At 46.9% G+C, this 142,511-nt stretch overlaps 2 protein-coding genes and 1 long non-coding RNA gene across 8 annotated transcripts; 1 reads left to right on the top strand and 2 right to left on the bottom strand.

Moving 5' to 3' along the window:
- Positions 1-29,859: 29,859 nt before the first annotated feature.
- On the bottom strand, positions 29,860-50,517 carry SUDS3 (SDS3 homolog, SIN3A corepressor complex component). Its single transcript, XM_062631153.1, has 12 exons — positions 50,288-50,517; positions 48,723-48,792; positions 47,660-47,715; positions 46,887-46,958; positions 44,599-44,618; positions 43,902-44,058; positions 41,281-41,376; positions 39,323-39,384; positions 38,458-38,479; positions 37,657-37,762; positions 33,711-33,795; positions 29,860-31,750 (listed from the first exon to the last, which is right to left on the bottom strand). Exons 1-12 carry the CDS (start codon positions 50,451-50,453, stop codon positions 31,652-31,654), a joined length of 1,011 nt encoding a protein of 336 aa, XP_062487137.1. The 5' UTR covers positions 50,454-50,517; the 3' UTR covers positions 29,860-31,651.
- A 3,222-nt stretch (positions 50,518-53,739) lies between these two features.
- Positions 53,740-141,577, top strand: TAOK3 (TAO kinase 3). Of its 6 annotated transcripts, XM_062631155.1 has the most exons (21): positions 53,740-53,897; positions 93,938-94,040; positions 94,871-95,081; positions 97,992-98,063; positions 98,973-99,074; positions 99,535-99,580; positions 100,491-100,587; positions 103,432-103,545; positions 104,905-104,996; positions 106,987-107,080; positions 108,528-108,609; positions 114,884-115,051; positions 117,835-118,041; positions 126,125-126,259; positions 133,715-133,951; positions 134,548-134,676; positions 135,518-135,721; positions 139,059-139,298; positions 139,926-140,138; positions 140,532-140,714; positions 140,799-141,577. In XM_062631155.1, the coding sequence occupies exons 3-21, from the start codon at positions 94,962-94,964 to the stop codon at positions 140,958-140,960; spliced, it is 2,697 nt and encodes an 898-aa protein (XP_062487139.1). In that variant the 5' UTR covers positions 53,740-53,897; positions 93,938-94,040; positions 94,871-94,961; the 3' UTR covers positions 140,961-141,577. The 6 variants fall into 6 exon arrangements, with proteins under 6 accessions (XP_062487139.1, XP_062487140.1, XP_062487141.1 ...); XM_062631156.1 differs by lacking the exon at positions 103,432-103,545; XM_062631157.1 differs by lacking the exon at positions 117,835-118,041.
- Positions 59,991-60,535, bottom strand: LOC134170088 (uncharacterized). Its single transcript, XR_009967122.1, has 2 exons — positions 60,330-60,535; positions 59,991-60,239 (listed from the first exon to the last, which is right to left on the bottom strand). It is a non-coding gene; the product is annotated as an uncharacterized LOC134170088 (long non-coding RNA).
- Positions 141,578-142,511: the final 934 nt, after the last annotated feature.

The following is a 142,511-nucleotide window of genomic DNA, read 5'->3' as shown; positions in this document are numbered from 1 at the left end:
GGTTTATACCAGCCCGCACCTCCTTGCCCCATAAGCCCAATACAACCTTTCTCCAGATCCGCCTGGTAACAGCAGTGACTTGCTCTGCTTGGCAAGGAGGATCCAAAAGCAAGATTTCCATAGGCCATTCATTATCTACACAGAGGTCCCCTGGAACCACCCAAGTGAAGATGAATGAGTTATTTAAATAATAGCTAAATTGAGAGTCCAAAGGAGTTTGGGCTCCAAAGTAAAGGCTGAAGATTACCCAGCCTGCCCCTCCATTTCCCTGTGCCACCCTCAGGAGGACGTTTGTCCCTTTCTCATTAATCAAACCAGCAGACGATGCTTCCCAACCCTGGGAACAGGCAAAAAGGAGGAGGAGGAAGCAATCACCCAAAGGTTAGGAAAAACATCCCTAAACCCAGAGAGGAGCAAGTCCAGAGCCCATCTCCCCAGGAAAGGCTGGACCTGTTCACCTGGAGGAGCTCTCTTGGACAGGAGCAACATCTCCCGTGCCAAGCAGGCACCAGCAGCAGGAGTAATTGTCTGTCTTTAAAGCAAATTACCCGCACTAATCCCGGAGGCAGGGATTTGTGTCCCCAGGCTCACCCAGGTGGATGTCCGAGCTGTCACTGCCTGCCAAAGCTTTCACCCAGGAGTGAGCCGCACACGTGTAGGACTCGCTCCTGCATGTCCTTGGGGTGCGTGCCTGTGGGTTTGTGCCTCTCCCATCCAGTGCACGCTCCATAGGAACACCTCTGTGTAGGAACATCTCCAGGCAGCACCGGTGACAGCTCTGCTGGCACACATAAAGGTGCACAAGGAGCACGATGGCATTCCATGTCTTGTTCCCTGGCAAGAGCAGCCCCCACTGCTCCCTTTATCCCTGGGCATCCAACCCTGCCCTGGGGATGGCACAGCATGGAGCCTGCAAAACACCTTCACAGCAGGCATCCACGCAGGCAGGACCTTGTGCCCTCCCAGCCCATAGGGACAGGCGCTCTGAGGGAGCAGTTCCATGTCACAGCAGCCCCATTGATCACAGCAACCAAACCAAAATCAGATGGAATCATAAAGGAAAATCCTGTTTCCTCTTGTAAGTTTGTGATTTGTGTCCTTGGATGTGTTTCTGGAGCTGAAAACGCCTGGCATTGCAGGGAAATAACTGTTACTGTTATTCAGTTCAGGGTGAGCGTAGGGAATAGAGTGGAATGGAATAGCATGGAGAGGCATGGAACAGAATGGAATGGAGTAGAGGCATTGAATGGAATGGAATAGAGTGTGAATGGAATGGAAATCGAATTGAATGGGATAGAGAGGCATGGAATGGAATGGAATAGAATGTGAATGGAAAGGAAATCGAATGGAATGGGATCGAGAGGCATGGAATGGAATGGAATAGAATGTGAATAGAAAGGAAATCGAATGGAATGGGATCGAGAGGCATGGAAGGGAATGTAGAGCCATAGGATGGAATTGACAGGCATTGAATGGAATAGAATGTAGACACAGAATGGAATGGAACGGATTTGAAAGGCATGGAATGGAATCCTCAAAACAGGTGATAGGCTCTCACTTCACACTGCCCGTCAGCAGGATCAGACCTCAGTGGTTTGTTGCACTACAGCGAGGGCTTAAGCGGTGCTCAGAGGAGAGATCCTATTAGATAAGAGGGTGCAGAACACACGCCCATAGTAGAGGGAAGCCACTACACCTCCAGGAGGCTTGGGTTTGAGTTACTTGTGCGCTGCGCTGCTGCAGTGCCTGAACTGCATGAGTCCCTCCGGCCACGGGCAAGAGAAGTGGAAGCCGTCCCTGTGGCCGTTACGCTGAGGTTCCATCCTTTGCCCACTGTGAGTAAAGAACCCACGGTGAGAGTGGCAGCCCCTCAGCGCAGCCTCCATCACCACCTGCAAACCCCTTCCGTGGCCGGGCTCCAGGGGTGGGTACCATGCTGGGTGAGGGCAGAAACCAAGCCAGCCTGGAGCCTGCCTTGGGTGCACTGCTGCTTGTGAGAACGGGAGAAAAGAGAACTCCACATTTCCTGCCCCCAATCTGCTGACTCATTAATGACTCAAGGGGCTAAATTTAGCTCTCCAAGCATCGGCATCAGGGTGAGCGGCTGTTGGCCTCTCCTTAACCTCCTTATCAGAGCTTCTAAGTAAAGCCTTCTCCAGGCCAGGTGAGATTCTGCTCACGATCCAGGGGGATGATAAACCACCTTTGAAAGCTGGAATAAAGAACATCTACACGCTGAGGCACTCACACAGCAAGACCCGGGAGCGGGGAAGACAGCACTCGTGCGCATCACCGCGTGGTGAGTCGTCATGGCAACGGGGGATTTTACACACCATTAAGTGTGGGTTCATCTGCATCACACCCAGGGATGTCAAAGAGCCCAGGAGGGATGCGGACAAGGGGTCAGACATGGTGGCAGTGCCCAGACATAAAAGGCAGAGCCTGAATGGGTTTGCAAGGCAGGCTCAGCATGGCCTAAGGAGAGAGGTCCTTGTGCTGCTTATGGACCAGGGTGCAACAAGGCAGAGGGGAAGACTTTCCACCTGAAGAACTGTACGTTTCTAATGAGCAACAGCATCATCTGCAACACAGCCAGACCTCGCTGCAAGCTGAGCGTGGCCCTGGGCTTTAATAAGCCCTGTTCCTGTAAGGTCAAGCATCAAATAACCTCCCACAAAACCTTCATCGACCGCTTCCCAGAACATCCCATCCCAGGAGCAGCTCAGCACTCGGCCAAACCAGTGCGTGTGATCCAGGGCAGCCCCAGGGCAGGAGCCAAGGGACCCTGCCTGCCCCAAGCTGCCTGTGTTTCCCAGACTTCCACTCGCTGTCACACGGGCTGAAGGCCCCATCCCTTCTCCATGGGTAGCAAACACCTCTACACACTCTGCTTGTCCCATTCCAACAGCATCGCTAGAAGGCTTTTTCTCCCCCCCTCCCTTATGCTAAAAATCAGTTCCTCCTCCTCACTGCTAGAGACTCCTCTGAAGTTTCCCATCAATCTTTTCACTCCCCTTCACAATTCCTACATTTTCCAGGCTCGAGGCTGGAGGAACCGCTGTTGATTCCCAATTTACCCTTCTACATTCAACTTATTTCCCCACATTGTCTGCAATCGCTTCTTTGGCTGGCCCTGACTGCTGCTGCAGCATGGGCAATGCTGTGTTCATGCCTTCTTTAGCATCCAACCTCTTATCTGTGGGCTAGAGAAGGGGCTGTAGCACTTACTGAAGGCTGGGCTGGCTGCTGCCCCCAGAGTGGCAATAGAGGGGGGTACCACATCTGCAGAGGGGAGATAAGGTAACCGGGCACTCAAACACCTGAGATCTTATTATTGGCTGGCAAGGCCCTATTGCTGCACGGGAATAGCTGGGGCTGCAGCCTCGCTGTAACAGGAACCAGAACAAACTGAATGAGAGGGGTGGTCAGGCTGGGCTCCCCTGCAAGGAGAGCTCCTTCCCTGGAAGGGCTGTCCATAGGGGTAGTACAGTCCCCACGCTCCTTCCACCAGGGCCCTTTATCCCAGGGGCTGAAGGCAGCTCCATGGAGCTGTTCCAGCAAAGCCTGGGTGAAGCTCTGATTGCAGCTCCCTTCTTTTCCTGCTTGTCCCTACACCTGGGAGCCCCATTTATCTCAAAAGCCATCCTGTGCAGCTCATTCCCCTCGGGAACAAGCTCATCCCTCTTGGGGCAGGCAGCAGCAAAAGGATTGTGCCTGCCAACAGACACTGCCCATGCCAGGCCAATAGAAGCAGATCCAGTGCCACATGCTCCTTCCTGCCCAGGCAAAGCTTGCTTTGGTGGAGGGGGTTCAGAGAGCACTTAGAGCCTCACCAAGGGCAGGGACAGCAACAAACAAGCTCCAAGCAGTTACTGCACGCTTTGTGTCAGATTAAACTTGATGGAAGCCACTGGAAGAACAGCAATAAATCCTTCCCCTCGCTTCCAAAGGGAAGGCAGGAGAGCAGGAGCCTGCTCTAAGCTCTCCAAGGAAGCAGAAGAGGATGCAGCCTCCAGGTACCCACCACGCTCCCTCCAAAACGCCTGGGAACAGCCTGAGTCATGGGGAGCTTGGTGCCACCTCCACCCAGCCACGGGAACAAAAGGAGCCTCCTCATCCTCCTCATCCTCCCTGCACGGCGGGGGGGAAGGAGGTGCCTCTGCTCGTGGGGAAGAGGAGGGAGCAGATAGAGCCCCGCAGGCAGGAGCGTGGGCAGAGCGTGACAGCATCTCCCCCATGGGGGCTCTGCTCCGGGAGGAGCGATTCCTCGCAGCAGTTGGGAATGAGGAGAGCACGGGAGAGCGCTGCTGGGCTCGGGGCACCAGAGAGAGGAGAGGCCAAGCCAAGCCCTGCAGCAGGGAGCAGACACAAACGTCAGTGGCAGAACCACTGCGTCCCTGCAGGGATGCTCAGAGCGGGACAGCATCTCAGGAAGGGGGTGATGATTGTGGAGGAGCAGGCACAGGGAGGCAGGCCCAGATGCACCAAAGCAACGGATGCACCATGCTTCCATCAGCTCCTCTCTGTAAGTGCCACTCTGGAATCACCACGCTGGGGGTCAGAGCCTGCCCAGCACAGCCCCAGCTCCAGAGCAGCAAGAAAACATCAACACAGGGGCAAACACGGATCTGGGAGAGAATAAAGCATCAAATCACCCCACAAAGTGCATCTGTGTGATCCCCCTGTAGGGCTGACGGCTTGAGGTAATACCTTGTGCTTCTCAAGATGGGATGACTACAGAGGGCAAGAGCCACATTTAAAGCAGCCCTGCTGCTCCTGGACTCCACAATTCCTCACCCAGAGTCAGCTCATTAGCTCAGGCACCTCTGCATCACACTGAGCTGCAGGCAAGGAAGCCCCTCTGGCTGAAACAGAGACCTGGAAACCTTTGGATGATGCTGAAGGAGACGTTACCACCTATTACCCACACTGAAAAGATGCTACCTGACTTATCCAGGGCAAACACTGCTTGTCAAGAGCACACTCGCTGCGTTGGTCAGTGTGCATTGACAGCAGTGGTGGAGGAGAGGTAACCAAAGTGCTGCTGCAGAAGAGCTCAGATGCTGATGAGAAAAGGAAGGAGGTGAAAGTGCTGACAAGCCAGCCTCATCTATAGTAAGTAGGAGCAAGGGCTGACATACAGCTGGAACAGCGTCTGAACTAACGCAATAAAGGAACAGAAAAAGCTCAGGGGGTTAAGGAAGAAATCCATTTCCTTTATAATTGATGAACATCCAGAATGTGATGCTCTTGGACTTTTTATCATGAGTATGTGGCAAGGTAAAGGGGCAAAGGTGGAGGAACTCTGGCAGTAGGTGCTGGGAAAGGAGCTCCACACAGCCTGTTGAAATCAGTTCCCTCTGTGGGTCTGCAGCTGCCCCGATGTCCCTGCCTTGCCATATGAGGGGACCAGGGATATTTGAGCATTTAAGGATGGCAGCAAGTGCAGGGCAGCAGGAGAAAACAGCTCTGGCTCGGTAACAAGCTTTGCTTTGTACTGCATTAACCCAGAGGAGATTATCTTGTACAGCCCTGTATTTCAGCTAACAGAATGCACAATACAACCAGCAACCAGCAGGCAACAGACCCTTTTACTGCAGCCCCTCTGCTGCTGCTGAGAGGAGCCCCAGGTACCCCAGATGCTGCTGCCTTCAGCATGTGGCTGGGTGAAGAGGAGCAGCCACTGCTCCTAATGGAGCTCCTAGCTGGGTAAGGAAGGAGAATTCTATTTGAAGGAGTCAGAGCCTTTCAAACTTACCTCCCTTGGAAAGGAAAAACCCATCTAAACTTTCCAGAATGAGAGCTTTTAACCTGTTTGCCTCCTGCAGCCGTTGTCTGGCACTCCAAGAGCTGTTTCTCTGCAGGTGGCAATGGTAACCAATTGCTGTTTGAAGGCTTTCCTCCTGCGGAGCAGAGCACCAGCCTCAGGATGCCCACTCCATGCCCTGGCAGCTCTCTGCACAACAGGCTTCCCAAGCCATTCCTCCATCACTCCCTCCCCTTCCTCACCTCCCAAGCACCATGGAGACGGCCACATCAGCCCTGCCTATGGGGCCAGCATCGGGCCAGCATCCCCTTCCCAGCACAGCATCAGCGGGGCAGGATGTGCAGGGGAAGGCAGCACAGTCAGGCAGCAAATCCCCCCTTTTCCCAGCACAGAGGGAACAGCACCCTGCATTAACACAGAGCTCCCAGCACCCCGGGATGCCTACATGACCCTCCCCAGGGAGGGACAGGGTCTGTCCCCCCTCACAGCCCCATGCAGGGTGATGAACAGCTCTTTCTCCTCAGTTTATTCCCTAGACAAGCAAGATTTAAAGCTTTAAAGGGAAGGTGCAAAGGGGAAACTGCCGAGGACACATGGGGCCTGACAGCTCCATTTCAACTGGAGGAAAAGCCAACCTGATCTAGCATTGGGTAGATGTGTGTTTTGCATGAGCTGGTGAGAAGAGCAGGTTGTCAGGAGGCAGAACAGGCGTTTTAGTGACAGCTCTTGCTAAAGGTTCCTCTTTTAAAGTAATTGCTACACCTCATGAAAACATAATATGCCTCATCAGGAGCCGAGGTGGTTTTCCTTCACGAAACCCTTGAGGTTCAGCGTTTTCTTCGAACGGGAACGAGAGCAAGGCTGGGGAGCAACGTGGCACAGCACTGCCCTCTTTGGGTACCAGCCACCCGCAGGTCCCGCAGGCGCAAGCGACCTTGCCCCTCGCTGCCGCTGGAGATGCACATGCACATGCGGTGCGTGCCCTGCAAGCCTCACCCTCACCCATCCTCTGCCACGAGACACCTAAATCCCGCTTCCATCCAAGCTCTGCCGTGCCAAACCATTGCTGCGGGGGTCTGCTCCAGACGCGTGGTCCAGGATCTGCTCCAGAAGCGTGGTCCAGGATCTGCTCCAGACGCGTGGTCCAGGATCTGCTCCAGAAGCGTGGTCCAGGATCTGCTCCAGAAGCGTGGTCCAGGATCTGCTCCAGACGCGTGGTCCAGGATCTGCTCCAGAAGCATTTTCCAGGCTGTGGTGTCCTCACGCCCCAGCCAAGAAGGGATTTCACAGCAGCAAAGAGTGGCAAGGACTGGGGGTCAGTGAGCATCCTTCACCGCTGCCCTCTTTCCCACAGGACTCTGGCACGTGCTTTGGACCTGTGGTGAACCACAAGGAAGCACCATCAGGAGAGCGAGATAAGGACATCAAACAAATGCCAGACCTAGGCTACAACGTGAATCATCTGCAAGAGGAGCCACCCAGAGCTCCCTGCTTCATCCTGTGGGGTCAACAACATCTGGAACAGGAATAGGGTCCCACTCATGGAGCAGGGAAGGCAAAAGCAAGACACTGGTGGGTTGTCCACTATTCCCAGGGAGAGAACGGGGAAGAAGGGGCTGTGTGCAGGAGCAGCATTAGAAATCATGCTGAGAGAGAGCAGGAATGTTAGAAACACGTGTGCCTACAAACCAACCTAACCACAAGCACAGCAAGAGCATTGAACAGCTTAGTGCAGAGCTACAAGCACTGCAGCTGGTTTTAGATACATAAATCACCCCAAACTATAGGCAGGATTGCTGTGAGGCTTTGGGATCCAACACATTTCCCTTGAGGCCAAGGGAAAGCTCAGTGTCTTAGGAGAAAAATGAGGGAGGAAATACTCAATTTAGGCAATTTAAGAGGAAAGCAACTCTGCAACCCCCAAACTCACCCCATGGGACTCCATCTTCTACTCCCTTGGCTGCCCACGTTCGTCACAGCTCTCCTGAGAAGCTGTTCTGCTGTCCCAGAGGTGGTCAGCATCCTCCTCCCCTCTGCTGGGTTATTTGCTCAAGGGGCCATGGATCTGAAGGCTTGAATCCTGCTGTACGTACCTGTAGTAAACTGGGATGCTGCTTTCTTTGTACCTCTTCTGTATGAAAGAACTTGCAGGAGCACAGGGTAGAAAGCACATCCTGGGGCATGGTGGTGACAAGAGGATGCTTGGCTGCTGCAGATGTGTTACAGTGGTGAGCAACATTGACACGTCCTTTATCAGGGAGGATGGGGTTTATCCGGTTACCTGTGAAGAAGCAAGCAAAGGATTTCATTGGAAGAATGCCCTTAAGCCTGGAAGGAAAGGCCTAGGAAAGAAGCAACCGCTTCAGTCTGCTCCAGGATCCCACTGGGACAAAACATAGGCAATACGCATCCATACAATGCCTCTGCAGCTTGAGTCTCACTTCTGGATGGGCCATCTCCTTCAGCCTTGTTCTGCTCCGGCCCTTCCTGGCTGCAGCTCTGGTTGAGCTTCCCAAGCCACCTGCCTCTTAGCTGCGTTTGGATGGAGACTGTTCCATGCTCTTTGGTGGCACACAGCCCCGCTGTGAGCAGTCACCTGGGGGCTACTGGCAGGAGACTCTTCAGCAGGGCCTCTGGAGGAGCAGGATTTCCTTTTCTCCACATTAAGTGCTTTTAAGAACACTCCAATGGGTTTTGACATGGCAGTGGCCCCGCGATGCTGTCCATCATAGCACTCCAGGCAATAACAGTGGGTCCACTGCAGGAGAGGAGGGGTGACCTGCAGAGAATTGCAAAGAGCAGAGAAAGCAACAATGAAGAGCAGAAGGAGGTTAGAAACTGCAGCTATAGCAGCAACTCCAGAAGTCACAGCCTTACCTGTGCCCACAGCAATACATCACATGGTATTAGGGTCAGTGCTGGTCGCAGCCATCTCTCTGCTCGGGCTCCTATAGATTTCACAGGGACAAGCGATGTCTTGGGGCTCTAAGAGGCACCACAAAGGGAACAGGGTTACAACCAAGGAGAGTGCTCTCAGTCCAATGCAATGGGAGTGTTTGCTTGCAGAAAGGACCTGGCTCCTCTGTCCCAGAGCCTTGCAGGTGTTTGTTTAAATTGAAGCTAATCACAGCTCGGGCAGGTGCAAGGAGGCAGCAGGACACAGCCACGCTTATCTCCAGTGCGAGCTGATGGAGCTGCTCCCGACGGGCAGAGCTGATCTATTCAGCCCCAAACCGAGCAGCCGCGCTCTGACGCCTGCAGCAGCACAGGGGAGAGGAGGAAGACGGGGTCTGAATGGGATTAGTGCGGAGGGGAGGGGGCATTCAGGGCTGTGCTTTGGCTGCTGCCAGGGATGCGCTTGGGAAGGGCCTGCCTTGGCCGTCCCTGTGATGCCGAGGGCTGGGATGGAGGCCAGGGATGTCCCCTGGGGTCTGGTGGAGGAGTGAACGCAGCCCCAGCCTCGTATCCCTGCCAGCACAATGCATGGGGAGACAGGCACTAGGGCCAGCAAAGCCAATGTGCACATCCCACCTTGAGTGGAGGTGTGCCACAGGGAGGGAAGGGACCGGGCACGGCACAAGGGCGACCAAGCACCACTGATGAACAGACCATTCAGATCTTCTTTACACAGCCCAACGTGCACAAAGACGTGAATTATCCATCTAAAGCATAAGTGTGCCATGACCCCAGGCTGCTCCAGCGCAAGAGGCAGTGCCCAGGTAGGGCCATTCCCTAAAAGCACAGTGGATTTCCTGGCTCCATTCATCCACAGCTCTTTGTGACAGGGGACAAGGAGGCTGGGGCTCGGCAGCAGGGGGTACCACTGGACACACGTGCTTGTGCCTTGGGATGGAGTGCTGGGCAGGTCCCTCCCCAAGCACTCATAAGCACCTTAACCCAGGCGTCCCCAAGGCTCTCTGCAAGCAGCCCTTGGTGGCTGGGAGCACAGACACTTCCCCATCACCCCTTGGCCCAATGGACCATCCGCCTTCACCCAAAGCCACCAATCCACAGGAGAGGATGCTCTGCATCGCTTGTGCGCACGCTGAACACTCAAAACCAGGGAGGAAAGACAGAAAGAGGCAAAGTCCTGCTCTCCACTCACCTGCTAGACCATGACATCCAGTGTGACCTCCCTGCCTCCTCACTGCACCTGCAGCCCTTGCTCCTCAGCCTCCTGCTTGGCCCAGAAGGTGGTGGCAAGTCGTTCATCCTGCTTCCTTATGGCCAGGTCCTCAGCCCGTGCTGCCTGCTGGAGCCCTGCTTCCCAAGGGCTGGCAGAGCCATCATGGGGAGCAGCCCCTGGGTCCCTCCTGCCCTCTGGCTTCATGGACATGCACTAAAACACCACCTGCAGGTAATTTTCTGCAGCTGCCCCGCTCAGGGGATGCTCTGGGGCCAGATTCCTGCTCTGCAGCCATGCAGAGAGGAGGCCCCTTCCCCACAGCCCCTGCTCGCCACATCACATCACCCAATGCACAAGGAAGAGGTCAGGAGTAAGAAACAAAACCTGAAGCCCCTCTGGCAGCATCCTGGCATGCTCAGCCTGGGAAGAAGCAGGTCGTGCTTCTCCATGGGTACCTGGAGCAGGGTGCTCAAGAGGAACACCGGGGCAGGCAGGCAGCTGCGCCAAGTGTGTATGCGAGGAGCCAGGGCTGCAATGAGGAATCCTCCCAACAGCAGAGGCTCTTCCTGCAGGATCCTTGGTAACAAACGGCCCGGCAGCATGCCAGGTGGCCAATAAATCCAGGCTGCACGCACCACCCGAGAGCTGAGCGCTTCCTGTGCCTGCAAACAGGCACTGGAGATCAACCTCAACTGGGTGTGATGGCTAAATCTGTCCTGTAGAACAACTGCTGCAGCAGGGCCGTGCGCAGGGGGGTGGGAGGTAAACCAGGGCTGGGTTGCACTAATAATGCAAGCCTGCACAGAACATCAGGTTACAGCGGTGCCTCTGGAGCTGGGCCGAGACAAGGACCTCATCACTTGTAACCACAGGAACTCAGTCCCCCTGCCCCGTGCAAGGAGAAGACGAGCATCTCTATAGTGCCCTTCTCAAATGGTCCTTGGGAAGTCAAAGGAGGTGAAGCCCCTGGATGAAATGCCTGCATCAACCTCCAACATCCCTCCCCAAAGATGGGAGGCCCATCCTAAAGATGCTGCTGGTCCAGAGAGCAAGATGCAGTTCATGGGCACTGGTTCATTCACACAAGGGAGAGCTTCTCCATCCCCAGAACAGGGGCTGCCCCCTTCCTCTCGCCACAGTCCAGCCCCAGCAGTCGCAGGACCTCAGAACTAGAGCTGAATCATGGTGAAGTGTCCCCTGTGTCTACCTGGATGCTCTTCGGGCACAGAGCTCTGCCCCACCGCGCACCTCATCCTGGAGGAGCTGGGTGCTCACAGCCTGCTCCAGAGGGGTTACTCACAGGGCCTCTTCCCATGTCAGCAAAGCTCCAGCACTGAGCTCAGTGCCAGAGAGACAAAGCAGCCCCGGGCCATCCGCGGTGTGGGCAGCCTGAAGGACAAGTGGGGGGCACCTCACTTGCTCTTGGCCCCATTGCTCTTCCATAGCTCTGCCTCCAGGTGTGCACGGGCAGGCAGGTCACTCAGCCTTGCAGCAGCACTGGAACAGGATGAGGATACCCGTGCCACAACCGAGCCAAAGAGCAGAGACAGCAGAAGGCACCGCAGGATGGGTGGGTTAACACAGCCACAAAGGGAGGATGGGCATTGCTGCCCCACGGCCCGGCCCCGTGCCCTAGGACAGGGCCAAGAGCCCTAATTCAGACCCAGCAGTATTGAGGACACCTGGGGACATCCCTACCTGTTGTTGTGTGGCTCTGCTCCAACACCAGGATACATCCCAGGGTCAGATTCCCCCTGCCAGCAGAGCAGCTCTGTTGCAAATGGCTTTTAAATACCAAGCTAGCTTCCGAATGCTTCTAAGGGATACAAGAGAATCAAATCAGATGGCATTAGTCAAGCCTGGGCCCTAGTGCGTGAAGCAGAGAAGACTGTCACTCAGTATTTGCAGTGGATGAAGGTCAGCGATGCTCTCCTCCTCCTCCTCCTCCTCCTCCCAATGGTTTTCAGCCCTTTGGCATGGCCCAGCGCTGGTGGGAAGTAGGTCTGGACATGCTGTGGTCATTGGGAATGAGCTGTGTGTGGGGACCATTCTGCAGCAGCCTTTGGGCTGCAGCTCTAACCATGCTAGGTCTGTGCTCCAGCCTCCAAGCAGTCTGTCCCCGTGGAGGGAGCAATGCATTGTCCACATCTTCCCTTGCCCGGAGCAAGCCTGGACTCCATGAAAAGAAAGCCTGGATGCATGTGTGCTTCTGGGTGATACGGGGATGTTGATGTCCTTCAGTTACTCCATCTGCCCCCCCAGGCACCTCAGGGCTCCCAAGGGACTCCATCCCCCAGCCTTGCCAATGGGGGATCAGGAGGCAGGGAACTGGGACAGGAGTGGTCTCCACACCTCCAGCTCACTGGAGCTTCTGCCCCTGGTCCTCACCGAGCACCCCTCGGTGATGGGCACACAGCCCCGCTTGCTGCCAGTGCCTCACAGTGGCAGCACCGCTGCGGAGCCAGCATCCCGCCCCACACACAGGGATCCTGATGGGGAAAGCAATAACCCCCTCTTCCCACCCCATCAACACATCCAGGCGAGCAGCACGCAGCCCCCTGCCACAGAGCACTGCTTTCTCTCTCCTCTGGCTCCTGGCGGGGCTAGCACGTAGAAGCCTTTACTGAATGTGACCCAGCTCCAGCACAGAGCAGCTCCACTGCTTGATGCAGAGTTTAATTTGATTTCTCACTTGAATAGCTGAGACATCCTTGATACGCTCCCTTCAGCTCCTTCCAGAGCTATCTGCTTCATACGGCCAGCACCGGGAGCCACCCGCATCCCACCAGCCCTCCCTTTAAATCCGCTCCAGCCTCTGCCTGCATCTCCCAAGGCTGCAAAGCAACCCCAGAGTTTGGAAAGGGCTTTCTGTGTTCACCTTCCTTTAGCAAGGGGAAAGCCAAGGTTGAACAGTGGCAGGCATGGAGCCGAGGTGATGAGCAGGCAGAGGCCGGGGCAGGACCTGCAGGCAGCTCAGGTCCCCCCCAGCCACCTCTGCAGTGCAGTCACAGGCAGCAGCATCTCTTTCTACCCCAGGCCGTTGCGTTCTTCCACTGCAGAAGCTGTATTTCAGCAGCAAGGCTTGCGTCAGCCCTGCAGCACTGCAGGAACAGCAGAGGACAATGCCTTAAAACAGGCAGCAACCGCTGTGATTGATATGAAAACAAGGGAAGCACAAACGGGACCGTGCGAGCACAGGCAAAGGTTGTGCCCGAGACTCGAGAGCCCCTTGGGGCTGCAGCAGGTTTCTGTCTGGTTCAAACCCCACAAGCAGCATTGGCTTGGCTGAGTCTGCTCCCTTCCCAAACCTCTGGAGCACAGGAGCTGATTGGGAAGTCTTAGAGCACACGCTGGGGAGCGAAGGATGGATTTGCAGACAGTAAAGCCCCAGACCAAGGAGCAGACAGACGCCTTTGATTGAGAAATCAATGCCTTGGGTTTACAGCATTTCACACTGAGCAGCAGCAGGGAAGAGCCCTGCATGCACCTCATCCCTCCTGCGCAGGGGTAGAAACCACCAAAGAGCAGAGAAGCTGCTGATGCTCCCCATAGTCTTATCGAGGCCAGAACAGGCTTTGGGGACCTTCAGTCCATGGGGCACAATGTGTTTTCTAAAGAGATCCCTCAGATAACAAAGCGATAGGGAAGGGTTCATTCCATGCCTCTTTCAGGGGATGCCTAGGTTGGGGAGCACCTGAGCATCACACCGAGGAGCCCACCAGACTGCCACATCCCAGTGCAGCAGACAGGAGCTGCTGCTGCTGCTCTGCCCTGCCACAAAAAGGCTGGCCTAGAAAGGGAAAAATTGAGGGGAGAAAAGATGCAGAGACTGGGATTGATGGAGGCGCCAGAGGGAAGGAACAAGTCATGAAGAGGAAGAACGAGTCCTGCACCCAACAGGGGTGCTGTGAGCAAGAGAGACATGCTGACAAATTAAACCAGACCACGAGAACCCCTGGCAATTTTAAAGCCCTTTCTTTCTCTCAGCTTTCTTCCTCTCCTTTGTACGGTGAAAATTCATCTCCAATTGCAATCACAAAGCCCCCATAGGGAAAAATACCCCAGCACAAGGCAGACTTCCCCCTAGGCAACGTGAATCTGAGCTACCCGAGTAGAAAGGCTTCCACCTCCTCATCATTGGCTTCCAGAGCACTTGCTCCAAAAGGAAGTCTTTATCTCTATAAGCTTGCTTTCTCCACCTCCCGTGGCCTCAGAAGGGAGCTCTTAGGCAGTGTTCTGTGTTCAGAGCCCTTCTCTTGCCTACAGCAGCAGCCGATACTGGACCAGCCCCACAAGGGAACCTGGCACTGATGGGGCAGGCATCAGCCCCACTCTTGCAGCACCAGGGTGGCAGCAGACTGCAGAGCTGGGAGCTCAGGGACCCCCTTGCTCCCCAAGGAGCTTCTCTGCCCCAGCCAGGAGACAGTGGCAGAGGGAGACCTTTCTCCTATGGCACCCATCCTTCACCAAGAGCCAACGTTTGAGGTTATTGATGCCTGACTTGGTCCTCATCGGATGCTCCCAGCCACAGCCAAGGCTGTACCTGCAGTGCTCAGGTGATTATGGAGAGCTCGGTGGTGCCACACAGAAACCAGCCTGTGCACGTGGTGGAGCAGGGACCTGGGGACACTGCTGCTGCCCAGGGAGCTGTGAGACACCACAGGGGTGTCCCACTGAGGCACTCACACCTGGAAAGGAGGGGGAAAACAGCGTTAGCAGCTTCGGGAGAGGAAGGAGAAGGGCTTCAGATCCTACCACTGACAAGGAGCTCCCAGCCCAGCACAGTCAGGCCCGGATGCTGCAGGCCACTGCTCCACGGGTGACAGGACAAGCTGAACACGTACACCCCTGCTGTGTCCTACAGGGCACTAACTCCAGCCAGCCTCGCTCATGTGGGACAGCTCAGCAGCACAACCTTTTGCTCAGTAATGCTCTCATCCATCACAAGTCACCGTTCCAACGCTGAGCTTTGCAGTACTTGATGCACAGCTTTAATGGCCCAGCCGTGGGTCGGGGAAAGGACAACAGGGCCCTTGGTTTACAGCTTCTATCCCTCCAAGCTCAGGGGAACTTGAACCCCAGCCCACCAGTTGCTGAAAACCCCAGGGATTCCCAAGGCTACAGGAGAGCTCCGGTAACTCCATGGGGTTTGGGCATCACTTGGGGCTGTTTTAAGGGCCAGTTGTTGGGAACCCTGCAAACAGCTCTGCTCTCTCCTCCACAGCACACCCAGCATCCACACGTAGCGGGTCTTGGCCATCCTGCAGGGAGCAGATCTATCAGGCAGGACTAGCAATAAAGACAGCAGCCTTGGTGATGATTCCTTAGGCTGAATTGCTCACTGCGCACCGGGAGGTGGTGTCCAGTGCAAGATACCAGCAAAGTCTGATAGAATAAACACAACCTGCTCCAATTTATAGGAACCACCTCTGCAGAAACATTAAAACCCAACAGTGTGGCACTAACAGGGAGGAAACAGGGGACGGGATACCTGAATTGCCTTTCCAGGAGGATGCAGCCTGCTGGAGGCACCATCTGTACAGCAGGCGAAGGCAGCATGCACCCCCTCACACATCGGGGTACCTCACTACATTGGGGTACATCATTACATCAGGGTACACTACACATTGGGGTTCATCACTATGTCGGGGGTACACCACTGCATCGGGATGTAGCAGCTTGAGCATCACAAGGTGATACCATTGCCTGTGGAGGCTCAGCACCCACTGACACAGCCCAGCAGCACACAGGCTGAGTTCAGGGTGAGTGTCTGGCTCCAGAACCATCCTGTCCCTGAGGACAGCGCTCGGCCCCAGCTCATGGCTCTGCACAAAGCAAACCCACTGCAGCTCTTTCTGCTGGCACAGCCACACAGAAACCCGGCTCCCGCTTCCCGTCCTGGGAAGCGGTGCAAAGCCGGCGGCTCCCCATCAGGAACACGTTCCCACTGCATATGAATTAGCAGCACGTACAAACAAACCTGCTTCCTTCCAGGAGGGAGCAGAGGCCCCGTGCAGGGTGAGGAGCCTCGCTCTCTGCCGAGCGGCAGATTGAGCAGCAGAGACAACAGCGTTTTCCCTGCTCCATCCGTGCTCCTGCAGCAGCAGCACGAAGCAGGCAGAGGCAGAGGCGCTGTCTCGGTCTGCTCAGGTGGGTGACAGCTATTTCAAACTGGGCTGACTCCTGTGTGCCTTCAGCAGGGAGCTTTCTTGGGCTTCCCCTTCACTGCTCCCAGCCCCCCTTTTCTGCGCACCCCAAGGAAAAGGCAACGAAAACCTTTAAGGAAAATAACTTCCAGTGTTCTCGGAGATGGAAAGGTCACTGTTGGACTGACGAGGGGGAAAGCATGGGGTGCACTGAACATGAAACTTAGGCTAGACGGACTGCAGTGGATACTTGATCTATTAAAGCAGTGGATGCCATCAGGGAAGTGAGCAATGTCCTGAGAGCCAGCAGAGCCAGATGCATGTCTGCTAAAGCACATCTGTCCTGCCTGCTCCACAGCTTCCCTCTCTGCCTGCCCAGCCCCAGCAGCCCAGTTCTAATGGTGCCATTCACCCCATTGCTCTGTTGGCTGCCCCATGGCACATTTGCCACTGTGTAAGCAGCAAACAGAATGGTGAATGCATTTCTGGAGGCTGCAGCAGCAGGGAGGCAGGCAGGGGGATGCAGAAGGCAAGGCTAAAGGATGGGGGGACATCACAGCCCCTTTCTGCCACTGCCTGATGACACAGGAGCCAAGGGGTACGAGGTAAGGCAGCACTTGGTCAAACTCACCCTTCTCACGAGCCTGAGCTGTGACTGTCCCCCCACTGTGCTTCATCCAGGTCAGCAATTAGGAAGCATCCGCAGAGGTGGGAAGTTAAGATGGCTCCAAGCCTGGTCCCTGCCGTGCTGAGCTCCCATCTTCCCTTTCCCACATCGCCCCTGAGCTGGGCCCAGGCCTGGCAGCACAGAGTGAGCGCAGGCAAGAGGTGCCACAGAACAAACAGAAGGGAAAGCTCTGAACACCCTGAAGCAGCTCCCTGGCGCTCTCTCATCTCGGCTCTTCCAGCCCGGGGCAGCTGACAGCCACCTCCCCTCCGGCATTCCCTATGAGCACACCCGCTTGGGTGCTGGCTCCTGCTGCCTGCACCCAAGGCTCAGCTGCTGCACAACAGCACACGAGGCCCTGTGACTGCCTGGGGTAAAAACAGGAGGCCTCAAATCTCACTGAGTTTCGGTCCCAGGGCATCTCCTAGAGGCTGCAGTGGAGTTCAAGTGCCAGCATGGCCCCTGAGCCCCAAGGCCAGCCCACCTGAGACACCACAAGCACAGCCTGCTCTTCCTCCCTTCCTCCAGCCCCACTCCCTTGCTCTCTCTGGGTGCTGGCATCCCTCCTGCTCTAACGGGCTGACGTCTCTTTGGGCATCACTGAAGCACAGCTGAACAGAAACCCTCCTCAGAAAGGGGATGCATATATAGATATAGATATAATCTGTATATTCCAGCCTTAGAGCCATGCTTCTAATATCCCATTCATTTTTCTGCCAGAAGAAAGCAAATTCCTTATGTTGGCTGTGCTGCAATCTCACCCCCTGCCTCAGCCAGCCCTGGCTGCCAGCCCCTGCAGGCAGATGGTGAATGCAAGGCTCGCATCCCCTCCTCACAACCCCTTCTGCTCCTGCATCCCCCAGCGCCGGTCGGGCTGGACCAGGCACAGAGCCCTCAGCAGATTGAAGATATTGCCCTGCACTGAGCACCATGGGACACCCCAACAGACCCCCTGTGGTGGGGAAAGGTGACAGGTCAGCAGCCCCCAGGTCACCCTGAGTGACATCCATCAATCACTGCCATTAAACTGTCTCAAAGCCACCATTCCACACACAAGCTGTCCATCAAGCATCACCTGCATCAAGCCAAGCAGTATTTTAATTCTAATGCCTGTTAAGTGTTTTGGCTTTCAATTACAGTGCAGCCCCACTCGGTTCAGCAGCGCTTCCCTGTCTAGACAGAACAATCTTGTTGTCAGTGTAACAGATTCACCCTGACATCCCATGGCACGCAGCGATGCGGCTGCTGTTCTGGAGAAAGGATGAGAGCTAAACAGCTCTTTCTCTTACAGTTTTGAAACATGATTCCCATCCATTCAACTTCAAACAAACACCTCAATAAATAATCCTGCTGTCTTTGATGTCATCTGTCTCTGTTAGGAGGCGGCATGGATGGAGAAAGGGGGAACAGCTCAACATCCGTGCGATGCGATGCCTCCCAGCGCTGCTTGCAGCATGCCTGCCCTCCTGCAAGGAAGGGATTCATTCCTGCCCTGCTCTACCTGCTTTGGCTCTCAGCTCCAGGCTGCAGACCGAGGGCTGCAGTTTGGAGATCCTATGGCACCCCTCTGCAACACCGAGATCCCTGCTCCCAGACACAGACCTTGGCCACAGAACAAGCCTCAGGTCATTGTCAGGGAGATGCAGGCAGGGATCAGCAGCCTGAAAGAGACATCAAACCAAACCAAAATGCATTTTTCATGTATCAGCTTTGACCCCGGGCCTCTGCCAGCATGGGAGACTGCAATGAGAGACTGCAGATGCTTCTGTTATGATTTAAAGAGCTCTTCCTCCCCCCCGTGTGAGACGCGTGCACCAAGGGAAAGGGAAACCAGAGAGAGCACTTGGCAACACTCTGTGTCTTGTTCACTCCAGTGCAGCCTGTGGTGCTCAGAGACAAGAGCCCAACCAAACCAAGACCACCACAGTTCCCCTTTCACTCCATCAGTGACCAGTCCTTGACACCTGCAGCAAAGTGACAAACACCCACTGGGGACCTTCCCATCGCCTCTCCCAGTAATACACAGCCTCAGCACTGAGCCCACTGGACACGCACACCATCGCACAGGAAGAGAGGCTCCTCCATCACAACAGCTCAGCCCCAAGGATGCCTCTCGAGGGTACTTGTGGAGAGGTGCAGGTGGAAAAGAGCCTGAATGCATCAGGAGGCATGTACACAGCACTGCAAAGGGGCATATTACACAGCTGGGCTTATTTCCCCCAGTGCCTATGGACCCCAGAAGCTGCCTGGCTCAGCGCAGACTCTATCAGCACACTGGCAGCAACACTTAATCCTAGCACTGGAGCATCACGCAGTAAATCAGCTGAAGCTGTACTATAAAGAGACACTTGCCTCTAAATACTCCAGCAGAACAATCCCTCTACGTGTTCAAACAGGAAAAACCAAACCAGGAAGCAAGGACTTGCTCTCTGCACGTCCAGCAGTGTAATGGGGAGAGAGATGCTTCAGGCCACCACCGCATGCCGCATCGTTTATAACCTCATGGATTCATCCTTTCCTGACCTCCACAGAGGTGTTAACCTGCTCACAGGAGTAAACAGACGCTTCCCCCTGGCTCTGCCCTGTAAGGAGAGCCCTGCCTGGGTGCCTGCTTCTGCGCAAGAGCCAAAGCAGCTCCTGGCACAGCCCCAGCACCTCCACCACCAGCCAGGAGCCGCAGCAGATGGGCCGGGGATCCAGAGAGGCAAGGCAGGATCTCAGCATCCTGGAGACACACTGTTCAGAACCAAAGGACTGACTGTACCAAGGGAACAGCACCAGGAAAACACAGGGAACAGCACAGAGGTATTGGCCCTTCCCTGGGGGCACTGAGAGCATCCGACACAAGGCTCTCCACAAGCACATAACCTGATGCCATAGCTGGCTGGAGAGCATCCTGCAGCAGCAGGTTCCACCTTGCACCTCTTCTTACCTAATAGTATCATTTTATCAGTATATGATATTTTATCAGTGTATTTATAATGGTATTATTTTGTCTCTTTATTTCAGTGAGAAGGTTTTGCCATGTCTGGGCTACCAGCAACTGCTGGTCAATCCTGTATCTTGAGCTCCCTGGTGATGGAGAACAGAGCCAGCTTGCTGGGAACGCAGCTTCTCTCCTCACCCCCTCTGCCTGCACCAGCCCTGTTGGTGCCCAGACACATAACAGATGGAGTTAGGGCACCAGCAGTGTTCACTATCCTCCTGGGATGGAGAGTGTTAATGCATGGGCTGAACTGCGGGTGGGGGATCCGGGTGGTGAAAAATGAGGCACAAAAAGCCTCATTATCGCATCCTCAACAGCCCTGAAATCGCTGTGTGGGTCCTGTCAGTTCTCCTCCCCCTGGGTCATAAGGAGCCGTTCCCATCTGTCTGGCAGCAGGGCCCGGGTTCCTCACCAGAGCCGGTGGCCACCCAAGCACAGCGGGCACCTCAGCACCTCTGCTCTAAAGCACCCAGCTCCAGGAGGGGCCACTGGCGTCAAGCATCACGTTTTACTCCTATACCCTGCAATAGGTGGCCCCTGCCTCAGTTTCCCACCGGTGTGAAGGAGCTGTGACCTCTCCCACCCACGTTTCAGTTTCTGCTGTGTACTCACAGAGCTTCTTAAGGTCCTTCCCAGCCCTGAACCGTTCTGTGATCCTGGGTCAGTTCCCCAACACCAAACAGCTCCGCTCTCAATACGGGTTTGATTGAAGGAGCAAAGACCTGGGGCAAACCCTTCTCACTGAACTCATTACCAGCGTGTCCTGTGTCAGGATGGAGGCACTCAGCCACGACAGAGGGGCTGCACCTTTAAGCACTGAATCCCAGTTCCACTTTTTCATGGCACCTGCACTGAAGGGATTTGATGACTCCCAAGAAATGCCAAGCCAGGAAGCTTTCAAGAGCTGCTGAACTGCTCTTTTAAGAGGCAGGGGACATGTGCAACTAATCCAGTCTTCAAACTAATGATTTAATTTACCTTAGAAGCAAACCAGCATAAATTATTATCTCCCAGTAGTATAGCACAAGCATGTTGTATCTGGAGACGATGTTGATTAAATCATCAAGTGCCATAATCTTCCTACCTCGGTAAGATGGGGACAGGAAAAAAAAACACCCTAAAAATACAAATACAGCCTTGTAAGCCACAGGAGGGAAGTGCACATTCATCTCTGAGCACTCTCCTGCCTCAGCAGAGCGTGCACACAAGACTTGCCACCCTGGAAGAAGCTGCTCCAGCTGGTGTGGTGCTAAGAGGTGCAATGAACCTGTGTGCTCAGAGCTGAGGAGATGCCAGGAGATGGAGGAGCTCTGTACGGGAGTTACACTGATGGGGTTTCAACTCTGCAGAAGCACCTGAAGAAACCAGATCTTTCTCAAGGTTATCTATCACCAAGGCCATAGGGCTGGAAATGGAAGTGGTTTAGATGCACCATGTGGGAGATGTGCCTTAGGAGAGGGGAGGGAAACAGAAGCCCATTTGGAATGTCTTCCTCCCACCTCCCTAGTGCCACATCTGCTTGTCCCACCTCTTGCTCTATGCTGCAACAGAGGACAAAGCCACCTGCCTTGATGAGTGAAGCAACAGGACCTGCCTTGACTTCCCCCAACAGAGCTGTCACCCGCTGAGGGCCGTTTTACAGACGAAGCCCGCTCCTGTGGGACTCGACAAACACCCCTGCAGCCTTCTGCCAGGTACCCAGGGGCACTTCACACCCCTGCCTTTGTCCGCTGGCTGTTTGCGTCGCAGTGGAGTGCTCTGCAAGCCCCCGGGCAGGGCACTTCAGAAGCACCCCCCCTTTCATTCAAAGCCGATTCAAACCCGCAGTTGTGAGCTTGAAAGCTGCTCTGGAGGATGACAAAGGATCTCGTTGAGCTCGTGGCAAAAGAAAAGGGATCAAAGGCCAAAAGGGAGAATTCTTACAACAGAAAGCTCCCGAAAAAGCCACATTTATGGAAGAGGTGGGTATTGTGCAGGAAGGGTGATGAACAGAGGCGGGTTGATTTGCTTATTGGAAAGCTGGGGCAAGCAGGAAGCTTCTGCCCTCAGTGCTGAGCATGAGCTGCAGCAGCCGCAGTCCCCTGCCTCATAAATGGGATGCTCACTTGTCCTGGGTTATGCTCCTATTCCATTATTCATCTCTGTGGTCCCGTGATGCTGCACAGGGATTCACAGAGCAGAGTTTGAAACAAACTCGGACCCAAGCCCCTTTCCCAACCAGAAGCAATGCACAAAGTGTTAACAAAACATTACATAAAATGATTTGGGTGGGGAAATATGATTTCAGGCCGATTCTTCACATCCTTCTGATGCAGCTTTACAGTAGAAATAACCTGCTCTGACCCTCTTCCTCCAGTGGCTCTGCTTTCCCTGCTGTGAGCAGGGCTTTGTGACCTCCTCAATTCAATTCAAAGGGCTCCTGAGAGGCTGGGGACTTCAGGACTGCTGAATGAGCATCTCCAAGCACACAAATGCCACTCGTCTTCTGCAGGACCCCTGCTCCAGACAAGGCTGACCTTTTGACAGCACCTTCACCATCATTTTCCCCCAGTGAATGCACCATTACCCAAAGTCTCCTTTTTAGGATGGGGAGAAAACCTCTCCCTCTGAGTAAACACCAGACAAACATCTACACAGGGCATGGAATTACACGTCAAGCCACTCAATAAAAACAGCTTATCTGCCAGGAACAAGCCTGACAAATCCTTGGTACAGATGCCTTTCTCCCCCTGCTTTATACTGCACACGGAGTCCTCGCAGTTTAGAGGGAGGGAGGGCTTTCCACTCATTGCTCATCCTGCCAGCACCATGGGCTCGTGCTTCACCCTCCTGCTGAGATGCTGCCTCTGGGAAGGCAGGTTTTGAGGAGATATAAAGGGAAAAGCGATGTGAGAAGCAGGCACAGATGCTGCTTTCCTTCTGCCTCACACGCAGGGCTCCAGGGGCACTGGAGATCAAGTGCTGCACGCAAACACCGCCTTGACCGTGTCTCCTGGCAGCGCGGACCCAGGAGGATGCTCAGCTCCTCAGTGACACGGCCATCGGATCACATCATTCTGCTGCTGCTCACTTGCAGCACCTCAGTCTTTTCTAAGGAGAAACCTCAGCTGAGGGGCTTGCTCATTACTGCAGTGCTGCTGACAAACCAGACCGGCAAGTGTCTGCTGCTTTGAATGCCTTGCTCCTCTGCCCAAGCTGGGGGCACAAAGTCTTTACAGCAGATCAAAGCCTACAGGAAGCTTTTCTTCCTTCCTTTTGCAAGCCCTTAGCTCCATGGTGCCGCAGGAAAGCGGAAGGTAGCAGGCAGAAAGCCTGTGACTCCCCAGCAAGATGGACTTCACTGTCCCTAGCTAGTGAGACCCACCTTTGAGGAGAGCTCCTCCTTCCCAGGGAGCTCAGGGCCGTCCTGACCTGTCTCACACAAACTCCTGCTGGAATCTCTACAGACACCATCGTTCCACACCTCACATCCTGCAGGAGCAAGTGATTAATTGATCCCAGTGAGCTGCCATCTGCCAGCTGATCATGGACAGCTCTGACGAACAGCCCAGCCCTATGTTCTCCACCTACTGCAAAGCAAAACAAACTCTTCCAATGGCTTATGCTGACACATTCCTACTGCACATTTGCAACCAGCTTCTCAAAGTCCAATACTAAATGTAGGAGTAACTCATTATCCAGTTGTCTTGTGGTCATCTGCCTTGGCTTGTCCAAGCTGGATGGAGAAGAGACAAGAAGGTAATACTGAAGAGATACCCAATGAGAGATGTGGATGAAGTTCTGACATAGCTGAAGCCCTACAGCAAAACGTTACGGAAGGTTTAGTTGCCCTGAAGTCCAGAGAATCATAGAATCACAGAATAGTTAGGGTTGGAAAGGACCTTAAGATCATCTAGTTCCAACCCCCCTGCCGTGGGCAGGGACACCTTACGCTAAAAATTATAGGAGGAGAAGGGTATTTCTGGCTGAACAACAGACACAGCTCTCAGTCTTTGGTAGATCATTGCACATCTATGCCTCAGCCTCCCCAAGTGATCACTATGTTCTCATTCACTTGTCTCTATAGAAACCTTCGATATCTGCATATCAAAACCATGATAGGGGTAAAACCACTGCCAAGACAGGCAGCAGAAGGCACTGGATGCCCTTCACAGCACTGACCATGGGGGAAAGCAAGATGCTCTTGCACTGACGCTGGCTTCTCACCCCCCCCCTTTCTGCTCAGCAGCAGTCAAGGTTCCCCCAGCAACAGGAGATGCAGGAGGAAATACTTCCCTGCATCTTAGTGCTTTTTAGTGGCTTGACAGAAGAGTTGGTTTACAAATATGTCAATAGGATGTCTGTGTGGAACTGGGAATGAAAGCGGACGGCAGCACGGTGAGCAAGGCACAGGGCTGGAGGAGATGAACCACACAGCTTCCCCTGAGCGAGGCACAGATGCACAGACCTGAGGGAGAACGTGCAGGATCTCAGCATTAATCAACTCCATTGAGCAAAGAAAACCCTTTTCACTAATGCAAACAGCCTCCCGGTTGCTGTCGGGGGGCTTGAGGAGCGGCTGCCTCCAGAACACCCATGAGCTGCATTTGTGTTCCCCTTAGGAAGAAAAGGCCACAGCACCCATAACGGCTGCTCTGCTTCCCACTGCTGCTCCATCAGCACAGGCACATAACCAGGCAGGAACAGGGATGATGCAGGAGACTGAGGTCTGCCCCTAAGCGATTCTAGAGGCTCATCAAACCAGTGCAGGAGCACTGACACCGTGCTGCAGCGTTTCCAGTGCCCTTTGTAACAACATCTCAAGAGACTTGAGCACCGAGCTTGGGCACTGAGTGGCATCTCAAGAGCTCACCCAACCAAGCCTTGCCAGGGGCTGGAGAGCAGCCCCTCCTGGGAGAGCCTGGTCTCCCTGCTGGGCAAGGTGAGCAAGCAGGTAGGTGCAACTGTTCCTCCTCCACAGCACCCTGTTACCTCAGGCACATCAGTGGGCACCAAGGGACAAGCATCCTCCATCATCATCCTCACGCAGAACCACACTCATCTTCATCTGAGACACTGCACTGGTCCAACAAGGTGTTTGGCAATCAGGATATCCAGAAACAGGGAAACTGCTCACTGTAATGAAATCCTTTTAAAAACAAGAAGAGTAGCAGCACCTCAGGATTGCAGTAAATACACAACAACAGCACTGACACAGGGGGCTGTAGCAAGGCACAGTCGGCTGGAAGGGCCATAAGGAGACTCCTTGGCTGTAGCCATCAATTAGATCCCCATTACACAGGGGAAATGCACCCAGCAGAAGCACCCGACTGCTCTATCACCCAGCCCAGGAATGTGACAGATAGACCTCAGCTTTTTGTTGTAATTGAGATGAAGTGGCTGTCAGGTGCTCTGATGGAGGGAGAAACTCCTCTCTGCCCAGAGGCTTTGCAGATTAATACCTTTAGTTACATCAAAGGATCAACAGGAACTTGTTTGTGCCTTGTGAAGGCTGCAGCCAGTATTTAAGGTCGTTCACATCCATTACAAGGCAAGTCTACTGGTATGTTCCTCGAGGTCTTTAGCACTTGGGTATCCGAGGGCAGCCACATGCAGAAAAGCCAGTCCCAAACACATGTTGCTGCATCCTCTGTGCTCTCCATGGCTCTCAAAGTATTTCAGAGCAGACTAAACCCCTGGACTTCTTTGAGCAAGTCAGCCTCAGAACAGAGAGGTGCCAAACCTTGCCAAATGCTCCAGAAACTCCTTATTACACCAATCCCAGCCATTCCCCTCAAGAACAGCTCAGAAATCCACCTTCCCACAAGCCTCACTTCCCTGGCCCAGACACACCACAGCAGTGGTCCAGGGAAGACAGCACCAACACAGCAGCTTTGCATCCCAGAGTATCTGCTAAATACTCCCCTTTGCAGCACCTGGGAAGGACAAGCAAGCACCCACATCTCCTCAGATGGAAGGAATCCTCAGTGAGCAAAGCCCTGCTGTGGCATTGCCCCTTGTTGGAGTGCCAGTGGGTTTTCCTCCTCAAAATAGCAATTTCTATGAAAGAGAAAACAAACCAATAGTTTGGAATTTTATTAGGGGAGAACAAGGCCAATGGAATGAGCCAGGGCTGGTAACTACCCTGCTAGCTTCATCATGTTACTCCCCTGCCCTGAACTGCAAAACTTCATAGCTGGTACCAAAGGAGACCTGATCAATACTCCAGTGCTGAAACACTATTATGGAGCATGCATTCTTGGGTCCCAAGTTCCATGTGAAACTTTTCTGCCATGTTTTACTGTCTTCAGGAGAGCCTTAAAGCCAGGGCTTTAATAATTCCTGAGGTCAGTGGATCCTGTGTTTAAGCTAATGTTGTGCAACTATATGATGAGATTCAGTATCATTAGTATTCAGTCTTCCCCGTTTCACGTTGCCTCATGCTATATGAGGTTTGGAACACTGCTTTCCAATCACAGGAAAAATATTCCTGTGACTATTATGCACCATTACTAAAATGCCAGTTATGGGCAAGAGGATATTTGTTCCCCATAATGAATAATTCTTCAATATGAGGAACCTGACATGATCAGCAGCTACCTTCACCTATTTGCTTCAAGAGAAATCAACTCATTGCCTATAAGACTTCCATTTTTTTCCCCTAATAACCCAACCAAACAAACCCAAACTGACAACAGAACCCCACCAAACCCCTCCACCTACCTCTTCATTCAATAACAGAAGCAGACCCGAGGCTGCATCCATACGTCCTGAGCCAACCACACATCAACCCCAGGTTAGTCAGGGCAATCAATCTGCTCCCTTCCGTCACCAATTTCAAACAGGATTTGAACTGTCAAGCAGAAACCTTGATTTAAAGACACCAATTTTAACCTTCATTTGCATTCGTATTTATTTTCATTAAAGATCACTGGCTTTCATTAACCGGGACAGCCATTAAAATAGCAGAGATCTGTGGGCAGTCATCACTGTCAGCACATTCACTCCCAGCTCAATAAAACCAAGGAACATTAATAAAGTGAGATGAGAAATGCGTGTTTCATCCCCATTCTGATTCTTTTTTCCTCTCAAGATTAGGGGCAGAACACAAGGATGCAAATTAGTCAAATGAAATATGACGAAGCTCGGGAATACAGGGCAACTGATAGGTTTCATACTTAAGACTGATTAAATAGCTCAGTAGCTGCTTCCTATGGGTTAGATCTCCAGATTCCAAAGCCCTAACACCAATTGGCTTTGCTCAAAGCATTGCTATCTTACAAAGGCTTTAGTAACTCTTCCCTTGTTGCTGTTTCTTGCTCCTACAAAAGGAGTTGAGACACCACTGGAAAAACTTTGCATTGATGCCTTTTGCCACCTAAATGTTACTTACATCTTGGTGCCAAGGTTTCTCAGTGAGGTAATATCAACCCAAACAGTTCTTCACACATATTAACTAGGCTGTAACCAGTGTCTTAGAGAAAAGCACTCTTGCATACAAAGGAGGGATGGAAATAACCAGCACTGGCTCCACTGTACTTAAAACATGGCAAGATAATTGTGGCATCCCAAAAGTTTGAGTTGATCTTCAATGTTAAAGGTGGTTCCCAGTTTCAGCTTCACATTAAAATAGTGGAATCAGCCAAGTGGATGAACCATGATGTTCCAATGACGATGGGTTTTCAATAAATCACAGAAAAACTGAACCATTTCCTTTGTTTTCTAAATACTGCAAAATACATTGGATTTTTAGTTTGAGACTTGGACAAACTGAAACTGGTAACAGTAAGCCTTTGACACCCATTCATATTGTCCTAAACCGTTTAGTGTTTGGTATTTGCTCTATGGAACAAGAGCCCAAAAGGTGTTTTCAGTTCTGAAAGAACCTCAGCTATTCACAAAGGCCACAGGAATTTCTTGCTCTTTTAGGCTTTAGTTTTCTAAATTCCCCAGAGACGTCCAAAAACTGCCAAGAATCAAGGCTGCTGTTGGTAAATCAGTTTATCCTTTAGAGCTCATGTGCTTTGTCTGGAATACTGTAATACGAGTCAATACCCAACCACAGTTTAACCCTCAATAAGTCTCATTTGGCAGATGTTTCACCTGTCTTTACAATTACTCTAAATGGGGGTTAAAACCATTTCTTAGATTTACTTTAAATGCTGCTCATAATGTGGATTAAACCTTTCCATACCTGCAGCAAAGACGCCTCTGTTCACTGAGGGTTTGAATTCTTGATGAGACTGATGCTCGACAGGCAAATAGCAGCCCCCAAAAGCCCATTTTCTCTTTGCATTTAAGCAAGACCTTGCCCATCTCCTCAAGTAACTTGCCTCTATTTTCCAGCCAGTGGCAGGAAATCTTCATTTCCACAGCTGATGTCTGAGCTCTTGAACTCCACATGCGTCATCCTCGCCCCAACACATTTGGAGCATCTTTCTAGGATTAAAATGTACTGTGTTTCCCCGAGTGCACAATAAGGCACTGCAGTTTTATCACTTCCAGCCTTGTAAATGGCACAGGCCATTACAGAACAGCCTGCCTGAGAAAAAACAGGGTATGACATTCAAGTACTTTGTCAGAGGAGACAGATCTACTTTTTATAGTGATCAACAGCAAGAGAAGACTTCTACTAAGAAACTAAGGATGAAGTAGCCTTTAAACAAAATACCTTCAGTTTAGTAGCAAATTTTGAGCAAAGCCCGTAACTCAGGACTGTCAAAAGCAGAAATCATAGTTCAAAGGTTAGTCCAGGGTGTCCTGGGTCCAGCAGTAGCTGTCATTTTCTCCTTCTTAGTAGCTGGTGCAGTGCTGCTTTCAACTTTAGCTTGAGAACAGTGCTGATAACACCAGTGGTTTATAGCTGTTGCTAAATAATGCTTGCTCCAATCAAGGACTTTTCAGTCTCATTCTCTGCCAGCAAGGAGGGGCATGGGAAGCCGGGAGGAAGCAGAGACACCTGACCCAAACTAGCCAAAGGGGTATTCCATACCACAGCACATCATGGCCAGGATAGAAACTGAGGGGAGGTACCCAGAAGGCCCAGATCGCTGCTCAGGTCAGGCTGGGTATCAGTCAGTGGTTGGTGAGTGATTGCATTGTGCATCACTTGTGCTTATGGTTTTCTTTTCCTTTTCCCCTTCTAGATTTATGTTCTCTCCCCTTGTTATTTCCCTTACCATTATTATTGGTGGTAGCAGAGTGGTTTTGCATTATACCTTAGTTACTGGACTGCTCTTCTCTCAAACCACAGGAGTTACACCCTTCTGATTCTCCTCCCCATCCCTCAGGAGCAGCGGGGAAGAACAAGGAGCAAGCAGCTGCGTGGTTCTGTTACCAGCTGGGCTTAAACCTTGACACAGGGGCACTGGGGAACCTGACAGTGGACAACGAACTCTGGCAGAAGGAAGTTGTACAAACCTCAGGCACCATCTGTGCTGATCAAAGACCAGCGTGAAGAGTTTGAGATCAGGTTTTGACAACTTCCATGCTGAAGCAGTGCCCTCAATCAGTATCACTTCACCTAACCCCTCTCCCCAGTCACTACAACAGCACACTTCAATTTCCTCCTTCTCACCCTGACCACTCACTGGCCTCATTCTTTCTCAGCTTGTTTTCTCCCACATCAGCTTGCACGCTCCTTGATCATCTGCAACAACAGATGATGATTCCTTATGATGACAGGAACTTTCTCACCAGCTGAGGGTCCACAGGGGGGTTACAGAAGAGGGAAATGGTGCAACAGTCCCACAGGTATTCGCTTTCAAGATGTCCTAAATTCTGATTATGACACGAACCAGGAATGTGTGTCCCACCCCATCTCCCCTTCCAACACCTGCAAGGTAGGAGCACAGCTGATGGAAAGACAGACTTTTGGCTGCAACAGCAGCTATTCTTTCCCTGCTTCTGCCAAGGAATAGGTATGGTGAGCAGATGATGTTGATCCACATTAAGATACGGTGTTGAAGCTATACAATTAAGCTTACACAATGTGCATCTATCCCTTGCCTGGCTTGAAGAGAGCCACTGCACTTCCACACTTCGACCATTACCTTTAAAGTTACCCCACACCAGACATCACCACAGCAGCAGAGATCACCAGCCGGCTGGCAAGGCATCATCCCAACACTGAACAAGCTGCTTCCCCAAACATATAGATTAATAAAATGATACAGGGAGGAAAGTAAATCCTGCTATTTACTTAGCACTTTTTATTATAAGAACTATGATGTTCGTTTTAAGGCTCAGTGACAAATCCTGTTTGGTACATCATCACCTTGTTAAAAACCTGTCACACGTGCAGAGAATGTGAAGTTACATTAAGTATGCTGTTAACTTGACAAAACACAGCCTGCTGCTTTCCACCTGACTAACGCTGCAGCAAAGGTGGCACATTTTCAAGGGGTGGGAAAGAGACACCCTCTCCTTTCCTCATCAAAGCTTCAGATCCAGTTGAAACTCTAAACACTGTAAAAATAGGTGCTTCAGCTGCAAAGGCAACACATCAGAAACTCAGCCATAACACTCCACTCCAGATCCACGTACATGCATCAGTTACTGGGATGTGACTGCCACCCAACTGCAGTAAAGGAAAAGAAATGGAAGCAGTCATTTCAAATACTCCATTTATCCAGACAGGAAAGAAAGGCTCGACTGACACTGAACAAACCAAAAAATGCCTCAAAGTGACACATGTTGAGAAAGCCAGAAATTACAGTTTCTTGTCCAGGAATCAAAAGGAGCACAAAGTTCTTCCGCACAGAAGGCAAAGATGTGACAGCACTGCTAGCGAGTGCACTGTGTCCTTCGTGCCAATGCAGTTACACATGGTATTGGTGGATTCAGCCATCAGCAAAAGACTGGGAATAATGAAAGAAGGACAGAGTCAGATCCTTAAGCATCTTGGGAGTATGTTTACATCATTACTTGAGTGTTTTCACTTGTGCTATTGGAGGGCAAGTGTAAAACCAGAGTTATTTTTAGTATTTAAAATACGCTTCAAAGGGAAACCTTTGTGTGGCATTTTAGGGAATGAAGGTTTCAGCTACACACCAAGAGCATGTCAATGCTGCTTCCTACTTTGTAGCAGGCTTCTTTGGAAGATGCAACAGATCTGGTATCTTCTGTCAGCAGGATTCCAGCATAACCTGTTACTCTAAGCATCTGTGACGACAGTGGAATTTACCTTTCATCTCTCTACATATGCAAGTGATTATACTCATCCACACAGTTCACAGAGTCTCACTATCTGCAAAGTCCAGTCAATTAATCCTTTGGTTTACACTCACCTGCCTATTTCAGGTAACTAACTTCAGCAAACAGACATACTCTTTGCTTGTTCACTAAAGGTTTTTTGAATCTGAAGAGAAAGGGAAGCTTCTGATTAACCAAGTGTTGCTGTTTAACCACACTAAAATCAATTGGACTTGCAGCACTTCTAAGCTGTTCGCACTCTCCTAAAATAGGCTCAACACTCAAGACTTTAAACAGTCCATCCAATAAAGCTAATGTCAGATACAAGGTATTATGGATGCATCTCAGCTGCAGCTGAAGCCTGGGAAGATTAATCTCCTTTTGCCCAACATCCCGAGCCTTGAAGGACAACAAACCCAAAACCAGTAACTAACCGCAGGTCTTGACAAGCAAAGCTTCTTCCATGGTCTGATTCAAAACATGAATGTGACGTCTTCAACATACAAGTCCCATCTGTGCACCATGAAACAATGCTGAAAAAAGTATGATGCAAAGTCTTCTTAAATAGCCCAAATATAAAGAAAGCATACGGAAGCTTGATGCAAAATCCAGGTAAGAGTCCAGGGCAGTGCTTTTGTATCACTAAAGATTTAAGGACTACTGGGGATTATGTGGCCAGCCACAAACTGTCTTGTAAGAGGTCATGACAGTGTCCTCTGCTGCTGAGGGGACAGACTGCCATTCCCCATCAGAGGTTTAAAAAAGAGAAGACCAAGGAAGAGCAGAGTCATGCAGCCGATCGCCGACGAATGACAAAGACTCCCCGCTGCAGCTGTCCCAGATAGATTCTCATCTTTGTGCTGTCACTGGTTTTCCTCACCCAGATCTGCATGAAAAGAAAAGGAGGGGGGGTGGAAATAAAGGCAGCAGGGAGATACATTGTGGGGAGAAAAAGGGAAAATCCACAGTAAGCAAGGCACAAATAAGTCAAGGTATTCTTATCATCAGATCTCTCTTACTCAGGGTGCCCAGATGATTTAGCTTTATCCCTTCTCCCTCCACACAAGACATTTGCAACCTGAGTAGACAGCCAAATAAGGTTTCCAACTTTATCACCGTAACTTTCTGCTCCAGTCATCAAGAAATACTACTCTTTCCAAGCATCACAGAATCATCAGAAAAGCAGGTTTCCTTCTGCTCCAGTCAGCAACAGAACTCTGGCATTAAGCTTCACCTAATCAAGAAGAAGTCCCTCTAGATCCACAGATCATAAAATTATCTATCCTGGGATTTGCCCAGACAAGTAGCTATTAGTCAAATGCAAAGCTTATTCTGATTTTGTTCAGTGAAGCTCTTCTCACTGTATATGGAATAAATTGTATCTGAAGATAAAAAAGCTTTTTTCTTTTTAACACCTGCATGGAAAAAGTATTTTTGTTTCCAGTATTTCCTACTGCAAAGAATTATAAAGTTAATGTTGGCATGTGATCTGGGGATTTCTTTAGATATATTCAGATCTATCCAGATATACTGGCTACAGGCCTGGCACAGCAGATTGATTTAACTCTATTTTAATTATAAATTGACTTCACCAACAGAAGCCCTTAACATATTTAGTATTTGCCTGCATTTGTACTTCAGTTATTGCCCCAGAGCAATCAAAATCTACAGTCATTGATATTCATCTCTCTACTGCAACATTCCCAAGAATTTGGCATGTTTTACTAACCAGCATTCCAGAACCTACAAACTCTGAGCAGCTGTACAGAACAGTCACCATGTACAGTTTGACACTGTACCACTAAACCAACTGTCCCACTATAGAGTGGAATTAATGCCATGGTAATTAACAGATTACATTCCCCTCAGGTTTCAGGTAAGATGCTTCCAAAAGATGGAGTTTTCATGTAGTAAGTTAAAAGTAGTAACTTTGATCCAATTAGGAGTACTACATCTTCAACACATCCTCATCCATCAGCACACCACTACTACTTCAGATAAATAATCAAGCATTGATCTTAACAACTGTTACTGCAAGGGGAACAGTTGTGGTACAAAGCATTGCCCATATGCAACCCATTTTGTTGAAAAGAAAATATCTTCCCTTAGCTGCCAAAACAAATTAAAGTTACTTTACTGGCTGACTGAAGAGAAGTGCATTCAAGTCTAACATCTCTTTCCTTGAAGCATCTGGAATCAAAGAAACTGCTCCCTTTGCCTGACTGATGCACTGCTCGAGGACTGAGCTTCATTTGTAGCAAGATTCACATCAATTTTGAGCACACACCTCCCTTCACCTGCTCTTCTAAGCTTTAATCATTAGCCACAAGGCAATTGTCTCAGAGCAATGACTCACCTGCCCTAGCTCCCACGCAGGTGATGAATGCTGCCAGTTTACAGCACACATGCTCAGGTTAAAGGAAGAATTTCCTTCACTTGTAACAACTAAATTTGGTGACAATGTTTTTCCTAATCCTCTTCCGAATTCCCAAGATGGGATATTTTATAGTTTATTATTTTTGCATTAATAACTATGTTCTTGAAATAATGGAAATGGAACTGATGGAAGGTAGTGCTAGTGAAATGCAACGCGTCAGTTCTCCCCATTTTTCCTGCCTGCCAAACTACTACTTGCAAAGTGTAAGATCACTCTTTGGAAAGAGAGCAAGTCTCTTCCCATCTCAAGAAGAGATTGATCAGTTTGGTTTTATCTTGGATTTAGCCTCTTTATACACCAGACATCTTTTCTGAAAGCAATACTGATTTCATCTTTGTCCTTAACTACCTGCCCACACTGACCCACCACACCTTTCCCCACTCCCATGAAAACCAAAGCAGCCCACTACCTCATTGGCACCCACAGAACTGATCACACAGCTGATCTTAGTGTTCTCTTTAGATTCCAGGTAAATGGCCTGGCTCTTGTGGTACCTGCAAAAAGAAAGAATAAAAAACCCAAAGGAAACATATGAAACCATTAGTTGTCTAAAGACTGAGAAAAGAAACAGGTAGTAAGATTGATAAAGCTAGGATTCTACAAGCATTTGGATAGAGTAAATATGAAGTATGTCTTTCCACAACACTTTCCCCATCTCCACAACATGGCGGGTTGATTCTACACACACTTTGCATCTAAATGATACTTCGAAATATATGAAGCTCTCAATTCACAACCCATTCTATATGCAATTACTGAAAGCATTTCACACTGAAAGAGGGGCAGAGCCCCAAACCCCAAGACAGGAGAACCCTCACTGACAGTAAGCCCATGATTCATGAGTTAATCAAACTGGCCTTTCACATGTCAAAGAACAGATTTCAGAAGGCAACTCCACATTATGCCTGATAAGACAGAGCATACCACAGATGCTCAAAAGTTACCCACATTCCTCAACACCAAGTTACTAGTGCACCGCCACCAAAATGAATTTACTCAATCAATGAAGTCTATGTATTGTTTAAACAGAGACCTCAAGCTTGTAATACTGTTATATTTTGTAAAAACACCCAAAATGTAAGTGATGTGTAACTGACTCTGCAAGAAGCTCTATATACCTGCCATACAGGAGGAGGCTGTGTCTAAGCATATGCATTTTTGCCCCTATTTCTCTCGGTGTTACTTTGTACAGAACAAAGGAAAAACTTTGAATCACTCGATTTCAGTCTTGTCTTCTCCACAGACCATGTTTCTGGGAAGTGCTGTGAAGTGTGCTGGACAAAACTGCCCAGTCTCTGTTTCTTCTATTCCATAGGCAGAACTAATTACACTGAAACAAGTTACTTGCAAGCAAATAATCAGAGCACCAAAATGCTTTACAGTTATAAAAGCAGATTTCCACCTTTACCCAAATCATGATGTGCTTCAGATTTAACTGAGCAATCTAAGTTGCAGAGTCACTGTACACATATTTCCCCTCAGTATGCAACTCCCTGCAGCCTGACTGGCTTAAAGCCATGTCAAAATGCACAGATTTGCATAATCATTCCTATAAAAACTATGCTGTAAATATGGAATTCTTCCAATAGTTTATTCCACAATCTCTTCCTACTGGCTCATCTACTCACACTGCTTGCCAGTTACAAGAAGGACAGAGGCAGCTTTCAGCCTTCCAAACATACTAATTACAATGGGCTGGGTAAGGTAATGAAAATCCCCCAAATCCTGCTTCCTTTCGACACCTGTGCCCAACCACAACCCCTTCTCCCTCATTTAAAGGGGAAGATGTCAGTGGGATTCAGGACAATGCAATAGCAACAATCACCCAAGCCAAAAATCTGTTTGCTGAGCCCAGATGTCATTAATGGATCTTAAGGAATGGTTTAATCTAGTACAAAACCCAGACCTCACTAAGATAAGACATAAAAGTCTCAGCCCTGCAGTGTCTTACACCATGCTGTGTGTGCTTAAGCAAGGAGAATTGACGATCTTGATACCATCAGCTACAGAGTGCAGAAGATGCCACAACTCTCCAGTGTTATCTGTGCCTGCACAGTTAATGAAATTCTTCCACTCAAAGCTGTGAATTCCAACGTTAATGCAGGATCTCACATTACAAGTTACAATCCCTCAGTAAATCTGTGTTAGCTGTGGACAGCAGAGGCAAGGTAACGAGTTGGTTCAGCACTTTTTCATTAAAGACCTGTGTTGGGTGTCTCTGTGCACACAGAGATGGGTCAGCTGAAGGTACAGTAGCCTGGTACACCTCAGTTGCATGCTCTTGTCTCAGCCTTTTGCCATGTTTCTATATACAAGGAGTACAGAGGAGTGGAACTAAGAATACTTCTGATGAAAAACATAACGGAATTGAAGTTGGCTTTCAAGAGCAGGAAAATGCCAAACAGCTCTTGCTTTTGCAGTAGATAAAATGCACTGCAATACTGAGGCAAGCAGGAATAATTCCACTTTCTGCTACAAAATATTTTGGTGAAAGGCCAAGATTTTCAACTGCATCTCCCTCAGAAGATCGAAAGAAATCACTCTGCAGAGTATGCAGACAAAGCTAAAAGCAAAACGACAGTGAACTGTATTTCAGGATCTGATGGGGAGCGTGGAGCAAACTGAGGATAACAAACCTGAAGTCTAACTCCACATCCATCTGAAACTCCCTAAACAAAGACTCCACTTTGGAAACATGGTTGTGAAATGTCTCTGCAAGACCTTGGCGAGCCCATCACTAGCCTTAAACATTCTCTGCTTTGAGATAATAGCCCTTCATGGCTAACAGAAAGTAGTCGCTCCTGAGCTGCCACCTTTATTATTGCTGGTGCACACCTGCAGCTACAGTCTTAATACACCTTAGTGAAAATTACCCTCCCATTATCAAGAGTTACTTCATTCTTTTAAACTACCAGCTACTTTGCACAAGTACTACTGCTATCAATCAAAACTAATCTAAGCAGGATTATTATAGCCAAAAAGAAAGGTAAAATACTTATCTTAAACCAGCATAAGAACAAGGTAGATAGGAAAGGTCCTCACTGGAATTTCTGGCAGTGAGACCTCCCATGACAACTGAATTCAGCAAGGTGAAAATAACTTACGTGGTTTATATTCCAACTAGCTACCTTTCAGAAAAGTGATGCTATTGAGAGATTCATCTGGGCTCAGGGAAGCTCTCCCAGGTTTGAATTTGGTGGGAGCTTTACTGACAGGTTACTTCAGATTCTATCTTTCCTTTTCCTTATAAACTAGATTAAGTTTTTACTTATGCAACACTTTTCAGACCTGCACATGCTTAAAAGTTCTAAGGAACAGCTTAGTCATCTAAACCACTTTATGCACACACACACAAATGTATGAAAGCTAAAAAAGAACTGAAACAAGCAGCCCATTCAGCTCATGCCTGCTTTATGCTTCATGGAAGTTTAAAGCTCTATGCAGCAGCTCCTCTCAGAGCTGTGTACATAGAGCCCTTGATAAAACTTCACTATCAGAAGATCAGGAGAAGTTAAAACTGACCAAATGTACAAGGTGGCTGTTGTGTAGAAAACAAGCTTCACACCTAACCTGTGATAAAATTACAACCTTGTCACTTCTTATTTTGGGCCACTAGAACACTAAAATAAGGAACAAATAAGCATACAACTTGCAAATGGCTTTCTGCTCAAGGAGTACTATATTGTCCCCTTGATGATCCAGTTTTGCATGTCTCAGGTTTAAAAGCTACAATGATCTCTCTGCAGAAATTAGTATTTTCCTTGCATTTTGTCAGGCTTGCACAGCTATATGGCCCTAACATTCCACAGAGCTAAATCCAGCCAGCAATTCTGAAGTTGCTTCTCCCATCTGGGTTTGATCTTTAAAGGTTATTTGGATTAGAAACATTTTTCATTCTGCTCAGCTGGTGCATGACATTTCTTCTGCCACCTTGTGGAACAATGGGCTGCTGTTCTACAAAACTGAGCACCAGGACTGCAAATCCATCACTGTACCTGCAATCACAAAGTATCTGTATCACAGCTGAGTGGCTTCGCTGCAGCATCGCGCCCTGTCTGCTGGTACCTCTCTTACCCAGCATTAGGTTTGACAAAAAAACATTTCCCAAGCACCACTGGCTCCATGGAAAAGATTTAAGTGTCCTTTTATTCAAGCCTGTAGTTATTCCTGAAAGTCTATGAGGTCTAAACACTCCATTATCACTTCTGATTTACCAAAGTCACCATGATTAGCCCTCAGAGGAAGTGGTTAGCCTCTGCCCAAAAGTGTTTTGTCCTTACATTATTAAAGCAATTTCACTCTGCAGTCTGTGTCACCTCACTATGCAACACTCAGACTGATAAACCAGAACTTACCATCTCTTATCATAGTAGAGTTTTCCATCTTCTATCCGGGCCTCAAACCGCTGTGCTGGAGACTCTGCTGGTGTAGCTGGGAGGTGTTCAGGAGAGGAGGGAGAGGCTGAGAACAGGAGAGAGACTGTGTAAAGACCACCACACAAGCAGCATATCTGAGTGCAGAACTGCAATTAATAAAGTCATATTAAGCAGAAATAATAAGCCATAAACTCAAATTTTCCATCAGAAAAATATTCTCTATTAGGATGAATACTTCATCCCAACTCTGCCTTGAATATCCAAATGGTAAGTCACTGAAATGTAACATCTATCTGAACAAAACATTGATAGGGAGGTGATAGATATCCTTGCTTTTAATTCTCACCCATAGTAGTTATATAGGGTCAGACTTACTTAGGCAAGTCAATACCATTGTCCTGAAGTAGTGTACAGACACATTTAGAGAGCTAAAAGCATGGAACCCAAAGTTCTCAACACCTCCATCTACCTGACCAGCAGGCAAGCTGTCCAAATGCATCCAAATATAACAGAAACACCTCTTTACACACATTGTTCCATGCCCAAATGTTTCAGACACTAAAAGATACACATGCCTCCCTTCCCACCCCTGACATGCTTCAGAACAGAAGAGACTTCACACAGCATCCATTTGCTGCAGTAGCTGCACAAAGAACAGCAATTACACAGTCAAAACAATTATACAGTCAAATTCCACAGTCGGCAATTATATAGTCAAACAGCCTACAATATAGTTGTCTGTTCAACTGTGAACAAGTTGCAATGCAACTGCTAACTCACCTGGTCTCTTGGGTGATTTAAGCTAGATGGGAAGAGAGCAAAGAAGTGTTAGAGATTTGATGTGAGCTATACAAGTCTGCAGGTATAATTTCAAATAGCCTTATTTTAAATGCTTTTTAAAATGTACCATTAAATGACATAACAAGAACAGCATGCTGTGAACAGCCGGAGGTGTAGATAATCAATACCACGATACAAAAGGTCTGTAAACGTCAGAGGATTCAGATAATCCACTAAAGACAAAACCAAACCCATTTAACACTGTTTTTTAACATGAGCCAACATTTCTCAGGGTACATGAAATACAGGAGATAAATCATTAGAGACACCTCAACAGCTGGCACAAAGCACATGCTCCACCACCATCCTCAAATGCCTCTATTGAAAGAAATCAGATAAGCCTTAAAGTGGTTAGCAAGAAAGCAGTAAATTAATTCAATCCAGGAAAACCATCAACTGCACCCAGTGCAGTTTGCTGAAGTATTGTGAAAAAGGAAAACAGGAAAACCCCACCCCACGCTAAGGCCTGGAACAAAGGCAGCCTCTGATCACGAAGAGAAACACAGCAACACCAGCTCAGCCATCCGGAGGAAGAAGCTCCTTAAGGCAGCTCTTCATTTGGCTCAGACAAAAGGTAACATTTTTAGATGACAGCCATTTTAATTAGGTTAATTAAACCTATGGAAGCAAAAGGGAGGAGATACCATCTTGCTAAATCTTTATTCTTACTTCTGAAAGCCTACTGGGATGAAAAAGCCCCACATCTCAAGGAGGAACACAAACCAGAAAGCTCTGGTCTCTTCAGGGGAAGGCACTAGCTTTCTCTTTCAAGAAAAAGAAACCCAAATCAAGCCATCAGCCCTACCTTGTTCAGTGTTCTCAGGTCCTCCATTATTTGCTCATCAGTCAACAAGTAATTTAGCTGAGGTATCCAGAATTAAGGTTCCCATAAGCTCTTGACAAGCAAGGTTAAAATTAAAGGTCAATGACATTCATTTCACTTGACTAAATGTAAGCCAAAAGGATTCCCTAAAGTTGCATGCGATTGTAGTAAGTGCCATATTTGAGCTTTTTTTGTCATATGAGTTAATAGAAGTTCATCTCCACAGAGCTTAACGATTTAGCAGCAAATAGAGTGCAAAATCATTTTAACTTATGCAGACATAACCATCAATGGAAAACCTTTAGTGCATTGACTTTTACTTTATGGAGGCATCATCACTAGTGTTTTCCATGGGTTTCCTCCTGCATTTCTGCAGAGGACAATGTGGAAGCTGGAACAGAACAGACTTGCTTCACATTCTGTCCAATGAAGCCAAATCCACCCAAACCTGGGAAAAGAAACTTAACACTTTACAACTCAGTATGCAGAAACAGAGAGCTAGGGAAAGAGGCGAAAGATCCACCAGAAAATAAGAACCAGAAAATAAAGCCCGGCGTGAAACACATCCTTGTGTGGATCAGGACGAATGGGAGGCTACCACTGACCTGAAAACAAACCCAAAATCTCAGCACAACACTTACTATATCAGAGCTCTGCTGACATTTTGTGTACTTGCACACTCACATCCTCCTTCTTCCTCTGTCTACTGCTCCTCTGTCACTTCCACACTAGAAGAACCTAAGTACACAGGAGGAAAACACCACCCAGCAGAGGACCCTCCCTCCAGCTTTAATCTACAGTGTTTCTTCAAAACAGCCCTTAAGTCAAAAGTTTTCAAAGTAGTAAAGTCAACAATTGCTGGGCTGCATTTTAAGGCTTTTAGCTCTGATAAGACTTTAATCCTCTCCTCAGAGAGGAAAGGCAGACGTTGTTTCATGCTGTGGCTGCCGTATCACGCTCCATTACAAAGTCATGTTCACTGGGAAACTCATTTATTTTGGATGAAGTAGGGGCACTAATAGATTGATTTTTGGGTTTCCTGAAAGAGTGAACAGAATCTCCAACCAGAAAGAGGTTAATTAAAACTGGAGATACTTGTGAGCACCCCACAGGAATGACAGAGTTCAAGGTGTGATACTGCCTTAGAAAGTGGGAGTCACTCAGAAGTTGCAAGATAAGGTTTTCTTAATCTGATTTAAGCCATATAAGTTTGGAAGCTAATAATAAGCCTCTGCAAGGCAAATATCATTGCCTTCCTCTCCAGGTGAATTTAAAATACAAAAGGTGCCTAGCATCACAGTGGAGCTAAAAACATACTTTCAGAAGCTAAGGAACATTTTACTTCTAAGAAACATGCAATAAGGCAGCAGGATTACACATATGTGTTTCTCTCTTATGCACGATATATAAAAACAAGATGGATTTTCATCTTTCTTTATTCAAAGAACAAAGCTAGTAGTCCTTGCTTTTGCTATGCATCTCTCTGGATTAGAGATCTGAAGCCTTTATCAGTAATGGAAAAACTAGTTTGCTATGACAAACATGAGCTTTCTGGCAAACATTTCGTCACATCTTGAAATGAGAAAAGCTTTGGCTCATGTAAAAAGCCATTTACTATCAATGGAATCCATTCCCTCAGCATTTATGTATAATGCTCTTTTAAAGTTTTTCCTTTGTGAAAAGAATTGCCTGAAGAATTGAAAAACAAATAAGTTAATGAAATAAGTTATCTCATGGCACTGTGAAGTTTAAGTCAGGATACTAAGTGACAGCCAAAGACTGGTTGAGTTATAGTAGTTTATCACACATTATACAGGACAAATTGTGCTTCAGTATTTCCTGGATTAAAATCTGCTCCAAGCACCTAATTTTGTTTTCCTTCCTGTACAAAACACCAGAGGTGCAGTACAACAGCCTCCAATGGCACTGTGAAAGGATATCAGGGGCAGGTTTCCTCCTCTTGTCTGGGATAGGAACTGGATCATTTGGTCGCCGCCTCAGTTTTCTTGTCATAATAGGCTTCACTTCCATTGAGTCTGTAGAGCAATGAAGTTGGAGAGCTGATAAGACCAGAGGGAAGGGACTAAGAAGCAGCAGCTTTCTACACAAGGTACTAGGAAAATAAATCTTTCCTCTTTCATATAGAAAATTGATTTTTTTACTTTTGTGATAGCTTCCAGCATCCAGGCTGGAACTGCTGACAGCAAACACAAGCTCTCTTTCACACCAGGTCACTGTTTCACACACTGCAATGCCACAATTACAGCTCTCATTTACAGGTGCAGATAAAGAGCACAATGATGCTACAATGATTCAGGGCAAATTTCTTTAAGGTTAAGCTGCTACCTGCTTTTGCACACATCATTTAAAAGGCAAAGTTCACGGAGTCCTTTGATAACAAAACTTGGACAGCTAATAGCATGCAAAACATTAGCTATAAATCCACTGCTCTTTTTCTTGGCTTCAAGCTGGAAAACTAGCTTTTTATCCAAGGAATACACATAATTACTGCTTTCAAGTCTGAGACAAGTCTGCTGGAGTCATTTTAAACACAAATAATATTTCAATTCAGATAATCGGAAAATGTTTCAAATTATGATTAATGAAATGAAGCTAATTAATAACATGCAGAGCAGCAGTTGACAGGAACTAAACTGTAGCATATGCACTGGGAAAGAAGAAAACATCTGTTTAACATTGAAACACAAGTCTCATCACCAAGTAATTATGTGAAATTACAGTTTGTCCAAATGTCTACAGGCAGTCTTAACTGAGCTACTTCAACCCTCACAAATCATTCCTTAATTTATGAAGATATCTTCAATCGGCAACTAAGAGACCACATCTTAAATGTTAAACACATCATCTCACCTCCCTATGTGCTGAGAAGTATTTGCTCATCTTGAAATACACCTGAATCACATCCTAAGCAGCACTTAAGTCTACGAAGCCTCTTTGGCTCCCTCTAGATGCTGAAACCTTGAGCAGATACATATGTTCAAAATACAGCAGATGGGTTTTTTTCCTTATGGCAAAGGTGAACAAGAATGACCACACTACACATCAAGGGAACAAATGCCACAATAAAAGCTTTAAACAATAAGATGAACTGCAACTAAGTGTATGCCAAAGGAAACCTGAACTCTAGGATTCAAACTTGAATTTGAAAACCACTGAACATTAACAGCCCTGCAAGACACTCACTGTGTTGAGTTGAACGTAAACCACTCTCCCCATCTGTTAAGACCAACTTACAAAAGCCTAAGAAGAGAGGTTTAAAGCATGTACTCAAGGTGATACACAACCAAGTCAAGAAGGTTTTTTCTCCTTCTTGAAAACAAGTCTCTAATGAGTTGTCAAAGAAACTATTGCTTAAAATGTGAATAAGGCAGAGATCAGTTTCCTTCTTTACCTTAGCATCCTGTACCTTAAAATTGTGACAAGTCAGCTGAAAGTCAGCATCAAGCAAGCTTTCAAAAAGGCCACAAAAAAGCCCCTAGAGCTTGAATGTCTTACATTTACTGATGAAAATTTGCAGAACTTCAGGACTCAAAGAGATTCATCAAAACTTCCTAAAGGAACTTTTGAAGAGTGACATCAACAGATTTAACATAAAACACAGCCTTGCATGAGGATTAAGAGTTAAGAACCACAGTGTGTAATGCTCCAGAATGAAACTGCAGTGCTCCCCATACTCACAGATGAGCCTCTTCATTAAAATTCATTAAGTTTAATGGGTTTAAACTTAAACGGGGGAAGTTCAGGTTAAATATAACGAAGAAATTCTTTACTGTGAATGTGGCCAGGCACTAGAACAGATCACCCAGAGAAGTGGTAAATGCTCCATCCCTGCCAGTGTTTGAGGCCAGGTTGGACAGAGCTTTGGGTGACATGGTCTAGGGTGAACTGTCCCTGTCCATTGCAGAGTGCTGGAACTGGATAATCTTAAACTCCTTTCCAACCCAAACCATTCTTCGATTCTATGATTCATCAGATTGCTAACTTGCATCCTTGCATACGCTGAGCTTCCATAGGTTCTAAAACCCATCAAGTCCACACCAGTTTCAGCAGTTTTGTTTCCTAGCCTCCACTGCTTGTTCACAACAAAATCCCACTGCACTTCTGCTAGCCTGGAAGGAAGGAAGTGAGAGAGGACTAACATGCAGAGAATGAATTTTTTCTCCACAGTTACCTACCTGCCTTTACCTAGAGCTGTATTTGGTGAAACAGCTCATCTCTGCAGGACACATTTCCCTGAAGAGGACTAACCTGGTCCCCAAATCAGACTACTAAATACTTATTCCTCCCCAGTCTCCCTTTAACATCAGAATTTGGATTTTCAGAGTTAACAGCTGATAGAGAAACTGAATTCCTTTAGACTCCTAAAACATTGGTATGCACATTTCCAAAGGCAAGATCTAGTCAAATTCTGATCTGGAGAAGGCTTTAAAGCCTTCACACTAGCTGTCTGTATAAAACAGCACTGCTACCCTGATATCTTTGTTTTCTAAGCAGTAGCAGAGTGGACAAGACAAAAGACAGAAGCCTCTCTTGTTTTTACCTCCTGTTAATTCCATGGTTAGCTTTTCATTCTCGATCATCTTCTTTTTCTCTTCCAACTCTGCGATCAGGTTTTCCTTCAGCTCAATTTTCTTATCTTCAAACTCCTTTGCTGCTGCCTTCTTTTCCTTGACATAATTCTTCTCCACTTGATCTGTCTAAGGCAAACCAAAAGAACAAAAAAGTTAACTAAGGAACCAATTATGAGTTAATGATACCACAACAGCTTCTTTCAACTGCTGGATTGATTAGCTTTTCAGTTCATAACTGTAGCGAGTTCTAAAGATTATCAATATTCACAATCAACAGAAAACCATCTAAAAATTACTTAAGTTAGCAGGACTATATTGGCAAATGAATTATTTTAAGAAGAAAACATTCTAATGTTGCATAACAAGAGCCTCTCACAGAGCTCTTCACATTTATAAACAGCACTATCATTTATCACCTGAAACAAGCCACATGCACAGCCAGCACACAACAGCCCGAAAGCAAATAATGCTTTTCATTCTATTTTAATGAGAAAGTACAGAAATTACCCATGGCAATACCAGAAGTAGACTGCAATACATTGCAAGTGTAACAGTGCTAGCTAGAGGAAGATTTAAGCCTTCTGGGAACTACTACTTTATGAAACAGGAGGTTGATACCTCTCCCATCTAGTTAACATTGATTTTGATAAATTAAAGAGTACTTACTTCCAGCTGGAGGAACAGTTCTGAAAGACAAGACAGACATTATTTGTTATCTTCAAAGATGCACAAAATGACTTGCGTAACATTTTAAGTCATCGAATATCGCAGCCAAGAGCGGCAGTGAACCAAATCAGGTACATACTCATCCAACCTCTACTCTCACTTGGCAGTTTTAGGCTGAAAATAAAGGAACTAGGAAAAAATTCCACAAAAATACATTGCTAATTGAAGTTTTCTACTGATTGTCAAGCAGATTTGCAAAGCTTACACTGCAGTGCTCCATACGACTTCATTTAGCTACTACTCCCAGCGGTACTAAGCACATAGTCCATCTTTCTTGCAGTTTGATTACAATCAGTTATTACTAGATACAAACACCACACACAGAAGCTTGAATCATGGAGCTGAATGTGTGGCTGGCAAAAAAAATATAAAATCATAGTTTAAGCCAATTTCATGAAGTTCAGCAATGACCAGTTCAGAAATCATCCTGCAGCTGCTGGAAGATGCATCTGCTCAACTCACGTCTCGTTTCAGGCTCTGTATCACTGAAGATTAAGTTCTAACACAGGGCAATGTGTTAGAGTCAAGTCATACTTATGGATGAGGCAAATGGATTTCTGGTGTGAAGTAGTCCTGTGCAACTCCTACCAACTTGAAATTAAGAAGGATGGGACCCTTCTTGTGTTTCCTGGAGGACATAATGCCCAAAACAAAGCTCTTGTTCAAGATAGTGGCAATAAAAGCCAACTAAGGCACCTGATCAGTCCCCAAGGCACCATATTTCACCAGCATATTAAGCTTTAGCAAAACCTGAACTAGTAAAAACTTCTGTGAAGATCACAGGTTTCAGGTATCTTGGTGCTAATACAAAACGCTGCAGCAGCAACACTGTACTACAGTGCCTTTCTATATACAAGTTTAAAAACCAAGATCATAGATACCAAAGATGATAATGGCCAAATAAAAATCAAACCTTTGTTTGCAAAAGGCTCTATAAGTTGCACATGGAAGCAGTATTATGGAGGTAATCAAATACAGGTAAATCTGAATCTGTTGCTTTATATCTGTGAATTCTCAAAATTCAACACCTAGCCCAAAACACACACACACAAAAAAACAACCACCCAAGCAAACAAACCCGAAACAAACCAACAAGCTCAACACGGGAAGAACGTAAGAGACCGCCCTTCCTGCAGTACCAGGCAGAAAGTGATCCTCATCTGCCCTCCTGTGGAAGAAGCAAGGAGCTGCAGCACTGGTCTTTGCCAGCCAGAACTACAAGGTTGCAGGTAGGTCTTATTTCATCAAAATAACCCAAACTTGCAAGAATGCAGCTCTAGGGCACCAGGAATTCATCTCAGAAGAGATATTTCTGTTCACAAAAATTAGTTCAACTCACTTTAATTCCTCAAGCAAATCCTTTACCACACAAGCACTTTTAGAAAGACACAATTGACATTACTCCAAGGTTGGAGTACGTCAGCTATAATAAAAGTGCCACTGCCTCCCTGACCTATTTGCCAGAATAATGGCCCACACACTATAGGATTCATCCCTTTTTCTAAAGGAGGAACAGCTACATTTCCTATTTGTACTTAACAGTTTCTATAAAAGGCCCCGATTCAGTATTTGAGAAAAGAAGCTACTGGAAAGAGAACAAGAAAGAGGGAGAGTAAGCAAATGGATCTGACTTGTATGCCATTTTTCTCCAGTAACACAATAAAGGCTACCCAGAAAGGCTGAGAGTTAGGCACCTTAACTTAGGCCTTTGCTCCTGAAACACAGCAGAACACAAAGTGGAGGCAGCCCAGTCAATGGCACAGCTATAGAGACTAACAGTTGCAGCAGCAAAACCTCTGCAGTCATGGTTCCAGGGCACAAACCGAACCTTTCGGAAAGCATGTAGTCCTAATCTTCCATCCCACACACTGAAAGGAACAGCTCACCCAAAAGAACAAGCTAAAGAGGGGGACTAGGTCAGGCACAGTGCCAGCTAAAAACAAAATCACTGTACTTGGGCTTTTTCACATAAATGAAAACTAAAACTCCTTATCAAGTATTTAGGAAACAGTCAAACAATGCTGATGAAAGGTAAAAAGCCCCATCAAGATAGATCCAGGGATGCTCTGTACACTCAAAAAGCCCTACACTATACCCTCAGAAGCAGAACCACCCTTTGCTCCACCAAGTTCCTTTTCTTTGAAGGACAGAACTACCATGATTTTCCTTCAGGTGTTATAAAACCCATTACATTTGTGTACAGCATCTTAGAAGAAAATTCAGCTTACCCGCATTTCGTATCCTTTCCTTGTACTGCTGGTCCAACTTCTTCATTCTCTTCTGATACTCCTGAAGAGTACCTAGTGGAAATCAATTTGTTGGAAGCAGTGTTACATTTTCTCAAGGAACCATACACCACTTGAAACACAAATACTAATGTATGGAATCAGAAAACTACAGTTCTAGCTTAGCTTATTTTGATAAGCACATTCCCTGGTTTCTTGATTCAGAAAGTGAATTTTAAGAAATGCTTTAGTATACAGAGGCTTCAGTATACAGAGGCTTAACTACAAGTGTTTATAGGGCAAAAGGATGAGAAGTGGCAGTGCAATATCTGAAAGAGACCTACAAGGATGCTAGAGAGGGGCTCTTCATCAGGGACTGGAGTGATAGGCGATGGGTTCAAACAGGGAAAGCTGAGGTTAGATATAAGGAAGAAGTCACTTACTGTAAGGGTGGTGAGGCACGGGCACAGGGTGCCCACAGAAGTGGTGAATGCTCCATCCCTGGCAGTGTTCAAGGCCAGGCTGAACAGAGCCTTGGGTGACATGGTCTAGTGCAAGGTGTCCCTGCCCATGGCAGGGGGGTTGGAACTGGATGATCTTAAGGTCCTTTCCAACCCAGACCATTCTACAATTCTGACTTTTTCACTCAGCAGCATGACAGACACCATTCAGTGAAGGATCCTGCTTACATCTTTCAACCCCCTCATCCTTCTGTGACCTTTGCAAAGTGCTGAGAAGTGCTCAGAAATAAAAAAGCTCCCAACTTCAAAGCTCACCTTCCTGCAGTTGCTGTAACTGCCTCTTAAGAGATGCCAGTTTGTCCTGATACATCCTGCAAAGAGACAGCATGCAGCTTTACTCTGAGAAACAAGCATAGAGAGCTTATTTCACCATCTGTTTAAGTTACAACACGTTTACATGGAATTAAAAACCTTTCAGGAGATCTTCAGGAAACAAACAACAACTAGAAGAGTATGATTCAAAAGAAAGGTTAATATTCTCTCTACAAACCCTGCCAACCCCACTGGTTGTACAATGCCCCCAACCAATTATTTTGGGAGCAGTTCAGGGTAAAATAGGATTTTACTTATTTATTTTTTTATGTTGACATCTAAAATGACATTTAGATCTACAGATGCCAGAAACTTTACACCAGAATCATTCTGCCACTTTGTCAAGCCTTAATAATTTGCATGTTAGCTCCCTACCTATAAAACAGAAGACGTTTCCTCACGTAGGTCTTGACATTATAAAAGACCTCAAAGCCTATTCCTGGTGCTGTTGCAAACTTGTGTTTCCTTCACAACATACCCATGCTTTAACACAGGTCAAGTCTTCCTGACCTGTCTAAAAACATGCCTCTGCCAGCTAGCAAGAGCACAAAATACTGCAAATACACCTGAATACCAAGGGAAACCATTTCAAGTCACCCAAAACCCCACCATCTTGGACAACATTCTATTGTTTAAGGAGTTTTAACAGGCATCTTGCTTTTTGCTTGGCTTATATAAAGTAGACACTTTATTTTATTTAAGGGATCTGTCTGCAGCAGGATTCATTTGCAGCAACACTCAGCTGCTCCCAGAAACTCCTATTCCTGTGTCCAAAACAGCAGCAGCAGCACTTAGTTTCTTGACTACATACAGTACACAGAAAGTAACTGAGGAGAGAAGATACACAAGTATATGGACTCGTTAGCTATTGCACTGGGCTAGGCACTTAAAACTCCTCAATCTTGGCCCAAAACTTTGCAAAGCTGTATTAAAAACAAAACCCAAACCAAAACCCATCAACCAAATAAACAGATTTCCTTCCTTTTGATTACAATGGGTTACTTACTGTTCTTTCATTTCTACAAAGTCCTCTTCCTCATGCTTTGCCAGGTCAGTTTCACTGGCATCCTCAGTGTCTAAATGAGGTAAAGAAATGACTTGTTAAAGAAAAACCAAAGTAGTTTTATTTACAAACAAACAAACTTCCCAAACCTCAGGCAATTTAACCTCAAACACACAACCAGCTAGATGGGCCTCTGGAGAGATGAATTCAGAGGTGAAATGAATCTCTTGTCTCCCCGGAAGGTAACCAATCTAAATCCTCTGGTAGCTCTGCAATGAACTGTTACACTGAGTCTAAACAACCTCAGTTTAAGATAGTCTGGCAATTTCTTTGTGGTTTAAGACAGCAGGTTCTACATTAAGGTTCAGTTGGAAGACTTTGAAAATCATTTCACAGGTTCCTTCCTATAGTTCTACTCAACGTATCTGGAGGACAATGACTGAAACAGCTGTAACTCATTCTGCATCTTGACCTGGACAAACATACTCCAACCAGATGCTATTAGGATTGACTACAAAGGTCTCACTGAAGGTAACAAAGTGACTTGCTGGGGTCTGAATCTGGCTTTTCAGCTACACGTCACACAGAAGTACTTCAACATTTACACACAAAGACAAGCACTACCATAAAGATAGCCCCATTTTTATGAATAGATAATATAAACTACAACCAAATTAGACCAGTATGGGACTGCTAGCTTTCTGCTATGCCTTTTCAGGCTCCTATTTATAAGACGTGGGTAGCCACGAATGAATTAGCTTTCCTCCCGAAGGACAGGTCTGTGCCTCCAGCTTGGAGAAGCTGTGGTAGGCAGGGTACAGCTGTAAAGCCTGAACTACAGATACATTCCCAACACATGGACAAGGGGGACTGGCCCCTCAAATCAAACCTTACTTGGTTTCCTTTAAAGCTAGGAACAAATGGGTTTAAATTTACACACATTACAATTCTATTTTATACACCAAAGATAAACCAAAAGGTTTTAGCTGCAAAACAAACAAAAAAAAATACTTAAATGTCCAGGTCACCATAAAGGACTTTGGTTTACTCTCCGTGGAGCTGCACACTGCTGGCCTTCAGAGAGGTCTGGCTTTGGGACCTCGTTCCTGAATGTCCCAGACGTGATAGAAAACTGGCTGACAGAGCAGCAGGCACTGCCCAAGGGCCGTTCATCTCCCTTGTTATTTTATGCATCCCACACCACAGGATACTCCAGGTTTTACTTCCATTCCCCCTTCTGCACCGCTGTCCTGGCTCTTCTACGAAGCCCCTCTTCACTCTAACATCTTGCACTCCCTTCTCTGCACACCTTCACTGCCTCCTTTCCCCTTCCCACCACAGATACCTCCCCAAGCTCAACATCCCGGACTTCTCCACCCCTGTTGTCCCACACCCCCAGTCCCGCCTCCTCTCCCTCACCTGAGAAAACCGCTTCCATCCCACCTCTGCACCCGCTCTGCTGTTCTCCTCCTCCCCAGGGAGCCCCAGCGATCGAACCCTCCGCGTGCTCTCCAAACCGCTCCCGCACCCTGCCCGGCCACCACAGCCCAGCCCGCCGCGCTACCAACCCTCATCGGAGTCACGGGCCCGAGCGCTCCGCTCGCCATCCTCCTCCTCGGCGCTCTCCAGCTCCTCCTCCTCGTAGTAGTCGGGGCCGGGGGGCATGGCGGCGGCGGGCGCCCCGGGCGGGGCGGGGGCCGGCGGCGTGGCGGACACCAGCCCAGCCGCGCTCATAGCGACGGGACGAGGCCGCCGCAGCGGGGCCGGCGCTCCGGTAACGCCGCCGCAGCCCGCACCGACACTTCCGCTTCCGGGCGGACGCACCGGTGCCGGGGCGCTGCAGACCGGCGAACGCGGCGGGTACCTAAAGAGGTCCTTGGCGGGGGGGGGTGTGTGTGTGTGTGTGGAACGGGTGGAGGCGCTGGTTCGAGACCCGGCCCCGACAGACAAGGGCTGTATTAAAGCTGTATTAAGCCTGCGCTCGCTGCGGGCTCTTGGTGCCAGGTTTCGGGATAAAGGGGCTTTGCTCCGGCCTCCGGTAGCCCGCGCTCTCCCGTTTTGTCACCAAGATGGCCCCATCTGCTATGAGAAGCCGGTACTGCAGGATGCAGACGCCCGCCAAGGATAAGGACGGTGCCGTAACTTGTAAGGACACTTAACTCCCCTCCTGGCAGTTTCTTTTAATACAGGAATTAACTCCTGTTCCTCCGCACTCTCAACAAAGCCCCGTCAGCGTTCTGTGAGCTCACATTCACCACGGGAAGTAGCAGCTTAACGCCAAGAAACAGCAGCTTTTGCAGAAGCAGGAACAAGTTATGCCCCTGATGAGGCACTGCCGCACGTTTAAGGACCAAGATACAGATCCTGCGGCGAGATTCACACACAGGAACCCTTCAAACCAGGATCCCACCCCGTATGTAAATACCTCCCGTTCAGTATTCATTCCCATTTCAGGCTGAATGTTTCATTTAGCCCCTTTTCTGAAGATCTAAGTCACAGGGAGGAACTATGTACCCTTGCTGCCTCCAACAGAGCCATGCTAGAACTTCCCTTAACAGTTGTGAGGTGCCTTCCTCAAATGAACAACTTGCTCACTGAGACACTATAAACACCTCACCAGGGGAAGAAAAGAGGGTTTACCTAAAGCAGGACTGAGCTCAAAAGCATTGCCTCGCTTTTACAGGCTCTCTGAACTAGGCATTCAGCAGTTGCGAGGAGCGCCAGGTCACACTCCTTGTTCTGGAAAGACTCATAACAACACAGTGTAGGCACTTTGCTTCCCTGCCGCTCACCTCAAAGATCTGTTTGCCCTGACTGACAATGCTTAACTCAGAGCACTCTGCCAAGCATGGTCAAAACCACCTTTCCCAGGAGAAGAGGCCAAAAGCCAGGACCAGTGAGGGCACCTCCCAGCACTCGGTGTCTGATTTAAAGCAACCCTTTACCTTTCCCCTTGCTTAGGGCTGCTTGCAGCCAAGGGCAGAACAGGAAAGGGAGTGGTGGCAGCTGCCACATGGCACCAGTGAGCTGACTGGATGCCCACACTGTACCCAGTGCCCATGGGGTTGTCTTCTCCCCACCTAGCTCAATTGTTCAAGTAACTTTCCCAAGTCATAGGGTCACACAGTTAAAAACAGCAATGGAACTGGCTAAAGCCCTCTCTCAAAACTAACCAGAGCCCCCTTAACGCTTTATAAATACTATTTCCCCCAGTTCATCTCCATTTCCTGCCTGCATCTCTTCCATCTTTCCAACATAAGAACATGGAGCTGTTGGAGCAAGTCCAGAGGAGGCCATGAAGATGCTCCTGCAAACCTGGTTCGTACCACTGTGGATACCAAACCAGTTGCAGGTGTGTCTCAACCAAGACTGCCCTTATGAGGTTTATTTACCCCACATGACACTGCCTCAACACTCTGCAGAAGCTGATTTATCCCCTGAGAGCATCCCACCCCTCACACATCACATAAAGGGCTGGTGCATTTATTAATGGGAGGGCACACAGGAACCCTTTGAACCGAAGGAGCTGTGTGCAACCAGTGAGAAACAAACTGCACACAGCTGCTGATGCAAAGGTTTTAGCTCATTCTGTGGTCAGCAATGGAACTGCACTTGCTGTTGCTCCCTCTGGACTAATTCCTCATGTTTAATACTAGCCTTCTGGAGACACCCTCTACTGTCATCTCTCAGGCATCCAGTGGGAACCCAAGGGAGGAGGTTCAGCTTTAAGGAATGCCCTGTTTCCCTTACAAATGCAAAATCTTAACTGTCTACACCCCAACGAGCTATCAGGGGAAGCTGGAACTTCTCTGGCAAGCTGTTGCTCTAGGCTCATGTTTTCATTAAAGCTGGTTCTCTCACCCCAACTTGTTCATTGTTTTATCGACATTCAGTCTGAAGAAAGATTCCTGCCTCCTGCTTTGTCAGCAGCAGCTATTCACAGAACAGCTGACACAGAAGTCACTTTTTCCTTCCATTTGTAAGAAACAGAGAAAAAAAGAGTTATGAAGCTCAGCTTATAAACAGAGATCATGGCAGCTCATTTATTGTATAAATTAGATGACTGCAATGAGGAAACATGTAATACAGTACCTTGGCCTTTGAAGCACAGAACACATACCAACACCACCAACACCCTTCACCTGGAACACATAGCTTTCAAGTTTCTGTACCTTAGGTTTCAAAAGGCTGTATGATGATGGTGTTACGAGAACAGCTGTTAGAAACAAGTTAGTAGAGTGAGGTTGCATGAGGTGCTGATGGAAGATAAAGATCTGCTTCTTCAGTTTTCTTTAACAAGAAAAGGCAAGCAATTAAAAAAGAACTAAAAGGGAATAGGCCACTGTTGAGTCTCTAACAGCTATAAAAAACTGTTTGCTTCTAGATTCAGAGGCTGTAGAGGAACACAGTGTGGCAGAAATAGCATTAAACCACCTTACCCTATCTCTTCTCTGAGCTAAAACCAGACCTCTTAACCACTGCTAATGCTCCTTCTTCCCCTTTGAGGCTTTTCCTCCGTAAGGCATCACCACTAAGTCAGACCAGAGCTTTTTGGGTGGGTTTTTTGTTACGAGGAGTCTCCTCCTGCCGTGACCCGCCACAGCACCCACCGGCACTGCCGCAGCTGCCCTGACCCTCTTAGCAAGCATTTAAAGCCTCATGAGCGGCCTTTTCACTGCGCCCAACACCACTCCTCACACACCTGATGCTGCCAGAGGCCTCTCACACACCTGAGCGCGCTGTGGGCCCCGACACCACCCCCCACACACACAAACCGGCCCCGTTACGGACCCGGACACCGCCCGCCGCAGGCCCTCACAGGACTCTTCTGAAGGGCTGCCCCAGCGCGGCCGTTAACGGCCAGCCCTTGGCAAGCGGAGCGTGCGCAGGCGGCTGGGTCGAGTGCCGATACCTCATCGATGCGGCGGTGCCGCTCCGCCGCCTCCCCTGCGTAGCCGAGCGCCGACGGCTGCTCCCTCCCGCCCGCGGCGGGCAGGCCGTGGAGCCGATCGCCGAGTGCTTGGGCGCGCCTGGCAGGGGGAGCCGCACCTCAGGCGGCGGCGGGGCCGTGGCAGGAAGCGGCGGGACGGGCACGGCTCCGTTCCGTTCCCCTCACCTCCCCTTCTGCTCTCCTCACGCCTCTCTCCGGACGTGTCCGCTGCCGCTGGCCGGCTCCAGGTGAGAGGCAGCGCGGAGGAACCGGCTGACAGGCGGGTCCCACCGGGGAGGGAGGGTGAGGGGGGGCAGTGGTTTTTGGGGCTAAAGAACCACTTTGCTGCTGCCGGGCCGTGGGGGGGTGGTGTCCGGCGGTGCCTCCCGGCGCAGCTCCCTCAGGGGTGTGCCTGCGGTTGGGGGTCCCCCGGGGCTGCAGGCTGGGCATGGGGGGCAGCGGTGGTGGCTGCAGGAGGAGCGGCTCCGTGCGGTGCTGTCCCGGGTTGGCTGAGCGCGCTGTGGGAAGTTGGAGGTACCGGACAGCAGAGGGTAGACGTGGAGAGAGGGGAGGAGGAAAGCGTTTCCTTCAGCTGCAAACCGGGGACGCTGCCCCAGCTCGGATAAACGGCGTTTGTTCGTTGGGGTTATCCCTCGGGTGCGTTCGCGAGCGAGGCGTTTGAACGGCGCCGGTATCGGCCTAGTGAAACTCCAGCGCGCAGGGGAGCTCGGTTGCTGTCAGCTTTCTTGAGGCTGAGTTGGAAGTAACTGCGTAGGTCTGGTGCTGGCAGATGTGCCTGTCCTTTTAATGACATCGAGAAGTGATTTACTGGGGGTGCTGAATGTCATCTAGTAGTACTCGAGTTTGTGTGGGAAGGAGAAAGGAGGAGGACACTAGGCAAGTACTAAGCCCTAAGTATTCGTTTCATATATATATATATATATATATATTTGTGTCTTCCCGCATGAACATAAGCAGAATTAACTCCCGAATCCTATAGCTGATACTGCTCAAATGTAGTACCCCTGAGCAGTAGCTTTCAGGTTCTCCCTGGTCTCTTCCTCAGCCCGAGCAGAGCAGCTCGCTGTGGGGTTTGCTGTCCGTACCCAGCGGCCTCCCTTGGGCCGGGCTCCAGCGCTTGAACCCTGAGCTCATAGGTGTGCGAGTGCTCAGCTCAGCACACATCCAGCGCCAGCTGCCATGTTTGCTTACAAACAGCCGCACAGGAGGTGCTTGGAGTGGCCTCCTCGCAGGGCTTCACCCATAGGAGAGATGTGCTCAGTTCCACTTTGTGGCCGAGAGGCTTTCGAACCGTGTCCCCCCCCTCGCCGCCGTACAGTGATCTAAAGCAGAAGCTGCGGGCTGTGGATGGATGTGGGACGCTCCCCACCTCTCCTGTGGAAGCTGTTTTAATCACGCAGCCTCATTAAAAGTGAGCTGGGTAAGAGCGCAGCAGGGCTGTTCGATTCTGCCACTGTCGTTTCCATTATAAATGCTGGCAGGTATGGATCCTGCTGTTAGATTGGATATAAGGAGGAAATTCTTTCCTGTCAGGGTGGTGAGGCACTGGAATGGGTTGCCCAGGGAGGTTGTGAATGCTCCATCCCTGGCAGTGTTCAAGGCCAGGTTGGACAGAGCCTTGGGTGCCATGGTTTAGTGTGAGGTGTCCCTGCCCATGGCAATGGGGCTGGAACTGGATGATCTTAAGGTCCTTTCCAGCCCAAACCGTTCTATGATTCTAGGGCTGCAGTTTATGGTGCTCCTGTTTGGGTGAGGGTGAGCGGGCTCCAGGCTCCAAGGTCTGTTTATGTATCTTCAGCAAGTGTTTAAAATGCTGCAGTGTCATGTAGCTTATTTTGCTAGTGGTCATTAGTTTAATGTATCTTGTACTAGATTTATTAGTGCACACATGTCGGTATTGCTACACTGATAATGAGTTGCTTGTGAAGTAATACACCACGCTTGTTCATCTCTGTTTATGTCTTTAAAACTGTGTTGTTTCTGGTAGCTAGCTAATTCTGAGCTCCCAGGGCATAATGTAACAATATAGAGAGTGCTTTCAATCTAAATACCTGTTCACAAACTCTTCTTTAACATTGAAGTTCTGACAGATACCTTTTCTGCACTCACGGTGAGGCTGCAAACTGTTAATATCTGCATTAATGTGTGGTTTGTAGTTTGTCAAATCAAGTTTTCTTGTGTATAACTTCCTCTGGCATCTGATTCGAGGAAAACTTGAGGTAGGCTGTTTCCATCTTCCCAGTGGGAGGGTTTTCAGATTGCAAATGAATTCTTCTATATGTGTATTCTTTACAGTGATTCTCTGTAGGTACTTTTGCTTTGTTGCATTCCTCATCAGGATTAAAAAGGATCCTTGTGAGTCCACACTTTTCAAAATGAGCTATTTCTCCTCATGTGCATTCTCAACATGGACCTTGTGTCAAGAGGTTTTTGCTATTCAATGTGTGTTGCAGGATGGGGTGGTCGTTCAACAGAAGTGGGCTCTGTCTCTTCTGACTTGAATTAGCTGCCTTGCCTGTGGGAGAAAACCTTGGTATGGAGCTGGGCTGGAGTTTGCTGGGCTGATAGAGGCTGCTGAGGAACCCCTGAGGTGGGAAGGAGAGGGGCAGCAGTGTGTGCTGCACAAGGGGCAGGGGCAGTGACTTGGGACCAGGAGCACAGGTTAGTTGTTTGCTCCATTTACAGTCTTTTGCTCCAGTTATTCTGTAGCCTCATGAAATGCTGCAGCATTCAGGCCCTGAGGAATGACAGCCGAGGAGATGTTCATGAAACGCTTTTCCATTTTATTTATTTGTTGATTGTACAGGGAAGAAAACTTAGTGTCTAAGGTTGATGTTTTTAAATAGCTAAACAACCTTTTCCTCTAAAAGAATTCAGATTCTTTCAGCAGAACCACGCTGTGGTTCAGGCACAGCATTTACAGCAAACTGTGTTTGAATAAAAGTACAATTTTGATATCCCAGCTATTCAAGTAGTAGATTTTTATGGAATTGTACTTCAGCACATGCTCAGCTTTTTTAACAGATGTGCTTTCACACAGCAGAGGGGGGAAGAAACAGAAAAAGTAAGCCTAAAAGAGTGCTTTAAGCTTACGATTTTCAAACTACTTCCTTATTTGAAGATCATTGATTGAACCAGCCCGATTTGATTGCCTCTGGCTTAGTGCTGTGTCATGAACATTGAGCAAGTGCGTTTCAGCTGCTTGTTCAGGAGTTCTTTGCAGGGCAGCTCAGGGAGTTTTCCTGACGCTGTCCTGTTATCGCGCTCTGAAGTCACTGGGTAGGTTTGTTTGACTTTATTGAGTGAAACATACTGTAGAAAGTATTGATCTGATAAAACTGGGGTTCCATGGATACTCTGGGTATGAAAGAGGAAATATCTCTTCCTATTTTTCCATAGGTAGGACACATTCTGGTGTTTCACTTGGGTCTGCTGCGTGCGTTTGCAGCACATGCAGTGTGATCGTACAGCGCACACTACATAAAATCATCATGGGTATTGCACACCAGGAGCTGTGATCTGTGCGAACCTCAGCTCCTGATTAATGAGCAGGAAAGTTGAAATAGAAATTAAAGTAAATTAATTGGGTGTGGTCATCCAGCTCCTGAAGGATGCTGGAAATCCCACTGCCCTCCTACTTAGTTGTGATACTGTGGCAGCTTCTGTTGACTCTTTGTAAAGCTCCGCTTAGCAGCATTAAAGAGCAATGCTTCTAACATGCCATCTTGTCCTTATTCTGTAGAGCTATTACATCAGTATTTTATTTTTACTTCCCATTGGAAATGTGAAATTTTTATGTTTGCAGGCTAAGAAAGCTGGGGCTGTTCAGCCTGGAGAAGAGAAGCTGTGTGGAGACCTCAGAGCAGCTTCCAGTGTCTGAAGGGTGCTACAACGATGCTGGGGAGGGGCTCTTCATCAGGGACTGCAGTGATAGGAGAAGGGGTGATGGGTTTGAACTTGGAAAGGGGAAGTTCAGGTTAGATATAAGGCAGAAGCTCTTCCCTGTGAGGGTGCTGAGGCGCTGGCACAGGGTGCCCAGAGAAGCTGTGGCTGCCCCATCCCTGGCAGTGTTCAAGGCCAGGGTGGACACAGGGGCTTGGAGCAAGCTGTTCCAGTGGAAGGTGTTGCTGCCCATGGCAGGGGGTTGGAACTGGATGAGCTTAAGGTCCTTTCCAGCCCAAACCATTCTATGATTCTGTGTTTATAAAGGTCCATAGGTTTTGCTCTCAGATAGCAGTAGCCTGGAGTACAGCTAGTATTTGTTGGTTTTTTTTTAAAAGAAGTGAATGCAAAGAAGTTATTGAAATGAGGTGGGCTGGGTGGGTTGAGTAAGCTCATTCTTACTGAGGATGGCAAGGAATGCATTGGATTTGGGCAGTCTGGAAGTTGGCTTGTTTATATCCTCAGCCTTGTGTTTGTGTTGTTCTTACTGGACTTTCCCTTTGTGTCAAAAATTGTTAATTTAATTTGTAAGGGCAGGGAAATTTCATATTTAATCTAGGCAGCTTACAAAACAAGTTTGTCTGAGCTGTTAATGAAGCACTTATGCCCTTGAACAGGTAATAGCTTGATGTGGATGTAATTACTGTTTTTTCCCCCACCTTGAATATTAGGTCGAAATGGACTCTGGTTTCTTTCGAAGTTAATGAAGCCAATAGTGAAGTGGGAACGTGCAGTTGCATGTCTTCCTCCTGAGCTACAAAAGGCTTTCAAGTAAGGACATTAAGTTTGAAATTAAGCTTAATTTCAGTCTGTCTTTCTGCATATTAATATAATTGGGCATGGTTGGATAGTGGGGGTTAATGGGGCAAATCTCGAGAACATAACTCATTCAGCTGAACATATCTTCATCAGGTTGCATTTAAAGTTTGCAACTAGTGACCCCCCCCCATCTGCACCCCCTTTTTGCTGTCACTCTGTTAATTCTGATGCTGGGTTGCCCAAGAGACCAAGTTATTCCTCAGAAGAAGGGCCCTTGGTGACCTTGGCGTGCCGTGACTTCAGGCCTTTGTGACTTTGATTCAACACAAGCAGCAGTGGCTTTGGGAAGAGAGAGTAAGCTGTTTGTTGCTTTAAGAGTGGAGTTGTTACCCCCGAAGTCCTGCATAAACTTCTCTGTAGGAAGCTATCCACTGTCTGCTGTGTTTCCCTATAGCCTGACATGCAAACATGGGTTTGTTTTGGCTTTGTTTGGGGTTTATACTTTTCTTACAAACTCCTCTCCAGAATGGCTGTGATGCAGAACGTGGCAAATGCCACGTTCCAGAGTAGCTGCTTTGCAGCACTGGGAGGAATGAATCTTGTAAGTAGTGTACATATTTTCACAGACATTAAGCAGTTTAGATGAAAGGTGTTATGACTACCAGATATTATCATTTTATGAGCAGGATGTCATTATTAGATTGGAATTGATAAATGAGTGCCAAATTTTGTGCTTGGTGAGGCTGCTTCTGCAGAGATGCAAATAGTGTGCTTACTCCTACATTAAAGCTCTTCTCCCCCCTTAATTTTAACTAAATGATCTGCAATTCTGGTACACAGAATCTGGCCGAAAATTGAGCAGATTTATTTGGGGTTGCCTCTGAACGCTGTGAGAGTTTAAGCCAGATTTACAGAATATAGTCACTGATGATTCATGTTGAGATGATGTTTTTCTTCCCTGTAATGGAACATATGGGACCACATAGCATATGGTGCTGCTGAAAATTGTTAAATGCAGAGCACTGATTTATTACCCAGCAAAAAGAGTTTGGATTTTCAGTCTAACACTGAGCAGAAAGCTTTGTAAACAGCTCTGGCTGCTGCTGTGTGGTGGATGTGCTCCTGTGTGCTAGTGGTAAATCTGCAAAGAATTCCTTTAAGTGAATTAAATTGGGGCTCTTCCAAAAGTTGTGGATGTGCCCGTTGCACTGGAGTGAGTATGAGAACTCATTGGGTGTTTCATTAAACATCTAGATGGGTTTTTTTGTCTTTACAGGACTTCTGGAGGGGTTTTTGTGGTGAGGCAGGTGGAGGAAGAAAACACCTTGATCCTTCCAGAGCACAAGGGAAAGCAGTAAAGTGCAGGTACAGAGAGCATAAGTACCTATTTCCTTGTGCTCTCCTGTGTTTCTTAACTATTCATCTTTTAGATGATGATAATCTCTTCAGAGCAGGCATCACTGCTGCTGTGGCTTTGTAGGTCTTACTGCAGCTCACGGGTGCTGTAGTAATATAGATAATAAACAGTTGTTCATAAGGGTGCATTGAGTAAGCTTTATCAAAAAGGATTTAAGCAACAACAGGAACCTTCATTTGAAACTTAGAATGGGGTTTGTCTCTTCTAGTAAAAACTTGACTGCAGTTTATTTGTGAACAGTAAAGCCCTGGTTAAAACAGATTTATGCCAAATTTGGTGGTACTTTTTGGTGGTAAGAAAGTATGGAAGTCCTCTCTTAACTTTCAGGTTTTTGCATAACAATCAGGTGAGTCTTATTCTTGGTTTGTGACAATGTGCCTTTCAGTTCAGGGCTTCTGGTGTGTTTCTTGATGCTTCTTTTGACTGGTTCAGGTAAAGGTTATGCTGTATCCTTAAGGAAAAAAGTATGTGACAGCGTAAAAATGTGCTGTTCTTTAATAAAAGGAAGTAGTATCTATTGCTGAGGGAATTAACTAATGACCTCTTGTTGCCATCGCCTTCAGGATCTTAGATCCTCCCTTCGCTTGCCTCATTCTTAGTCATAGATTGGAAAAGGAAAACAGGCTATTTTTTCTCTCCTCCCAACTCTTGAGCAGTTTCTCAACTTCAGATGACCTGATCGTTGTCCTAAAGCATGCAAATGAACTGAAATCAAGAAAATCCTCCCTTTCCACTTGCAGAATGTCTTAGTCTTGAATGAATTTAACTATTTAACTTATTTTTAATCTGAACGTTGTTTGTCTTGTCAGTTTTAACACCAAGCTTCTTTCAAAAGGGGGGGGGGGGGAGACACACGACATTTCTTATCTGGCAAGTATGCGAGTGGCAGAGCAGATAAGATAATGGAGCCCTAAATGTGAGCTGGGATGGAAACAGTCTCTGTTAACAGGTCTCATCCGCTTTGCCCCAGTCAGGCGGTGCTTTACTGCATACTAATGGAACCAGTTTTGGCATCCTGGGGAGAGCGCACTGAGTTTTTCACTCTGCTGCTTCTGCATGAAAAGGCCTGATCCTGAAGTGGGAGAGCCTCATGTTTTCATACCCAGGAGTTTTGGGTCATTTGGGAAGCAGACAGCCAAAATCAGGTGGGTTTTATGTACCCATAAAAAAACCTCGAATCACATTTTGCTGCTCCACTGAGGAACAGAAATAAAAGAAACATTCCAGCTCCTTGTTCCATTCAGGTAGCTGTTTCTCAATTTCTTGTGTGCATTTCTGTGTGGTGTCTTTTCTCTGTGGAGGATCCCCTTGGAAGATAACAAGCTTTCCATTTCCAGCTCTTCCCAGAGACTAAAAGATCCTGTTACAGTTGTAATAGGTTGTGTGTTTCAGCAGTTTGATAATGGCCCAGGAAGGTGGGAGGTAGTAATGCAGGTATCTAAAACCAGAATAAATAACTACTGGCATTACTTTTTTAACCTCACAAAATCTTTGTTCACTTTTACTCTGCTTTTGCAATTTTCTGTGTTGTATTTTAGGGGGTTGCCTTGCCAGGAATATGTAATTTCAAATGAAGTTAGACTCTTGCAGAAGCACAGGAGAGGCTTTTTTGGTTACAAAATCAGTATTGGGCTTAGTATTTTGCTGCAGGAAATGCAGTCCAGGAATTAACCCTGCTGCAGGTGTTGGAAGCTGTAATGCAGAAAAGAACCTGCTTCTTTTTAGCACTGTATGAAATAAGTCAAAATACATTGAACTCGTGCATTCGAGAGCAGGAGAAATTGCAAGTAAATGTGTGATAGCCAATAGCAGCAGTTCAGATCATAAAGGCTGACTAAAATGCTCCAAAATCGAGGTCTGTTGGGGCTCTTTTCTGTGTTTCATGCTTCCAGCTGCATGTTACAGTGAGGTTTCTGCCGGGCTGACTATGATCATTTAGTGCCTCAGAATAAAGTAGCAGCAAGTTGCTGACTAAGGCTTGGTTCTTTTTCCTGCTACCTGAGTATTTTAGAACAGCATTGTTTGTATTTTTGAGCAGTCTTCCTATTTCTTGATGTGCTGAGCCCAAACCAGCCAGTGGTGGTCAGATGAGGTTGTGGTCTGATCTATTGCACAGTTTGGATCGGATTCAGGCTCTGGAGACATCCAGAGAGACACAGGGACAAGAACCCCGACTAGTAAGCTGGTGACTGGAGCCCCAGGCTACCAGTGCAGCTCTGCGGGTGTTTTAAGGTCAGCTCCTTGCAAATATTTTAGGCAGGCTTATATTCAAATGTTATTTATAAGACCAGACTAATTTCTTTCTTCATAATGATGGCCTTTTGGCTGATGACAGGGCTGGAATCTGGAAGATCTGGATTCTGCATGGCACTAGTCAGCTGGGTATCCACAGGGAAGTCGTTTGCTAGCTTTTGCCTCAGTTTTTTATCTGTATTTAAATGAAAGGAGAAAAAAAAAAGGTTGAATAATCCCTGCCTCACAGTGCTCTGAGAGCACAGTTAGTAGCCTCATGCTGCGAGATCTTTGGGAAACACTATAGGAATGTTCAAGGGGCTTATTATGGTTAAGGCCCTCGCAATGAGAGAACTGGTTGTGCCTGGGTTATTGTTAGACCATTCATTAAGGAGCTTTAATAGCTTCAGCTATGATGGGAGCTGTTCCTGGCTTCACCTGCTATTACCCTGGGTAGATACAGGCTGCTGCAGTACTGGAGCAGAGTGCTCTGGAGCAGAACTGGAGCATCTGCATTCATTGTTGGAGTCTGCCTTGAGCATTTCATTTCTGCTTCATGGCTGGGTTTGCATGCAGGTCATGCTGCAGACTGAGTGGATTTTGGCAGTTTAGCAGCATGATGATTACTTATTCTGCCACTGGTGAGCCCTTAGCACTTTCTTGCCAAAAGAATAACTATATATTCAGCTGAAATTTCCCTGTGTATCTGCCTGGCTCTTTTAATCTGCCCTGTTTGCACTTTGTAAATTGAACTAAACGTTAAAATATAGTAGGCAAGAGACATTTTAGAGCACAGTATTAGAATCAACCACATTGGAAAAGACCTTTAAGATCATCAAGTCCAACCTTTACCCCAGGAGTCCAAATCCACCACAAAACCATGTCACTAAAAGTGTATGAAAAGGTGTAAACCAAATGTTAAAAGCCTCTTAAGGTTTGGCGATGTTCAAGCTCTGGTTGTCTTTTGAGAAGCTGTGAAACTTCTCTGTGAATGCTCATGTCACAGTTGTTAAAACCTCCTTTGACTGTGTGTTTCTAAAGTACCTGTTAGAATTTGATCTTCTGGCCAGCAGTTAGGCAAGAAAAGGAGAAAAAACCTGTTTTAGGAAAGACATGGTCTGGGTATCAGGGTTTTCTAAAACTAAACCTTGTCATTAGCAGTGGTACCTTATTACACTTTAATGACTCTCAAAACTCAGCAGTGCCACACTCGTACTTGAAAGTCAAGATACAGCCTTGACAACTGAGGTCTAAATCCAGCCATTTTCATTTGCCTTTGGAGTTTCCTCTCTTCATGATTGTATCAGTAAGTTGTTTTCTGTGTCTTGACAGATCTGAAGTGTATTGACTGAAGGAAAAACACAAACTCGGGTTCCTGTTGAAACACAGGGCTTGAGGAGGTTGGGATCAGGGGTTTGGGAGCATGGAATCAATTGTGAATGAACAGGAATTTTAAGGCAACTTAAACCCAGCTGTTACTTTGGCCTCTGCTTCCTCCCACCTAGTTGAGTTGGCACAGACCTTTAGAGTGTGATACCGATCCAGCTGCAGAATAACTACAGAGGTAAAGGCAGAGGTCTGGGGTAGGGACAGATGGGGAATGAGGATGGGGCTGGAAGGCAGAAGCTTCCTGCTGAGGAAGTAGGGGCAGCACCGCTCAGTTACACTGTGAGTTGTCTTTCTTACAAAAATAAAGCACTATCCATCACAAAACCCATTGTGCAGTTTAAGTTAGCGAGTAAACCGGCAAGTTTCACTTTCTGTTTCCTGTGCCCTTGTTGGGTCTAACAGCACTTGTGTCTTCCCCTGCAGTTTGGAGCCCAAGGTGATGTGAATCACACTTAAAACATCTCCTTTCCCTGTGTTTTACCTTATTTTCTGACCAGTGTTTTAGGGAACCCAAGTTTGGTGCTTTTCATTCTTTGCACCTGCTTTTACTTCAAAATGGGTCTGTGTTTGGATATGTGATACAAACAAGGAAAGACTTTGTGAGAGGTCAGTGTATTTTGCTGTGTGTTAGTTGTTCAGTGTGTTTTATATAGCCCACATATAACAATATCCCTGCTTTAAGAAGTGGGGGGAAAACCCGAAGCAGAATGCTTGTCTCATAGGCACTGAGAATACTGACTGGAAGGTGATGCCATGTAAGCAAATGGGTGTTGCCAGACATAAAGGTTTATTTCCTACCCAGATAGGCAGTTGTAAAACGTCTGCTTATGGCACCCTATGACAGGAATCATGTGAAGGTGAAAAGTTATTTCTTAAGTCCTATTTATTCTTGAGGTGTGAGAATTACTTGCAGTGTATAACCAAGAACCTACAATTAGACAGGGAAGCACCAATGCATGCTAATTTTCTTCAAATGGACTGTTTTGTTAATGGAAATGAGGAAAGTTTCTGTTTGCTTGCTTTCTTCTTGGCAGATCTTTAGTTGAGCTGAGCAGTACAGCACCACAGAGACCTTCCCGAGCACTGCTGAGCTTCCAAAGCCATCCAGGGAACTGGAACCATGATGATGGCTTCTGGTGGCAGGGCCTCCCCATCCAAAGGACATTCGCAGCTGCTCTCAGTGAAGTTGTGGGTAAAAGTCTCAAGGGTGCATAGAGAGGAAGTCAAAGAACTTTCATGTTCATGATCTCTGTCTTCCTGGTTGCCTTAAACAGAAAGGACAGCTTCATCTGTGCCAGCATTCATAAGTTAAGAACACTTGTGAAGCTCAGCTGGGTGTCTGGATGAAATTCCCTGTCCTTCGTACTCCTGCAGCTCGGAAGCTGTGTGGGAGCTGGTGAGAGTGTGGATGTGAAGAGGTATCTTCATCTTGGCTGCCTGGCAGGAGGAACTTCCTAGTGCTGATGTTGCAGAACCACAAGTGTTTGCTAGTACTATTAGTAGAAGGGGGATGGAGGGTGGAATCTACCTACCTCCAGCTAAGGTCTGACTTGAGAGGGCAGTGCAAAGCTCAGGATGACCTAATGAAGTGGATGGCAGTCACAGGGGGTCTGTCCTGGTTGGAACAACATGCAGGAAGAGTGGTGGTTGGGTTGGTTTTTAAAAGCCAGGGTATTTAACCCTGTTTTTTTTTGCATGTTGGTGGTTAACTGGTGCCCATTGCATGCAGTAAGGAAGGTTTTGGTTACTGGTTGGGTTTGTGGCACACCCTGCCCAGGCTGCTGGGCCCCATGGGGCTGTGTTCTCTCTGGAGGTGGGTTAACATGAGCTGTGTGACCTGGAGCCATCTCAGTGGGTTTCCAGTTGCTCTTTTTTGTGCCAGGGTATCAGTAGAGCACAAAATCTTGGATAACTGTGGTGTCATTTATTCTGTCTTAGGGGGAGCTGTATATGATGTGGAGGGGGGGTTATATTCCTGTATTGGTGTGTGCTGCCCTTTGTTAGGGCAGCTCAGAGGAGAACACTGCCTTTTTAGTGGAAGCTTCCAAAGACTTTGGAGGGTCTTTGCTGCTTTTGTACATATCCCTCTCATGTCCAGAACCACCTTTTGAGTGGGGCATCTGCACAAGGGAGTTTTACTTCCGTATTTTCCTAGGTTTCCTGTGTTTTTTCTCCTTCACTCACTATCCCTGTCCTCCTTCATGCTTCACGTTTGAAAACAAAGATCAAATACACCTCAAATATTCTCCTTAAAAGGCTGCATGTTTAGAGGGGGTTGATCCCTGTGTGATGAACGTGCTGGTGTTCTGCAGTGAGGTTTAATGACACATCTGGGTGGAGGGAGCAGACCTCAGAAACGAAAATTGCTTTTCTATTTTATGAGCAGTCAGGACACTTTGGCATGAAAGCAAAATGGAAGTGGAGTATATTAATTGTCTTTTTTTTTTTTTTCCTCTTAACCACTTGTACCAGGAGCTTATTTTATGTAATTACTGGGGTGTGACTTTAAATCCTGGGCAGGACTTTGTGGCTTGTTTAACATCAAGTGCAGCTTCTGATGTTGCAATGAAGAAGGAAGTGTGCGTGTGCTTGGGGAGGGGGACAGAGCAGCACTTCTGCCTCATTGCATAAGGTGGGAACTGCAGCTGCCTGGTTATTTTTAGCTCCCAACTCTCTCATTGTCAATGTGAATCTTTTTGTCTTTTTCCTTTCTTTTTAATCAGCATATTTGGTAAATGGAGTTGTCGGTTACTGTGCTGAAGACTCTTCCGCACCAACATGCACTACACATCGATAACTTCTTCCCCCCAATTTAATTCATTGCACACAGAGCTCTTTTGAGAGCCCCAGAGTGGCAGGACTGTGTGTGATGCATTTCACAAGTATCTGTTTGCTGTTGATGTTTTACAGCTGTACATCCATAGCTTAGAGTATAAGCAGAGTAGGGATCTCCAGGAAAGGGGAGACCCTGTGGATCTAGATGGAGAAACAAGAGCTTAATTAAAGGAAAAAAAAAATGGATGGGTTTGATTATTTTTTTTTATCCATTTTGATTATTTATTATCTATTTTGATCAATGCATCTTAGTGATTTTTCTCCCCCCTTGCAAAAACATGCAACAATGTGTTCATAAGGACGTTTTCATGGGTAGGAGGGAGAGGCAAAAGATAGCATCAGTTTCCATCAGCGTGTTTTCCAGTCACTGGCTGTAGCAGTGATGCAGTTTTGTTTGGTGGCTCATCCTGAAGAGGCACATACAGAATGTTTCCATTTTAAGCTCTCCAGCACACAAAGTCTGTTGGTTTTTGCCACAGTGGGTGAGCTTTTCTTCCTGGGATCAGGTTTGCTGCACTGGCCTGAACTCTCCACCCTCTGGCAGCTCTTGGTGTGCTGTCAGAACACGGAGGGAAGAAGCTGTTTCAATCAATGAGCTTCAGGGTTGCTGATCTAAAAATGCACTGTTTAACAAGTTTTCCTGGCTCCCTGCCTCTTCCCCCCATGTTAGATGCTACCAAAACTTAGCATTCCCTAAGTGAGGTGCTCAGCTGTGTATTAGCATTAGTAGTGTCTATTCCAAGCTTGCTTAAAGGAAGCAAAGGAAGCTTTTCATAGCTGGAAACCCTCTGCCTGCCACAGTGAGTACCATGAGTTGTGCGTGTGTGTGTTTCTGTATCCTTCAGCCTGTGGTAACAAGAGAGAGCCTGGGCATCCTGAGTTGGCTCCTGGTGTTTGAATAGGCCCAATTGTGTTGATGCTGCTTCTGAGGAGTAGCTGTGAACCCAGAAAGGCTTGTGAGCACCATTAGGAGTTCCTGTCTGTATCTGCTGCCTTGTCACAACAGCTCTTCAATCCAGCAGTGATCAGAAGAGGTGAAAACTTTCTGTGTGCAGTGGAAGGTACCCTGCTATAGTTTTAGGTGTGAAGGAGCAGAGGTAGATATGGCTCATGGTAACCTTTAATAGTGTGGTGCTGGCATCACAGTGAAATGCTGCCATATTATCATAGAATGGGTTGGGTTGGAAAGGGCTTTAAGATCATCCAGTTCCACCCCCCTGCCATGGGCGCTGGGGTACCGTTTCCATCCTTATTTACTCTTAATGTGTTTTGGGATTACTTTAATGCTGCATTAAGCTGTCTCATGCTGTCTGGCTGTGAAAGTCTGAACACTGACAGTCTGGAGCAGGGTTTCTTCTCTCAGGGGAACAGGTACATTCTAGGTATTGTCTTCCTCTGTGTCAGTCTTGCTGGTTCTGCTGCTCTCACTGTCTTTGTCTTTCCTCAAAGATCATTTCATTCCCTGAGCTCATGTTAGGCTCCATCAGCCTTTGCAGATATGTTTGTGGTGGCTCTTTTGTGTCCTTGTGAAGAAGCTGCATTGAAATCACTGTGTCTGATAGCAAATGAGAGAGACCTGATGGAGAATGCTTTCAATTACTGCTTGTATAAACCAGCTCTAGAAAGACATACAGGGCCAGGAGGCATTTCCATGCCAATAAGTGCAGGAGTGTATGTAACAGTAGCTAAATTCCTAAGCTGTAGCAATTCCAGAATATTTATATAGTAATCTGGGCATATTCCACTGTTTTCAGAAGCAGCTTTAAAATTGCATCCTCCCTCCTTAATTCTGTGCCAAATGATGCATTTACTGAATTGAAACAGAAACCTCTGGCTCAAAAGGGAATCTTGAACCCACGTGTAGGACTGGCAGGTTTATCTGCTGAAGTGTGTAACTTACAGCAGGTAGTTAAGCAGCTCTGCTGCCTGTCTTGGGACTGACTTAAGCCCAGATCCCAGCCTCTCAAAGCTTCCAAAGACACCTGCACACCAGAGGACAAACCAAGTTTTGCTGTGCAATATGTGTAAATAGCTTCTGAGCACTGGAACATTGCTGGCCTCTAATTAATTTTATGATGGTTTGATTTGCTGTCGCAAATGTGCTTCAGATGATTTCAGTGGCCTTTCCTTTTTGTGCTGCTCATCTTGTTCCTCATCCTTAAAGTCCTTTTGCCCTGGCTGTCCCTGTTTCGGAAGACAGAACAGCCTTTCGAAGGACACTTTGGTTTCTGTCTAGCCTTTAGACTCTACCAAGTTTGTTTAGCACTTGTCTTGGGTAACCCTTTGAGATTAACACAGCATTTGGTGTTTGTTTTGACTGTTCATTTATCTCACTTTTTTATAAGTCCTGTTTTTTTGGTGATGGATGATAAGGATGGGAGGATTAGGATGTCCCTGGAGCCTCAACTTGGAGTGCTGCACTTCAAGGTGCAGGCTTGGATTCTTTTTCCCTTAGGCGTTGTGTTGAGCGTATGATTGTAAGGACTATAATGGGATGATAGAAATGAAATAAATGATTAAATGTCTTATTTAGATGTGAAGTGACGTTGCTGCTTGAGCTTCCCTTAGAGCTTCAGGGTATGGGCCCATCTTTGGTGATAAAATCCTCATAGTTCTGCTTGTGGTAGTGGTGGGACTTCCTCTGCTCGGCTCATTTATGAACTTTTGAGCTTGACACTGACATTTCAGTTGCAGGTTTGAAACTATTTTACACTCTGCGGGTATAAACATCCCTGGTCATATTTACAGTGTAGTGGTTGGTTGATAAATACACCCATGGTGAGCTGTGGGGTGATTGCCTGCTGTGTTATTCTTAACATGCCATGGAAGTGCTTCTGGCTTCCTGAGTAACACTCATACAGCAATAATGTACGTGAAATATGTCTTAAAACACTTTTAAAATGCCAGTGCTCATATTCAGCTGTTGACTGCATTGAGGAATGATGCAGTGCTGAGAGTTGGTGGTCTTTGAATTGAAGGATTCATGCAGATGCACTGGGTTTTTAAGAGCATTTTGAAGCTACATGTTCTGCATGTGGATAATAGGGTGCCTGAGTTGTACTTTATGGAGAAGACCAGCTTGAACCTGCTTATTCATGCAATACCAGCACAGGTAAAATCTTTGGGTCCTCCCGTTATCCAGACAAAGTGAATATAGAGCTGCAGTGTAGGATTCCTGATGCCTGTTGGTGTCATTTATCCTAGACTTACTGAGCTCTTCCTGCATGAGCCCCTCAGGGATGCTGTGCTGTGTGAGCACTGTCAGCTGGAAATGACATTGGAGCAACCACATCACTAAATGGATTCTGTAGATGTTCTTCAGGTGGAACTTCTCTTGGTGGCTGACATCAGTGTTTCTGCTTGGAGGCGATGCCCAGCCTCAAACCTTCTTGGTTCTGGAAAACCAGTTCTAGTGAATGGGGGGAGCCTCCATAATTGTGCTTACAGTACAGACACTTCTTGTGCCAATACCAACTCTTCTGCATGCAGTTGAGGCTGGCATTTTGGTGAGCAGGTTTCCTGGAGCAGCCACCTGTGAGCTCTGCTTCAGACTCCCAGAGATCTGTTTGACAGATCTTGGGTTTATTCTGGTTTGTGTTTCAGTAGTGTTTCCTGAAGCATAGCTTACAATACATTAGGGCAGGGTTTTGCCTCCCCATCTCATGGTTTTTTTCCTGTTGCTTGAGGGAATTTGGATTTGTGGCATAGTTTTGCAGAACAGGAGGGGCCTGGGTTTTGAATGGATTTACATATGGAAAAGTTTTGGTTATAATCCTGAGATTCGGTATCTTCATCTTGTCTATGTAGTGCTAATTACAGCTAGAAACAAGATCCCGGATATACTAATATGTTTGTATTGATATCTTTTCATTCTGCTTTGATACTGAGTGCTGCTCTGCAAGCGAAGGCCACGTCATGTGTAAAAAGAGAAGAAATACTGATCCAGTTGATAATCCTTCAGAACCAAACCCAACAATGGACTGCTCCAGTGCAGGGCTGCGCCTTTGTTACTACCAACTGTAGTGATCTGGCACTCCAGCACAAACCCTTAGTAAATATTTGTAAAGAATTCCAGCTACTTTATATCAGGTTGAACCCAGTGGATGGGGGTAAACGTCATCTTGAGGTACATCTCATGCTGGTGAGGGGGTTCTATGAGTGCTGGTGCAAGATCTGTGTGGTGTTATAGTCACCTTTATCACCTGATATAGAAGATTTGATTATGCAGCTTTAAATAAAGTTTAGAATAAACTTTGTAATGAGGTGAAAGCTTCTATTTGCTGCTTTGAACTTGCTCTTACGCTTCTCTTTACAGTGCTGCTGTGGTAATTAAACCCTTGTCAATAGCCAAGTACTAAGTAGTTCTCTTTGTCCTTGTAGACATACTACTGCTAATTCATTACAGTAGCATTAAAGACTACATTTTGCTAAGGAATATATATTTAAGTTCATGCTTGGAGAAATTCAGTGTAACTATTGCAGATAAACGGGGTCTGTCCCATCTTAGAATCAATCATAGAATAGTTTGGGTTGGAAGGGACCTTAAGATCATCCAGTTCCAGCCCCACTGCCATGGGCAGGGGCACCTCACACTAAACCATGGCACCCAAGGATCTGTCCAGCCTGGCCTTGAACACTGCCAGGGATGGAGCATTCACAACCTCCCTGGGCAACCCATTCCAGTGCCTCACCACCCTTACAGCAAAGAACTTCTTCCTTATATCCAATCTAAACTTCCCCTGTTTAAGTTTGAACCTGTTACCCCTTGTCCTATCACTACAGTCCCTAATGAAGAGTCCCTCCCCAGCATCCTTGTAGGCCCCCTTCAGATACTGGAAGGCTGCTATGAGGTCTCCATGCAGCCTTCTCTTCTCCAGGCTGAACAGCCCCAACTTCCTCAGCCTGTCTTCATACAGGAGGTGCTCCAGTCCCCTGATCATCCTCGTTGCCTCCTCCGGACTTGTTCCAACAGTTCCATGTCCTTTTTATGTTGAGGACACCAGAACTGCACACAATGCTGCAAGTGAGGTCTCATGAGAGCAGAGGGGCAGGATCCCCTCCTTTGACCTGCTGCTTGCGCTCCTTTTGGTGCAGCCCAGGATATGTCTCAAGATCTTACAAGTGTCTTGTCTAATACCTGGTCCATGGTTGTGCAGGAAGCTTCTGACTCAGAACTAAGTCTCAGTAAGACCAGACTCCCTCTTTACGGATTATTGTTTGGAGCAGTAAGGAGTATTTTGTACTCAGATGTAGCTCTGCAGCCACTCTGATGGTGAAGAGCAATGCATGTTACTCTGCTCAGCACTCTGGTATTAGCAACTGTCCTTCCAAGCGCTTCGACCTGTTGAGATAGGGTGTTGCTGGTGTGTGGTGGATTTAAGTTCACTCCACTGCCAGATGAGGATGTAACTTTCAGGTATTCTAAAAGGAGGTGGAATTTCTCTTTTGTCCTACTGGATTTTTATCAAGAGTCCTGGTAATTCAAGAAGGGCATCTTGCACACTCTCTGACGCTGAGGCTACTGCATTCAGTAACTCTAGGAGCCTGAAGGCTTATCTGGAAGTGTTATTAGTTTGCTACTTTCACACAGATGTTTGAGCTCTTGTTATCCTGTTAGAAGTCAACCCCAAAAGTGTGTCACAGCTGGAAATACCCAGCCAATGCTCCAACACAGTGTAACTGAGCCTTCATCAAAATCCCATGTCCTCCCAAGCTGACCATGGAGTAAAAGTGTTGGAATTGGTCAAAACAACATAAAATAACTTCATAAAAGGTTGGGCTGGATCTTAACTTTGTGCCTGGCAAAAGACTCATCTCCTTAGTACCTACTAAAGCAAACCCAGTCCTGTGTATGTCAGTGGAGTTGGATTCCTTCACTAGAAGGTAGCTTGACCTGACTTGTAATGTCCTTATAGTTCAGTCTGACCAGCCTCACACCCAGAACTTGGATAAAGACAGATTCTGCACGTCCCAGTCCCTCTCCTGTAGAAGGTAGTGGCAGACTGTTTGGGAAGCAAGAGAGGGAAACATAACCAGGTTGCTGTTAAGGTCAGGACAGCTTGGGGTTTACTACTGAGGCCAATCTAGAGGCAGCTGCTGCTGTGGATGTGTCCTCGGAGGGGTTTCCATGGGGCTTGTCAGACATCTCAGAGGAGGAACAGAATGAACCAGCTCTGCAGTGTGAAGGATCTGGCTGTCAGCAGAGGAAATGAGAAGTGTCTCTGTGACAGGGGTCATGTGGGGACAGGGCAAGGAGTGTGCCTGTAGAAAACGAGACTTTTCTAATGTAGGGGTTTGGAGTGGAAAGAAGCTGGAAGGTGAGAGGGAGCTTGGTCCTTTGTGGTGTTGGACAAAACAGGAGCTGTGGGCAGGGAGCTGAGATGATTTAAAGCTTGGGCAGGGACAGATGTGCTAAAAGATTACACAGTTAACGATGCAGTGCTGAAAATGGAGGCAGGTGCTGGGGGGTATTTATTTTCCTCCTTCAAAATGTCCTCAAATCCATTCATTTAAATCAGTTTTTCTTCCAGTTTCCTCTGTCCTTTCACATATCCTGACAAAATTTATGTGGCGTTCAGATTAAACTGGAATGTTTTCCCAAAAGGATTTTTCCAATTCTAATCTGCAGTCAGATGTTAAATATAATGTACAGTTATTGATAGAAGCTATTCTCATTTGTGTGGGTGCATTACAGAGTCGGATCCCTGCTTCAGTCTTTGCCTGCCTAACTGGTTCCTAGAAAATACAGGGAATTTCCTATCTGACAAGTAGCAGATGCTTCGTGCTCTCGAACTATGGTAGTTTCTGGACTCTCAGTAAATACAGTTGAGTGTTGGAGGCTCAAAACCATATTAGATGACCTTCATGATAACACAGGGCTCCTATGGCTCCCTCTTTAGTGAGGACACTCAAGTGAGATCTTTCTGAAGGTGATTTCTTCCATTTCTGGGCTTTAGCACTACTGTGAAAGTGTGTTTCCACTTTGAAGTTTCATTTTCCACCTCCTGTCACCAGAGAGCAGCTCTGATTTTAGCACTGAACAGGTCTGAGAGACAAGAGACCTTCCCCATCTTTTCTTTCTTTATCTCTTTTCTTTTGCATCCTTTAACCCTGGGGGGGTTAAAGTGACTCTTGAGCCATGTGCCACTCACAAGCAATTGAAGCCCAAGTCCCTTGTCAGAAGTAGATCATGTCGCTGGCAATGGGTCTGTGTTGCTCTGAAGTTTATGGGTAGCTGCACATCTCAGGTACAGGAGTGAGCCTGCACATGCTGTGCCATTGCCTCTGCAGGGCTGAAGAGCATCCTGTGCTGTAGCTTCATGTTCAGTGTGCTCGTGTCAGGGTGAATCAGAGACAAGGAGCTGCTTGGGCTCCAGAGAGGAAGCTCCATCTTGTAGCAGAGATGATGGGGATGCAGCCTTGGAACACTTCCCCCCCACTTCTGCCATGTGAAGAGGCAGAGTGAGAAGAGAGGGTGGAGGAGGAGAGGACAGAGGCTGTTTGAAGGGCTATCTAAGGGAGTGGCTCTCCTGCAAGCTGAGTGTGCAAGATACAGAGCCTAAGAATGGGTTCTTTTTCCAGCATTGTCCAAATAAAACTGGCCTGCCTGTTTCTTTCAGCGTGGAGGCCTGGATTCCCATGCAGGCAGAGGTTCCACCTGGAGGCACACACAGTGCTCCAGGGAAGCCCCTGAGTGTCAGTGGGGTGCTGTCATGTCCAGACCCACTTTCAAATCCAAGAGAGCCATAAGGCTTGCCCTGTTCTGGGTTGAGCAAGGGTTGGCTTGCCAAGGGTAAAATGGAAAGCTTTTGGAAGCAGCTGGAGGGCAGGCAGCAGGGCTGTTAGGATGCAGGGCTCTGGTGATGCCTTTGCCTAGCTCCTTTGTGTAGGAGAAGCTGTGAGACCTGGAGACACATGGCCTTCTCATGCTTAGGGAGCTGAATTTGCTCCTGTGGCTATCCAGGACCTGGATATTTGTCTTCCTGATGTGTGTTACGATGTACTTTAACGTGGGACAGCTCAGGTTAGGAAGGTTGCCCATCCTTCTGCTGGTAGCTAACGTGGCAGTGGACAGAAGAACATTGGCTGGGCTTTCTCAGCCACTGATGTTGGGTGCAGTGTTGTTAAGAGGGCAGCTCTTCTGTTCATCAACACTAAGCGAGCACAGTGAGTACCTTATCTTGAGCACACAGTATCTAAGGAAGGATGGAATTATGTTGTTACTTGATGGCTTTCATGTGAAACAGACATATCCTTTCAAGTGCTTTTCCTACTACCAATCCTACTGATTTTGCCTCCTCTGGACTGCAGAAAAGGGCTTTTCCTGTAGCTGCAATAGAGCGAACAAGCAGCAAGCAGTTCTGGGTGGAAACCTGGGATGTTCCATTCATAACAAGGAGCCAGTTTTGCAGAGCAAGACACAGTTCCTGGCCCGTTACTGCTGTGGGAGGTGGAGCAGGGAGGAAAAGGAGGAAAAGGGGAAGCCTGGAGCTGCCCCTTGCAGCTGCAATTGCACTTCCTTCGCAGAGTGAGACGAGGAGAAGGAGGTTCCTCTGTTTGGCTTCATGTATGGTTAATAGAGTTTAAGCACAGTGTAAGGTTTGCTCTGGAACTTCTTCATGCTCTCTCATTCTTTGCCAAAGTTTGTTTCTGACCAAGGGAAGATGAATTTGTGTGTTTTCAGCAGTGTCTGCATGCAGCATGGTTTCAGGTGGTTTGGAGCAACTTGTTTGCGTGTGCAGGATAACTAATGTGGTTATGTATTGCAGTGGGATTGTTTCTTCTTGAGTCACAATAGACTGAATTTCAGCCAGGTTAGGAGCACGCAGCTCTGATGTACATTGTTTGTATCCAAATATTTGGTGCTTTTCTTTGTAGTTACACTTCTGGAAGTGTTGGTTTTTTTCCAGCATTATGAATATTATGAGGAGAAACCCACAGAACTCTGTTATTTGATATAAATAGAAGAGTTCAGTGCAGCTTCCCCTGAAGGGCCTCCCTCCTTGGAGGCAACTGCTTTCAAACTGTAATATGTATTTGATATATTAAGTTGGATGGAGCTTGGAGCGACCTGTTCTAGTGGAAGATGTTCCTGCTCGTGGCACAGGGTTGGAACTGGGTGAGTTTTAAGCCCCCTTCCAATTCCAGGCTGGGGTTCTATGGTATATGTGTAGAATTCATGGTTGGTCTGATAATCCTTATTAAGGCCTTCATTCTTATCATATTAGACCTAGTTATACATTTATAGGATATATACATTACCTAGGAAGACTCAGAAAGTAGTTTTTCCTCAGTCTTTTTGTCTAGAGGCTGCTTTCCCCATGGGAGGCATCACTGGGTGCTCCAGTACAGCACTGACCGTGGTACCAGCCCCTCTGAACTCATTTAGGATTTTTGAGCTGACAGTAAAACGTTGAACTGTGCTGAATTTAGTAGTTAATGATAGAATTTGTCCTTTTAATTCCTGGCAATATGCCCCAGTGTGCCAAAGCTCAGACTTCATTCACAGAGCATCTCAAAGATGTGCTTAAAATGAACCAGAACAAGCTAATGGGTGTTCGAAGCTAACCTGTGACTGAGAAGCTGCCCCTGATGGAACATACTCATCGCTTAGACACTGTAATGTGTAGAAAACACAGAGTTATCTTTCAGTATTTCAGTCAGCTTTGAGTATCTTGCTAAATATAGGAATATGTATAGAAACATAACTGAACTCTGATCTTTTGGCTGAGTTACAGATTGGATTCTTTCATTGTTTGGTGCTACTATGCCCTGTGGTTCATTATGCCTTAGATGCTGAATCCATAAAGTAAGCCTGTTAATACGTACATGAGGCAGCAAGAGCTAAAATAGCACTGGAGCCTTCCAAAACCTGATAATTCCTTGATTTATTCATCAAGCAGGGAGCAGAACTGCTGAAAATTTGATCAGGTGCCAGTTCCTTCAGTAGCCACTCGAGTCAGAAACCTTTTTATAGCTGTGCTACGTCTCTGAGCACTGTTGGGCTTAATGAATGTTTAAGACTCTTGAGCAGAACATGTCATGGAAAGGGAAGCTTTTCTAAGGGAGCACAGGGAAGCAGGCAGGAGGTTTGCTAAGGGGAAGGCAAAGGATGTACCAGCATTTAGGTAAGTTTGTGTCTATTCTCTCCCTTTAAAATACCCTGTTTATGCTGGGTTTAGAGGATTTCTGTTACTTGGGGTGTTCAGGTGATGGGTTGTGTGCAGAATCCTTAATGGGGACTTTTATATAGCTAAAGGCAATTCTAGCTTAAAAAAAATACCTAGGTTGGCCTTGATAAAATATAGACCCCTCACAAAAAGCTTCTTTTCTGTGGTGTGAGTATGGCTAAAGGCTGATAAAATGGTCATGAAACTGCTCGGAGTCAGGCAGAGCATTTCCATATCTCCCACCTGCAAACCAAAACAGTACTTTTATTGTCTCAGGGGTGAAATGTGGGGACCCTTCTCTGGAAAACTGAGCATCTTGTGCATAAACCTGTTAGGAAAAAAATGCTCATTTTGGGATCCATGAACACTGTCGTTTTCCTGCACAAATGCCTTCAGTGCAATGCATTATCAAGCAGCAGCAAACCTTTATCCTGTGGGCATGTTCAGTGCTGCTGTAGTGAGGTTGTTCGATGTTCTTTATCAGTAGAAGATTGCATTTTCTTGTGTTGAAAACTTGCTTAACAAAGGTACCAAGCACTCAAACCTTGTTCCTCTGCTCTTCCTCCTTGGCACATTCCCCCCAAAGTCTGAATTATGGATGGCAAAATATCAAATGGAAAAGAAACTAATCACAAGGTAGGGATGTTTGCAGAGATGTGTGTATAAATTGAACATGGGGAAGGGAGAAACTGGATTATTTCTGAAGCATTTGCCTTAATTTTATGAAGGGTGTGTTTTGTGCTTGTCTGAGACCCCTGTATCCTACACAGGCATATTTCTTAGGAATTGAAACTGTGATCCATACCCAAACAGGTGAAAGTCTGGCATCATGAACAGAGAGGAAAATGGAACGTGGGAATACAGGTGTTTAACCCAGCACTCGGATGGGAAAAGGACTTTGGTTTGACTTAATGGGAAGCAGAACTGGAAGGCACTGACAGAAAGGCCTGACTTCTGATTTAAGTCCAACACCATTGCCTGCAGGGGAGAATACTCTTGGCAAAGAGGTTCCTAGTGATGAAAGCTTTACTGGAGCAGTTAAGCTTAGTTGTCTTTAGATAAAAACCTCATGTATTATTTAACCTCCATTCAGGCTCTTTTTTTTCTCCTGGTTGAAAAGGTAACAAGTAGGGCATCGAGATCCTATCAGTGAATGAACTTTAGATGTTTTATTCAGCAAAAAGCCCATTTTGGTTTCTGTTAGGTAAGTTTAATGGCTTCATTGCATGAGGTTTAAGATCATTTTACTATACTGAGGTTCTTCTGCAGCCTTCAAAGGCTGCTTTGTTTCCTGTTGCTGCCAAGGCAAGTTTTGTAGAAAAATTTACTGGAGGAGATTTTTTGAATAGAAAATGGGCATTTTCCTGGCAAAAATCAAGCTCTGTTGTGTAGGCTTAAAATAAAGGATGTTCAGGCCTATCTGGTGGGCCTGATCTCCTGCAAAGACAGCCTGCCTACAGATAAGCATGTAAATATAAGCCATTTATAGCTAGGGCCTTGCTCACACAGTGATCTTAGCTTGCTATTTTACCTCAATATCCAAATAAACAAAGCTTTAAGTGCTCAAGTGATATCCCTTGAAACCATTAGGCTACTCAAAGCTACTCAAGTGGCTGTGTTTTAACCCAGAAGAAGGATGGAGCTAGGTCTGCATGGTTTGTATACACGGGGAACCTTGCACCCTGTCTGCTCTTAGTCAAGCAAAAGCTGATGCTGAAGGATGAAGGGAAACAAGGTGCTGCAGTGTGGACCCATCCCTCCTGGGTGCAGCTGCTCCTCTCTGCTCAGCTCCACATCAGCATCACTTGGGAGAAAGTTTTGTAGCTTGTGGAGCACTGGAATGCTAAATCACAGCATCCCAGCCTGGTTTGGGTTGGAAGGGACCTTAAAGCTCTGCCAGTTCCAACCTCTGCCGTGGGCAAGGGCACCTTCCACTAGAGCAGCTTGCTCCAAGGCCCTGTGTCCAACCTGGCCTTGAACACTGCCAGGGATGGGGCAGCCACAGCTTCTCTGGGCACCCTGTGCCAGTGCCTCAGCACCCTCATGTTAGTGTTCAATGGCTTCCATTTCAGGATGACACTATTTCTATCCTTTTAGCTTTGGTGATGGTCAAATGTGACTGTTTGCCACTGGGGACCAGTGAGTGAGGCCCAGTACTGAGCTGAAGCCTTGCAGGGGATGGGGTCTGTGGAATCCTGCCTTGTGTGTTAGGCTTCTACCTTGTATTTTGATTTTAATGCTTTATCCATAGTAACCAAACTTCGGGCAATAACTCTTACTCCCAGACCATCCTTGGAATAAGTTTGACAGCTCCAAGGAGCGTTAGAAAGTGTAGCTGGAACTTGTCCATGAGATGAAAACAAATCTACAAAAGGAAAAAGTGGCTTTTCCTTTCCTTGTGTATGTAAAAGCTGGTGCCCAGGGATTTGCCACAGAAATAAGGAAGAAATGATCTGTTTCCTGTCTTCAGTTGTTGGCAAATCTGAATGGGCTTTAGAGCTTAAAATACACCTGCTTGTAGCATCTGACTGCAGACTGCTTCTTAACCTGACCAGTAACGAAAACGGGGTTTGCCTATGGAGGGGCAGAATTAAATGTCCTATGGTGGAGGTGCTCCTGGGTTTCTGCCCTGACCCTGGTCCTGGGCAGGCTGCAGTTGTCCCCTCGCTGAGGTGGAAGTGTTCTCTGTTTCAGCTGCCATTATCTGAGCTTTGCACTCAGTATTCCAAGTCACTGAATTCATCACTTGAGAAGGTCTTGATTCTATATTCGGTTACAGGAACACATATTTTTGTGTCTGTCTGAATTAACTGTTGTATTTTTAAGTTGAAACTTGTCACTTCTTGGCTCTGTTCCTTGCTCTCTTCTCAGAAGGCAGAAGAAAGGGGACAGCCTTGTGTGTTCTTCACTCATTTTGTTGAATGTATCATTACCCTTTCTACCTGGCCCCTGTGTAAGCTGGCTTTACTTTCAGTTTACCTTCATTCCTCTACATCTAATGCTTCTTTTTCTTTCTCTGCTTTATTTCTGCATCCTTTTTCATGTAGGATATTGTAGTTGGGTAATACAATAGTTTTCATCCTTCATTTCTGTTGTGACATTAGGACTTTTGGCATGGCTTTCTGCCACTGTATTTATACATCCCACACTCCATTGGCCTTTCTGAGCGCCTCTGCACATGGAGCAGATGTTTGCAGCAAGCCCCAGGTCTTTTTCCTCTGTGATTACAATTAATTTACAACTCTGCAGTGTGTGCAAGTAGCTGAAAATATTACTACAACTGTGTGTTACCCTGCTGCTGTGATAAGTGCATTTATCAGCTGCCGCTCTGCTTCTGGCTCCTCTCAGGTCTGAGCTACTCAAGCTGGACCTGTTTAGGTTTAACCTAATTTCATCTCCTTTGCTATGAATGAGTGTGACCTATAAGTGACTGAAACCTATGTGGTGGGGGTAAGTGTAATGTATACACATCTATGTCATTCCTCTAGATGCCTACTCAAAAAATAGCAAGCAACTAAATGGCTTTCTTGGTGGCAATTCAAAATAGTGAATTATCATTAGAGCAAAAATAAACCTCAATCCTATCTTACAGCAGTTTCCCAATGGGCTCTTCCTATGCAGTGTTGCCCCATAAGCCTGGGTTTTGTTGCTGCTTAGTCATTGAACACACATTCCACCATCAGCTGCCAGTTCCTTGGCTGCTGCTCCTACAGAAATATCTATATTTCTGAATAGTTCTTTAGGTTATGATGGTTTTTCATTTTCTTTGATATCCCTTTAGTTGTATTTTCTTGCTTTAGTGATGTCTCTGACCTGAATTTCTCTTGTCTGTTGCTTCCTGCCCTCAGATGCCCCTGTAAATGTCACTGCCACCCAGAGCAGAGATCTCTATGGAGTGCTCCTTTGTCCCTGCAGCCACCCTCCCAAATGCTGTCACCTCTTATTCTTGTACAGATGGGCAATACTCTGACATGACTGAGATTCTTTGGGAAGGTGTTGCGCCAGCAGTAAGTCTGACCTTCCCCTCGTTGCAGCTCTCTCTCATTGACTGTGTGAGTCTTCAGATGTCTTCATCAGGCAGCCCAGCCACCAGAAAGCTGCATTTAAGCCGTAAGTTCTGTTCCCTGTCCAGTATCAGCATCAGTTTTTCAGTATCAGAAGTGACAGCAAACAGAAATGCACCCCCTGTTTTTGCTAAAAGCTTTTCTATTTGGTGCAGGAGGAGTGCTTTTTGCCTTATCTGTTATGTTCATGGCACATTGCACTACTAAAGCATCTCATAAAGTACTCTGTTGCCATGGTGATCTACCTTCCCTTTGCCTAAAAGGACCCAGTAGGTCCTGGGAGACTGAGTCTCCTTTCTTTGCTTGTGAGAAGATGAGTCCCATCCCTTATTTTACCCTTATTTCTACCTTGTTTTCTTGAGAGCAACAAGCAGGTTTTATTTACTGATCCTTTTCTTTAACATTCAGAAACATTAAATCTTAGTACTTGCAAGCTCAGCTGCAGATCTGCCTGTACAGGAGGAGGCAGTGCTGGAACTTGCATTTTTGTGTTTGCCATGGGGAAAATCACATTTATTCATTTAAAATCAGAATCAGTGTCAGTTAAAACAGTGTATTGGTCCTCCATGACTGCAAAAAGAGTATGCTGAGGGGACAGGCGCTTGCCAGCTTGCATCTCCTAGCCCAGGTGGCTGCTTCTATTCTCCTCTCCTGCCTCTGCTGGTGGCCCTTGGGTTGGAACCAGCATCTTTGCCTGAGGAAGGCACGTGTAGAGTGTTGGCTGTTCACCAGCTGAGCTGACTTTAAACATCCCATTCCATTGCCCAGTGAGGTGAACTCCTCCATCCCCCAGTTCTAATGTAAAGCTTTTCTTAGTTAAAGCTGCTAAAAATGTGCATTAAAGCAACATTAAGGGCCTGTTGTGCACCAAGGAAATAAGACTTATGGCTGAAACACAGACCTGGATCTCTCCGTTATCCAGCTACTGCAAGAGTCTGAGTGCCGTCGTCGTCATGAGGATGTTAAAATAGCCCCAGAGAATGGTGGGACAGTGTGCTGGGATGTCATTTCAGTCTGACCCAAGGATTGTTTTATCTGCTAAAGCAAAATAGTTGCCGCAGTTCAGCAGTTTTACTCTGGAACTTGGCATTGATGTGCTTGACAATATACTGAGCTGTTGGGAGGTTGTGTTTTTGTGTGATCTCCATTCTTCTCTCCCAGCTGATAAGGAGTGCTCATCATTCCTGATTATATCCCTGGCTGAAAAGTGTCATCGTTCACTGCAGGTTTTCTTTCTGCCTCAACAGCCTGCACTGCAGGTTGGAGAATAGAGGATTTCCAACTTCAGGGTTGTCTTTGAGACAATTCATGTACCCTGGTGTCCTATACACTAGCAGCCTATTAGCAACACAATTAGCTTCTCAGCTTACTTGTCAAGTACAAGCAATGAGGAAAAGGTGGTAACAGTATATTGATTATAGGAAAATACAGTTGACCCCTGAAGGGGTGACTGCAGCACTCCAGAACTGAGCTGCCAGAGTCATCAGTAACCAGCCAGGAAGCTCCTCCTGGAGAGGAAATGAAGTGTGAGAAGGCTTCAGGATGAGGGATTGACTTAATTATATTTTGATAAATGGGTGGCCAAAAATTGCAGTGTTCCCTGAAGGCCTCAGTGACTGAAACCTGCTGGAGTTGTGGTAGGAGTTACCTCAGCAGTGTTTGTCTGATGGTGAAGGTACTCAGGGATGAGTAAATCACTCTGGCTTGTAGTGTTGAGGTACTGTGGAAATAAATGCCTTGGAAAGGCTGCATGTATTTATACATTTCGTACACTTGCTTGGTTTTATTCAGATCTTTAAGGGTGATTTCTCCGTGCATCATGCACCAAGCAACTGTCAGCTTCCCTGAGCCTGGGAAGGCTGCATGGAGACCTCATAGCAGCCTTCCAGTATCTGAAGGGGGCCTATAGGGATGCTGGGGAGGGACTCTTCATTAGGGACTGTAGTGATAGGACAAAGGGTAACGGGTTCAAACTTAAACAGGGGAAGTTTAGATTGGATATAAGGAGGAAATTCTTTCCTGTTACAGTGGTGAGGCTCTAGAATGGGTTGCCCAGGGAGGTTGTGAATGCTCCATCCCTGGCAGTGTTCAAGGCCAGGTTGGCCGAAGCCTTGGGTGAGATGATTTAGTGTGAGGTGTCGCTGCCCATGGCAGGGGGGTTGGAATTGGGTTATCTTAAGGTCCTTTCCAACCCTAACTATTCAATGATTCTATGATTCAGTGCCTATGGATGTGAAACAGTCTGTTGGACCATTTTATAAGTGTAAAGCTGGGTGCTGTTAGGATGCATGGTGCTGTTTATGAATGATTTACTGGGTTACAGCAGATAAAAACGTATTTGGTACTTTCATGACTCCATGATAACTGCTGTGTGTCAGTAATTGCTGTCATTGTCACAAGGACGTTAAAATCATAGCACCAGAACATGGTTTGGGGTGGAAGGGACCTTAAAGCTCATCCAGCTCCAACCCCTGCCGCAGGCAGGGACACCTTCCACTAGAGCAGCTTGCTCCAAGCCCCTGTGTCCAGTCTGGCCTTGAACACTGCCAGGGATGGGGCATGATCCCTCAAAATGATCCTGAAGAATCCACAAAAGAGCCATCTCAGAAGCACGTTCGATGGCTGATAGAGCAAACTCCATTCTCTCTGGGTGTTGAATAAGAGCAGCACGCTGCCTTTTCTTCTTCCTGGGTTTTGAGCCATCCAGTGCGCTTTGCATAGAGGATAATCATTCTCTTCTTGCACAGAAGTTGATAATAAGGATGCTTTGGGCATTAGACATCCGTATTTCACTTCTGTGTGTCTTTTTCTAGCCATAAAAAATACATATGCTAGAAAAGAATCAACCTAGAAAGCCAGTGGGTAACTCATGTAATATTAATGACTGCTTCTTTCTCAGCTGCTGTGTGCTGGATTAAATTTGTCGTGGTTTAATAACAGTATTCCCACATGAAATTGAGTTTATGTGGATTTTTTGTGTTTAATTCCGCTCGTGAAGCACATTTGGGACACCTGAAAGTGGATGTTTTTAACAATGTGTGGAAGACGTTGCTCTTGTACGTGGCAATGGTTGTGGTTGTGCCTGTAAATAGGTCAGGAAGAGAGCTGGATGTGCTGGAGTCGCTGTCACTGGGGGTGGACCAAGCTACAGTGATAAACCCCAGTAGACAAAAAGGCCATTTCCCAAAGTGTTATCTCTGGCTGGCACTAAGGGGCAGGAAGGAAGGAGCTCTGTAAAAGAAGTGTTGTGGTAGGGAGAGATTCATGGGGCAAAGAAAGGGGGAAGTGTAACCCAGTGAAAACTGACCTTTTGGGGGGCAATCCAGTGGGGTGCTGTGGCTTCTGAAACCAGCAGCAGTGCGGGGTGAGAGTTCAGAAGCCTTTCTCTGTAAACCCTGTCGATGGAGAGAGCAAATGTGATGCACTGCACAACTCTTTAGAAATTAGGAAGTTGGGGGCTTTAACAGTAAGCTCATAATGAAGATCCATGGATTTGCTTAGAGTCGTGGAGAGCATGCATCCCTCTTGGCTTCCCTTGTCTCTTCAAACAGAAGGAAATCATTAAAATCAGTTTGGTTTCTGGTGAGAGGTACTCTGACCCTTGTCTACATCCATTCCCTTACTTATTGCTAAGGACCTTTTTGGCCACTTCTGTTGTCTTTTATTGTCCAGAGGAGGCCACGAGGATGGTCAGAGACTGGAGCACCTCCCGTGTGGAGCCAGGTTGAGAACACTGGGGCTGTTCAGCCTGGAGAAGAGAAGCTGCACGGAGACCTCAGAGCATCTTCCAGTGTCTGAAGGAGGCTGCAAGGATGCTGGAGAGGGGCTCTTAATCAGGGACTGTAGTGACAGGACAAGGGGTAATGGGTTCAAACTGAAACAGGGGAGGTTCAGGTTGGAGACAAGGAAGAAGTTCTTTACTGTGAGGTGCTGGCACAGGGTGCCCAGAGAAGCTGTGGCTGCCCCATCCCTGGCAGTGTTCAAGGCCAGGTTGGACACAGGGGCTTGGAGCAAGCTGCTCCAGTGGAAGGTGTTGCTGCCCATGGCAGGGGGTTGGAACTGGATGATCTTAAGGTCTTTTCCCATGCAAACCATTCTATGATTCTACCATTTTATTGCAGTGCAGCTTCTGGAAAGCTACATTCAGAGTCTGAGTTACATTTTCATGCAAAAAGAGAATAAACAGGTATTAAATAGAAAAGTACTTTCCAAAGGCATCTGGCATTGTGACAGAAGCTATGTAGCTACACTAGGACATTGTGACACAGAGGGTCTCACTCATTCTCTTGCACTTTACACAACAAAATTGTTTCTTGCCCCAAATGATATCACAGGCTTTTCATATCTAAATGTCCCTGCACTGAAACACACCTTTTCCTTGGGTAGCACCAAGTAGCAAAGTTACACATGAACCTGAATTAGTTAAATCTCTTCCCTGCAGTCTTTGATGTGCTCTAAGGAACACAACCAAATCATGGCATCTAAGGTAAGGATAGCTAAGTTATAGAATTAGAATTACATAGAATCATAGAATTACAGCAATTCTTCACTTCCTTTTTTTGTGTTCAGAGTTACTGGAACAGTCACTTCCTGTGTTTGAGGAAAACTGAGCTTGAAATGGAGATGGAGGCATGCTGCAGCCTCCTGACATGTTTACTATTGAAATGTGATTATGTGATGGTCAAAAAATAAACTCTTTAGAGATACCTAAAAATAGCTTTCGACCACAAAATGGGTACAGGTTTTTGGGAGCCATTACATTACTAGGTAGGAAACTCTGAGTGTGCTGGTGTCTCCTCAGGCTTTCATAAACAAATGCGATGACTTATTTTTGCCTCCAAGTAGCTCACAGTGTAATACTTCTGAATCTCTTAATTGTCTGGAGCAACCTGGCTCTTCAGCAGTGTGATGAAGAGCCTGAGGAAAACCCTACACAAAAACTCTGATGCAAGCAGGGAGGCAGTTTCCTCAATGTCACGACCCAGGTGTGATGTTTTAGAGATGTTTTGATGAGAGGAGCTGATGAAGTTGCTGTTTCTTGGTGTCGTGCTATTTGGGCCTGTGTACATTAGGATTTAAAAGGATTCATGTCTCTTTCCTCCCTTCCAGAGGCACTGCTGAACTGTTTCAAGTGTGCCTTGGTGAAATACTAGGCAGTGTTGTTCGGAGCAAGGGAAGTGTTCTTTCATTTTTTAACTCCACAACATTCATGTCATGACTTAAAGTTTTGAACCTTGTCAAACCTGAAAAGCCACAATAATACAGTCTAGATTTTATGATGGTCTAAGAGATGTAATAGAATCATGGAATCATAGAATGGTTTGGGTTGGAAAGGACCCTAAGATCATCCAGTTCCAGCTCCCTCCCATGGGCAGGGACACCTCACCCTAGCCCATGTCACCCAAGGCTCTGTCCAACAGTGTTAATTTCTCCTTAAACGAAAAAAGGGATACATATTTTCATTAAATTGTTTAAAGTTTAACTGGAAAAGCATGGGGAAGCATCACCCCTTGTCTCGTGCTGTGAAGGGTTGCTTTTTCATTTCATGCCTAACGTCAACATGATGCTGACTTCTTAAATAAAGCCCAGGCTTTACCTCCTGATCCTTGGGTACTACTTTTAGACACATTTCATAAAGAGAGAAGGTAAAGCTCTTGCCTTTTGCCTGTAAGACACATGTCCCGGTACTAAGAGATGCCATCATACCTTTTATTTCAGTTCATTCTGAAAACGCCACTTGCAGACAACATTTGGGAGGTATCAGCTTCTCTGCTATTTTTGACTCTTCCAGTTGTGCCCATCAGCTGAGGCCTTAACTCATTCAGTTTCCTCATCCTTTTGCCATGAAAGTGATTTGCTGACATGTGAGTTCTGTGGGTATTAGGGAATGCTGCCTGATACTGACTTTGTTACGTGTGTTCCTTGAAGAGAAAACCCAAACCAACCCCTCAACTTGGGATTTATGGACAATAGCAAAGCAGGGCTGCTCCTTGCAGTAGTTTTGAAGCTCTGTTGGGGAACCTGTCTAAAAAGGCACAGGAATTTTGAACTGGAATACTGTCTGACACCACACTTCCTTCTGTTCGTGCTGTTCCTATACTGTGAACATAGCAGTTAATGTTATCAGTGTCTCTGCTTCATAGGTAATGAAAATACTGGAGTTGTATAAAGCCCTTAGTAATTAGGCGATGTTTGGTCATCCGGGGGAAGAAGGCCCCACTGTTACAACATGGTCTGTAGGGACATGTTATTGGGGAAGACCCCTTTGGTTGTCAGCTTTCTTTATCTGCCTTCAGAGAGATTTGTGGGCCTGAAGGGGTGGTTACTATAGGGAAAAATTACAGATACCCTTTTTAAGCTGGGTTTAATGCTTCAGAAGAGCTGTACAGGGCTCAGAAGTAGGTTTGAGATGAAGATTTATGCTTGTGTTGACCTAAATGACTCTATCAGAAGCATCATAGCTACGTCTCCTTGTTCTCCTCCTGCTTCTTTAAAGAACCATTGGATGAAAATGTAAAAAGCAACACCGAAATGAAGCACTGCTGTTTCCCAGGCTTTAAAATTCCATGGAGCTGCATGAAGCAAATTGCAGTAGGACCAACAGTGCTGGTCCTTATGGAAATGCGCACTGAGTTGTGAGCTCTGGATCAGGTGCTCAGTAGAGATGGCACTTCGCCTTTGAGCAGCAGGTTTGGAAGAGGCTGTTGCTATCAGGATGTTACCTCCATTAGCTGCTAACCTGGGACACAGCTTATGTTCAGAAAGGACATAAACTTGCTGGGACAGAAGCATGGTGTCAGGATTTGGGGGATCAATGGTTGCCGCTCTTCATGGCACAGGCTGCTGTGTGCCTTTGTGCTGTGGTTGCTGGATTCCTGTGTGTGGTGTTTAGTTCCTAGGGTATTTCCACAGCGCAATTTGGAGTAATGCTACTCTTAGGAAGTATATGACACTTTCCCATAGGATTCTCATAAACAAGAACATAAACTAACTCTTTAATTGTACTTGTTATCTGGCTGTAGGTGAAGGTAGATCTCTTTAGTACCTGAGCATCATTCTGCAGTTACTGGAGCTTAATACATCAGCCATAAGGTCTTTTTGGAGAGCAAGGAGAAAATGTATCAATGGTTTTGATGCATTTGCATTCTGCCAGGTCTTACAGTATCCCTAAACTTGAAGTTGCTGGTGTGTCTTTGCCAGGGGATGCAGCTGGTACTGATTCCTTCAGAAGCCTGGCATACTGCTTGACTTCATATTTGTGGGAACGTTACCTGTGACTGAACCAAGTTGTTTCTTGACTTTAAGCTCACTGGTTTTATGTTTTTAGTTTTTTAATAAGTTTATAGTCTTTGCATTCCATATGAGACATAAATACTGGTCGTAGAGGAGTTATAGATGGAACGTTTCCTTTAGAACGACTGCTTTTAATGAGGAGAAAAAGTTGCTTCAAGGAAGGTGTGTGTCTACAGCAAGACCTGCAAGTTATTAATTGAATTTCATATCCCAGGGGCAGTGTGCGCAGGGATCACCTTAGTCAGTAAAGCTCTGATTCAGGGCTTTTTATTAGCGTGAATAATCTCATTTGTTAACACTCCGTGACCTGATGCTGGAGAGCACTGACTCAACGTAGGGCTGTGTCGGGATGATCCTCCAAACAGAATGCTGAGCACACAGCATTCTTGCAGTTCTTTGTAGAAGTTATAGGTAGCAAAGAGCTGTGATTGCATCCAGATATCATGGAACCACAGACTGGTTTGGGTTGGAAGGAGCCTTAAGATCATCCAGTTCCAACCCCTCTACCATGGGCCGCCCAGGGCTCTGTCCAGCCTGGCCTTGACCACTGCCAGGGATGGAGCATTCACCACTTCTCTGGGCAGCCTGTCCCAGTGCCTCACCACCCTCACAGTATTCTTCCTTAGAGCTAACCTGAGCCTCCCCTGTTTAGATTTAAACCCATCACCCATTAAATATTACTCGAATGTTAGCAAAAATGGAGCATGGGATTGACTCAAACGTTCTGGGAGGTGACTTGTTTGAAAAGCAGAGCAGAAAAGGTAAGGTTTGAGGAACGAGCAGATGAGCTTCAGCTGCTAAGCATGTATCTGGGCACCTTTTGTGCTTATGTTCCTGCTCCGTTATCCAGCTTTCCTAGCAGACCGTGTCCTGATTCCTGAACCTGCTCCCCCGGCTGTGTGCCCTTGGGGAGAGCGATCCTGATTTCTGCCGAGCGCTTCCAAATGCTCAAAACCCATTTTCTCTGCTACTGAAGGTCACCTTCCCTTTCTGTTATGTACAAATTGGATCATTTTGCTTCTTAGCAATTGCAGAAGGGACGTGAGAGGACTTGCTGCTTCCAGACCAAAGTGCTTCCAGACCTTTTGTGAGTGTCTTGGAATCGGCGATTAATTTGAGCGAGCAAAGGCTGTACCATAACACTGTCAGCTAACTTGTAAGTAGCTGGAATTAATATACCAGATATGTGTATCTGACTGGTTTAAGCATTAAAGTAAATGAAGTGCTCATATACTAGGAAAAAACATGTATGGTGCTTTGCTACATAGTGCTAGCTGGAAAAGTAATTCTTTGCAGTCAGAGAACTAACAGAGAAGCTTAAAATACAGAGGTTGAAGAGTCTGGCTTCAAAAGCCAGAGTACCTTAGTGATGGACTGCAGTCTGCAGGGGAGGGAAGTAGCTGCAGAAGCACTTGGATGGAGGGGTTGTGTCCAGCCATGTTAGCTGGCCAGATGTGGCTGCTTAAGCGAAGGGAAAAAGCTCCTGCTACTTAAAAACACACGCACACATCCCCCAAAAGAATATGGGAAAGAATATAAGCTCCTCTGTGAGGACTGCAGTGGAACTTGAGCATGTGCCTGCTTGGAGCTCAGATGGTTTCTTATTTGGGATAGCTTTTATCAGCTGAATTGATGGGATTATTTCCTTCTTAATGTTGTATTCCAGGTTTCTTTGTTGAGACTGGACTGAAGAAAGGGGATTCTGTGTTTGTTGTGCTTGGAAAAAAAGGATTTTGGTGTAAAATTATTCCCCCAGAATATCAATCTAAAAATGAACGGGTGATTCGCATCGCTCCTCCTATGAGTGGAATCTGCTGCCGTTCCACCCTGCTTCCTGTAGTTTGTTTTTCTGCTTGAAGTGGAAAACTTTGGTCCTTGTTTTGGGAAGCTCCCTGGTGGTGTTAGGAACTCCAGTGAATTTTGTGTGTTTCTGTAGGCATTTGAAACAGGCCCATAGTGCTGTGGGACACAAGTTAGGCTGTGTTTTACACACACTTGAGCTTCATGGGAGGGAAATGGAAATGCTTGTAGGGAGTGGAAACTGCGCCATGTGTGGAATCATAGAATCACAGAGTGGTTTGGGTTGGAAAGGACCTTAAGATCATCCAGTTCCAACCCCCTGCCATGAGCAGGGACACCTCACACTAAATCATCTCACCCAAGGCTCTGTTCAACCTGGCCTTGAACACTGCCAGGGATGGAGCATTTACCCCTTCTTTGGACAGCTTGTGCCAGTGCCTCACAGCAAAGAACTTCTTCCTTGTATCTAACCTGAACTTCCCCTGTTTCAGTTTAAACCCATCACCCCTTGTCCTATCACTACAGTCCCTAATGAAGAGTCCCTCCCCAGCATCCTTGTAGCCCCCCTTCAGATACTGGAAGGCTGCTCTGAGGTCTCCACGCAGCTTCTCTTCTCCAGGCTGAACAGCCCCAACTTTCTCAGCCTGTATTTGAATGTCTTAGCCTGTGTATTGAATGGGCTGTGGGCTACAGATGTGGGGCAGGTTCCTAGGTGTTTAGTGACCTTGATGAAGAAGTAAATACCTTGAGTCTTCTGATGCCGTGCTCTGAGAAGACATCTCATTAGCAGCTGCAGAATTGGGCACCTCAAGTATAACTCTCTTCTCCTCAAGTATAACTCCCTTCTTATACACGGATGTAGCTTTAGGTCCATGGGATATTTGGAAATGTGAGTAGTCCAGCTGCTCTTACGGGCACTGCCAGTTATGTTTTGTTGCTTCCTTTGTATTCAGGTCAAGGTCTCTTCTGTGTTGTTAATGCAGCACATGGAGGTCCTAATTGGTAGCAGGAGAATTCTTATACAAGCCTATGTAGGCAAAGCAGGAATTTGTTGTTAATTAATGTGAGGGTTGCTTATGAGTGAGGAGACTTTGCTTTTCTGTCAGCTGTTGGAAAAACACTTGTTTGGTGTAGCAGTGAGACCTGTTACAGCATTATCCAGGGCTCAGTCTATGAGTAGTCCTCACAACACATCGCTAGTGTGTGTTATTCCTCATTCTGTGCTGTACCTGCTTCCAGGCATGGCTGGTCCATACTCTCTACCCTCATTTTCTGGTGAAACTCCCATGGTGAGACCTGCTGTCCTCTTGCCCCAGCCACTCAAAGCATCACATTTTTGTGCTATTTAAAGTAAACGAAGAGTTGAGACTCTTTAAAACACTATGAGATGATGGCAATGGGACAGAACCATGGCAAAACCAACACACTCCATCAAGAGGGCTTAACTTTGGCTGCATTTTGCTTCTGAGCTGCTGTGTTTGAAGAGGGGGAGAGGAGGGAGCAGCGCAGCAAACTGCTCCCAGCAGAGTTGCTGTGGTGGTTTAAGAACATACCTTGCACAGGTAGTGTTCAGTGCAGCATTTCACTCCTGCTTTGGGCACTTCTGTGCTGGGCAGGCCACAGGTTGCCTGGTGCATTTCCCATAACAAACTGGATTTTAAAGTAAGTAGGGATTTTGCTTTCCTCTGCCTGTGCCATTACTGGGAAGCTGAGATGTTACCATACAGATGTGTCCAACATGACAGTGTTTTCCCAATTACAGCTGGTGTAGTCGTAGGCCTTTAGAAAACTATTTGCTTTCTGGTTTTCACAGTATGTTCTTTAAGTCTTCATTAGAGAATCTTTTAACTATTCTTCTTAGTATCATTTCTGCTGCTGAATTTACTCTCAAGAATTAGGTTGGTTTTCCTCTTGCAGTATCTCAGAAATGGGGCACAAACACTTTTTCCTCCAAGACGGGGATTTCTCACTAGGAATTGTGGATTGAGAGCTTTCATCTCGAGGTGAGCAGTTTGGGGCATCTCCAAGTGGCATTGCCTCACCTAAATGCTGATCTCTCAACTCTGCGAGATCCACGCATGGAGTCACTCGTCACTTCCATAGCTCACCACCAGTGGGATTAATGCTGTTCTCACTGGAGAAGATGCAGAGCCTCAAATGCTGCTTTAGGTGTTTTTTGAAGGATGAAGAGTAGAAATCAGGCTTCTGATAGAAATTGTTTCTTGATGTGTTAATTCAGTAGTTTGGTGAATGAAAGAACTTGTTTGAATTGATCATACCTTGAACTTGAGGTGTTTTTCTAGTAATAGTATTCGACTCCTATAGTGCTCTGCCATTATCATAGAATCCCAGCCTGGTTTGTGTTGGAAGGGATCTTAAAGCTCCTCCAGCTCCAACCCCTGCCACGGGCAGGGACACCTTCCACTGGAGCAGCTTGCTCCAAGCCCCTGTGTCCAACCTGGCCTTGAGCACTGCCAGGGATGGGGCAGCCACAGCTTCTCTGGGCACCCTGTGCCAGCGCCTCAGCACCCTCACAGGGAAGAGCTTCTGCCTAAGAGCTCAGTCTACCCTCTGCAGGTTAAAGCCATTCCCCTTGGCCTGTCCCTACAGACCCTTGTCCCAAGCCCCTCTCCAGGTTTCTTGCAGCCCCTTTAGGCACTGGAGCTGCTCTAAGGTCTCCCCTTCAGGAGCCTTCTCTTGTCCAGGCTGACCCAGCCCAGCTCTCTCAGCCTGGCTCCAGAGCAGAGCTGCTCCAGCCCTCACAGCATCTTCATTTAAACATCTTTATTTCAGCTTCCACATACCTAGAAGAGAATTGTAGTGTAAAGAACTCGTGACCTTACCAGTGTGCCTCAAAGGGGTGAGATATTTCACACTGATGTGGTTGAGCAAAGGATTCCTGGTGTTGGTACCAAGAGGCACTGCAGGCACTATGGCATCATCATGTGGAGGGGTTGGTGATCATGTCCAAATCAGCAGGACTCAAGTTACTTTTGCTGCTTTCCATCCGAAGTTTTCCTGATAACCATTACTGGGAAACACCAGCCCTGCTGAGAAGATCTTCTTATCATATGGCCTCACTATATATGTCTGTCCTAACAGACATTCTTACTAAGGCCTTTAAGTATTGACACTTAGTTTCCCATTTAAAATACTGATTTATCCTGGAACATTAGAGCTGCCCAGACTTTGTTTAAGGCAGAGAAGTTAATTTGATTGGAGATGGATAAATTGTTTTCTTCATTAGTTTGGTTTTATTGCTCCAAAGCCAAATGGGTTTTTCACTCCCCTGAAGAATGCCAGACCTGAACTGCTGCATTCTTTGCCCCTGGCTGCAGGCATGGAGTAAATATAGCACCTTTGGGTGAGGCCAATCAGCTGAGGATGAATAATCGTGTCATTCATCTGGCTTTTGTTAGGAATTGAGATGGGGTTTTAAGCTTAATGGTGTAGGACTCTTTTTCTGGAGCTCTTCAAATAGCTTCTGGATAGCTCAGTGGTACTGTCCTGTGTGGAGAGCAGGAGACAAAATTGCCTGGTTTTGATAATGCTGCCTACTAGCAGGAAGGCATCTGCTCGTGTATTATTTCCTAATAAATGAGCTGAGTTAACCTGTTTGTCATGAATTCAGGGTTTGGGCAATATAACTATTGCAGTGTACTTTCCTTGGAAGCATTTCTACTGTAGGTGTGGCTGCATGTAACTGCATCCCCTTTTCTCTGAGGGCAAGCTCATCTCAACTCTTGACTCCAGTGAGAGGACAGCTCTGGCTGCGAGGGGTCCCTTGCTTACACCAGTAGGAATGAGTGAGTGCAGTGAGTTGCATCCTTAGCTGTGAGCAGTCTAGACCCGATCTCAGCTGATGGAGCTAACTGATTAACCTCCCTTTTCATCCTTTTCATTGCTCATTCTCTCCCTGGTTCAATCCAACAGTGTTTGAGAACAAGTGCTGTGCCTTGTGTCCCGTTTTATACATCCTCAGGTGCAACATGCTGCGCGAAGTAATAGACTCAGCTTTGTGAGGTTTGTCCTTCTTATAGGCAATCTAAAAGTGTAGTCTGAGAGCAAACTTTCCTGCTCCTCCTATGCCTCAGCAAGTGTAAGAGTATAAAAGTCAAAGAACTTTGGCATTTAACCTCTTTTCCTGGTTTCCTGTCATAGAATGACATATAGTCCAAGGGCTACGGAGCACTGGGAGTGTATGCTTCACCTGAAAATACGCCATTCACAGCCAGTGCTCCTTTGAACTCTGCTTTCAAATGGTACCTTGCTAATTGGTCTTTTCTAGTTGTAGTATTTTTGTGTATTACAACAGGATGTAAAACTTACTGCTCTCTCTAAACTCTGGTACTTGTTTTCCTTTGCAGAATAAAAGAGTGCAGAGAGGCTGGAGGGACAGGGGAGAGCACGGTACGATGCTGCTGAGAGGAATCTGAGCCACAGAGCATGCTTCGTGCTGCAGGGACCCAGGTACGCTCCAGCCAGCAGAGCACTGTGCACCTCCAGGGAACCAAAGCTGGTTGTGCTTGGTACTTATCCCGAGCTAAGGAGACTGTCTCAGCAGCAGGCCAGAACTCTGCCCTGATTTGATTGTGCCGTCTGAATGGCACTTAGAGTCTGAAACCTCCTAAAATAAAATTGCAAATAAATACAATTTTGGGGATGAGCATTGAAAACCTTCATTTAGATGCAGCTCAGTGCTGCCTGCTCATATGCTTATGCTAAAGAAAGATACCCAGGAGGTAAAGATGTGCTGTATGTGATGGAGTCTAGGATCTTTCAGAAGCAGTGCTGTGACCTGGGAGCCATCCCAATCCAGTCACACTGTCTTATAGCTCTGACTAAATGGAAATCAAATGACTGTGAAGTGTTCCTGTGGAACAGAAGTTAACTCTTCTGCGAGCACCAGCTGGCAAGTGGGAGTAGAGAAACAAAGCAAACAGCAGAGAAAAGTAGGAGGGACAATAGTGGCAGTCTGAAAACTGACACATTAGGAGACCAGCATGAAGAATAACAAACTCGTGTCACAGGATGTTTTGCATGGCAACAAGACTCTTGTCTGCAAGTGGACTTTCGTGTAACTGCAGCACTTGCTTCCTGTATGAGATAAAGAGCTGTTGTACTCTGAATGCATTTTAATCTCTCTATCTAAATTGGACTAATAATTAAAAAGAACCAGCTGAAGGAAACAATAGTGAATTCTATTGCTCCTGAAAGTGTTTCCTTTGATTTTGCTGTCAGAGGAATGAGAACAGAAACATGCCTAAAGGAAACAGATTAAAGGTGAACTTTTTCCCCAGGTGCTGAATGCTGTCTACAAACTGCTTTGTCGATGAAGGAAGAAACTGATTGGGAATTGAAAGCACAAACTAGTTTGTGATCCTGTTCAACATGCGCAAAGGGGTGCCAAAGGACCCGGAAATAGCTGACCTCTTCTACAAAGATGATCCTGAAGAAATATTTGTGGGTTTACATGAAATTGGACATGGAAGCTTTGGAGCCGTTTACTTTGTGAGTATAGTTCTTGACCTCCTTTGTGGAAAACAAGGAAGCAGTGCATGTGTGTTTAGAAGGATAACTATATAGTTCCTTAATGTGTAATCCGGTAGAAATGATTCTAAACAGGAGGAGAGGGGGGTGTGTCCTGCCGTTGGGATTGATGACAGTGGGACAGGCACTTCTAGATGTTAGAGTGACATGTTGGTGAAAGTATAATGTTAAATATACTACGTGTGTAAGAGGATGAGGCTGAGGAGCTTGCAATGCATGTTGATCCACTCCATAAGAGGAGCAAGCAGGTTTTTAGATGGAGTAGGGAGGAAGTAGGCAGTGTTTTCCAAAAGCAAACAGTTATGTTTTAGGGTAAAGGTGAAGTAGTGAAGGTGCCACCTTTGGTGTTCTGAAGTTCCTCATGCTTCCAGGGGAAGAGCATGAGGTATGTCAGAGGTCCAGCCCCCCAACAGCTTACAACTGAGAGGCCACTATGGTTAGGCAGAGTACTTGTGATTCCCCAGTGCTTCTCTTCCTCCTTTCCCTGGATGCTTTAACTGGTCCATGCCTTGAACACCTTAGAGCATTTAGCCAGACTGCAGCTTCCTGCAGTACACTTGCAGCACTGCATCCTCCAAGCCTGATGGTTATTGCAGTTAGTAGTAATCTTACTGTAGTAAGCTTAGAGTAGCCTGTAGTAATCTTACTGTAGTAACACAGCAATTAGATGCATCACCACTTTCCTGTGATACATCCACACCTCTTTGCCACTGTTTGAAGCTTAAACTTTCTTTCCTGTTGCAGAAAGCATTTGGTATTCAGTAAATTGTTCTTTGGTGTCTTATCCCAGGATCCATTCTTTCACCTGAGGAAGGCCTCCAGCTCTACCCTGCTTTCTACAGGTCAGGCCAGAGCTCTTCCCTGGCACACAGGGATGCTGTCCACCTTTGGTTTGGTTTTCCTCCTTTTAAATGGCTTTTGTAGCCTGTCCTACATCTTGATTCTTATGCATCTTATATATGTAAGGCAGGGGCTGAGAATACGATCTCTGATCATCGTGGTAAGATTACAGGGATCCTGATGTGCTTGGAATCAAAAGAGGAAAATAGGTTAAAAAAAAAAACCACCTTTGAAGGAACAGGGCTTTGTAAATCATCCAGAACAATGGGAAAGCAACATCAGATGCATATAAAGAGGCAGGGCAAGGATTATTATGCTGTTGCTGCATCTTGTTGCCTTTCTCTTTAGATTGGTATTGACACTAGGAGATGCATAGATGCGTATCTTGTCACTGCTGTTGTGGATTAATATGGTTATTCTAGTATAAACTTCAATGTAAGCTCCATTTTTGCAAGCTGTTTTGTTTTCCTGTGTACTATTGCCAAGGCTTGGCAAGATGGTTTGGAACTGCCTTTCTTGCTTGGAAGAAATACCTCACATAGCAGAGAGCTAAGAAAAGAATACATTAGTCCTTGCAGAGTTTTAAAGCTGATGCTGACTGGCCTTGAAATCAACTAATTTCAGATTTGACTTGAGAAAAAGAGTTTTCCTCAAAGCCAGCCTACTTATATCCATGTTAGGGATACAGAAGAGTGATAAAGCAGATGAGGGCAGTGGAAAGGACGTTTTGCAAGCGAAATGTGCTTGTTTTCTGCCAAGCTTTTCATTAAAGATCTACAAGTATGGCCAAAAGCACTTCAGCAGGTGGATGTTTCTGTCAAGTGTGCTTGTACAGCCCTTTGAGTTATTTCAGCCAAGAGGATCCCAAGCACTTGGTACAGCAGGAACTTCACCCACACCTATGAGAGCATGTAACAGCCAGAAGTACTTGGAAATTCCTTTGGAATACCAGCATGAATTCATCTATTTGAGTAAAATACTCCTGTTCTTTTAGGTGCTGAATCAAGATGGTGAGTGGTTGGGAAGGGTTTTGCCTTATCCAAAAGTGACTTGTTTTCAGCTTTCTCTAACTCATGTGGGGAAGAGTGTGCATTGCCAAGAGTAAATGTGTTAACACCCTCTAGTAATTCCTGAGCTCTCTTGCTTCACCCAACATCATTTTTCTTTGAAGTCACTGTATATCTCATGAAATGTCTTCCATTAAGCCATTCCTTGAAAGTACAATACTCATCCTCTCAAGCAGCTGAAAGAAGGATTTACCACATTTAGCTTCTGTTGTATTCTAAGCTTTTAACTGTCACTAACTTTTTGTCCCCAGTATGGTGACAGGTTGGAGGTACAGGGTTTTCAGCAGCTCTTTAAAGACTAAAACCTTCAAGCTTTCTGTCCCTAACATGCAGAAACGAGGGCAGTGCCTATCCAAGCTAGTAGAGCTCATTCTAAAACTGACTTTTCAGCTTCCTGTCACCATCCGTGTATCATCCAGGCTGTAGAAAAGTGTGATGGTAGAGGCATATTCATTGCAAAACTGAGAGCTGGTGAAAGGAAAGTTGCTTCTTCGAACTGAGATAAATCCCATAATGAGGCATCCTCTTGAAACTGAGAAGTCAAATAGCTGTTTAAGAATATCAGTGTTGTATGAGGGTTTTGGATGAAATGGTAGAGATTTTGATACACCACTTCATTTATTTCTTTGGAAATCACTTTCCCAAAGGTTTATCTAAAACTGTACTTATTGCAGTTCCAATAAACTGTGTTTTGCATGTTCTCAGGAGGTGCAATATTGGGCCTTGGTTTGGGTGTCAATAGAGAGGTAGCAAGTGCAGTGAGGGCTGAGGGAGGAGCAGTAGGTATGGACAGATGGGTAAAGTCAGGGAAAAGTGTCCTAATAGCTGGCTGCTGAATCTTATGGCAAGGAAGATGTCTCTGAAGTGGGGATGCAAACAGCATGCAGTTGCCAAGGCACAGCTCGCTCCATGGGGAGGACAAAAAAGAAAGTCCTTTCAATGTGTTTCTTTCTCCCTTTTCCAGGCTACAAATTCCCACACGAACGAGGTGGTGGCAGTCAAGAAGATGTCCTACAGTGGAAAGCAGACAAATGAGGTAAAGAGGAATAAAGATAATTCTGAATGCAGAAGCTGTTGTAACCATCATGTAAATCTGAACATTGGGATTAGCTGTGCATTTCCTGTGACCATGGCAGGACAGCATTTTAATGTGGGAGTGTTGCTCTCTTCTGTAGAAAGCATGGGGGGGAAATGAGTTGATGCAGATTTTGACAGTTTAAGGCAGGGAATGGGAATTCAGAATGCTGCTATGATGGTTTATGCAGTAATAATTTCATTACTGAGTGCATTAAGAGCTGCTGGAACCATAGCCACAACTCTCCAGCTGAAATGTTCAGCTGACTTGAAACGCATTTCAGGATCTATGATCTAAAGTTGCATAGACCTTGTATTCAGAATATCAGGCTCACTTCAGCTGTTGCTTGTTAGATGCTCCCCTTATTTTTGTGTTGGATTGCCCTTGTTCAGTCAGACTGTGTTGGCATGCAGTGGAGAATGTGTTTCTTAAGAGCAAACAGGGATGTTTAAATTCATTTTTCCTTGCTTACCTCTTGGTCTCCCACATATGCTGAGGTGTTAACACCCTCTAGTAATTCCTGAGCTCTCTTGCTTCACCCAGCATCATTTTTCTTTGAAGCCACTGTATATATCATGAAATGTCTTCCATTAAGCCATTACTTGAAAGTATAGTACTCATCCTCTCAAGACTGTCAGTGGCTTTGTGCTGTGCTATAGAAGGAAGAGAATAGAGGGAGTGAAAGAGTACCATAAGGATGCAGACAACTGATGTATGCTTGTGCTTTTGCAGCTCTGACTCTTACTATCTTCACATTGTCAAATAGTTTTATGGCTGCTTTTCAGACTGTACTACAGTGTGTAGTGTATGAGTATGTAAGGGGTTAAGCAGAGAATGTATTTATATCTTTCTGCCTTTCTGTTTTACTAGAAATGGCAGGATATCATCAAAGAAGTCAAGTTTCTACAGCAGTTGAAGCACCCCAACACCATAGAGTATAAGGGCTGTTACCTGAAGGAGCATACAGCATGGGTGAGTGATGTGGCATTTGGAGGTCTTCATGAGCAGGAAATGGACAGAACAGCAATCAGATACTCAGCAGACACAGTGGTTTTTGCATGCAGCAGTAGGCATCCCATGCTGCCTGTAGTCCCTTTCATCTGAAGAATCTTCCAGGGAATTGAAAGGGAGTAGATATTTAGGATATGGGAATAAATCCTGGCTTCTCTGAGGCAGGCCTCTGTTCCTGCAGATTAAATAAGTATTATGGGACATCTTTGCAGTATCTCACCACAAACTTGTCAGTGCCTAAGCCTTTACAAGAATGTTTTTACAAGGTGGAATGTTTGGAGCTTTTTATTTTGTTCATCACTTGTTGCATTTCTTGCAACTTCAGGTTTGATTTGCTGCTTCTGTTTGGCAACCACTCAGGTAGTAACTGCTTGGGGGGCAGTGTCTACCCTGTTGTTTAAAAGCATGCTTTTTCTTGCAGCTGGTTATGGAGTACTGTTTAGGATCAGCTTCTGATTTGCTAGAGGGTAAGTTTTATATAGTCTTTGGTTTTCTGTTTGCTGGTGCCCCTTCTGAGTATAGTGGGAGGCTGTTTTCTCACAGACTGGTATTGTGCAGATGGTAGAGGCAGTCTGTCTGCACTACTCCATTCTGCTGCTAGAATGCCTATGTTTGTGATACTGAGGGTAAGCTGAGACTTTCTCAGGAGGCCAGTGCTACGTATAGTTGGCACGCACATTTATGTGTTGTAAAATGAAGGTGTGAATGTATATAGCTGTGTTCCTGTAATCTGTGCCTTCGAGATGACTGAACCAGGCTGGCTGTTTTCTGAATACCCATAACAAAAACCTGCAGAGATCACTTTTGTCCTTGCCTTGCAGTTTGGAGGAATAATTACAGATGGGTTTATGGAACAAGAAACTGATACGACCTCAAAACTAGAACAGCAGCACCTGCAGAGGAGCAGGGAATCTAAGCCAAACTGGTCCTCTTTGTGAGCCATATATTTTGTATCAAAGATGTGGTCAGCCAAAGACACATGCCGGTCATATTTAGGCATATATGGAAGCTTTGGGGCATCTCTTTTATAGCTGGTGTTCCTCATTTTTCTGGTTTTTTGGCTACTGGGGGGAAGCCAGCAGGAAGCTTTCCTTTCTAAGCATCAAATGAGCATTTCAGATACATTGGCAAGCTGCACTTAGCCATACCTCCTGGTATTAACAGTTGGCCCTAGCAGGAATGTGAAGAAAACCTTGGTTTCCTATGCTGTGAAATACACAGGCTGTGATAGACTTGAACTAATGGCCATCAGGAAACTAGTCTGGTGATGATGCTCACCTCCAGCTGCAAACTTGGCAGGGTTTCTTCTCTTTAAAAGCACTTTCTCAATAAAAGATCACTCCTACTTATGACTTTTCTTAATCTTTTTCCCCCTAGTTCACAAGAAACCACTTCAGGAAGTGGAGATTGCTGCCATCACCCATGGTGCCTTGCAGGGGCTGGCCTACCTGCACTCTCATTGCAAGATCCATAGGTGAGCCTAGAGCTTGGTGCTGCTCCATGTCCTTCCATCTTCCCCTCTGGAGTCTGCAAATTGCTCTGCTGTGTTTAAGCAACTTTGGTAAAGGTTGTTCTATCTAAAGTTTCTCTAATAGACAAGTCAGTACTCCTAATGGTAGGGTAGATGTGGAGCTAAAAGCTGTTGTTAAGGAGCGTGGCTGTGTTTGTTTCAGTAACTCCATGTGGCTATATCTTGTGCTGAGTTCTCTTCCATGTTAGCAGTTTTTCTCTGCAGACACTAGGAACAAAGAATATACCTGAATCATGGCAGCAAACACTGGCAGGAAAATATCCCCCTCAATTTGCCAAATAAAGAGGAGTGATAAAGCTGGTCTGGTCTCAAAACTAGACATTGTGAGAAGCTTTACATGGGAGTAAGTAAAATTTGATGCTTTTAGAAATCAGTCAATGAAAGCATAAGGAGTAAAACCTCCGTGGGAGAAATTGGAGCACACAGGTAGAAGATTCGTATAGGAGCCTGCTCATGGAGGCAGTTCCCTCATTTGTCTTTCATAAGGGGGTGTTTTTCAGGAGTTTAGCTGTATTTTTTTTGACTGCTATGTCAGTAATGCGGTACCTTGTCATTTTATGGGGTTTGTTAGTTTGTCTTTGGCTTGTTTGGGTTTCTGTCTAATTTGGTATGTCAGGGCCTTGTGAAATGCCTGAGCACCAGGTTAGTGTAATGAGTGGGGAGTCAACACAATGAGGCAACTTGAGACTAATTCATGGGGCTAAAGGCCTCTATAGGCAAGCCTGAGCCAGAGAACTGGTATATCTGAGGCTGAGGGGAGGGATTTCGAGAGACACAAATTGTTTGTCCCTTGTTAGAATAACTATTTGGGGCATATCTACACGTGGTTAGGAAATCATTTTTAAGTGAAACACTAATTGAAATACAAATGCCAATTTATAAAAGTAAAATAAGATGATTTTTGAGCAGCCCTTTGCAATACATGCTCTTATTTGAGCTTGAAAGTACCTGTTCTGGAATATTTTTCATGCTTTCAGAGTGCATTGAATTGTTATTTATAGGAAATGACTCCCTGTATGGACACTGAGAATTGTTTTTTCTCGATGCTCATTAGGACTTTCGGACATGTGTTGTAAATTCAGCTGTTTCACATCCTGAACACTAGCTGTTCTGTATGAGCTGTTCAGAAGCATGCTTACTGCATACTGGAAACAGAGCTGGCTCTTTCTCTTTCAAACTGGAACAAGTTACTTCGCTATTGCTGCTTGCAGCATAAGGACAGTCACTGCTAGAAGCACTAAGCACATCTTTCCCATGTAGCGACTTTCCTTTCAAGGGGTTTCCTGCCTTTTAACTTGTGAAATGGGATGGCAAGTCCTCTCTTTTAGGAAAAGAGGACCATTGAGAGATTCCTAGTTTCCTGGTAGAAGTTATGCCTTAAAAAGGAGAGGTGAGAGAGCCCTTTTCTAGCTTCCTGGTTTGCTCAGCTGCGCTGGTGGGTGCAGCTACAAGGACAAGGTCCAGCAGCACTCAGAAAAGTAAAGTTGAATGAGAAGGGCTCAAAGCTGGCGGCTGGGACAGCTTTGGTCTCCCTGCCCCACAGCAAGGAATGCGAAACGAGGACCTGGAATGGAGGGACACCTTGTGGAGATGCACGACAGAGCAAGGCTCTCAGCTCTCCTGAGCTCAGTTAGCTCTAACGTTACGCTGTGGGATGGCAAAGGATGAGGTTATGTTATGTTTAATTGCAGGCACAAGACAAAAGCAAAGTTCACAAGTGTGTGTTTGCTGATACCTAACGTGGCTGCCGAGTCCTTTGTAGGTTGCTGTGCAGTGGAGATGGTAGCAAAGGGGATGCCAGTGCTGTGTCTTCTGTACTTTTGAGGTGTTCAGTCTTGCATATACAAGACACCTTTAGCTCTTGTCCTCCAGCAGAACTGGCAGATGCACAGACCCAAAACATGAAGACATGTCAGGATGTATTTGAGTAGCAATAATTCCTTAATGCTAGTTTTGAATGGGAATGAAGGACTAGAGGTTCTTACTCTGGCTGTGCTGCTGCAGTACTGCGAGTACATGTCTGTCCCTGTGGTGAGGGTCTCCTTTTGCAAAAGCCGATATCTTTCCCCATGTAAAGACATCTGTGGTGTACCTCATGTGCAGTTGTCCCTTTGGTATTGAAGTGCTGTATCAGGATTATAAGGAGCTATCACTATACTGTGATTTCAGCTGGCAGCGTGTAGGTAACTTGAATTCCTTTAAGCACTCATTTTTCTGTGTCAGATGTTTGGGATATCACTGACAAGTTTGTCTCAGACCTTGAACAGGGTCATTGCCAAGTGCCTTGGAAGTGATGAGTTAACAGTTCTCAGCATTCCATGGGCAGCTAATTTGGAATTATCTCACTCACTGCAGGAATTGACAAACTTCGGGTGCAGAATGTGTTGTGCCTTTTGTATTTTAGTAGTGTCATTCCTGTTGATCTCTGAAAGGTGGGAATTGCCTGAGAGCTCTAGGAACGCTCACGCATCATTTGAAAGATGAAAACAACCTCTGGTGCTTGTTGTTTAAGGGGGGATCACAGCTGGGGATTAGGATACAGCTCTCCTGGATCCCAGGTTGAAGCTTCAACCTTGCAACCATGGTTCATCTCTTCCTTCTGCCCTTCTTGGGTACAGCCAGGCTTCCATTCCCCAGATCCCATGTATCTGATTTCTCCAGCTTTCTGTAATATTAGACGTCTGAATGTTCTTAGGATTGAGAAGAAATCAATGGGTTTCTCTGGGATTGAAAATCTTTGACTTTACTGTAACCAGAAGTATACTTTCCCCTTTTTGTCTTTTAAAGGGATATTAAAGCTGGAAATATTCTTCTAACAGAACCAGGTCAAGTGAAACTAGCTGATTTTGGGTCTGCATCTATAGTCTCCCCTGCCAATTCTTTTGTGGGAACGCCTTACTGGTGAGTCAGCCTTCAGTACTTCACTCCTTTACCAGACCACTCTCCCATTTCCAGCCTTTTCCAACCTGAAAATCGTACCTGGCATCAAAACTTTATTAACAAGCAGATTTCTTAAAATCCCTATGTCCAGCTCTTCAGGAAGAATGTTCTTCCTCAGGGACCGTAAGTAGAGGCTGTGCAGCACTTTGGAATGGCACCAGTTATTGTTTTGACTGGTATAATGCCATGGGCTTAAAAAATACTAACACGTACCGTAGGTAATGAAACTACGACACGGAGAAAGGGAATCCTGTTAATCTGGCACACTGGATCTACTTAGAATCATAGAATCAGCTGGGTTGGGAAAGACCTTTAAGATCAAGTCCAACCATTTGCCAGCACTGGCAGGCCACCACTAACCCATGGCACTGAAGGCCTCGTCTACATGGTGTGGACAGTGACTGCAGCCCTGCCCTGGGCAGCCTGTTCCAATGCCTGAACACCCTTTGGGGAAGGAATTGTTCCTCATCTCCAGTCTAAACCTCCCCTGTGCAGTTTGAGGCCGTTTCCTCTTGTCCTATTCCTTATTACTTGGGAGAAGGGACTGACCCCCACCTCACTACAACATCCTGTCAGGTAGCTGCAGAGAGCAATAATACTTAAATTGTGTTTGGAAGAAACTTGCTCAAGGGTCACTGCAGTTGCTTGGCATTCCTCACATAGTGGACCAGCATAGCTTTATGCTCCATTTATTTTGTGGCAGATGCCCTGGGCATTGATGAGAGGTCACCAATGGCCTGAGCTCTGAACAAGCCCATTTGGCAGGAAGCCTCCTTCACTGTTGAAGAGTAAAAGTGAAGAGGCTGTATTTTTGCACCCTGGGCCCCCTGCTTCTTCCTGCCTTCCTCTCCCCTCCATCCCATTATCCTGGACCACTGTATTTCCCCACTGTTCCAGATTTCCCTGTTCCTTTCATAGCTACACTTACAGGCTGCATATATCTGCTGGAAAATTCTCCTGGTGTGCCAATGGAAAACCCACCATCTCTGGTGAGAGTACGTGTGATGCCTTTAGGACTCTCCCTGCCCTTGCTGTCTGCCTGCAGGTACAATGCCTTTGAAATTGGTCTGGGTCTCCCATGTGCCAGCATGTGCTAACCCCAAGATGGTCAGGCTAGCCTCTTACTTTCCTTTCTTAAACTGCCTCTTGAAAGAGATGCTAGTGCAGGCAAGCCTTGTTCCATTTCATCATGGCTTTACTCAGCTCCCTGCTGGCTCTTTAAGTTCTGCTGAAGATGATGAAACCATCTCATTTGAAGTTATGTGCTGGGACTCACAGTTTGTAACCCCTAACCCCCATGTTTTGCTCTGTGCTTGGTAGGATGGCACCAGAGGTGATCCTTGCGATGGATGAGGGACAGTACGATGGAAAGGTGGATGTCTGGTCTCTTGGGATCACATGTATTGAGTTAGGTGAGTAAATACTTGGCAAAGTTAATACTTGGATAATTCACTGTCTGCTGTATTGGTTAGGAATCCTGAAAAGCCTGAAGATTCTTATTCCTCATAAGTTTGTTTTGTTTTTTCTTCATAAAGCCTGACTTGGGAAGCACTGACAGTTGAGTTAAATCTTTTACTCACTGGCAAATCATGAGCAAGCCACTGCTGCTGTGTTTTAATGTTATCTGGTGTGATTAGTTTTTCCCGGAAAAACTAGAGGATTCTAGTCTTGTATGAGAGGAAGCTGTGGTCTGTATTTTCCAAGCTGGATTTGGAGAAGGATGTTCCAGCTGTTGTGTCAAGGGCACTGGTGTCCTAAGACTTGTGTGTCACAAGGGCCCTACATTGATTTTTCAATTCCTTTTACTTCCCCACTCTCTGAAACCAAAAATCTTCCATCTCAGCTGAAAGTTTGTGACATGAATCAATGTGAGCAGGTTCTTTACATGAGAAGAAGAGCAGTGCAAAGGGCAAGTGGTAGACACAACCTGAAGCAGATGCAGATGTGAATAGCAGGTATAGAGAGCACATGTGTGCATTTTCAATTTGACTGTTGACATTGCATGTGCTGAGTAGATTATATTCAGAAATAGGTTTGATATGGATTATACTTAGCAGCAGTACAGCAAGAACTTATTGTGAGGGCAAGTGCACCAAAAATGTTATTTATAAAGGTTTAAGCAGCAGAAATACATATAACAAAGAGGGGAACATACAGATTGTTGACTCCAATATGGATATGGTAACGGTGCAGATGAGTACTAACTTCCAGTGTTGTTTTATGTGCCAGCACTAGTGCCTTGCTGCCACAGTCTGTACTTTGATCTAAAGAATACCAAAATCAGAAGTTTTAAACCTCTGTTCTTCCACATGATGTTTATTTGTGTGTGTGTGTGTGTGTGTGTGTTTCAGGTGTGTTACAGCCTCTCAAGGAGTAAATCACAGTAGTAGAACAGATACTACACTACCCTATGTAGGCACTGAGTCTTGATAGCAGAAGTCCAATGGCTCTTTTCCCTCAAGAACCTCAAAGCCATTTTACATAGTTGAGGGGTTTGCTTTTTAATATTACCCTTTTGAGAAGTATTAAACTTCTTCTTTTGAAAGAGCTTTAAACTTTGCCTTTGCGTGAGTCCAAATCTGAATATGGGGTCAGGTAGCAGTGGGAGGAAATGTCTTACTGAGCACCACTTGGCTTTCTTTCAATGCTGATGTCTTAATTTCTTGTGTAGCCAAAAGTAGTGTTTAAAGAAAAGGAAATGTGGTGGTTTGCATGCGTGCTGCAGGTCAAGGACAAGTGATTGCTCTGGCCTGACGTGACCTTAGAAGTCCTGGTGTCGTTGGCTGATGGGCATGACTGAGCTTAGATGGGGAAAACCTACCCTTCCCCATTTCTGTGTGAGCTCTGCTGCACCCCTGCAAGGTCAGGGGCTGGTAGGGATGTGGAAGGACTAGGAAGAAGTTTAGTTAGGGAGAGTGGATGACACATCTGGCAAACTGCCCCACGTGCAGGTGACTGCCAACGCCAAATAAAACAGGCAGCTGCTCTTGCTCTTAATTCAGATGCTACAGCAGCGCACCAGAGATCCAGAGGGATTAATACGTACATTTTCTAGCCCTGATGTGCTGTGTGTCTAAGCTCTGTTCTAGTCAGCTTCTGCTGAATTTACCACAGCAGCTCAGGTGCAAAACGTTGCAGTTAAGGTAAAATTTACTGGAAACTTTTCCTCTACAATTTACATCCTGTTCTCTTTGGATTTCATCATCCCCTCTTCAAGTGAATAGCAGCTTTCCTGGAGTGGTTGTCCTGGTCTAACCTAGAGTATTAAAATAATTAGCTTAAATGTGATGACAACAGTAATGAACTACTCATTGATTTAGCAGTGATACCCTGCTCATACTTCCATATCTTTCTCCTTTTCTTTCCAGACTGCCTTATCACACCTTTCTCTTCTCTTTCCAGCTGAAAGGAAGCCTCCACTTTTCAACATGAATGCAATGAGTGCCTTATATCATATAGCCCAGAACGATTCCCCTACGTTACAGTCAAATGAATGGTAAGAGAGCTATTACCAGATATTCTTTGTTTTACTTCCCTGAAAAAGCTCTGTGACATTCTGCATGATTAAAGTCTGACAAGAAAAGTGTTTGTTGCAGGGTAGTGATTTGACTGTGTTCTCAGAAATGCTCCTGTGTAGGCAGGTTCAATTTTGACCTTCTGTCACTTTGGCTATGCTACAATCTAAATGTGTGGAGGTGTTAATTATGGGGCTGTAGATGCTGTAGGAATTACAGTCTTCTTGGATGCATTAAACCCGCTGTAGCTCAGCATCAGCAAAGTTCGCAGCTGCACAAGATCCCTGACAGAATTATTAGCATTGTGGTGCAGCTGAAATGTGGAGAGAAGGGAAGAGGGATGCAGATTATAGAGGTAATTAGATTTCTTTCTTTTTTTTCAGTGAGTGACTTCAAAAGTCATCAGAGCTCTGTGGCCAGTAAATGCTCCCCATGCTACAGGCTTGGTCCAGAATGGTACAAGAATGCTTTGTTATTGTGTGGGAGCAAAGGGGTTCCCTGATTCCTGTTCTCTGTGCCCAAGAGGGGAATGTAACTATGGAGTGATGCTTGGCAGAGTCTGCACGTGGCTTGAAGCAATAGCTCCTGACGAGGTGTGGAGTTCCCCCAGTTACACTGCTAGGCAGTGAAGCAGCATAATTATTTCATTGCTAATCATTTTCTCAGACCCACTCTGCTTCAGTTTCCTTATTTCATCATCTCTGTTTTGTCCATTCTTCAAGAGTCAAACAACCTGGTCTCACATCAGCACCCATGTTCTGTGCAGAATTTGCAGTGCAGAGTAGAGGCATCTTGTGAATACAATGTGAGAATCATACTCTTGATTGCAAGTTTGCTTAGAGTCACCTGTTTGCTCTCTGTGGCTTTGAGAGCACAGGGAATAAGAAGGGTGCCTTTTATGCTCCTTCAGAGTTCAGTGGCACCTAGAGCATCAGTTTTCTTTCTAGTTGGGATAGTACCTCGTATACGGTTTAAAGTCATGTTAAACTAGGTGTTGTAGCAAGGTGCTGTAGTGGGTCAGGGTTACAAGCAGTGGGAAGCTTCTAGGGAATAGAGTGCTAAGGTAACAAACGTGTTTCTGGAGTTACCAGCAACTTCAGTGCCATCAATTTTTAAGTAGTCAAAGTCAAATTGAAACCAGTGACTGGTACACACAGTTCCTGCTTGGTTTTCAGTTTGTGGCTGGGGATAATTGGGCATCCATGGTTGTTTCAACAGTCTTTAACTGGTGAGAGAACTGATGGCATCGACTTACTCGGAGTTTAGAGAAGTCCAGTTGATTTCTCTGCCCTAGAACTTAAGGACAAATCAGTCCAGGTTTTTCTTTTGCTTTGCACTGATAAGTTTGTGTCTGTTCCAGCTCCTGAGCTGCCCTTTCCTTTAGAACTTTTGTTTCCTTTATTTGTTTTGTTTCTTTTTGATTTACAGGTCAGACTCCTTTAGGGGATTTGTTGATTACTGCTTACAGAAAATACCTCAGGAAAGGCCATCATCCACAGATCTCTTACGGGTAACTTTTCATGTCTTTTCCAGAAAGTTGGAAAAAAACCCTCTTTGTCTGCCAAAAGCGTTGTACAGATGGGGAACAAATACTTACCCCTTCCAAAAGAAAGATTGGTTGGTTGGCTTTCAGTTGAATCAAGCGAGTTTTGGGGTCTTCTAAAGTGTATTTTGGGCTGAAGTAACTTTGTTTCCTGACTTTGTCTGTTAGGGCAATCACAGTTGTCTTTATAAGGTGATGCTTGAGTCAAACTACTGGGAAGAGTAGAGGTAGGTTATGTGGTAGAACAGAGACACTCTGAGTGACGAGTTACTTGGGGTAGCAGCCCAACACACTGCTCCTGTTACACCCCAGAGATCTGCAGAGCTTATACCTGTGTTAGAGAGCTTGCAAGCCTCATATGGGATACTGCTGTGAGTAACAGGGGGTTTTGGCTGAAGGAAGGACCTGTCAGCATGAGGGGATAGAAGGATTTAATCTTGATTCTTATTTTTTAATGTGTTTTCTTCCAAGACAATCCTGTACATACTTTACCTGAAAGTCTTACCAAGGACAAGCAGGTCCAGAGCTGTGTTAGTTCAATCTGTCCTACAGAAGTGAATTCCAGCCAGTAGTCTCTGTGAAGGCAGGAATGAGGAGTGTGTTTCCTCCTGCCTTGATGAAGGAGGTTTGACCAGCCTCTCTGCTACACTGAGCTGTCATAGGGTGCCCTGAGTTGTGACTGTGCTGCACTATGTGGTCTCTGAAAAAGCAGACAGAAATCAGGGATGAAACTGCAGGTGACCCCATTTGCAGGGCAGAGGGAGTGAGGAAACTAACTTGGTGCAGCCTGTGTGAAAGCCAAGACCCTTTTGGAGCAGTTACACACTTTGGTGTACAGTAATGTAACTACTAACTTGCTAATGTTCCTGTCTATTTATTCTTTAACCCTGCTTACCTTCTCCAGTAAGGAAGAATGTTACTTTTCTCTTGTGTAACAGGCCATGCTTGCTACCAAGCTTATATGTAATTAAGAGTTATTATATTATATATGTAATGTACTACAAGCTTTCTGTGTGGAAGTGATAGAAAACCTAAAAAGTCCTTTTAATTGCTGCTTAAAGTCTAGACTTAACCAGGCTTCACAGGATGCCTGGGCAATAGCAGCTCTTCTGCAGAGCTGGTAGTACTTGGAGCACTGTGTTCCACATGAAGAGAGGATTGGGCTCTTAATAAGGATTTACAGATAGTGGCTGATTATTTAAAGGAACGTGGGTATTAGAGATGGGAAGAGACTGGATGAGTTAAGTTTATCTCCTGGCAATGCAGGATTGTGCTGTGTGGGGTGTTCTGAACTGCCCTGTCCTGTCTTTGGGGGGCTTTTTATAGGGTTCTCTTTTGACAGACACAGGTGATGTTCAGGAAGGTTGTCTTGGCCCTTTTCTCTAGTAATGCTGATGAATTCTTTATTCATACCTTTTGAGTATGTATCTTTTAATGATTCTCGGTTCAGCTTTGCTCTGTTTTTGTAAATCATTCATTTGGCCCCTTCTGATGCACTTTTTGGTTTAGTGGGGGGGGGGGGTGTCTATAGTTCATGTGGCTACATGGGTGCTTCTGGCACTACTATGCAGCTAGTGAGCTGGGACAGGCTGGCTCTGCTCTGTGGTGTTACAGGAGGAGGTTCTGATGCTGTGTTCTTTTGATTGCTGTCTGGTGCCCAAGTCCTGACTGATTTGTTGGTTAGTGCCAACTGTAGATCCCTCCTCATATTACTACTTACCAAACATCCTCTGCATCTATCTTTTTGCATTGTGTGTTTGCAGGCTTCACACTCTTTAAGCTTCTTTGTGGTCATGTAGCATTGCATTTTCATCTGTGTTTCTGGTCTCCATTTTCCAATGATTTTTTTTTTTTTGTCCTAGATGCATTTTGAGCAATTCCTCTTGATTCATTAACATCCTGTAACATGCTTGCTTCTGTTCTCTATTCATATATCATATGTATCTGTTAAAAGTAGCACTAACAGTTTAGGTCCAGGTTAACATCTTCCCCTAATCAAACCACCATAAGCAAGAGTTGTTTATATCCCATTAATAGGTTCTATACTGAACCAAATTAATTAGGATTTGGTTTGACAGTAACTGTGTGGTTTTGGAAAGTGCCTTGTACGGGTTCATAATAGCCAAGAGCGTGTAGGAGGGGGACCTGTGCTGGGAGTGCCAAAGCTTTGTCAGTGGATCATGAACAAGACCCAGTTGAAGTCATTTGGTTTCAGTTTACCTGAGAATCAGAGAATCAGAATGGTTTGGGTTGAAAAGGATCTTAAGATCGTCCAGTTCCAACCCCCTGCCATGAAGTATAGGAGCTGTGTTAGGGAAATTGAGGAGCTGCCTTCCGTGAGAAGGTGGGGATGTGTGAAATCCCATCCAGCCCCTTTTCCATCAGGCTTTAAGTATATCCTTTCTTTATAATGGATGAGTGGTCCTGCTATTCCTCTGCTTGCTGCATGGCACGCTGCTGTTCCACACCAGCCAAACAGGAGTCAGAGTTGCCTTAAACGTCTGAGCAGAGAATTGCTGCTTCCATCGGGCGTTTCGCTTCATTTCCACAGTAGGTTAGACTGCTGCTCAGTGTCTGCCTGACAGCCTTTTCATGCTGATTTCTGTTCTAAGGCTACCGTTCAGCCTTTGTTTTATGGCTTCTCTTGTTGCTCTTTCAGCTCAGTAAAATGCATTTTCATGGATGTTTCTGAGGCTCTTGAGGAGAGAACTCGAAGCCCTGCGCTCTTTACTGAACAGCTAGCTGTGCGCTTGCTTCTGTCCTTGCTTTAAGCCTGGACCACAGGGAATATTTAACACTCAGGCCTTCACTCTCCAGGTAAAGGCTGGTGAACGAGCTCATTTGTTCTCTCTCTTCAGCTCCTGGTGTATTTCTTGTCCTGTGATGCGTTTGTGCTGTGGCACAGCACCAGCGTTTTGTTCGCTGGTTCTGTTTGCAACACCCTGACAATCCTCTGACCAGCTAATAGGTTTGTGTTGTGGCTTTCAGGAATGATTCATTCATGTGGATTGGCAGCCTCTCTGCTCTCTAGGAACAGTGTGAGTTCACTGAAGGATATGATTTCATGAGTACCTTAGGTTGGAGCCTGTACAAACAATTGGGGCCGAGATCTTAAATCATGTATATTCAGTCTTTTTAGTTGGTTGTAGGTTTTCAGAACAGTAGCCAAGATGTTCCCTCATGCGGTAGCTCTCCCTAAAGCTTCTTAGATGAGAAGACTCATGATGGGTTTGTCCTCTGAGGGCTTTTCACTTGCATGCAGTAAATGGGGATAAATCAATTTTTTTGGGGGGGCCACCTTTTCTTAAAGGGAACTGAATTTTAAATGGTGTGTTTGAAAATTAATCCCATTTCAATTCCCTGTCCTGGATGGAACCAGTCAGATGGTTGTAGTGAGATGAAAATGCGGCTGACATTTAAAAATCACAACCAAAAACTCTCGCTAATGGTTTTCACTTTTAAAATTAAAAGCAATTATATCACTTGCATGAAGCACTTTTTTTTCCTCCTGTTTTTCTCAGCTTGCATGACATTCCCAAGAGATTTGTGTGAGTCACTCAGCCAACACAGGATCACAGAATGGTTTGAGTTGGAAAGGACCTTAAGATCATCCAGTTCCAACCCCTGCCATGGACAGGGACACCTCACACTAAACCATGGCACCCAAGGCTCTGTCCAACCTGGCCTTGAGCACTGCCAGGGATGGAGCATTCACCAGTTTCTGTGTGGTTCCTTCTAATACTTGAGTAGTGTTTGAATATGAAGGAAATCCTCTTTCCAGTTAAATGAGTATTTACACTGTTAAAGAATACGCATAACCAAGTAGACCCTGCACATACAGGGTGGATTTAAGTACAGGGTTGTTGATCCAAATGCAATACTGCTTTCTAAATACTATCTATAGTGAGATAAAGGTGAATACCTTTTCTAATCATAAATAAGCTGCAGATTGTTGCTCTTTACAGAGAAATAAATGCTGATTTATCTGCATTGAGGAGCAGAAATGATTCGTTTTGCTTCTGTGTGAAATGATGTTTAGAACTTTGAGCTACAATTCAAACGTCAACACCACCACTGCTAGCAAAAAGAAATGGCTAGACAAGGCTAGCAGCCTTCCAGTATCTGAAGGGGGCCTACAAGGATGCTGGAGAGGGACTCTCCATTAGGAACTGTAGTGATAGGACAAAGGGTAACGGGCTCAAACTGAAACAGGGGAAGTTTAGATTGGATATAAGGAGGAAATTCTTTACTGTCAAGGTGGTGAGGCACTGGAATGGGAGCATTCACAACCAGGGAGGTTGTGAATGCTCCATCCCTGGCAGTGTTCGAGGCCAGGTTGGACAGAGCCTTGGGTGCCATGGTTTAGTGTGAGGTGTCCCTGCCCACGGCACTGGGGCTGGAACTGGATGATCTTAAGGTCCTTTCCAACCCAAACCATTCTGTGGTTCTATAAGGGACAAGCTGTCCCCATTAGCAAAACCGTCTGAATTCATTTAAAAGCAAGAAGTAAGCCTGTGGCATGATACTTTCCATGTTTATTTACAAATCATTGCAAGATCATCAGCTCATCCCTTTGGCTGCTTTGTACACCAGACTCCTGGTCTTAGGTGGGCTGGGCTCATGGAGTGGTTACTCCAGCTACTGTTGGATGTATCAGCTCCTCAACTGGAGGGATGGCCACACATTGAGGGTAGAAATGCTTTTCCCTGTCCTATGAGACCATGGGCACACAGAAGAGCCAGAGTAGAGAGCAGATTTTTCCCCCATTTCTTTCTTTCAATGTTCATGTTTCTAGAAATGTTTCTAGAAGATGTTTCTAGAACATGTGATGTTTCTAGGAGGTGTTTGTGCCTTAAGGCTGTCTCACACGGTACACACTAGGCAACATACCCAACTCTACTGCTACCATGTAGAGGATTGGCAAGTGTATGCTTGGGCTGTCTAATCGAGTCAGAGCTTAAATGGGAAAGCTCTGAGGCTTTCATACTCTGTTGCCAGTTGTACAGCGCAGGAGGATGTGTCTGATAGAGAACAGCTTTTAACTGTGTACTTTAATTCCATTGAAGAATTTATTGTTAAGTCTGCACCTAAAACCTGGGCTTAAAGTCCATCCTTAGCAGTTCCATCCTTAGTACATCCTTAGCAGGATGTACTAGAAATCAGGTAAGAACCTGACTTTATTTTAACTCTGCCTACAAATTATGCTTCAAGTTATATATATAACTAAACCTTGTAGTCTTCTTACTAGTTTTATGTATGTGTTGGGATAGATAGATGTAGGATAAATCTCTGCATGTAGCTTAGGCAGGTAGACTTGCATACTTAAGATTGATCCATCTTTGTCCTTCAAGTGTTTTGTTCATTCTGAAGTCCTTTGTAAGGTTTGAAGCGGCACCATCTTGTACCTACTATCATAAAATCATGGAATGGTTTGTGGTGGAAGGGTCCTTAAAGCTCATCCAGTTCCAACCCCTGCCATGGGCAGCGACACCTTCCACTGCAGCAGCTTGCTCCAAGCCCCTGTGTCCAACCTGGCCTTGAACACTGCCAGGGATGGGGCAGCCACAGCTTCTCTGGGCACCCTGTGCCAGCGCCTCAGCACCCTCACAGGGAAGAGCTTCTGCCTAAGAGCTCAGCTCAGTCTCCCCTCTGGCAGGTTAAAGCCATTCCCCCTTGGCCTAGCAGTTGCTTCAAGTGAATGAACTCAGGAAGGGACAAATCAGCTGCATTGCCTGGAGAGCTCAGAAAACCTGACCCTGTTCCAGACTGTTCCACTGGAGACAGAAAAGTGAACTGGGGAGTCAGGAGTAGAGGGAGCTTGGAAAGGGTCAGCCAGGTCTCTGCCTCTCCATCCAGTACCCAGCTTCTCCATGTTCTTCTCTACACACACATGGGTTTCAAGTAGCAAAGGGATTTTGCCTTCACTTCTCTCTACTCTGCCTTTGGCTTCAGTTCTGTGCTTAAGGGACCTTCTGAACCCAAGATGTTGCAGCCTACACTTCAAACCTCAATGTGTAGCATGATCAGTTTGGTTATTTGCCATAGTGATGAGCACAGTCAGTGTACTCAGTGCTCAATGTGTTTGGGCTCTTTCTTCATGAGTATTAGTAACTACTGAATATGAACAGCCCAATTACTGATCAGGAGCTGTCATTTCAGGTGTCTCAGGTCACTGTGTTCCTGTTTTGACATCAACCATACCTGTGCCATGTCTGAAGTGATGCCTTTTCCTTTCATTCAGCACGATTTTGTCCGCCGGGACCGACCACCGCGGGTGCTCATAGACCTCATCCAAAGGACAAAAGATGCAGTGCGTGAACTGGACAACCTCCAGTACCGGAAAATGAAGAAGATCCTTTTCCAGGAGACCCGGAATGGGCCCCTGACGGAGTCTCAGGAAGAGGAGGAGGTACTCTGAGTTTGTTCCCCCATTTGCACTGTTAGAAGTAATTTCCAGGCAAGTGAGATTTTCCTTAATGGGGCAGAACAAGCACAGCCTAGGAGAGGATGTAATCCTTGTTGTGTTGGAGTATCACCTGGATTGGCAAAGAGACAGCATAACCTGAGTTAGTAGCCCTTTTACTCACTGTTAGCTGTACATTTAATGGCAGCTTTGAAATTCTGGATGTTTTTCAAGTGGTGGCCTTTCTTCTGAAAGCTTTAAGGAAGGAACTCATCTGGAGGGGGAAGAAAGTGTCTCCCAGCCTGTGTGAAGGAGGGTCTGTGACAGCCCGGGCTTTCCTCGCTCATAAGCACAGGCAAGGGCGCTTGGTGAATATTTTTTCACTTGCCATAACTTTACTATAAGGTGATTGGTCTCTCAGGAGCTGAAAAGCAAATCACCAAAATAGTAAGACTTCTTTTTTTAAGTTCTTTAATGTTAAAGAAAAAGGTTAAAGACATAAAATTTAGCTTCAGTTTAAATCTTGTAATAACCAACCCACTTAATCAGTGTGTGATAACTGACACTAACTGTGGCTTAGAGAAGGAAACCAGTCATTTTACAGTGTCACTTCATGCAGGCACATTGGATAAATAAATCTCTGCCTGCTTCTCCACAGACAGAATTGACAGGCAAATTGATGCTTGTATTTCTTTTTGCTCGATATGGCCAGATAATATACAGTGAGATGTCCAAGCTCAGCATATATACAGGGACTTGGTTTTGAGGTTTGTGTATGGCAGTTGTTCCTTTAAACTAGAGCTCTGGTTTAAGAAATGGGTGAGCCTGGGTGTCAGATGCAGAAGGAGGGGACTGACACTCAGCACTGTCCTTCACTTTGGAGGAGATGCCCAGAAGGAGTAAGAACAGCAACCACTGTGATTAAAGCTACAAAGGGCTTCTGTTCTAACCCTCCAGATAGCCAACTTCTAAACCTTAAGCTCAGTTGTGGGATGGGAGGATAGGCAGAGTCCTGCACTGAAACCTTCAAGCTTTCTCTACCCATGTGTGAAAAGCTGTGGGGGGGTGACAGGGTATGAAATCACAAGGCTGTTGATCCAAGCTCAACAATGAAGTGGGATACATGTGGTAGTAGTTGACTTCAAGATGTATTTTCTTCTGTTCTTCCTGTCCCTGCTCCTCAAATAAGGGGGGGAGGAAAGATATTGTATCTCCAGGAATTAACACTAATGAAGCTCACACTACTCTGCATGTGCACAGCATGCTCTGCACTGTTGTTTTTTTTTGTGTAGCCTGAAAGGAAGTTGTATTGCTCATGTTTATCACTAACTTGGCAGTGAAAATGAAACATAGCACATGCTTACATGCTTCAGTTACTACTGAATGGGTTAACAGAAGCTGCTGAGCTGCAAATGCGACAAAACAGTGCCTTGTTCTGCTTCGGGCTTTCTAAGGTGGGAAAGGAGCATTACAAATCTGTAACACTTAAAATATGACTAATGCTTTCCTCAGAGCTCTTGCAAGAAACTTAAGGTCATTTGGAAAGGATTCAAGTCAGGAAGACGGTGTTAAGGTCGGACATGCGATCTCATCCCTGTCCTTTGTGCATATACACTCACCAATTACAGAGCCGTATCCACATCTTGGATGCTTGGTTATTTCTTCTGCAACTGCATATAAGCATCCTGGAAATACTTTAATTCTCATGTGGCCACGTTCTGTATAAAACAGTGCTCTTGGATTTGAAGTACTGCCACACAGGCTCTGATGATCTGCTGATTGCTTCAAAAATAATCCCACAATCAAATTCAGATCTGTCAGTTGGAGCTTTCTGTCAGTGCCCAGCAAAATGAGTTCCCTGTTAAGTGATTTGTAATGTGATTCTCCCCAAGATCACTCTGGAGGCCAGGACAGTCTGGGTGCAGTAGCAGGCCATTCATTTTGGTGAATTGGAGATATTTTGGGCCTGCAGGATGCTGAAGGATGGGTTGACTTCTTGGTCCTCACTGTGAATTCCTTGCAGGCCTCTTCAGTGCCACTAGTTAATCACAGAACTCCATAAATTCTCCTAAATCAGGCCAGATTAAGCACATACTCTGGGATTACTGTGCCTGTATGAGTATGCAACAAGAAAAAAAGCTGCTGACTTCTGATGTTTGCCTGTAGAATCAAAGCTATATATATTTACAACAGTTTCAATGCAGGCTCTTTTGAGTCAGCTGCTTAAAGGTGGATGAAGAATTTATCTTGGCTGAAAACACAAGGCTAAAGGTGTTTTTAGCGTGACAAAATGTAATTGCTGACTGCTTGGGACGTGGAGGTTGAAACCTCTATGCCTGTTAAGCACCATGTGCTATTTATCAAGTAAGAAACCAGATGGATTCATTGTCTTCTGTGTTTTCTGATGCACAAGATGTGTTGTAGCTTATCCTGACTTGGAATATTGTTTTAATACAAACTTAAATCACTCCTTTTAATTATGAGACTCCTTCCACCAGCCATCCAGTGTTCCTGGATCTCTCCTCTTCAAGCCAAAAGCCATGCCCAGACTTACTGATACATGGAAAGAACTGGCTTGAAGCCTGATGCAGTAAGATTACTGGGGAAAAGGCAAAAGCTAACTGCCCCACATGGAGTGTTTCATAACCCAAGCAGCACTGGGAAATGTAGTTGCCAAAATAATGAGCAAAGAACTTGTAACTCTGCAGAGCCACCTCTAAAAGAAACTCTGGCACGTGCTGGGCAGGTGATCTCCTGCAGTGTTTGTAACTGATGCCCTTGTTTCATAGGACAGTGAGCATGGATCAAACCTGAGTAGGAAGATGGACAGTCTGGGCAGCAACCATTCCATCCCAAGTATGTCTGTGAGCACAGGCAGTCAGAGCAGCAGTGTGAGCAGCATGCAGGAGGTCCTGGATGAGAGCAGCCCCGAACTGGTCATGATGCATAGTGATGAGAGCACAATTAATTCCACTTCCTCCGTTGTTCATAAGAAGGTATGTTCTCTGGTGCTCTCTGTAGCTTCCTGCAGTCCCTGCTATGGCTTGTGTTGGCTCGCCTGCATAGGGCCCAGGCATCAGTGTGTTGTGGTCTTGTGCTGAGCCATCTGTTGGGAGCAGGAGCTGGTGTTGGGCTTGCCAGAATCAAGTTCTGTGGTTGTTTTTTTTTCCTGTTTAAAAGCAGAACTGCATTTAAATAACCTCTGAAAGTAAAACAGAGGTCACTAATGAAAGGTAGTGCTCTCAGCGTGTAGGCAGGGGTCACACAGACTTACTGCATGCCTCCTTACCCAGCCCTGCATGTGCACTACTTCACCTCTGCTTGTAACAACAGTCCTTGTTTCCTTGTGAATGATTGTACTGTATTATGTAGTATGGTGACAAGTGGTTGTAGCAGCTAACTGTTTACCAGTCACAATGTATGATTAAAATCTCCTTGCACTTGGATTCCCCTCATGAGAAGTGGAAGTGTGCAGAGCTTTGGACCCTTCCCACGAGGTATGTTTTGGTCAAGTTCCACTCAGTGCCTTTCTGCTACTTTGCTGCATGTTGTGATCTGTTGCCTTTCATTTCCTTAGTGCTAGATAGCAATCTGAAGTCGTCTAGTTGTAAATTGGCATCTAATCTAAGGTCATTGGACTAAAATAGTTTTGGCTTGGCCTTAGTGGTGTCGTTTGCTAGCGGGCAGTAAAATGCAAGTCGTTTGTGTGATTGCATATGCAAAGAGCTTCAGAGTGTACATGTGCTTTTTGCCAGAGGAATTAAAACATTCCAGCAGCAGGAAAAGTATGAATTTCTCATTTGTAAGGTTACAGCGAAGCCTGGCTTTAACTAACAAGATATTTGTAAGCAATTTTTCCTCCTGAAACAGCGTTTGTGTAATTGAATATTGAAATGCTTATAGAAGGGATTACCTTTTTTACCAAAAGCTTCCCTTTCATATTTAAAGATACTGGCAGATCAGCTGCATAGTTCTCAGGGCTTTACATCTTCCTGAAATCCACCTGTAATAGCATTTTCAGAGAGGACTTTATTTCCACCTTTCTGAAGAAAACAGTGTTGAGTCCAAAGTGCCAACCCAACACCATCATAGAATCATAGAATAGTTAGAGTTGGAAAGGACCTTAAGATCATCCAGTTCTAGCCCTGCCATGGGCAGGGACACCTCACACTAAACTATATCACCCAAGGCCTTGTCCAACCTGGCCTTGAACACTGCCAGGGATGGAGCATTCACAACCTCCCTGGGCAACCCATTCCAGTGCCTCAGCACCCTAACAGGAAAGAATTTCCTCCTTATATCCAATCTAAACTTCCCCTGTTTCAGTTTGAACCCTTATCCCATCACTACAGTCTCTAATGAAGAGTCCCTCTCCAGCATCCCTATAGGCCCCCTTCAGATACTGGAAGCTGCTCTGAGGTCTCCACACAGCCTTCTCCTCTCCAGGCAGGACAGCCCCAGCTTTCTCAGCCTGTCTTCATATGGGAGGTGCTCCAGCCCCTGATCATCCTTAAATGAAGAGCAGTGGAACTGATTTGATGTTCTGGGTGATGGTAGCTGGAGCTCCTTCTCATTCTGTGTAGGCTTCAGAAACCCACATTAACTTTGATTTTACGTTGTTAAGTAGTCATATGCATTAAAATAGAAGCTTGAGGGACTGATTTACACAGGAGTCATACATTGTGCTGTTACTGGGTGCTCAGGATAGCTCTGATCAGTGTCATGACAGTTGATGAAAACAAAATGTGAGCCACTCCCATCAGGCATGAATTGTATTTGGGAAAGAAGTAGAGTTCCTGCTTGGTTTAAGGATAGTGTTTTGTTCCATAGTGGTTGTATGACACTTCTAAAGTACAAATACAGGGAGATTTCTGAGGCTACAAACTCAGGCCTCTTCAGCTTCTGCGTAACTGCTGTTTTCTTGAGATTAAGATGTTCAGTTGAGGAGAATGCATCAACATGTCACCACATGGAAGCTTCTGTCAGCTGCTGAAAAAAAATAGGGTCTCCTGCACACTCCAAACCGAAGTATTGTAAAAGAAATCACCTGTAGATCTCTTAACACAGGTTTCTTAGGGTAATCTGGGAGCACAAACCCCAGTTCTGCACTGATGGCCTTTACAAAACAGTTACCAACTGGCTGTGCTTACCAGTTCCTGCAGTGGAGCAGGTACCTTCTCAATTGGCAAATGTTACCTTCCAGCGTGTGGATGTGTAAGGCAAATTTGGACTATGAGTAGCATGATATATTCCAGTCTGTAAACGTGTTGCTTTAATTTAGTGTGCGCTTTCTGTATTTTATTTTATTCTCTCTTACTTTGGGGACTGCCATTTTAAATGGAAAATTGCTTCGTGTATATATTAACACACATGACAGGCCCAAAATGGGAGCAGGACGCTTGAGGGGGTTTAAATACACATACATCCCACCCTGGTTTTAAGGTGAAGTTTCTTATCCTGAAGACATATCACTTTGTGCTTGGTTTAACTGTGGTGGAGCTGCTCCACACAACTTGGTTTTGTTCTAGCAGGTGAGGAGTAGGAAGATTGGTAGCACTCTGGAGCCTAATCCCAAACCAACTGGAAAGAACCTGAGGTTCAGCTTTAACTTAAGCTTTTGATTTGTATTTAATCAGCCTTTAAAGGCTAAAAGGAAAATACTGATTCACACACTTAGTCAACTGTTTGCATTATGTGGGCGTATTGGTGATGATGCTTTGATTTTTGCCTGATGGAGAATAGCATTTGTGATAAATCCTCCATGAAAAGCAGGTACAGTCTCACCCCTTCCACAATACAAAGGCTTTGGGGCAGCAGTAATGCTCTATGTTTCCAAACTTGTACTTAGAATAAAGGTGATGCCTGCCTATCAGCTGAGTAGAACTTGTAGATAGGAAGAAAAATCACTGCACAGAAAGAAAATACTCATAAGGCATAAGTGAATGTGTAGCTTTTTGTATAACCTAGTTTATAGCTATGTCCTAAACTCCTGGGAGGAAGAGAATTGCTATAATGTCTGCTGCTGTGGCATGAAGCCTGCATCTTCCCTTTCTGGAATCCCAGTCCATCCTTAGGATGTTTCTTCAGGAGGATGCCTTAATCACCAGCAAGTTCTTTGCAGGAAGTTCAGGTGCCCAGCTTGGATGAGCTGTCCTCCTATCCTGCTCAGAACTTTTCCTTGCCCCTTTGCAGGTTTCACATTGGTGACCTCCTCCATGTAAGTCCCAATATGATCAGTGTAAGAGCTCTGGTTTTCTAACATTTGTCTTCTGAAGACAGTTAACCGTGCTCCTCCATCCAGGGATCATCTTTCCTATGGACGGACATTCTCATGTCCATCTCCTGTTGAGAGCTAATTCAGCTGTTCAGCTACACAGGTTGAGAACTGAAGAGTAGATTGAAGACTAGATGACAGCTCTAATGCAAACCCAATTGTATCAGAGAGCAAAAAAAGCAAAGACAAAACAGGGCAGGGACTTAACCTCCAAATACACTGTGCTTCAAAGACACATAACCCAGCTTTAAAAACTAGATAGGTATCAGTTAATTCCTCTTAAAGTAAGGATGGAGATTTTGGCTCCCTAAGAGTATAGGCATCAGTTGATGCGTCACAGGTAGTTTGCCATCTGCTTTGTTCAACTGCAGGTACATGTCAGTGGGTGTACAGGTGGCTTCCCAGAACTCCTGTTTCGTTGTCCTAAATGAATATGCCAAGTGGTAAGATTGAGAATGCTCCTCCATTGTGTCCTTTTATTTCTATACAACTTTATACTAGTAAAAAGGTCGTTCTCCTTTAAACAGAAAGCCACTGTGGTATGGCTTTGTTCAAGTGCAATACAGACTTCTTGTAGTTAATTCGGCCTTAAAATGATCACTACTTAAGAGGATGAAATTTGGGCAATAAAAATGTCAGGGAATCATAGAACAGTTAGAGTTTGAAAGGACCTTAAGATCATCAAGTTCCAACTCCCCTGTCATAGGCAGGGACACCTCACACTAAACCATTTCACCCAAGGCTTTGTCCAACCTGGCCTTGAACACTGCCAGGGATGGAGCATTCACAACCTCCCTGGGCAGCCCATTCCAGTGCCTCACCACCCTCACAGGAAAGAATTTCCTCCTTATATCCAATCTAAACTTCCCCTGTTTAAGTTTGAACCCATTACCCCTTGTCCTATCACTACAGTCCCTAATGAAGAGTCCCTCCCCAGCATCCCTATAGGCCCCCTTCAGATACTGGAAGGCTGCTATGAGGTCTCCACGCAGCTTCTCTTCTCCAGGCTGAACAGCCCCAACTTTCTCAGCCTGTCTTCATACAGGAGGTGCTCCAGTCCCTGATCATCCTTGTGGCCTCCTCTGGACTTGTTCCAACAGTTCCATGTCCTTTTTATGTTGAGGACACCAGAACTGCACACAGTATTCCAGGTGGGGTCTCACAGTAGCAGAGCAGAGGGGCAGGATCACCTCCTTCAACCTGCTGGTCACGCTTCTGTTGATGTCAGGGAATCCTCTGATTAAAATCTAGTTTCGAACAAAAAGATGGAAAGAGGATTTTCATAGAATGGTTTGGGTTGGAAAGGACCTTAAGATCATCCAGTTCCAGCCCCCTGCCATGGGCAGGGACACCTCACACTAGCCCATATCACACAAGGCTCTGTCCAGCCTCGCCCTCAACACTGCCAGGGATTACAGTTGATCATCACAAATTCTTGCCCAGTGCCTGTCATACAAACATCCTTCTGTAATCACTGTTGGATGCTGAGTGACTTTGCAAACCCACTGAATTAACCTGCACGTGTCACCTATCACTGCTGTAGGTAACGTGCAGCACTTGCGCTGAGTTGGAGAGGACTCTGGCTCAGCAGCTCTGCACAAGTTACAGCTGAGGCAAAGCTGAGGGTGTTTTCCTCCATACCAACGCTTGTGATTCATACATGCAAAAGATGTTGTTTTTATGAGATGTAAAGGAGATTTAGGTAATGACGGGGTGAGTTTTGGCTCATGTGTGCCAGCAGTGATGATCCCTCACCGACCTTCTGGAATGATGTCAAGCAGGTTGGTGACATGAAGCCTTTTCTTGAAAGACTCCCAAATACTTAGACCTCTCTGTAGATTATCCAGGCATTTAGTGCCATGTGTTAAAGTGAGCAATAGCGCACTGTTGTTTCCCTTGCTCTTTAAATGCTTAGAAGGAAGGGCTTTGCTGCAATTCCATTAAAGTCCTTACTATGGCTCAGAAATTGCCTTTCCTGTTTGTCTAGGAGGCTGGCAACCCTTTCCTGTTAGGGAATCCTCTTGTGTAAACAGTGTTTGTGATGGTTTTTCTTTGGTGTGCATAACAGAAACTGCAGTGTGCAAATGAATGTTGCCTTTGAGGTGGAAGTTGAGATGTTTCAGCTTCGGGATAGTCCAGGGTGGTCGGAGTTTGAGGTTGAGGTCTCTTAATCAGCTGCTGAAGATGATGGGACTCCTTCCTCTGCTTTGTTAACTTGTGTTTGATGCTCTGTCAGTGCAAGGAGTTGCTGCAGCCACATGACGCTGTAATGTACTGGAAAAAAATGTAAATATCAAATGCAGTTTATAGATCTGTCTGCCTGGTTTTGCTGTGATGAAAGAGCCAAAATCCTCATTGATTTTCCCATAGGAAAACAAACAACTCCTATCTACCTACTGAGATGGTTTCTGGTTGCTTCCATAGCTTGCTTGTTGCAGTTGTCCTCTGAGCAGGTACTGTATTCACCTAGGAGGTTTTGTTGAAGCAATGTGTTTGTGTGGGGTGGTTTCCCCCCTAAAATGCCTTGGAACAAGCTACATCATGCTCTGAAACCAAACCCCCAAATTCCCTGCTCAGTGTAATTGTTGAGTGTGATCAGGAAGGAGTCTGGTCAGAATATCTTGAACATAAAATGAAAGTGCTGTTGGCAACATGCTGTTAGCGTTGCTCTTACAAATGCACAGCAGTGGTGCTGAGCAGATCTTCCTCAAGTGCTGTGCTGAGGGCAGGACCTGGTGAAGCCTTTTTTCACTGAGGAGGATGGAAAGATGTGGGGTAGAACTGGCATGGGACTCCAGGGAGGAAAGTCCAGGTTCTTACTCTGTAGACTGACAATGGGGCAAGACTCATGGGTTTGAGCATCTTCCATGTGCGTTGGAAGATGCTCCAACAATGCACCAGCAGTAGCCATTTAAATAGCTAGGTGGCAGCTTTTATATCCAGCTTTTAGATATGCAGGGATTAACTGCCACAGGAACAGGTTTTAGTTATTTGTTTATTTTAGCTTCTTAATCCACAATCCATGCAGGGGCACATGGCGGGGTTTAACTGGTTTTGAGTGATTTGCTCTTTAGCATCACTTCAGTAACTGGAAGCTCCCCCAGTGCTCTGATCAGTGCCTAAAGGGACCTGTGAGAACCCTGGAGAGAGGCTTTGGACAAGGGCCTGTATGGGCAGGCCAAGGGGAATGGCTTTAACTTGCAGAGGGTAGACTGAGCTGAGCTCTTAGGCAGAAGCTCTTCCCTGTGAGGGTGCTGAGGCGCTGGCACAGGGTGCCCAGAGAAGCTGTGGCTGCCCCATCCCTGGCAGTGTTCAAGGCCAGGTTGGACACAGGGGCTTGGAGCAAGCTGCTCTAGTGGAAGGTGTCCCTGCCCGTGGCAGGGGTTGGAACTGGAGGAGCTTTAAGGTCCTTTCCATCACAAACCAGCCTGTGGGTGTTTAAATGTGTGTGTCCAGGTGAGAAGCAGCTGGAAATTGAGGACAGGACAGAGGGAAGCAGGGGCCTGTACAGTGGGAAAGGAGCATCAGTGTGACAGCAGTGTCATGGTAGGGATGCTCCTCCATATCAGCTGGTTTCTCACCATAGGGATTTCTGACTTTACTGGTGTATGCACTGGCATGGCAGGTTGGCAAAGCTGCTTCTACTCACCTTCAAACCCTCAGTGCACAGAGGCCACGAGGGTTGGCGACTCTTTGCCTTCAGACATAGGCACTTGCAGCCTTGATTGTGCACCTCTGAGAGCTGGAATCTTGATTTCAAGTCAGGGAGGATCTGTTTTTTGTTGCGTTGCTTTAGAAGCTTGAGGATGGGAATCACGCAGCTGCCCGTGGCAGATGTGCCACCACTGGTGCTGCCCCATGGAGCCCACGCCGCTGGGCTGGTTGCAGGTGTCCAAAGGCTGCTCCATCCTCAGGGTGTAACCTGTGGATGCGCTGCCTGTTGGCAGTCACCGTTTGAAGCAGGAAGCTGGTGGTGGTGGTTTTCAGTGCCCTTTGTGGTCAGGGTCTCTCCTTTCTGTGCCTGATGAGAGCTTTGTTCCATTGCAGAGCTGGTTTGGCAGATGCAGAGCCGCTCCTCGCGCTGCTGTGCAGCGAGCAGGAGGCAGGTTGTACCGGGAACCGTTCCTGCTAAAACCTGGGAGCTGTTGCTTTAAAAGGGGGGAAAAGAATTAAATCCTTTGTGGGCTGTGGAGAGAAAGTGCTAGAACTGTGCAGGATCATGACTGGAAAGCAGGATCCCTGAGTGGTCACGGAGGCTTTCCTGGTGCTCTCCAGCCTGCCATGCTTTTAGCCAGAATGCTCGTCCTCCACAGCAGATAGCAAACGAGAGACAAAGAAACCCTATTGGGGACGAAGCACTCGGCAAAGGGAATGAGGCAGAGTGTTGCTCTGGTGTTAAAAGGGAACAGCACCTTCTTTGCTAGACATGGGAATCACGTTTGTGCTGGGATCGCTGGGTTGCAGTGCTTGAACCCGACCTCTCCGAGGAGTCCGACCGCTCTGCATCGCTTCCCGCTCCTCCATCCTTTGGGGCTCTGCACCTATGTAACCCTGGAGGGTTAGAGCAGAGCCAGAGCCCCACGCCAGCCCCAGCGAGGGACTCGGAAGCCTCCCGATCAGCTGACGTGCCGAGCCTGCAATGTGTTGCTTATTCATTTCGTACGGTGGGAGCTGCCGGGGCTAGCAGAGAGCTGAACTATGCCTCTCCAACCGCCGCGCTTGTGCAGACAGAGGGGTGAGAGCGAGGCAGCCGCCGCGGGAAGAGCACAGCCGGACTTTCTCCTTGTTTTTATCCATTTCTGCAGGATCATGTATTTATAAGGGATGAGGTGGGCCACAGGGATCGCAGGCCTGAGGTGCGGCCTACCCAGTCAGTGCAGAATCAGGCCCTCCACTACCGGAACCGAGAGCGCTTTGCCACAATCAAATCAGCATCTTTGGTAAGCAGCCACCGCACCCCACCTCCCCTCGTCCCCTCTGCCGCTGCAAACGGGTCAGCGATTCCCTGGCTTTCCTCTCCTAATATGTGCTCTTTCCCTGTTGTTGGCATAGCAACGAGATATTGCACTGAAAGATGCTTTAGCTCTGTGTGTGTGTGAGATGTAAAATGCGATCTCTGTCTCATTTCCCTGTGTGTTTCCAATACGCGCGAGAGAAGCCACCTTCCAGGGTGAAGTTGATATCCCCCATCCTCCACACCCCTTCCCACTTGTCCCTTTTTGTTCATGTGCTTATCTGCATGTGCATAAAGTGTGTCTCTGTGCTCGTGTGGAATCTGCTTCAGTGCCGTGGGGATGCAGATGCCGGTGGGGTTTGAAACAATGAGCTTGCTGCTGCCGCCGCCGCCTGGGTTTTCATTCATTCATTGCTTTCCAGCAGCTCTGGCTGCATTTCTGAGCCGGATCCCTCGGAAGGATCCCTGGGTTGGGATGAGGGAGCGGGGCTGTGGGCTTACAAAGAGGGAGGAGGGGGATGGGGTGAATCCATCAGGATTTGTACTATTGCAAATGTGATTGCTGTGGATGCCTTTGTAGTAGGGAAAGGGGTGTGTGCCGGAAGAGTTAGTTGCCGTGCCGCCTCCCCCTCGGCACGGGCTGCAGTGGGCAGCAGCCTTTCGGCAGCTAAAGGAGTGGAAAATGGGGTTTTAAAGCCAAAAGAGATGTCACGGTCCATAGTTGAGGGTGCTGGGATTAGAGGTCAGATGGACGGGGAGCGGCAGAAAGTACCCACGGCTCGGCCATGGCACTTGCTCAGTGCTATGACATCATCCCAGACCAACCCCGAAACTCCACCAGCAAGCCCTCCCCTTCTTGTCTCACCCTGCCTCGGCGCTGGGGTGTTTCCTCCTCTACCACCATTTCTCCAGCCCCCAAAGCGCTTCCCATTCCTCCATGCACCAGGCACGGTGTGTGCGTGGCTGCGAGCGCAAGGGGAAAAGGCAGCAGCAGTGCCAGGAGCCCAGATTTCCCCTGTGTGGTTTTGCTGCTGATGCTGTGGCATTCGGGGGTCTGGGCAGAGGCTTCCATTTGAGTCCCATCTTTTATTGCAGGTGTACCCCGAGTGCTCCTCGGGCTGCTGTCCTCTGCTCCCCCTTCCCTCCCCAGCTTCAAGAGTGACCTAGAAACGTGTGCATTAGAGGGCTTGGTGCAGCAGACCTGACACAGGCAGGATCCCTGGGCTCTTGGAGACCCTCTGCCTTGTGTGTGTGTTTGTGTGCATGCACCCAGTGCAGTGCCCACACTGCTGCCTGCACTGAGCAAAGAAGTGTCAGATCCAGTTAGGTTGACTGGAGGGAAGAAATGATGAATGACTCAAGTGTTGTACTCCAAATAGATACACAATGAGATGGATAAGTAGATATGCACGTTGAATGTATTCATGTTCTCTTATTCCATGTGGAAAGCTGCTGCACCTTCTTCCCTGCCTTCAGCAGCAGAGTCCATAGCTCCTGTTTTCCTTGAACATGTCTGCTTGGGTGGCTTGAAGGGGTTGCATGGCAAAGGCCCCCAGGGAGCTGATGGGAGGTGTTGCTATGAAGGTACGGACTGTGAGGTCTTCCCGCACCTCTGAGCTCTGGGGAAGGCAGCTGATGTCCCAAGGTCACTCCTGAATCCCATGGCAGCCTCCTGTGGGGCTGGGACTGGGATTGAATTCCCTCCACACTTGGATTTGCTACATCTCTTTGGCTCAGTGAGCCACTACTGCTAAAGAGAGCACTAATACAGGGTGGGGAGGATGGTTGGCTTCCTGGAGAACTTCTCTTCTTTGGGGTTTCTGTGGAACACACTCTGATACAGAGCGTGTCTGGGATCGTGCTGGGAGGGCTTAGGGTGAGCAGTACATGAGCTTTGGGGGGAGAGGGGAATCCCACCCCTTAGCTCGCTGTGTCAGCCAGCAGGCCTCTGGAGAAGCACGTGGGGGTATGTGTCACATCAAAGCTCTGTTGTCCTCAGCCTGTGCTCACACATCCTCTTCCCAGTGCAGAGGGAAGTTCCACAGCACCACCTTGGTGTGCTCCAGGAGGTGTTACCACCTCCGTAGGCTCTGAGGTTGTGTGCTGGGGGAGAAGTTTTCCCTGTGTTCAGAACAGGAATGTTCCATTTGATTTCAGTGACCCTTGTGGTGGGCCTTCCCTTTACTAACTTTCCATTCCCACCTCTTTGTGTTCCAAAATGGAAATCTAGGGGGGGAAGCTGACTTGAAACCTATTGCCCAGGAGATGAACACCACCAGGGTCCATCCTGGGATTGAGTGCTGATGTGGCTGGCTCACACTTTACCACCATGCATTCAGTACTGGATGATGCTGGTGGGCTTCTCCCATGCCCGCCCCCTTAGCACCCATGGAGAGGTAAGGGCAGCCATGATACAGGGACCCAAATGCGTCTGGAATTTTTAGGTGAGACCAGGAATTCAGGCTTTGTTTACCTCTCTGTGTTAATTTACTCTTTCAGCAGCATCTTGGAAAGAGTAATCCTGTAGGAATGTGAGCTCCAGAGCCCACAGTGTTCAAAGCTAAGCAAACCAGCATGTCCTGGTGTTCCCAGTGTTGTTGCTGCTGACCATCAGTTGGTTCCTCAGCAACTGGGTGCTGCTTCCTGGCCACAGATAGGGTATGCAGCTGAGAACATCCAGTGATTTGTGTTGCAGAGAATCAGAAAGTGGGAGTTCTGGCCCCAAATTCAATAGTATGGAGTAATATTTGGGTGGAAAAGCTTGTGTTTGTGGGACTTGCTGAACACCACCCCTCAACATGAGAGCAGGGAAAAGCACTGAGGTTAGGGGCCGGGGCTGTGCATGTTGCTGTTCTTACTGGTGGAGTCCAGAGTCTTAAATCCTTGTTATTCCCCCTTAGATCAGGATGCTGCAGAGGGGGGAGAGGCTGCATTGCTGGAAGGATGCTCTCAGCTCCGAAGCTGAGTCTCTTTCCAAAACCAAGCTTGAGTAGTTTCTGTGAGTGCAGGGGTCACAGGAGAGCTCCATCAGAAGCTCTAAACTGCACATGTCCCAGTGATTTTTAAGTGTGATTCCGCTGCCCTGTTGCTCTGCAAAAGCATCATGTGAATAATAAGGGAACTGGACAGAATTCCTGATGAAATAATGAAATAAGGTGGGAATGTTCTTGTCTTTCAGTGATGCTTTGGGGTTACTCGGGTTAAAACCAATGATAATGGCAAAATGAGCACATGCAGCTAAGAAAGCTGAAGAAGCTTACCTCTGGTCTTCATTCAGGCAACAGTTTTAACAGCCACTCTTTTCTGGACCACCTTTCTCTGCTCTTTGTGCAGACCAGCGTCCCCTCCCCTCTTATTTCTCCTTGTTTTATGGCACTCCCGTGGCACTGGTGATCATCACTCCCTTGGAACAGTGGTGGAAAACCTGCAGCATGTTCCTGCTGTTGCAGGGGAAGTTGCTGTCTGAAATGGAGATCAGGTACCTGCTACATCTCCATGGTTTTTTGCAGACTCTCATCCACCCATTGTAAGCTAGAAACTAGAAATCTAAGCCTTGGAGCTTAAAGAGTTGTTGAGAAGGAAAGGTGCAGGTTCTTCTGCATGGTAAGACTGCACCTCTCGATGTCTTTAAGTGAAAGGTGTGTTGTAAATAAGTGCAGTTTCTGGTTGTCTTTCATGCTTTGACCCCTTCACTCCCCAGTACCTCCTCATGTGTTTCCTCAGTAGCTGCTTTGACAGTTCTCAAATGAAATGATCTCACAGTTGACATTTCATAGAAAGATCAGGTATGGGGGACTCTACCAAAGGCCTTGGCATCCTCTTTGACATCCACATGCCAGCAAGAGAGTTATGTGACCTCCTCCAGCACCCACAAAGCCACATGTCTAGGTCGGTGTGAGCAGGTCCCTGACGAGGTCTGACTCCATAACCAGGTACATCCACATGATGGCTGTGCTCTTGCACCCTCTCCTGCTGAAGCAGTGACACTTTATTCCAGATGGTTGAGTTTCTCCCAATGGACTCCTCTGGCTGCTGCCTTCATAGGGCTCTAAAGGTACTGAACTTGTTCTTTCTCATCTCAAAGTTCTTCTCCTGCTGTGAGAGGCTGCTGGAGGCGTCTCACTCCGTGCTCTGCTTCATCCAGCAAAGAGGAGCTCAGTGTTTCGTTTGGTTATGGAGAGGTGAGAGCAACCATCCTATAGGAAAGAGGTCAGTATCCTGGTTAAACAGTGTAGGGAAAGGAGCTCTGAGGAGCTGCTGGTTTGAAGAAGCTAAACTCAACTTCCTTACATAAAGCAAAACTCTGGGAGAGGTGGAAGGGAGGAAGTTTGGATTTCATGGCAAGTGAACTGCCTGTGGGAGTTGATTGGAAAAGACATCTCTCTTCTCAGCTCTGTGTGTGCCAAAGACAGAGAGGTAAGGAGCTGAGAAGACGTCATACCTCAATAAAACCCCTTCTGTTTGGTACAGATATTTTGGGTCTGCTGATAACCTGATGGATTATTGCATGCTGCAGATAGAGCTGCAGGGTTCTGCTTCAAAGCATCCCAACATTTTCCTGGTGATGTGGACAGCATATGTGCAGTGAGCAATTCCATTGTCGTCTTTCCTTTCCGTGATAACTGCTGGGATTATGTTTGTGAAAGACTTCATCAAGTTCCAAGTACCTTTGTCCAAGAACAAACTGGACCACTGGAACTTACCCACATGCTTTCTAACATGGTTGCTCCAGCTGTTCAGTCATTAGGGGCTTAATCTTTACCCCCATAGTTCTTCATGTGCTGCCATGCTCAGTCTCAAGTACTTCTCTGGCACTGAACTGCTCATATTCAGTCACTAAAGTTAATTTCTCCCAATTTCCTCCATGCCCTGAGATCATCATCTGGAGAACTTGTCCCAAGAGATGGAGCTCTGAACAGTCTTGGTCTTGATTGGAGATTATGGTGATAAATGAGGTCCATAGCTGAGCATGCTGAACGCAGACATTACATCTGCACCATGTCCACCGAGTCTCCTGTTCTCCTTCTCGCCTGTCTTTGGGAATGAAATGCTGCTTTTGGTTTTCCTTTGGCTTTTTCACGTCCCATCTTCTTCTGTGACTGGCAAGTTTTACCAGCCAGTGTTACACAGAGTAATTGCATCCTATTGCTGGAGATAAATATCCCAGACCGAGTGTGAAACCTTTCAAAGGTGGAATTCTTGTCATGGTAGGGATGAGCAAAACTGGAAGCGAGATACACATTTTGGAGCAGCCAAGGCCAGCAAGGGTAGAAGCTGAATGATGTAAACAAGAAGTGCACATTCTAACTCCCATCAGAGATGAGGCCAAAGGGGAGAATGGCAGAGTCACTGGTGGGTTCTTACGTTCAGTTTTTCATATGCTCTCGCTGTTTGCTTTGTTCTGCCAACGTCTTGGGATGGAGCGTGCCCTGCAGGAGGTCCCGTGGATCACAGAATGGCTGCAGACATGCACAGGAGGTCTCATCCTGCTGCATGGTGCTTACCACGTCTCCATGTCCCCGACCAAGGCAGTTCTCTCCAAGTCACGTCTCATTCAATATAGGAAAAGGCATTTGGAAGTGCTGGGGGTTTGCCTTGTCCTGGATGACTTCTCAGAGGAGCTGTCATTGGCCTGGAAGCTGCTGGCAAAGATCTTACTCTTGCTGAACTTGACTGAAATGTGTGAGTTCAGGACGGGTGTCACTGGTTGAGCTACAGCAATACACAGGGCTAATGCTGGGTGTGCGTGCTGCAGTCACTGCTACAACTGACTTACCATGGTATCTGTCTTAGATCTGTTTAATTACCTTGTCTCAAGCATTTGAAGGCTGCTGTCACCAGAGGTGTAGGTATGTATTTAACCCAGCTGCCTTCAAAACAGCATCCCAGCATTCCTTGTACAACGAGGATGTGATCAGTCCATGTTTGACTTTGCTGGTGTGGTGAACCCACCGTCATCCCTTCCTGGTGCTGGAGTCAGACGCAGCACTGGAGTCAGTCAGACGCAGCACTGGAGTCAGGCTTTGCAGTCAGATGTTCCCTTTGCTCTCTGGGGTTGTCTTTGGATGGAGCAGAGGGAGGACAGAGCCTGTCCAGTACCTTCATCCTTTCACCTCTTGTTTCTGTTCTGGACTCCGGCTACGGTCTTGGTTGGTAACCATTTACTGTGAATTGCTGTTAACCTGTTTCAAGGTGAAGGCTTTGGAAGGCTCTTCCTCACCTCTCTTCACACTGCTCCCAAGTGCTGGCAGTCATCTGAGCTGAGGCAGGAGGCAGCATCTCAGCATGCTGCCTGCCTTGGGTGAGCTTGGCTGTTGGAGCTCTTGATTGCTGCTGCCTATCAGACACTGGTGCTGAAGCACAGGGCTGCTGGTGAGTGTTGAACTTGAGGTCTGTGGGTCCATCCCATCCTGCATCTGGACCTCGAAGAGCTCTGACAAACAGCCTCCCAATGCCTGTGGTAGGTGCCAGTTCCTTCTCTGGGCTCTCATGGAAGGCTTTTGCAGGTCTGTTGGCTCATAAAGTTTCAGTGATCACCCTCAAAGGGCTGAGCTCTTCACTTCACACTTAAGTGTGAGAGGAGAGACCCCCACAGAGTCAGGGGCTGCAGCTCTGCACATGTTCTGTGGCTCCAGCTTTTGGCTCCCAGGACTCTCACGCAGGAGATCAGATCTTTATACATGAAGTTCCTGGCGCTGCATGAAAAAGAGAACCCCGTTTTGGCCCCTTTCCTTCTGGAGTGGGAGCATTCCCATTCAAACTCCTGACCATTCTTGGCACAACTTAACTGGATTTTTTTTGCCTTCCTTTCACAAGGCCACACTTGGGCATGGAAATGAACATGGAAACTTGTGAGTTTGGTTCAGCTGAGCAGGGTTTAAACCCTGCTTAAACCATCTGATCAGTCCTGTTCAGAGCACGCAGCTCCAGGACGGTGCTCCCATGTTAGGAATCTCCCTGTTCTGGTAGGGAATGAGCTCCGCTGCCATCTTCTTGGATTTTAAGAAGCCATTTTTTAGGAGGAGTGCAGGGGATGGGTATTGAGGGACTGACTTGGAACCGTGGGAGGGGTCTTGGAATGGATGCAGACTTTAAGTCCATGTCACCCTCAGGATGCCAGTCTGGGTCCACAGAAGGCTGTCCAGCAGCCACCTCTGTTTCCAGATCTCCTCTGGTGTCTCCAGCAGTGATCAGTAACCTGCTGCTTCCTTTAGTTGTGCCGTGGCACTGAAAACACACATGGAATCCATGGGGACAAGACAGGGGTAAAGATCAGGAGAGGGAAACTGCAGTGGCCTCATGGGTGATGTTGAACAGCAGCACCCTCTGACACCGGGAACAGCTGGTTCCTTGGGTCGGGTTTGCAGGTAGGCAGTGGACATGGAGCCCCCGTGTCCGTGAGGAAGGCCGTGTAGCACTTGTCCCCTTTTCCCACCGTCAGGTTACAAGACAGATCCATGAGCATGAGCAGGAGAACGAGTTGCGGGAACAGATGTCAGGATATAAGCGGATGCGGCGCCAGCACCAGAAGCAGCTGATCGCCCTGGAGAACAAGTTGAAGGCCGAGATGGACGAGCACCGCCTCAAGCTGCAGAAGGAGGTGGAGACCCATGCCAACAACTCGTCCATCGAGCTGGAGAAGCTGGCCAAGAAGCAAGTGGCTGTGATGGAGAAAGAGGTGAGGAGGCTCCTTAAGCGTACCTGAAGGCAGGGGGAGAGGGGTGAACCAGCGCTCTAAGAGAAGGCAGTGGGCGTACCGCTTAAAGCTCCCTGCATGGTCTCTGTGTGGAGCTGCCTTGGCCAGTTCCATGCAGGAGCTTCCCAGCTCCAAGCCTCGTGGCTCCATGGGCACTGACTGATGCTGCAGCCAAGCGATGGCTAAAAGAGGCTGACAGGCCCTGTGGAGGCCTTGGAGGGAGCTGCTGCCTCCTGGCTGAGGACAGGTCAAAGCTTGCTGCTGTTAGTGGGCCTGTTTAAAACTCATCGTGTGAATCCATATGGTAAAGCAGTGGGGTTTCACCCTCTGGGCTGGTTTTGGTGCAGAGAGGCAAGAAGCATGAGGGAACTCTTAAAGGCATGTGGGCATTATGGGGGTTTTGTGCAAGCGGCTTTCATGCGGCTGAATACTCGTGTGGCTTTGTCTAGCACAGTGCTGGGAGAATGGCAGCCCATAAAGCACCACAGAGCACTGATTTGGGCTGGATTCCTGACCTGCTTCCTCACCCTTTGTGGTTTGTTCCTCTTTTCCCCCCCCCCCCTCTCTGTGCCTTGCAGGCAAAGGCAGCTGCAGCAGATGAAAAGAAATTCCAGCAACAGATTTTGGCTCAGCAAAAGAAAGACCTGGCGACCTTTTTAGAAAGTCAGAAGAAACAATACAAGCTTTGCAAGGAGAAGATTAAAGAGGCAAGAAACTGTCATTTCCAGGGCTGATGGGGTGTGGAATGAACATAAAGCAGCTTTTCCTTCTGATAGACCTGGGCCAGCCCAGGGGTTTAAGGGACACTGTCAGGCTTGGAAGCAGATTTAGGTTCCTGAACCAGTCTGTGAGTGTGTGCTGGAGGTGCCTTCACACCCTGCTGTAGAGCAGGAGCTTTGGAACCAAGAGGAAATAGGACTTCACAGGATTCTTCCTCCCCTTTTTCCTCATCTGCTTTTGGGGGGTTGAGGCTTTTCTGCTCAAGCTGTAAGTGAAGAGCACCCATTCGGGTGCCATTTGTTTAATGGTCACTTACAGGAATCAGACAAAGTAGTAACTAAGTTTATAGCTTATCTGTCCAAAACTGCATCACTGAAGTCCCGCATCCCAGCACACACACAAATCACTTGCTGTTCAGAGCATAAAGGTAAGCAATTGAACAGCAAGGAGCCCCATTGGGTACCTGCTTCAATAGAGAACTGAGCATGAGTCCTGCTGAAATAAAGCTGAAGCCCAGCTGGGCTCCTGTGTAGAACAGGGGCAGAGAAGGGAGGGGAGCCCCTGGGGCTGACCCAGTCTCTTTCCTGGACAGCCAGAGGGTGCTGATGTTGTTTTGCTGCTGCCCCTGGGATGTTTAATGGGCACTTCCTCCTCCTCTTGCATTCGAACACAGCTCTGGAGGCAGCAGGGCTGGGCATGGCCAGGGATGAGTCTGGTTCTGGTGATGTAGTTGGGGTTTTAGTGTCCTTTCATGACCAGAGGAGAGGCAGTGAGCGAAGGTCTCAGTCCTGTGTCACTGATCCTGAGGGAAGTCTTCTTTTGCGGCAGGAAATGAATGAGGACCACAGCACGCCGAAGAAAGAGAAGCAGGAAAGGATATCCAAACACAAGGAGAACCTGCAGCACACACAGGCTGAAGAGGAGGCCCATCTTCTCAGCCAGCAGAGACTCTACTACGACAAAAACTGCCGTTTCTTCAAGAGAAAAACCATGATCAAGAGGCACGAGATGGAGCAGCAGAACATTCGGGAAGTAAGGCATTCCTCCCTCCCTTCCCCACGCACTGCGGCTAGGGGTCAGCTTCACGGCTGCAAAGCATGGGCATGAGGTTTTGGGGGGATCCTTCTGTCACAGCCCAGGGCACCCAGGTGCCACCCAGGGGGGAATGGCTGGAAAGGTACCATGGGAGGGAGTTGTGCTGGGTGGCTGAAGGGCACTAACGCAGGTGAAAGGTGTGCTGAACCAGTGACGGTGTTAAGGGTGCAGGAGGAAGTGTCAGAAATACCAGTTCAGTCCTGTGTGTCTGCATCTGTCACCCTCAGGTAACGAGATCTTCCTTTTCCACTGGGCTCTGCTCAAGTTGGTGCACAGAATGGGGATAGCTTTTAATGGGAAGCTGTTCACCATCCTGCTTGCATTCCCCCTTGCCTCAGTGGCTGCCTGCACTCAAAGCACACCTTGGAGAAGGAATTGTCACTTGTAGTGACACCACGATAGTGTCTCAGTTCTTCATTAATGTTAGCTTTGGATAAAGACTGTTCTAGTGAAGGCTGAGAATGAGTGAGTGTCACAAGCCTCTCATGATCGTATACTTGGTCTGCCACCATCCCATTTGCCTGCATACACCTAACACTGCCCTGCGTTTTACCTGCTTGGAGCTATCCCATCCTGACATCAGCTCAGACCCCCTGAAAATGAAGGACTCTGCAAAGTCAGACTCGGGCACCCTTATCGCAGTGTGTAAGCCCTGTGGCAGGGATGAGAACAGAATGCAGGTACCTGCCATGTGTTTTAACCAGGAAACACTCCCCTGAGCTCCTGCACTGAAGCCCTTCAAAGACCTGATGTTCACAGTGATCCAAGTGTTTTATTTCCTGGAAGTAACACCCCTACTGACCCGTTTCAGCTGGATCAGACACCTGAAGTAAATCACAGCATCCCAGACTGGTTTGGGTTGGAAGGGACCTTAAAGCCCATCCAGTTCCAACCCCTGCCACAGGCAGGGACACCTTCCACTGGAGCAGCTTGCTCCGAGCCCCTGTGTCCAGCCTGGCCTTGAACACTGCCAGGGATGGGGCAGCCACAGCTTCTCTGGGCACCCTGTGCCAGCGCCTCAGCACCCTCACAGGGAAGAGCTTCTGCCTAAGAGCTCATCTCAGTCTCCCCTCTGGCAGGTTAAAGCCATTCCCCTTGGCCTGTCCCTACAGGCCCTGATAAACCCCAGACCATTTTGAAAGCCTTTTTTTTCTTGCTATTTTAAGCAATCCCAGAGGTTCTTCCTGTGGAAAAGTGTTCTGAGGGCAGTGCCCCTCTCTGTTCCCACTGTGTGAGCTGACATGGTGTTCCCATGGGGATTGGCACACGAGAGGAAGCTGCCCTGCCTTAGGTGAAGGCATACAAGCCGTATCTCTCCCCATGGGCTGCCTGTCCCTTGTGCCTCTGTGTGAGCAGGGATCCATTCCAGCACACCAGCAGGTCTCATTTACGACCCAAGGTGTTGTTTTGCTTAAATGAAACGTGCAACATCCTCATAGCTGAGAACAGGGACAAGACCTGGCCCTGTCTCCTTCCCTGCCCTCCTCCCTAAACCTCTCACAGGCACAACAGCCACACGGGCTGAAGAGCCTGCTTGCAGGTGCTGTTGGTGTTGAGGGTTACAGCAGGATGACAACATGCAAGCAGCAACTGGGAGCAATTAGAGAAGAGATTCAGAGCAGCCCTGTGGGGAAGGACTTGGGGGTGCTGGTCGATGAGAAAATGAACATGAGCAGGCAGTGTGCACTCACAGCCCAGAAAGCAACCGTATCCTGGGCTGCATCCAAAGGAGCGTGACCAGCAGGTCGAAGGAGGTGATCCTGCCCCTCTGCTCTGCTCTTGTGAGACCTCACCTGGAGCATTGTGTGCAGTTCTGGTGTCCTCAACATAAAAAGGACATGGAACTGTTGGAACAAGTCCAGAGGAGGCCACGAGGATGATCAGGGGCTGGAGCACCTCCTGTATGAAGACAGGCTGAGAAAGTTGGGGCTGTTCAGCCTGGAGAAGAGAAGGCTGCGTGGAGACCTCATAGCAGCCTTCCAGTATCTGAAGGGGGCCTATAGGGATGCTGGAGAGGGACTCTTCATTAGGGACTGTAGTGATAGGACAAGGGGTAATGGGTTCAAACTTAAACAGGGGAAGCTTAGATTGGATATAAGGAGGAAATCCTTTCCTGTTAGGGTGCTGAGGCACTGGAATGGGTTGCCCAGGGAGGTTGTGAATGCTCCATCCCTGGCAGTGTTCAAGGCCAGGTTGGAGAGAGCCTTGGGTGCCATGGTTTAGTGTGAGGTGTCCCTGCCTATGGCAGGGGGGCTGGAACTGGATGATCTTAAGGTTCTTTCCAACCCTAACTATTGTATGATTCTAATTACACCTTTATTGGCTTGCACTCATTAGACTGAGCCAGCACGGGGCCTTCCCTGTGCTGGGCACTGTGTGTGTGCCAGGCCTGTCCTGTGTCACTCCATGAATACATGGTTTGTGAATACTTCCAGGGATGCTGAGTCCAGCACTGCCCTCATCCTTGGCTTGCAAGGAAGGGTTTCCTTCCCCCATGTGGTGAGCTGGGGCTCTTCACCTCTGCTTTGGCCATTCCAGTACTAGTGATAGGAGGGAAGCCTCATCTCGCAGTGCTTCCCAGGGGCTTGGGTGATTTACAGCAGGCAACCAGGACCCCCCCCAAACAAATACATCATGCCAGGATGTGTGTGTTAACAACTGCTGACCCCCAGCAGTCACAGAGGGCTCATGTGTGGTCCCAGTGCCACCTGCTGGAGACTCCCTGGGGCAGCCAGGAGCTGGTTACAGGGATGGATGGATGGATGGATGGGATGGATGCATGGGTGCATGGATGGATGGATGGATCATACAATCAACCAGGTTGGAAAAGCCCTTTAAGCTCATCCAGTCCACTCTTTACCCCAGCACTGCCAAAGCCACCCCTAACCCATGGCACTGAGGCCTCGTCTCCACGGGGTGTGAACACTTGCAGGGACAGTGACTGCAGCCCTGCCCTGGGCAGCCTGTTCCAATGCCTGAGCACCCTCTGGGGCAGGAATTGTTCCTCAGCTCCATCTAAACCTGCCCTGGGGCAGCTTGAGGCCGTTTCCTCTTGTCCTACCGCTTGGGATGGACAGACGGATGGATGGATGGATGGATGGATGCATGGGTGCATGGATGGATGGATGGATGGATGGTGGTCACTTCACCATTCCCATCGTGCTGCTGGGTTTGTTTCCCCATGGCACATGGAAGCCCTCGGTGTTGTCTATAGACACCAGCTCCACAAACCCTGCCACTGCTGAGCTCTCTCCCTGTGTCCCGCTCTGCGCAGGAGCTGAACAAGAAGCGGACGCAGAAGGAGATGGAGCACGCCATGCTGATCCGGCACGACGAGTCCACGCGCGAGCTGGAGTACCGGCAGCTGCACACGCTGCAGAAGCTGCGCATGGACCTCATCCGGCTGCAGCACCAGACTGAGCTCGAGAACCAGCTGGAATACAACAAGCGGCGGGAGCGGGAGCTGCACAGGAAGCATTTCATGGAGCTCCGGCAGCAACCAAAGAACCTGAAGGTGCCGGAAGCTTCCCTTCCTCCTCTGCCAGTCCCTGGGCCTGCTGCCTCCTGCCTGGCATCCCTCTCCTTTGCACAGGGCCTCGCTGGTGTGAGGAAGTTGTGAGCTGTTAGAGCAAAGAGCTCGCTGAGGGCTTTTAAGTGCTGTGTTGATTGAGGCTGCTGGGTAAAAATAGGCTCATCCCCAGCAGATGGTTCAGTGTTTGCTTCTGGTGAGCTGCGTTTTCCTCAGGCCCTGCTGCTATCAGCCTATAAACCTTGATAGGGAGTGGGGCTGGGGGATGCTTCCTGCTTTCAAAGGGAAGAGAGAGCATGGGTGTGCTGCGCGCTGTGCTCTGTCCCAGCCTGGCTCCAGGTGGATTAGAGCCGTCTGAGCTGCTTGTTGTGGGGATGTCTGTTCCTCCTGTGAACACCCCAAAGGCACACTGCTTCTGTCCACTTGTCTCCCCCTCACCGGCTGTCAGCTCCACACGCTGAGGTGGGGGGACAGCAAAACGGGAGGCTTTGGGGAAGGGAACACTTTTGGAGGGCAGGAGGCAGGGTGATGGGCTGGGACCCAACCCACCCATTGGGATGTCCGGGAACCTCTCCATTCCCAACTCTCTTCACACCATTCCTTCCTTGGCAGGCTATGGAAATGCAGATCAAAAAGCAGTTCCAGGACACATGCAAAGTGCAGACGAAGCAGTACAAAGCACTGAAGAATCACCAGCTGGAAGTAACTCCAAAGAGTGAGCACAAGACAATTCTGAAGAGTCTGAAGGACGAGCAGACGAGGAAGCTCGCCATCCTGGCCGAGCAGTACGAGCAGAGCATCAATGAGATGATGGCCTCACAGGCGGTAGGTGCAGCATCCTGGGCAAGGGAGGGGGGCTGACGGATGTGGGTACAGTCAATCCATCCATCCCTGCAGCACGTGGCGTGGTTGGGTTGGTAACAACTGCTTTATAGTGCACCAGGACACACTGTCCCCTTGTAACAAGCACCTCACAGAACACACATCCATTCCCAGCTGGGGATTTAGGATTGGGTCTGCTCTGAAGCTCCTGCCTCTGTGTGTGTGGTGGCTGCTGTTATGAAGCCCTTGCTGCCTTCCTCTGCTGGCACCAGCACCAGAGGCTCTGGTGCTGAGAAGGAAGGGGCACTCCGAGAAGGCAGAGCTGCGTGTCCCTGCTGTCGGAGCAGGGAAGTTACACGTGGAGATTCCAACGTTGTTTTCCCGACGCTCCCACAGCTGCGGCTGGATGAGGCCCAAGAAGCAGAATGCCAAGCCCTGAGACTGCAACTGCAGCAGGAGATGGAGCTGCTCAACGCGTATCAGAGCAAAATCAAGATGCAGACAGAAGCACAGCATGAAAGAGAGCTCCAGAAGCTGGAGCAGCGGGTGTCGCTGCGCAGGGCCCATCTCGAGCAGAAGGTAAGGTCCCGGGGTGCCTGGCTGTGGCCGTGGGGTCGGGGTGCTGGTGCTGTGCTAAGGGGCTGCCTCCTCTGCTTCCCGCAGATCGAGGAGGAGCTGGCAGCCCTGCAGAAGGAACGCAGCGAGAGGATCAAGTTTCTCTTGGAAAGGCAGGAGCGAGAGATTGAGACGTTTGACATGGAGAGCTTGCGGATGGGCTTTGGGAATTTGGTGACGTTAGAATATCCCAAGGAGGACTATAGATGAGATTAGATTGCTTTATGCCATTGAAAACACACACACACACACACAAAAAGACAACAAAAAAGAGGTAAAACCAAGTAAGGAGCAAACGTGCAAACCCAACATTCCCCATGTCACCGGGAGTGCTCTCTCTCTTTCTGTCTCTCTTCCTGACATCGTGTCGGACTTAGTGCCTGTATCTCCTTCCGCCACCGGGGCCCGTGTCCCAGCCCGGTGCAGGACAGCTCCTGGTGGTTCTTCTCCATAGTATGTCCCAGTATTGATGTCTCTGTGCAATGATTCAAAATGTGACAATTTTAATGGCAAAAAAAAAAGCAAAAAACCCACAAAAAAAAAAAAAGGCTATAACCCCCCCAACCCCCCCCCCAAGTGGATGTTTGTTGCTTTTGAGCAATCACTCATTTTACCACCGATCGATGAAAGTACCAAGCAAAAAAGCACCCAACTCGATTCTAATGGTAAGCTCCAAGCCCAGGGGGAGAGAGACAAATCCGCAGCCTTACCTGAACCAGCTGCTGCATAATTTAATTTTAGTCTTTATTTTTTTGGTATTTATTCATCAGGAATAATTAAATAATAAAAATTTTATTAAAGATTGAAAAAAAAAAACAAAAAAAAAAGATTTGATACATTTTACAGGACAAGGAAACCACACAAAACCTTAACTCCTGCTGTACATATCAGTGGTGACATTGAGACTCTGGGGACGGGGCGGGGAGGGGGCAGACGTGGTGATTTTTAGCAGCGCCGAGGAGGGGACGGGGCCTCGCTCCTCGGCATCAGCTCTTTGATTGTATCATAAATCCTTTTCTGCTGTCGCAGAGAATGGGAATTGACACTTCAAAAAAGGAGCCCACAGGATTCCCGGTAGCACAAATTGGGCTTTGTCAAATCGTGTATTTTGTGTATAGAAGGAAAAATTTAAGGAGAGCTTTTACTTATTTTCATATTGTATTTTAACTGGTTCTCTGATCAGAACTTTTTTTACTTCTTTCCCCCTTTCCCCTCTTCCCCTCCCAGCGCTCGGGGCTTGACCCTGGCCTTTCGGCTCATCCCCAGCCCCTTTCTGTTCTCTGCTTTACTTTTGGCTTTCTTTGCTTTTAGTTCTTGGGTTCTCTTTTCTTTATCCCTGCCCCCAGCCCACCCCCAACCCCAATCTTGGTCACGAATCTTGCATTCTCCACACTTTCAAACTGTGTATTTTCTTACAATAAAAAGAGGAAAAAACAAGGCTTTACTTCTTTTGCATGCACTTTAAGAATAAAAGAGAAGAAAATGAAACAAAAAAACACCCCCCACCCCCCCCCAACGCCCCCATTTTTCAGGTTCCAAGGAAGAGCATGAATTAACTGTCAGAGCTTTTACTTATATTTGTAAATAAAAGTGTTCATCACAACGCGTGCCTGTGTCATTGTGGGGCCCGGCCCCAGCCCAGCGCGATGGATGGATGGATGGATGGATGGATGGATGGATGGGTGGATGGGTGGGTGGGTGGATGGGTGGGTGGGTGGATGTGTGGGTGGGTGGATGGGTGGGTGGGTGGGTGGGTGGGTG

This window comes from Pezoporus occidentalis, unplaced genomic scaffold (genome assembly GCF_034315485.1).
Source record: "Pezoporus occidentalis ecotype Australia unplaced genomic scaffold, CSIRO_AGI_Poc_V1 ctg37, whole genome shotgun sequence".
NCBI classification, from domain to species: domain Eukaryota; kingdom Metazoa; phylum Chordata; class Aves; order Psittaciformes; family Psittacidae; genus Pezoporus; species Pezoporus occidentalis.
This window is presented reverse-complemented; position numbering and strand designations above follow the sequence as displayed.

Excerpts from the sequence above, each read along its gene's own strand:
- SUDS3 (XM_062631153.1), bottom strand. The coding sequence starts at position 50,453 with ATGAGCGCGGCTGGGCTGGTGTCCGCCACGCCGCCGGCCCCCGCCCCG. Across the intron at positions 48,793-50,287 it reads GGCCCGTGACTCCGATGAGG|ACACTGAGGATGCCAGTGAA; the intron begins GTTGGTAGCGCG and ends TACCTCATTTAG. Across the intron at positions 31,751-33,710 it reads GTTCTGTGGGTGCCAATGAG|ATCTGGGTGAGGAAAACCAG; the intron begins GTAGTGGGCTGC and ends CTTTTCATGCAG.
- TAOK3 (XM_062631155.1), top strand. The coding sequence starts at position 94,962 with ATGCGCAAAGGGGTGCCAAAGGACCCGGAAATAGCTGACCTCTTCTAC. Across the intron at positions 118,042-126,124 it reads CCTCCGTTGTTCATAAGAAG|GATCATGTATTTATAAGGGA; the intron begins GTATGTTCTCTG and ends CCATTTCTGCAG. Across the intron at positions 140,715-140,798 it reads GGGCCCATCTCGAGCAGAAG|ATCGAGGAGGAGCTGGCAGC; the intron begins GTAAGGTCCCGG and ends TGCTTCCCGCAG.